Source organism: Rhipicephalus microplus, chromosome 5 (genome assembly GCF_043290135.1).
Source record: "Rhipicephalus microplus isolate Deutch F79 chromosome 5, USDA_Rmic, whole genome shotgun sequence".
Taxonomy (NCBI): domain Eukaryota; kingdom Metazoa; phylum Arthropoda; class Arachnida; order Ixodida; family Ixodidae; genus Rhipicephalus; species Rhipicephalus microplus.
The window spans coordinates 148,274,882-148,418,758 of record NC_134704.1 but is presented as its reverse complement, the minus strand read 5'-3'; the positions used below and the strand labels follow the sequence as shown (position 1 = coordinate 148,418,758).

General features: G+C 45.1%; 3 protein-coding genes across 4 annotated transcripts; 1 reads left to right on the top strand and 2 right to left on the bottom strand.

The window, feature by feature from the left end:
* Positions 1-52,734: 52,734 nt before the first annotated feature.
* Positions 52,735-122,239, top strand: dsf (nuclear receptor dissatisfaction). Of its 2 annotated transcripts, none has more exons than XM_075896027.1 (7): positions 52,735-52,801; positions 71,905-71,985; positions 75,085-75,246; positions 108,489-108,840; positions 111,647-111,971; positions 117,137-117,431; positions 120,880-122,239. In XM_075896027.1, exons 1-7 carry the CDS (start codon positions 52,792-52,794, stop codon positions 121,128-121,130), a joined length of 1,476 nt encoding a protein of 491 aa, XP_075752142.1. In that variant the 5' UTR covers positions 52,735-52,791; the 3' UTR covers positions 121,131-122,239. The 2 variants fall into 2 exon arrangements, with proteins under 2 accessions (XP_075752142.1, XP_075752141.1); XM_075896026.1 differs by having other exon boundaries at positions 108,486-108,840.
* Positions 60,885-62,254, bottom strand: LOC142817409 (uncharacterized). The gene is made up of 2 exons (XM_075894433.1): positions 62,027-62,254; positions 60,885-60,989 (listed from the first exon to the last, which is right to left on the bottom strand). The coding sequence occupies exons 1-2, from the start codon at positions 62,247-62,249 to the stop codon at positions 60,907-60,909; spliced, it is 306 nt and encodes a 101-aa protein (XP_075750548.1). The 5' UTR covers positions 62,250-62,254; the 3' UTR covers positions 60,885-60,906.
* LOC119179944 (uncharacterized) lies at positions 80,243-81,089 on the bottom strand. The gene is made up of 3 exons (XM_075896028.1): positions 81,058-81,089; positions 80,718-80,947; positions 80,243-80,425 (listed from the first exon to the last, which is right to left on the bottom strand). Exons 2-3 carry the CDS (start codon positions 80,939-80,941, stop codon positions 80,311-80,313), a joined length of 339 nt encoding a protein of 112 aa, XP_075752143.1. The 5' UTR covers positions 80,942-80,947; positions 81,058-81,089; the 3' UTR covers positions 80,243-80,310.
* Positions 122,240-143,877: the final 21,638 nt, after the last annotated feature.

Below are 143,877 nucleotides of genomic sequence, written 5' to 3'. Positions count from 1 at the left end.
ACCAGCCCGTCTGCTCGACATAGCATTTTTCACAAGATATATACAGTGGTGTATCATAAACTACTTTTTTGGCATACTCGACTAATTTATCACGTAGCTTAATGTCGCACCCGTGGACCCACTCGCTCTGTCTAGATAACTTCATACCCACAGCCGCACAAATCTGGCGAAGCTTGTCTGCTGCAGAGAAAACCTAAAACCATGCTACATCCGAACCTGTCCCCTACTTTCTTCAGCTTATGGGAAACCCCGTGAACATGCGGAATGCTTACAAAAGGAGCCCCTTTCTTCCGTCTTATTCGGCTTATGCCAAGTGCTTCCAACTTCAACCTTTGCAGGACCCTTTCGCTTGTGTTTCTTTGCCCCATAGGCTCGTTAAAACAACTAGTTGTTTCTCTTTAGCGTCCATTTAATATACATTATTCAGTTTCAAGCAAACTATAATAAGTCAGTGGAGTAGCGTACACTTAATACTCCCTCAAATGTTCTTTCAATAATGTTTAACATGAAGTACAACCATATGTGTTGCACAGCCAAACCTCTTTATTTGTGAGAAAGAAGTTGCCTGTTAATATGTCTGTGCTGAAAAGCTTGTCTCGGCCTTGGAAATTTTCAGTCAGATGTCTGTGGGCTGTTGTTTGCTATATGTAGTTACTATGAAGAGTGATAAGAGGCACTCTTTTCTGTACTTATTTTTTCAGTCTGACGTTCTGACTTGGTGTTGCTTGCTACACAATGATACTATCGGCAGTGATAGGACTCAATTCTCTTCTTTTCAGTGCGATGTCACTTGGCTGTTGTTTGTTACATAAAACTTTTTCACAAAAGTTTCTGATACTTTTTACCGTACTTTCTATTAAAGCTTATGTCTTTTGACTGTCTCATTCTTTGCGGTGCCAGTGGCAAAACCTAGAAAATAAGGTCTGCCCCACCAAGTCAATTGTTTCGGTAATACACATTACTCTTCGTGACACTTAGGAGAATGGCTGAAAAGATGCCTCCGAGTGAACAATATGCAATAATTTTCATACGTTTCCATTCTTGCATGATTAAATACGGTAGCTGCTCAAAGAGATTTTTCAACGACAGTCTGAGTGCAGAACTTAAGAAGTACTCAAATAAAATCCACCTGATTGAGCCTCAATTTTCATCATCAAATTTGATCAGATACAAACAGTTGTATGCTCTGTTCCTTTATTTTACTGACATTTCCAACAATGCACAACATGTATTCATACATCGCACGTTATTGACATTCTGGCTTTAACAGCTGAATTACCAGACATGCAAACTACACGCACTGAAAAATTTATTCCTGCCAAGTCTCCCGGATTTCGAACGTTTCTCCCGGTTGCACGGGTATAAGAAAATCTTCCGGAAATCTAGTTTTGCCCACGCGTCCAGTGCTTTGTCTGGCCACTTGAGCAAAGTTGTCTGGCCGCGTTGTAAGAAGGATTCTTTTTTTTTAACGATGATAGGCAGGTTTAACTCGGTTCAATGTACGTTTTCAAGATGCGAAAATAGCGCAAGAACATGTGGCCTGCCGAGTAGGAGCAGCGAAATCGCGCATGGCTGTGCAGCTTTTGAAGGTCACGCACATTGAAGGGCCACTCACCAGGCAGGCCACTTACTAAATTTTAGTTAGACCGTGGAAGTTATTGGGTGTCTGATGAGAAACATTTTGCCACAAAAATTTTTGAATCGGTTCATTATGAGCCACGAATTTTTTTATTTATTTTTTTTGAGCGGCGCGAAACGAAGATGAGAGGAAGTGAGCTCAAAACCCTTGCCGCTTCTCCGCGTAGCATTCGCAAGCCAAATCTCTTCCCTACGCTCTCCTGCATCCGACCAAGAGGTCACGTGTGCATGACATTCCCAAACACGGAGGAAGGAAAAAGGTTTCCTCCGTGTTTCCTTCCACCTTCCACCTTTTCCTTCCTCCCTGTTCCCAAACAAGCCCAACCCCCGTGCACGCGAGCGGCGTTTTTGTGTGTGTGTGTGTGTGTGTTGTTGACCAGCGTTCTCTTGTGGTCTACAGTCTGTTTCTGTGGGACGGCTGTCATCTGCTCGATGCACTGACCGCGGAACCGCGGGTACATGAACACATGCGAAATGCCATCACGTTAGCCCCACCACTCGTTGCAATTCACGGGGATAAAAAAAAACGCTCACTTTCCTTTATTACGTTTCATTATTTATGAAGTGATTAACCCCCGAATGCAGATATGTTACTTGGCTCGCGACTTCGACTTGACTTGAGCAAGTCGGCGCGAAGCAAGCAGCGGACTTCAAAACGCCCAAGTCAGCCTTCGCGTTTCATAGATGCTCAGGCTGTCTGGCTTGGTCAAGTCAAGAACGAGCTTCAAAGCAGAAACACGCTGCTCACCTGCTAACGAGGGTAATAATGAAGTTGTTCGCGTAAGGCATGTATTACATAAAAAAACACCGTGCGTTTTAAAATAACTATAAAAACGAAGGGCCACAAGCATATTCCTGACATTTTACGGCTAACGAGCGGCACGTGGTGCCTGCCGTCACAGCGATGCGCAGTGTTGCTTTTGTGAAGCGTTCGTTACCCGCTGGTTTCAGTGGCCGCCCAAATGCGGCGCGTTTCTCCACGGTTGCTTGTTTGGAGGCGAAGCAAGCATCGCGTTGGGTTCTTTCGTCGTTTTTTTTTTTTTCCAATCGAACGCCGAGGCATGTATTTGTGCTGACCTGGCTCACGAGGTGACGCGATTTTCACGGTATTTGCCTTTCTGTTCGCCTGTGTGCATGCCTGTAGTGGGCTAGGTCGCAGTAAAAAAAAAATATATATATATATATATATGTATATATATATATATATATATATATATATATATATATATATATATATATATATATATATATATATATATATATATATATATATAGCGGGGGTCAGGACATTGCCCTCAGCAGAATTCTGTCTCGCGGGGTGCAGCAATGTATCGCTGCATGATGGTGACGCGGATTAAAAAAACCCGTGATAGGGGCACCTCTTTTTTTGTGTGTGTGTAATTTTACGTAGCGTTGTGCTACAAGCGATGCCTTTCTGAGCGAGAAACAGCGCCCTAGACGGGACGAAAGGATAGACGAGGCACACGGACACAGCACCGAGTCATTTTTTTTTTTTTTTACCGAAAGAGACGGAAAATGTTGTCGTGTTATATAAAAACAGAAATAGCCTTTGCGATTACGGAACACTTCGGCGTTGTCGACACCGGGGCTATTAATACGCTCGTGTGTGTAGTCGACACAATCTGTAACGCAAGGGAACTCAGCCACTTCATAACAGTCCGCCGGCTGCGGAAAGCGCACCAGCATCGCGTACAGGTGCTTTGCGATGAGTAGCGTAATACCCGTGCCACACGGGCATAGAAAATGACATTTGGTGGCGAAGGCCTTCAGTTCCCGAATGACATTCGTTTCGCCGGCGCTGCTACACGTCCAGAGCGAATGACATTTGACTTGATGATGTCGATCACAGCACCTTCCAAGTGAGCATTGAGTGAATAGCAATAAAAAAAATTAAGAAGCATTTACAAGCTTCATACACATCAGATAATCATCAAATGAAGAAATAAGCGTATTACGCTGTCCTAAGTTTTAGTTTCTTGCTTTGTTTTACAACGTTGCAGCCAACCGTAGCAACCTAAGCCAACACTAGTCAGATCCAGAGCGTAAATAGACTTTAAAATTGACAAGCGTTTCATTATCAATACTTTATTTTCTTCGTATAACGTTCAAAGCATCTTTTTAAGACTTTAGTGCAAATAAAAGACGGGAAATTTCATTTTTAGCTCAATATGATTTGTTTTATATACTTTCATGTAAATCGCACTTCGCGAGTTGTGTCGTCGAGAGTAGGCATTTCTCAGTCAACTGAGTTCTGGCGAAGGCAGTTGGCGGCGAATGGCATTCGGATGAATGCCATTTTGTTCGCCCGTGTGGCACCGCGCGAATGGCAATAAATCTGAAGGCGTTCGGGGGTAAATGCCATTTTTTCTGCCCGTGTGGCACGGGTATGACTTTTCCGACTGCACGGCACACTGTCGACTACGGAATGCGGACGAAATTTCCGGTGACTGGTTGGAATGTGCCAGCGCTGTAAAACCTGAGAGCCATCAGTAGCTGTAACACTGGATGCACGGGCTGTCTTCGGTTGTCCCCACTTTCACGGAGCGGCAACATAACGAGCAGCTGCCCCACGGCGTTCTTCATGAATCTCTACCTAGCGTGTAATTGTTGCTCGTCGTACAACTCCATCGGATTTCCTTGGTCACGTAAAGCGGTTCCAAGAATCTTCGGCAGGCAGTGCGCCTCAAAAAATGCTACGCTTATGGCGAGGCAAGCAAACTCAAAAGCGGCCACCTTTCACGCGACGTCCATTCGAGAGGTGGCCATGTTAGAATAACGCGTGAAGTCGCTTTCAAGCTAGCCCCGCAGCTGACTTGAAACTTGTCCTGACTTCGACCGAGCCAAGTCACCTTCAAGTCATCCGCAAGTTCGAGAACGATTTATGGCGACCGGCAAGACTGTCTTGAGTCAAGAACGAGTCAAGTAACGTCCCTGCATTCGGGGGTTAGTAATCTTTTCAAGCAATAGCTATATGAAGTACGCATGTCGTGTTAAATAATCTTCGCCATGTCATGCGTCACTGTTGGCAACGTCAGAGCATAGCCATCTACGTAGAGGACCAGCGTCACTCCATTGCCGTGTACGTAGGGCCAATTATACGCGCACTTCATTCCCTCATTCTCAGGGCGCGCGCCCGCAAAAGGAAACGGGAGTAGCATTCATCTTGAAATTCGACCTATTTCCGCGGCGTGTAGCGTTGCAAATTTTCGCAGACGTGATCATGAACGCCTCATCTACGCATTGCGCTTGTCAGCTCAAAATCGTCAAACCTGGTCAGTGCCTATTTAACAAAAAATGAAAAAGAGAGAAAACTCCATTGTAGTAGAGGGAGGCCAGTGATCCCGTGGTATAGTTGATGCTTTTGATGACTGTTGAATGTGCCAGCATTCTAGGAAACGCTGGTGGTGCCGTCGTGCACGCATGAAAGAGGAAAAAAAAAAAAACGAGAGCAAGGAAAGAGCGAGCGCCAATGACAGGCGTGGCTGGGCGAGCGCGCGTTTCCAAACGGATGCACGAACGAAGAAATGCGCGGCCCTCGTTGTGGCTGGTCCACGACCTTAGGCATGCGAACGGTGAGGGGGAGCGCATAGTCAGCCCTTCACATTGACGTAATAGGGAGTGGCGCGGCGACTCGGGCGGACAGAGGAGGGGGGGGGGGGCTACGCTGCGACGGACCTGCACTCTCCCCCATCTGTACCCGAAAGGGAACTGCCCATATGCTCATGCCCCCACATCACCACACACTTTGTTGTTGTTAGTGGTTCATGTGGAAAAGGAAGAAGGCACCTAATTTCTGTCTGCCTACGGCGACACGGCGCAGTGCCTTTGGGGTGGGGTGGAGGGGGATGAAAGAGGATAGGAGAAACCACACACTTTCTGTACCTTGCCTTTATGCGTTCTCGCGTTCTCTTTCCCCTCTCCCTCAAGAAGCTTAGCTAATGGCAGGGCTTTTTCAAGCCGCTCGCTACGATTAGCCAGCGCTTCTCTTTTTCGCAAGTCAGACTTTTTTTGACTTTTTTATCTTTTTATAATCCTACCGATTTCTCCTCTCACTGTCTCTTATATCCCCATTCCCTTTATTGAGCGCTCCTCCCCCATACCCTTACCTTTTTCGTACAACATGCTTGTTTTTTTTTCAGTTTTTTTTTTTACTCAACTGCAAGAGTTGCCGAAAAGCGTGCCTGTTCTATTTTCTTATGCGTCTGGGCTACGAGCGGAGAAGGCCGAGCGGCGGGAAGGCGAGTGTTTGGCAGGACTGTACTATGGTTCCTTGCCCAACGAAATAACTCGGAAGCAAGCAGTGCCAGGCTTCGCACGTGGAGCGATGTTATCGCATGTGCCCTTCACGCGACGGTGACCACCTGCAGTCATTTCATCTCTGATTCAGCCGCGTCCATCTATAACGCTAGGACGCGTTTGCGCGCACGTAAAATAGAAGACGCGTAAGCAATATTATCGGTTTGGACTCTGTACAGATCAGCACCGAACTGCATTATTACGCTGACAGTGTTCATATATTTGCGATCACAATACTCCCCCACCCCCGCGGTCGACATTATGTATATCCCCCTCCCACGGGCGAGACACATTTTATGCCCATCCCCGTTGAGTATATCTCCCGGATTGAGTTTCTCCAAACTTGGCAAGTACAGTTCAAAATTCAGTCCTCTGCTCAATAGAACATTGGCAAATATCCAGCAATAGCAAGCATAACTTTTATAACTACAAAAAAGCTATGTGATGGACGTATTAACTATATATGTAGTGCTATATGGTTCTGATGCTTGTACAGTTTCATTAATTTAAACTTAATACATTTGATTTATCTTTCATACCCGCAGCCGAATATACTCAATCTAATTCAGGTGAGGACATGCATATAAAAACAAATAAAACGCGAGTGACGTTTCTGAGGACAATACGAGATTGAAAAATATTGCATGTAAAAATTTTGCCACAACGTTCTATGCGATATAGCAAAAATTTTATGCAGTAGTGTAATAAGACTTGAAAATAACGAGGCATTCTTTTATTTGTGCTGTTCATTAATGACATTCTTCAGAACATATGCGTCCGAATCTGGCTGTTCGCGAACGTCTGCGCATATGCCATTATACCAAAAAATATCTAGCCCCTGGAATCAGGTCATAATCAACCAAGCAATAAAGGGGCACTAAAGAGCAAAAACATTTCTCGCGTATTAGTAAGGTACAATTTTGAAATCCTGAAAACGCCACTCTTGCCACAAAAGTATACGCTTGGAAAGCGCGCAGACGCACGGAAAGAAGATGCGGGAGGAGACGCCGCCATGATTCCCGCGTCAAACATCACGACGTAAATGTTGGAAGCATATACAGGGTCCGATAGCTTCTTATCGATGAAAATGCTATTGTCATCAATGGGTGCCTAAACAGAGTATATGAAATTCCAAACAAATGTCATCGAGCCAATGCCAGGAAAGTACGAAAAATACATTTAGAATTTCCTACATCATGCGCAGATTTCGGCGCGCAATTCAAAAATTGAACTTCAACCTTGACTTCTCTGCTAATAATCAACTTATCACACTCAAACTTATGTCCTTAAGAGTTCGATATATCAATCTACAAGTCATTGTTTCTCGCTAATATTCCTCCAAGTATACTTGCCTACTGATGTTGCACATTGCAGATGACAATCCATAGTTAAAAAATTGCAGTGCATCCATGACTAAAAAAAACAGCCGAAGTTGGAGACTTATAGGGCCCATATTTATATATGATCAGAGAATATTAGAGAGCTGTTGAACTTCCCAACGTGAGTGTTTCTCCAGGAGACCAGCAATGCAGCTCCGTAGGCGCCCCTATACAATTGAAGGTCGTATTAGGCCATGTACTTGCTTGTTATCATTTACCACGTTGCTGTGTTAAAATAAATGTTGATAATTTTTATTTCCCACTTGACAGCGCTTGGTAAGGCAGTACTACTGTCATCTCATTTCCATATTTTACCTAAGTCACTGCTTTGCGAAATGTTGCCTAATGTTCTTTGTATGTGCGTGTGTGCAATGTTGTTTATTCCTTCATGCTTTTGTTGTGTTGTGTATTTACCGACCCCGGAATAAGACCTTCATCGTATACGCTGGCAGTATACGTAGCAAAATAAAGAAAGGAATTGTTGCACACATTTTATTAAAAAAGTATGTGATGTCCAAGCGTCACAGCTGGGACACTGCGTGCAATTACCCATGGGTGTATGCATGATCAAAAAGGATCAAAATAATGTATTTTGATCCTTTGGCAATCCTTTCTTATTTGTGGGTGTACAATGGGCGTATGTCCAGATGCAACACCCATGGCTGTCTGTGGGTGAAATAATGTCTTTTCACCCTTCGACACCCATTTTTTATTTTTGGGTGTACAATGAGTGTATGAACATATACAACACCCATAGGTGTAATATTAAAAAAACAACAATGGGTGTTGTATTTGGACATACGCCCATTGCACACCCAAAAATGAGAAATGGGTGTGCAAAGGGTGGAAAGAGGCATTATTTCACCCTTTCGGATAATATTGAGAGAAAATATAGGTGTATTATAGGTGTTTTGTTGAAAAAAACGCCCTTAAGGGTGTGAAATGATTTGCAGTGTATCACTGTTCTACAGCGTATGTAAAAAAAAATCACGGCATATTCGACCCAAGAACCGCTGTTGATTCACTTCACTGACCACAAAGAGGTTAGAACAAAGGCTTAACGAAAGTCGCGTTCCACTAACATATATGGATGGATGGGTAAAAACTTTATTGGGTCCTGAAGGATTCCACTCCCGTTTTACAGCGGTAAGATTCCTCGTAAAGGGACGGAGATGCCTAGCCTCACCGCCTCATCAGAGGCCTTCTGGGCAGCCTTGAGCTGTTTTATGAGGACCGGAGTCATGAGGAATAAATGAAAGGCATATTCGCAAAATTCTTGATTTTTTTCTTGTAAAGAAGCACACCTCCAGAGCATGTGGTTTCTAATAAAACATTATATTTTCTGTAAACCGTATCAGCCCCGTATTTGTCACGTCTTTACATGACGCTCGAGAGGGCAAAATGTACGGAGGATTCAAGGTTTACCATGAATCCTGCGAATACATTTTTTCTGGCTATTTACCTTGTATAAAGTATATTACTGCACAGGCCCCGGCCAACCCGAAAGCCCGGGCCGGGCCGAATGGGATGGTTGAATCAGTCTCAGGCTGGGCACGGGCCCGTGAGCGTCGGGCGCAGACCTGAGGCAGGCTTGCAATAGGCCCATGTCTCTTACATATTGGTGTAAAGGCGTGTGTAAGCTGTTTGGCCTTGTTGTGCCGACTTATTATTCAACTGAACTTGTCGACTGAAAAGATGAAGTCATCTGATGATGATTGATGGATTTGTGGGGTTTAACGTCCCAAAACTACCATATGATTATGAGAGACGCCGTAGTGGAGGGCTCAGGAAATTTCGACCACCTGGGGTTCTTTAACGTGCACCCAAATCTGAGTACACGGGCCTACAACATTTCTGCCTCCATCGGAAATGCAGCCGCCACAGCCGGGATTTGATCCCGCGACCTGCGGGTCAGCAGCCGAGTACCTTAGCCACTAGACCACCGTTGCGGGGCGTGAAGTAATCTGAAATGAAGCCTGCCAAAGCAATAGAACATGCTTGAACCACGTGACTTGATCTGCCACACGGGCGCTAGAACCTGATGAAAGTTGGCCACGTCTAAACCTTCCACCTGTTCTTCCCCAACATAGTGGGCCACTTTTTTCTTTCTGCCACACATCTCATTCTCCTCCATTGTCGCTGTCGTGAGCTCAAGCCTGCAACCCCGACCACGAGCCACAGACAGCCAGACTTCATTCACACCTTTACACCGAGGCCTTCGAGCATCAGTCCATGCTCGCGCTTTGGGTCCCTGCGGGGGATCGCGCTTCGCACATCAGACACCGCGTTATGGGGGAAGCGCTTAAGATGCCACATGTTGGTTCACTTCGGCGCTCTAACAGCCAGTTGTTTTGAAAACTCTTAGCCCGGTCTTGCATTGCGGCATAGTACTTTCAAAGATCGAAGGCGGTCACTCGAAGACGACGAGATAGGCACCGTCAAGCAACAACGAGGGCGGTGGCTCACTCACTGATTGGTATGTCTCACTTTCACAGATCCATGTCGGAATGGTGGTGGTGAGTCACCGCCACCAGACACCCAACACGCCCCGTTCAACGAAAGAAGCCACCAGCTGGTTCACTTGAGCGCTCCAATATAGACTTCTTTGGAAGCCCTTAGTCCACTCTTGCTTTAAGACATAACACTGTCAAACATTGAAGGCTGTTACATGAAGAATGCGTGATATATAGGCACCTTCAGGGAACAGCAAGGACGATGGTTCGCTTGCTATGGGTTTGGCTCTTTTTGACAAATTTATGGTACAGTGGTGGCGGGGACTCGGGAAGAAGTTTGGGCGAGATTACCTTCTTATATTGAGCGTGAAAACATATATAGTGTACGATGGGGCCCCCCGATGACTTGACACGACTACTTTTATTTATTTAAGCTGCCCAGTCTGGTGTATGTAACGTTGCCCAGCCTGGTGTGGCCAGCCCAGAACCAGCTAGAGCATGTTTTCTTATTGGATTGTATTGGGCAATAAATCGCGTTTTTAAAAGACTTGATACATTTAATCAACAGCCCCACCTCGTATGCATTTTATGTAGACTCGAACTATGAATTTTTACACTTTTTTCACACTTTACGGCAGTATAATTTCGATTTTAGGAATGCAAAAATAATATTCCAGCACGGAGTACAACCGAAAACCAGATATTGTTCCAGCCAGTTTATATTGCCTTGCACTTATTTCGCAAAAATCTTCTGGGCTTAATTAACCGACAGCATACACAGTACCAGTGAAGGTAGTGACACTGAAGGAAGTTCTTAAAACATTAGAAAATATCTTGTTTGCAGCAGATATCTTCACAGTTACCGAAGATCTGACAGTGTCTCGTTTTTTGCTCAATGCATAAGTGGCTAAAACGTGACCCGCGCCAAGTACAAGCCATATTACAAAACACCGGGCTGGGCTCGTGCAGGCCAGGATCGAGCCCGGGTCGGAAAGATCGGCCCATGCAGTGTGCTAGTATAGACGTCTTCAAAGTGAAAACCTATAGAATTGGCACATCAGCAGCCAAGCTCATCTCCGAGAAACTAGAACAGCAGTGGCGCCTTGTGATGTGTGGTGCGCGTTCAAAGTGCGCGCCTTCGAAAAGTGCGCGTCACGGAAAAAAAAAAAAACAAAAGGAGAAATACCAGAGTGCACGTGCGGTGCTGCTTAAACAAGAATGACGACGTTAAAGAGCGTCAAGCACGAGGATGCGTGGCAGGACGTGAAGTAAACAAAAGGTAAAACATCCAATGGGCAGCGAACACGGAGATTTCAAGGCCCAATGGCTTGACACCACGAAACAGGAGTATCTCCAATGAGAACGAGACAAGTGGGCCAGAGCTGAAGCAGGAGCCTGGGGAGACCAGAGCAAGGGGAATTCGAGGCAGGCAGTGCAAGCGGAAGGTCGTCACCGGACCGGGCGCTGAAGATGGGCCGTTGGGTTCCGGACCCGAGCCTACAGGACTTCCACCGGCCGGGGCCTCCTGCTGTCGGGTTCCCGCTCCAAAGGACCGTGGCCATCCGGTCCTGAACTCCTTTCCAGGGCCTGCGGACTTTGGTTCCGGCAGGCGAGCTACAGCCGTCGGGCTCCGGGCCCGAGCTGTGCGCCCAGCTGCTTGACTAGGTCGACCCTAGTTCCCGGACGCGTCGCCACCAGCCTGCGTTCTCCCGTCTCCGACGTGTCCACGCTCCTCAAGCCGAAACCATCACGATTTGGTAGGGCTTTTCGACGTGTCGCCAGCAGCCAGCGTTCCCTCGTCCTCGTCCAGCCCACGCACTGACGCAGGAGTCACGGCGTTCCGGTTTCTCATCACCGCCGAAAACCAACTTGTGGGTGAGACTGCACCGATACTCTTGCGCTACTCCCATCACTCAGCCTCTTTCGAACGTTAGGTTTAGTTACTGACTTTGAACGTTCTTGTTGGGTGTTTACAGATGTGTTTCGTCATGTCCAGTCAACTGTTTATTAAGTGTTTTGTTTTGTGAGGAATCTTTGCCTTTTTACTTTTCAATTAAACTTTTTGTGTGTTTCTTGGAAACCGAACGGCTTTGTCCTTATTAACAAAACTCTCTGAGGCTCAACCAGGAGAAAAACAAATCAGCAACAAGAACCCTGCATCACAAATTGGCGTCCGCGACAGGACGAAGCCGTTGGTTTGACACCTTCATTTATTGACGCGGTTGACATCATGTCGAATATGCGAGAGCTAATGGCCTTGGCGGATCGCATGGGAATTGATGGGGCGGATTTTAAAGCATGGTACGAGGAGAAGGAGGCACGAGCACGAGAGGAACGGGCTGCGGAACGAGAAGCTCGAAAGGAACAGTTGGAACGGGAGACGCAGGCCAAGAAGGAGCAGCTTGAGCTCGAGACGCGCGAAAAAGAAAAACAGCTCGAACTGGAGACACGCGCAAAGAAGGAGCAGCTGGAATTAGAGAACCAAAACCTGCAACTGCGTCTTAGACTTGCCGAAGCTGAGAATAGCCGTGTAGAGACAAGAACTGTTGACTCAGCACCAGGCTCAGCACAAGAAAGGAGTGTTTCATGCAGCGTGAATCCTCATAAGTTGATACCGGGATTTAATGAAAGCCGGGACGACTTGGACGCCTATTTAAAAAGGTTCGAGAGAGTCGCCATCGGTCAAGAATGGCCTAGGGACAAATGGGCCACAGCTTTAAGTTTATGTTTGAGCGGAGAAGCCTTAAAGGTGTTTGGAAGACTTTCGCCGGAGGATTCACTCGATTATGATAAAGCCAAGTTGGCGTTGCTCCAGCGTTTCCGTTTTACGGCCGAAGGGTATCGGGAAAAGTTCCGACAAAGCAAGCCACAGGACGGCGAAACAGGCAAGCAGTACGCAACTAGGCTACTGAGTTTTTTCGATCGTTGGGTCGAAATGTCGAGGACCGGAAAAGAATATTCGGCTCTTCGTAACTTGATAGTTACAGAACAGTTCTTAAGAAACTGTCATCACCGTTTGGCACTTTTCCTGCGAGAAAAGAACTTCAACAAGCTAGAGGACATGGCCGAGGCCTCAGATAACTTTTTAGAAGCTCAGAGGCAAGTCAACCTGTTAGTTTTCCGAGAAAAAGTGGAATCTAAAAGCAATACGAAAAAAAGTGGTAGTTACTCGGAGAGAGGAGCAGTACGTTGTTTTGTATGTGGCAAAATGGGTCACAGGGCATCGGAGTGCCGATCAAGGCCAAAACAACCTTTCTGTGGATATTGTCAGAAGACGGGGCATGATTCCAAAACTTGCTCAAAGAAGAACGGTTCAGCCAACAAGACGTCATGTCTTTTGTCGCCAGAGGAGCACTCAACGGAAGTAATATGTTCCCGGCCAGAGAAGCTTTCAATTTGTGATGCAGGGTTCTTGTTGCTGATTTGTTTTTCTCCTGGTTGAGCCTCAGAGAGTTTTGTTAATAAGGACAAAGCCGTTCGGTTTCCAAGAAACACACAAAAAGTTTAATTGAAAAGTAAAAAGGCAAAGATTCCTCACAAAACAAAACACTTAATAAACAGTTGACTGGACATGACGAAACACATCTGTAAACACCCAACAAGAACGTTCAAAGTCAGTAACTAAACCTAACGTTCGAAAGAGGCTGAGTGATGGGAGTAGCGCAAGAGTATCGGTGCAGTCTCACCCACAAGTTGGTTTTCGGCGGTGATGAGAAACCGGAACGCCGTGACTCCTGCGTCAGTGCGTGGGCTGGACGAGGACGAGGGAACGCTGGCTGCTGGCGACACGTCGAAAAGCCCTACCAAATCGTGATGGTTTCGGCTTGAGGAGCGTGGACACGTCGGAGACGGGAGAACGCAGGCTGGTGGCGACGCGTCCGGGAACTAGGGTCGACCTAGTCAAGCAGCTGGGCGCACAGCTCGGGCCCGGAGCCCGACGGCTGTAGCTCGCCTGCCGGAACCAAAGTCCGCAGGCCCTGGAAAGGAGTTCAGGACCGGATGGCCACGGTCCTTTGGAGCGGGAACCCGACAGCAGGAGGCCCCGGCCGGTGGAAGTCCTGTAGGCTCGGGTCCGGAACCCAACGGCCCATCTTCAGCGCCCGGTCCGGTGACGACCTTCCGCTTGCACTGCCTGCCTCGAATTCCCCTTGCTCTGGTCTCCCCAGGCTCCTGCTTCAGCTCTGGCCCACTTGTCTCGTTCTCATTGGAGATACTCCTGTTTCGTGGTGTCAAGCCATTGGGCCTTGAAATCTCCGTGTTCGCTGCCCATTGGATGTTTTACCTTTTGTTTACTTCACGTCCTGCCACGCATCCTCGTGCTTGACGCTCTTTAACGTCGTCATTCTTGTTTAAGCAGCACCGCACGTGCACTCTGGTATTTCTCCTTTTGTTTTTTTTTTTTCCGTGACGCGCACTTTTCGAAGGCGCGCACTTTGAACGCGCACCACACATCACATACGCCCCCCTTTTATTCAAGTTTTTTTTTTTTTAGAAAAAAAAAAACTGCCGATGAGTGCGCGTTCTGCACTACGTCACAATTAAACCACATATTTGCACCACGCAGTTCAACACATCACCGGGCTACAGTTCGCTACATCGTCCAAATGTCCACACTTAAACTTTAGATTCACCCAATTGCATTTAAAAGTTCTGAAACCCGGAATAAACCTTTTTACTACAAAATCGACTATGGACAAAGCTACTTGTGTCCGCATCTAAAAGTCGAAGTCCAGAAAGAGCTACCGGTTTTCTAACCCTACACTCAGGTTATCGCGTCCCAAACCAGACGCACTGCCCTTCTCGCACGTTTCGAAAGTAACTGTGGCAAGCATGCTTTTATGCACTTTCGCTGAAACGCGTGTCTGCGCCCCCGCCGGCCACATGAACGCTTACCGGTCACAGAGGAACAGGGCGCGGTCTCGAGCCGTCGGCGTCGACACGAAACGCACTGAGACACGAATGTCCAAATGCCACAATCTCTCACACAAATGCTTTCTTTTAGTTCACCATCTAATGAACACAAGCTCGGGGTGCCCTCAGCAAGCCCAAACGCTCCGACAAGCGTGTGAGGTTCCTGGATTCTTGAGAAGGGATGCCGTTGTGCTCGGTCATTATACAGCTCATCTTGAGTGGACTTAATTATAGGTTCAAAACCAATCACGTTCTCAGGTTCAAGACCCTGTCTGGCATTCTCCATACCTACCATCGAGCCCACCTCCGATTCGATACTGTTTATTTTGAAGAGTGCTTCAGCACTCCCATCGTGTTTTCTCGGACAAATAGCAGTAACGCTATCCTGTGAACTAGAATCCCCTCTCTCTCTGAGTGAGATATACGTATGGTCTAGGACCATTGACGTGGTGCCGGCTGCTACCTCTGTCGGTACAAAACAATCAGTGGCCACTATATCAGAGCCTTCATGGCATTCGCTGCCATCTTCCCAATGACGTTCTAGCGCTCCTTCCATGGAGCTATTGAGAGGTAGCCCTACCCCTTCCCGAAATGTGCTCGGCCTTTGAGACGTTCTGATACACACCTCATTCTGAATGGAACTTCTTTGTTCCCTGCTATCGAAGCTTTGCTCCACAACATTTTCCACAGCTTCTAGGTCGCCCATATCCAGGCGCTCTTCTTCATAGGTGCTTGGCCTCTCAGAGGTCCCCAAGCAGCTAACGGAAGTAATATGTTCCCAGCCAGAGAAGTTTTCCGTCGCTTCAACAAACTCCTCATGACTCCTGCCTTCTTGGCTGTCCACCTCTCTGCCTTCCTCTATCTGAGCTTCTCGCTCCGAAGTAAGGCTGTCGCGAGGCTCGAGGCCAACCTTGCAGGAATCGACTTCCCTCCAGCAAACGCTGCTATCGGCGCAAACATTCACCGCTTGCTCGACCTTCTGCATCGCCAGCTGCCCCTTTTTCGCCATCGCAAGCTCGAGTCGCCGCTCGAAGTCCACCCTCTCTAATTGGAGCTGCTGCTTCAGTATGCGTGTCTGACGCTCTAGCAACACTTTATTTTCACGCGTTACGCGCTCTAGCTCCTCCTTCTTAGCTCTAAGCACCAATTCAAGCTTTTCCTTCGCCGCCTTTCGTTCTGCAGCCCGTTGCTCACGCTCCCTCTCCATCCGCTCCTCGTACCATACTCTAAACTCCGCTCCCGTCAGTCCCATTTTATCCGCCAACTCAATTAACTCCCACGTGTTCGTCATCGTGTTAACCGCGTCAAAAAATCTACTGGAAAAACAAACGACTTTGTCCTGTCGCTGCGGACGCCAATCTGTGATGCAAGGTTCTTGTTGCTGATTTGTTTTTCTCCCGGGCTGAGCCTCAGAGAGTTTTGTTAATAAGGACAAAGCCGTTCGGTTTCCAAGAAACACACAAAAAGTTTAATTGAAAAGTAAAAAGGCAAAGATTCCTCACAAAACAAAACACTTAATAAACAGTTGACTGGACATGACGAAACACATCTGTAAACACCCAACAAGAACGTTCAAAGTCAGTAACTAAACCTAACGTTCGAAAGAGGCTGAGTGATGGGAGTAGCGCAAGAGTATCGGTGCAGTCTCACCCACAAGTTGGTTTTCGGCGGTGATGAGAAACCGGAACGCAGTGACGCAGGAGTCACGGCGTTCCGGTTTCTCATCACCGCCGAAAACCAACTTGTGGGTGAGACTGCACCGATACTCTTGCGCTACTCCCATCACTCAGCCTCTTTCGAACGTTAGGTTTAGTTACTGACTTTGAACGTTCTTGTTGGGTGTTTACAGATGTGTTTCGTCATGTCCAGTCAACTGTTTATTAAGTGTTTTGTTTTGTGAGGAATCTTTGCCTTTTTACTTTTCAATTAAACTTTTTGTGTGTTTCTTGGAAACCGAACGGCTTTGTCCTTATTAACAAAACTCTCTGAGGCTCAGCCCGGGAGAAAAACAAATCAGCAACAAGAACCTTGCATCACACGCCTAAGGTCACCAGAGCCAAGAACACAGCGATTGCAAGAGCGTTCTTGAAAGGACTAAATTTTCTGGATGGGAACCATGGCGTATACGGTGGAGCAGCACAGTTGCCTAGAATATCTACTAGAATGAACTATGGCCCCGCAATTGTTCAGCCACCACTGGAATGATGGGTAGTAGACTGATTTGCCTGGTCTTCGTACTTACAAGCGTCGAATGCTCTCGTGGTTTTGTATATTGTTGTGTTTTATTTCTTTCGGATGAAAGAATGGGTCATTGTGTACTTCGTAAGCCGATTTGATTTGGTGAGCCTGAAAGGTTCATGTGGTGAAACGAACAATCTGAACATCTGCTCAACTTTGACTTGTGAAAAAGCGGCTTCAAGCCTCGTGGAGCCAAACGAATCCGGAAGGACGAAATTTTTACAAATCCGTGTACTAGCCATCATTCCCATGCTGGTTGAAGCGCCATACGATGGGGCGTCTATAGACGCTAGCACCAGAGTTCTCTCTAGTTTATTATTAGAAAACTTCATCCCCTGAATGGTGCACAATTCCGAAAGAAACCGTTCGTTCACCCATATTTTCTTTGGCAGATTGATTTCAAGAAGGCTTTTTACGCTATCACAGATTTTAAAGTCTCATGGATGCTTATCCGACGGTCTATGAAGCATGGCGCCATTAAACCAACCTTTAACGTCTACATTTCGCTGTGTGCTTGATGTTTGCTTGTGGAGATCTAGTCTTTGAGTATTTACATACCCGCCACACCCATTCGTTTAGGGGCACTATGGCAATTCACAGATGGATGGATGGTCAAAGCGTTGTAAATACCTCAATATCACCCAGAACTTGAAAGATGACCGTATAAAGGAGTATATATGCCTATGTGACTGTATATAGTGACTAATTTGTCTTGCCGAGGCTGAAAGATAGGACTACGCGAGAGATCGTTGAGGGCTTTTTCATACACAATTCTGGTGACGTATGTGAGGAGAGGCCATCGGTCAACCTTCATAAGCTCGAGATAGATTGTCTATAACCACCAACCTGTAATAATAACCACGTTTTTTTGTTTTTTCTTTTTGTGTGTGTTATCTGAAAATAAACTTCAGTGTTTAGTCTGTGCCTGTCTGTGCCATCTTCCTACTTTTCTTTTTTTGCTTATATGCCATACACAATGAACTACCCGACGCTCGATTTTTCTATGATATGTAGAAGAAGAAAGGGAAACTCGGAAGGAAAGAAGCATGTATTGAAAGTTTATTCTGCTGCACTAGCATTAAACCCCAGTGGGGGCAATCATGCAGTCTTATTCTTCTTCCCTATATGTGCGGTTTGAGTTCCCTACGACAGGTAGGGAACCGTGTTTAAGCTCAACGATCGTCGTCGGCTATTCGCTGGGCTAACAGTTGTCTTTTTTATTTTCAGTCAATCCGTATGACGTAGTGGTGTTTCTTCAATTTTCGTGTGGCGCAAGCATTTTCATGATGGACCGAGACTACATGACCACCGTGATGCCATGCAATGGGCGCCAAAGAGCCCAGTTTACTTTAAGGGGATTCACCACGTCGTGATAACGTCATAATTGCGCCACAAGTTCTGTCGGCCTTGTGAGGGCAAAATGCCATCTTAGAATGAGTTCATAAGGTGAAATCAACATTACCATGGGAATTCACCACTTGACGCGATGTTGTGGCAGGAGACACCGACAAGCCAAAACCATAGTGTGCTTCACACCTAAGAAATTTCCTAGTGAAAGTAGCACTTCACCCTAATCATAATAGATTAAATTTACAAACGCTTTTACCCACGACGTCCTCTAAAAGTGCGTGGTTTCCTGTCTGTTTCTTTCTCCATCTTTAATACTATATACTCTACGCTTTTCCCTGTGTAAGTTGCATACTAGTCCTCTTAGGCTACTTAAAATCCCCGCCTTTTCTTTCCATTCGAGTGGCTTGTTGGGCGAGCTGGTTGATTCTTAACGTAGCTTTCGGCACAAAATAAACACGAGAGACGAACAAGTGCAAGCTTTTCTATCTTGTCCTTTGCTTCCTTTCATTGTGAAAGGGGTTAATGCAACTTCTCAGTGCGATAGCTCGGTTTTAGCATGGTCGACAGCTATAGGCTAGTTGATATGATTCTATATTATTTCAAGCAGCGCGAACTACAGAACGATGAAATGTGCACGACGATTTGTGTTCACATCTTCGTGCGGTCGTTTGCGCTGCTTTAAGTAACATAGAGTTTGGTTTTACTTGGCTCCGGGAAATCGATTCCCATTTTTTGCTGGCGTTTATCTTCAATGCTTGTCACCCCGCCGTGGTGGTCTAGTGGCTAAGGTACTCGGCTGCTGCCAGCAGGTCGCGGGATTGAACTCCAGCTCCGTCGGCTGCATTTCCGATGGAGGCAAAAATGCTGTATGCCTGTGTACTCTGATTTGGGTGCACGTTAAAGAACCCCAGGTGGTCGAAATTTCCAGAGCCCTCCACTACGGCGTCTCTCATAATCATATGGTGGTTTTGGGACGTTGAACCCCACATATCGATCAATCAATCAATCAATCACTCCAATGCTTGCCCCGGTCTAGGCAAGGATGACCAGAAGTCACCTCGCTTCGGCTGCACGCCACGACAAGACTGCCGATGTGTTGCACTTAAAGACAACACACAGGCGCTGTTCGGCCCGAAGGCGCAGTGAACTTGGATGCAGCCAGCGCATTCAAGTAACGTTACGTCTGGTGGTGGTGCACAGAAAACACGCGATGAGATTCCGTACATTTTCGCGCAATAGTGTTTCGCCGAGCGTCTTCAGGCGGCATTGACTTTGAAGGTTAGAAGTACGCAACGAAGCGTATTATAGGCTAGAACCAGTTAGAATATAAAACGCATATATGTTACAAATACTATTCTTTTTCTGTGTGTGACAAAACTGTTCTAAATAGAAGGATTACAGACGTTACGCAACATGAGTTCCAAATTTTCGACTCAACAACATGGTCTCAGTAAATGGCGAAGCATCAACATCGAGATCTATAGAGCTTCCTTTTTTTAAATATTATCAGAGTGTGCGAGCTTATCGTGCTGTCATAAAAGTTGAGAAATAACGCATCGACGAACTGCTAAGACGAGTCCAATGGCTCACGAGATTTTTTCTGTCAAGCGCCTGAAAAAATACGCACAAGAGATACCATCCATCCGCTGTACTACCTGTTGACATTTTTCTGCTTGCGTCGAACTGCTGCTATTCGCCTTTATGGTTTATGTGGGGCAGGGCATCAGCGCTATTTGTTCCCTACGGACGCATCCACTACAACTTTGATCGTTTAGGAAACGTACGGGGTCTCCCAAAACGACTAGGACCATGGCAGTAAAACGTTCACTGCAGAAGGGTGTTGCCGTTTGTCAAAGAGTCCTTCACGAATGGCTTGCTTGCGTTTTGATTAAAAAGACACGCAGTACGCACCGTTCTAGATTGTCCACGACGTTCAAGTTCGGGTCATTAAGGCGCGGGGGTCAATACGGGTATGGTGCAGGAAGGGCCCATTATTCTAAACGATGTGTCTGGATGCGAGCCATGTAGCAAGGCATGTTCTCTGGACGTCGGCTCGCATTTGCGTAAGGACGCTTGTGGGAAAACAGAATCTGGTGAAGTCGAATCTGTTCCCCAACTCCCCAAACTGTACTCTCCCCTTAATCTGTTCTCCCGTGGTGAGGGAGCTCCCCTGTCATAGCGTTAACGCTGGCTTCTTTGTTCCCCGCCTCATGCTGCGTGGATATATTGAAAATATGGGTGGTGAGTGAAGACAAGAAAATGCTTGGCTGTTCCTGCAACTGGAGAGTTTCAAGGTGTTTTACAGTACACTTCAGTGCCGGTGCACGCCACTTTGACCATCGGAACTTGTGGTAAATCTTCCGTGGGGAAGAAATCAAATCTAGAGCGAAGTCTTCCCCGATTCCTATTTAAACTGAAAAAAAAAGAAACGCAGAACCTATAGTTTCTGCAAATTAAATTTCACCGGATGCTTAGGTGCTACTCCGGCAGAAGTTTTAAACACCACAAAGGTACGACGTATGAAGCAGTGAGAGAGCTGGCATTGTACAAATGGGCTGAGAGGAGCTGATAGGAACTGTCCATGGTTGCTACTTTATTCTTTCACCACTTTCATAGGACTCACATTCAATAACAGATTTATAGAGTGTTATTCCTTGCTGAAACCATGAGCCATACATGAATTAAGATCTCAGGTATCATTCAGATGGTCTGGAGTTCCTAATTGGCTACAGAAGATTCAAGTAGACTTGGTTGATGCATTAGGCTGCCACCAAAATAAGGCCGCATTCAACATGAGAACTAATAGATAGAAAAAGTTTATAAAAAGAAAAAAAGAAACTCTGCAGGGCTACCGGCCCAGGCTCAGGCCACCCCGACGTTTTGTGCGGTGAGGCCTAGCCTTTCCACCGGTGTCCGGGCCCGCTGGATTGCCCAACATATGCTCTCGTGCCTGCATGGCTGCGATACGCCCTAGGCGCTGGGCCATTATGTCGGGCCATCTATATTTCTTAGCGAACTTCGGTGATTTTGAGCGTATCTATCTATCTATCTATCTATCTATCTATCTATCTATCTATCTATCTATCTATCTATCTATCTATCTATCTATCTATCTATCTATCTATCTATCTATCTATCTATCTAGCTGCCTGCGACATTTAGCTCTCCTGGCCGTTTCGATAATGGTATCAATACCAATCTTAGTATGGTATAAGATGACTGTATGAAGAACAAATCGGACTTGTCATAACAGGAAAATGATGATATGTATGTCATGAATGTCACGATTTACAATTCATGGTCCTGCAGCTCTTGCAGTGGTTTCCTTCACATGATATGTTGCAAAACTGGTGTGGTATGACAAGATTGCATGGCGAACACAAGCGACAGACCCTAACATGAAAATCATCACATGCGTGTCATGTGACAACATGACTACATGACATGCTCATGATGCGCGCACGGCCGTTTCGCTAGCGTTCCATACACCAAATTTGCTATTACGTTACGCTAATGGATGACGAAGGTATGTGACTGGTGTAAACATAATGGTCGTAAGATGCGTGTCATGTAACAACATGACATGTAACGCTCATGATGCGCTCGTGGCCGTTTCGCTAGCTTCACATATACTAAACTCGGTATTACGGGACGCCAATGGATGACAAAGGTATGTGACTGGTGCAAACATGATACTCATAAGATGCGTGTCGTGTTAGAACATGACTACATTCCACAGTCAAGATGCCAATACATTTCGACGTGACGTGGTGCGCGTGCTCACCGGCGTTCATTTTGTCGCGTCACGCTGTCGTTTCCACGCCAGGCGCGGGTCCTGCCATATACGCGCAGGTGCGCGCCACACTGCGTTGCTTTGACGCATGTGCGTTTCAGCGCATCCGACGTCCCTTCGCCACGAAAAGAGGGAGACGCATTGTTGTCTGGTTAACGCATCGGCGCGAAATGCAGCATGTCGCATTTCGCACCGGTTGCCGTCGGGCCGCGCCGATGGACGCTGGCCACGCCTGGCGTCATACTGAGTGCTCGCGTTTGGCTAACGTAGCGTCACTGTGGCCAGCGCGCCCGCGCGTCAACGCAACATGGGAGTATATTGGGCCCTTTATGATGCGCTCACGGCAATTTCGCTTGCGTCACATATACACCAAATTTATTATTACGGTACGTGAATGTATGACAAATATTTGACTGGTGCAAACATGATAATCCTGACACGCGTGTCATGTAGGAACATGACAACATACCACGCTCTTAGCATGCCCACGGTCGTTTCGCTAGCTCCACATATACTAAATTTGGCATCTCGTGGCGTGAATAGATGACGAAGGTAAACGACACATTCAAACATGATAATCACGACACGGAAGTCATCTACGGCATCATTTACCTCCACCTCGTAACGTTATGCTGATTTTAAAGTGAATATCAATATTTCTCACTCGTGCTTCGCATATCATCAATTCCCTCTGTACTTGGGATCTGCCAATTTTTTCGCACTTGACTTCTGTCTCTAGATCCCACCGTCGGCAAATATCACTGAAAAACAGCAACGAAGAACGTGTTTTAACAAGTAGGGGAAAGCTGTTCTTTTCCGTTCATGACACTGTTCGTTTTCCTTTCTCCCACAAAGAACAAAGTTAGAAACGCACATTAGAAACTATTGGAACACGAGTTTTTATTAACCCACTTTCGAAAATATTCTTAACTTTACCTGGAGAAATTGTATTAGGCTTCGGTGGCTCAGGTCTTGGATGTTACCATAAGAATGTCTTCGGCACCATATATATGATCTCGTTCTAGCTACTAAACGAGTACCATATTAGTGATGTCCTCAAAAATTTTCGTTATTAAAATGTGGTAAAATCTCACAATATCTTCGAAATAGTTCGATAAAGTTAATAAGGCGCTCAGTAATGCCAGCGCAAGAGCATGTTGCATTTAGTCTTAAGTTAGTGTATTACGTATTATTGTCATTTCAACTCTTACTGTTTGAAATCTCCTAACGTTTTTCGAATAGCCTTTCTAATTTTCAACTAATTATTCTTTGTCAATCCCGCAGACCAGGTACGTACCGTTGTTTCGAAGAAAAAACAAACACACCAACATTTCAAGAGCACAGTTTTTTTACAGCCAACGACTAACCCAGACATAGTCTCGCATCGACTCAACGAACGAAGCATGGCTGGAGCAGGAAATATCGTCAGTTCTTGTGGCTTCTGCGATGCGAGAGCGACGTCGCCTCTTTACGTCTATAAACACACGTAAAGAGGGCGAATATCGACGAAGCGTAAACAGCCATGGCTGGCTTCGAGGCTGGCTTCACAGCGGAGCCCGAACATGGCGTCTGATTCGCTCGGGTAAGGAAAAAAAGCGGCTTCCCGTTAGAGATATGCATTACCGAATCCGATGGACCCTGAGCACGGCAGACGCTCGTCAAGCGAATAGATATCGAATAGCCGCGACTCCTCGTCCTCGAGCGAGTCCGATATTCGCGTGCTTTCTTCTGTGGTTATGCGGCTTATGTCGGGAAGTTCAAGGCTGATGTATACGAAGATCTGAGAACACAGCTACGATAAAAAAAAAGCAGTCACGAAAATGTTTTGTGGGTGAAGTAAACGAGAACTATTTGATCTTTGAAGTAGCGTCATCATTACGCGCATGCTTACGGCTAATGATATAGCTCCTCTGGAAATCACTCACGATCATTGCGCGCTCTTGAATCAAACGAATATATATTCACAGAAAAAGTGCTTTATAAAGAGCTGATATTTCACATGCAGATGCATTGCCAACCTTAAAAAAACTGATGGCACCACATAGCATTGTAGCCAAGAAGACAACAAAGAACCAAAAAAGAAAAGTGCTTCATCTTAAGAATGAAGGAACTGATGTCATGTAATACATTTAATACCCTCAAAAAAAGGACCTTTCGTGAGCTCGACAAGCATTTATTAAATTGGAAATAACTACTAAGTTGGTTTACGAGATGCTGCATGCATCACGATTATGTCATTTATTAAGCCACTATACATTGTTTATAAAAAATAATGAGTTCATTATTCACCATACGCTACTTCAGAGATCGCAGCAATGATGAATTTCAAATTGAAAATTGAGGAAACATGGTCGGGAACGATCACTGTCATTGTTAATCACAGATTAAGCCAAAGATAAAAACTCACGGGGTCGCCTAAAACGCAGCTCGATGGTGATATCCATCTGCTGCAGCTCTTTTACCACGCACTTTACATGGGTGATCAACGTTTACCAATTAACTTTCATTAATTAAATATTGGTAATGAAACGTTCACTAATTGACTCGTAGTTGTTTAGTTTGATATTATTATTGTCATATAATGGACGGCCGTTCTTTCACTCGCTTGTTCATGGCAAACGGGCACTCACTTCGACGCCCGCACCGGCTCACGGCAACGCAGCTTTTTCAAAGCTATCTGAGCGGCGCGCGCCGCTTCGCAGAAGCTTACCATTTCGTGAGGGTGACGGCATCTTTCAAAACAACGGTGATACAGCTTTCATAGGGGGAGGATCTGCTTGACAAAAATTTGGAAAACAGCAATAGACGAGCTATATTTCCACATGTCTTTTTTGTTAGAGCAGTCACCTTACTTTTCATTTTAAGAATTTTGGCATCGATGTATAAATGCTCTTGTTTAGATGCGGTAATTTTTCTCAGCAGTGCGAAAGTATGCCAATTCTCAAGGTATACACATTCGGTGCATCAAGTTATATTCGACTTGGAGCAAGGTATTTCATTATGTTTGAGCTTTCAAAAGCACAATCGCGTCCCTCTCCCATTTGTTTGCCAAGCATATTGGAAAACTTCTTCAACAGTTTATTCTTTTTTATCGCAGCTAAAATGCAAGTTACATCATCCGTAAAGGTTTCTTTCCATTTCTTAACATAACACATACAACAGGTGCAAGCGCCACCGGCTACCTTGTGTCGTCTTGAAAAATAAAATTAAAAACGAAAGGACGAATCGATAAGGAAGCTTTTTTTTTTCTGTAATGGAGTGTGGTGTAAAACATTTTGACGTGGCGCTATTTGTGAGGTCACAGGCTCCGAGTGCAATCCTTGGAGCGTGTACATGACAAAGATGCAAGCATATTTAAAGCGTAAGCGGCCAAAACGCGTGAAGCGCGTTGCACATCATGTTCGCACCCGGGAACGGCAATCTCTCACGCCCTTCCTTGGTCACGGTTTGCGAGCCCGTGGTGCACCCACGATTCGGCCTAACTAAACGTATATAGGTGGGCCCGATAAACTGGCCGACGCCAGCGATGCGCTTCAGTGGACCATCACAACCTAGATGGAATATTTCGGGAGGGACCCTCCTGCACGTGCAGCATTGCAAAAGCGCGTCAGTGCGTGGCCATTGACGATGTATGCATTTACACCGGTGCAACAAAAAGAGGGCCAAATTGCTGCTAATTACGGGTGTTCTATTTTTTTTGTTCTCATGATTTATTACATTAATCCTGCAAGATAATTTGCACACGTCTTGTGCGGAGAGCATCTGCTACCGTATTTACTCGAATGTAAAGCGAGTTCTTTTTCCCATGTTTTTGTTACCTATAACTTTTAACCCCGTGTTAAAATTGAACGCCGGGTTTTTTTTCCTTGATGCAATGAAGTGCCCTCTTTTGCGTTAAAATAGTGATCGCAATAATATCAAGTAAATGCGGCAGTCAGGATGTCAATACAATGGCAGGTAGACGCTCAAACTCGATTATGGTCACACGGCTGTCTGGGAGAACAATACCGGAGCGTTTTATTCAATTGACAAGTCTCGCAAATAGTTAGAGCCAGAGAAAAACATATATTCACTCATAAGTCCCATTCGCAACGCAAGTACGTGGTGCTGTGTTGCTGTGGGACACACGATGGTGTTTGGAGGGAAAAGTCTAGCAACACAGTTTTGAAGAGGGTAGATACACTTCATTGTAGGCTATAGAAGGTTGTCGGAGCAAGGAAGCCCATGCAATGATTTTTATACGAGGTCTATTGTGTATTTTACTATTTATTTATCGTTCACGGCTTATGATGATTGCCGTTTGCGAGAAATTATGTACACAAGATATAGGCTTTAAAAAAAGACAACCTTTTACCACTATGGTCTGTAATGGTATCTAGCCTACTACTTGCTAAATTCGTTTTGTGTGCACCACTGATGTCAGATCTTGTGTTGTATTGCACGTTTTTGTAACCTACCTCCAATCCTACCATAGGCGTTCAAAGCTACTGTATTTTGAAATAAGTAAATAAGTAAATAAATAAACAAATGTAACATCCTTGACATTGTTTAAACCCGAAAGTCACAACTTGAAATGCTCCTCCCATATCCTATGTGCAACGCCATGTCTAGGCTATTTCGATCTTAACGTTTAGCATGAATCGTATCTCACGGAGCATACTGTACAAGCATTGTAAAGCCTAATGTATTTCCGTCTCTCGCTAACAAGATTCGCATTCAAGTTTCTGCAAAACACGCAACAGAAAATTTTCATGAAGTTTTGTTATTTCCAATGTTCAATGTAATTTAACAGTTTCTAGTTAAAATCGATGCATTATCCCCTTCTTTGCCTTTTTATTTGTCTTTAAAGAATGTTATGTCTCTGTAAAAGTCCGGTAACATGTACAGTTCACTCCAACTAGCTAATTCAAACTAAGAATTAGAGCCTAGTAATATGTCTGTTTTGTTTATTGCGTTTTCTATACGGCAGTGGCTAACTTTATGCTATGCGACATGGATAGCAATTGCGTGATAATAGAATAGTTGTATGTGCATTATGCTGCATTTAAAAATATGGCAAGTTGGCATTGATCTCAGTTATTACGCTGAAAGTTTCCTTGCTAATCTAAAAATTCTGGATGTAAAATTTTTATAATATTATTAAAAATTGCAAACACTAGATTTTTTCAGTAAGTCTGAGCTCCTGTAATGCAAGCCTTTAAAAGTGAGCTTTGCGATGTATACCTGAAACGACACCAATGTTCAGCAAGCATTTGCATTGCGAAGTTCTAGATTCCTTTTGCTACGCATTGTACTCGAAATAAAGGCACAAATGATGAGGGACAAAAGTAAATTTACAGATTTGGTAAAACGCCAATAAAATGCCTTGACCTGAAATCCATGGCATACTCTATCTGCGATACATGCATATGTAGAGAACAGATGCGTCAAAAGACAAGCTGGGTCGATTATACTGCTGCGAAAGTTTCGCACGCGATCTGGCGATAGCCCTTTCTCGAAAATGCGTGCAAGGAACACAAGTAGAAAATCCACAAGACATTTCGTGCAAGGCGTCTACACCTTCGATCAGGCGGAAACGGGAGGGGGGGGGGGTGTCAAACATCGTGTCTGCCAACGTCGACCTCATCTTCGATCTCGATATCCACGTTTCCTCCTGTCAAAGACTACGCTGTCATTCGGGCGCTTGTACTGTCAGCGGGACTTTATCGACAGGTCTGATGAAGAAGCAACGTTGGGATAAATAGCTATAGCTAAAATGAATACCACCTAAGAACAAAAAAGCGATCATGTAGCAACCAGCACGGTATCGATACGTGCGATAAGTGAAGGTTCGTACTAGCATGCCAGCCGAAGCAAACCCCCTGACAAGCTTCGCCACAGCTTTCACTCTTTCAATGATTCGTTTCTTGGTCACGTCTGCACAAAAGGAGGCGGAGCGCTATTTTTGCGCGGCACATTTTATACTACAACGCAGGCTGAAGGGTGAGATATTACGATCTTGTACGAATGTGCCATTTCTCGGTGCATGCCACGACACCAGAGAACTAGACGGGTGCTACTGGTGGGTGGCATTTCCTCCTTACCCCGCCCACCCTTGTAGAGCAAGTGGTCGAAAATATACGGCGCTGCGAGGCGATGAAGACAAACTCGGATATAGCTCGGGAGGAGGGCCTGCAAGTGCGGATGCCGTCCGGCTTCGGTGAAGTGGGGGAATTCATATTCAGCCCCCCTTTGCCATATTTTCCGAACAGAGTCGAACTGAACAGATTTACTTGAAAGTTGCCGTAACCGGTGACCTTTTTCCTACGCTGTTTGCCCCTCCTGCTTGAAACGTCAGTTCTCTTACTCGCCCGGAGTGTGTATACGGCATTTTCCTCCTCTGATGATCGACGGTCCACGCCAAATACAAGAACTTGAAACCGGCATACCAGATTGCACAAGGAGGCAGGCGTGGGTGGGATCGCTTTTGCACCCGGTCGGGAAACCCACTCCTAAGGAGTGGCACCCGACGCGGCGACGCTATCTCTCCCTCACTTCATATCCTCCTCCTTGCTCAATATAGATTTTTTCCGTTGCCTGCGACTCTTCAAAGGCCAGGAAAGGCAGGCGCCTCGAAAGGGCAAAGCAGTGTGATCCCTCCTTCACTCGCTCGACGTGGCACCAATCAGGAGGCTCATGTGCGTTAGCGCATGCGCTGTTCGGCGGCTCATCCCTGTATGCCCTCTTCCAGGTCAGGCGGGAGGGTGGGAAAGGGAGGCGGTCTTCGCTTCTTTTCTGTATTACGGAGCGTTTTCGGGAATCAGAGAGGGATAACGGCACAATCAAGAGGAGAGAAAGGCGATTCCGGGGCGACTGCGCCGCTTCAGCGAAGGGTCGGTCTCGGCGGCGGCGGCTGCAGCAGTCAGGAAACCGAAACCAGCGCAAACCTAAAAGCCTCGTCGTCACCGCCTTTCCCTTTCCTTCGCACGGCGAACGCCACACTTTATAACCGCTGCACCACAGCAAGCCTTTCCCCCGATTCCCTTCGCTTTCCCGTGACGAAATGGCAGTGCCCTCTTCATCACTTCCACTACATGGGGAGAGGTGGCGACCGCGTAGGGACGAGGAGGGGCTCTGCTGGCCAGCGGGTGAGAGTTTCGAAGCCAGTTTTTCGGGAAGGCAGGTTCTCCCCCAAGGCTGGTGTGGCGGTTTAGCTTGGCTCTGTCGCGAGTCACTCGGGGCCATCCGAACCGCTGGTCACCAATCGTGACAGTGGCTAGACTGTGGAACGCATGCCTCCGCCTTGCGAACGTCTCGGAGCTGCCGTCGTGGGCCGCTCAGCCGTTTCGTGTGCACTGCCTCCTTGACCGACCGGTGCTGGCCACCCGCTCGACTTGATGATCTTTACGTGACCATGGAACCGGCAAAGTGAAGCTGGTTTTACCAGCCAGCGTGACGTAGCCAACGCCACCTCTGCAAGTCACAGCGTTCCAAAGTCAAGCGCCGCCGACCGGCCCAGAACGCCGCCAACACGGAGGATTTACGGGTCACATCACCGCTGGAGAATGTGAGTGACATTGTCACTGCATGCCTTGGTAGGCCTTGACTGGGGGCTTAAATTTCCCACAAGAATATCGCAGCAACACTCGCTGTGTCAATGGCACTTTCAACGCTAAAAGAGATTCTTGAAAAAAGTACCTATTCTCGCAATGGGCTTTGACTTTTTAGTGATAGAAAGGATGCTGCTGGTTCTTGAAAGTTCTTCGATACATATTTGAGGCATTCTAGCTTCAGTACATAGATTTATCAGGCTTTCACCCCTTGTTTTTCCCCATCATATGAAGTTTATCCAACTTTCCTGCAATAAAGATTGTGGCTGTTTCGTTTCTTGAATTGAAAAGGAAAACACAGTGATTAATACCAGAATATTGAGTACATTGTTTCAATCCCTAGTTATAAATAGGATGCAGTTACTGCTATCACCACCAAACCTCTTAGCAGCGATACAGGCTCATGCCACAGCAGGTCCCGGACAGAAGCGAAACAGTATATAGAAACTCTGAAAGTAGTGATGTTAACTAGTTTAGAATAAGCGGTATCTTAGGCGTGAGGAAAGCGATGCATGAGTTTGAAAATTAGAAGATCTCTGTGCTATGCCCAATGCACGCCATCCATTATTTAGGCTTATGAATAAACTAGCTCATTGATAAATTCTGTTCAGATAATTGAATGCAATACATCAAGAACCTAAAAGTGGCAACGTGAGAAGTATTGACAGGAACACTGCTTGTAAGTAAAATAAATAGACAAAAAAGGGCGGGCAGATTAAGAAGAGGCTAACAAAAGGTTACAGAGAAGGTCATTGAAATTTATAATATATGTAAAAATTTACGTGGGACAATATAGCTATATGAATCAATATTCGTGATATACAAAATGTTCTGCAGAAAGGGACAAAGGGGCAACGATGGTGAAATACATATGAATAGTGGACTCTAATATCATAACGAGGCTGAGTCGTGCCTCCGTGTTATCTTCCTTATTTACAACCTCTCTTTTTCAACAAACCAATGAAGTAAATGCTCGTACCTAAATAATGACAGTGGGGTTTGTTCCGAAGGCAAAGTGATGGACGCCTTCATGGCAGTGAAGCTCAGGTTTTTTTTTTCTTTTCTTAACGCAGTTAGTGTGCATGTTTCAGGCACTAAAAACTGTTAGGGCAAGCTGCGAATATCTGTCTTATGATATAAAACATATTTGAAAAAGAATATTTACGCGATAGCGTTAGAAAGTTGGTTTCACAGGAATGCCGGCGTCGGTGTCCGCGTCGTTGGTTGCGAGCGAAAAATCATCTCCTTATGCGTGACCGAAAAATCGAGATCGATACAAATTAGGTAAATAATTTACGTGAAATCCCGGAGGAAAGTGGGGACCGAACCAGGGTTCTTGGGGTACAAGCGAGGATCGAACCCGCGTCGTTTGCGTGGCAAGTAAGTGTTCTACCACATGGCTACGCCTCTGCTTAAGAGTAGAGTGAAAAGAATTTCCTCTGGTTAAAAATGCAGCGAAAGTAGCTCTCGTGCTTCACAAACACACGCGTCCTGTATACATGCTTCACAATTCCACAAGAAATATTGCAGTAATAATGCGTGGTGCAAGCGTCCATTGCCAACGGGCGTCAGAACATGCAATTACAATAATGGTTCCGTGGTTGAAAACCGGTATCCCCCTGCAAAAGGCGCACAGGCAACGGCGCCTATTCCCTTAAGGTCACGTAGTGAGTGCATAGCAATTTCGGAAAGGTTTCATGCACTAAGTATTTGAGGTACGCCCTCAATCGCGTTCAACTTTTGAAGGCAAAGCTTTAGGGTCTCGTAGTTTTTTTCTTTCGTCAGGAGACTAGTGGAGCGAACTTATGTAGCCACACAATAAGTTCATTGAAATTTCGTAATTTAATAACATTTATGGAAGTGTTAGTGTAGCGTTTTTCTGCATGCATGTGTCCAAACTGCTCAAGAATATTTTATAATGCATTGGTAAAGAAAGTGTTAGTACTAATTTTAGTAAATCGTTCTGTGTGTCTCGGGTCATGCGCTTGCTATCTCTGAAATCTTGGTAAAATCCGACCAAACCACTCCTGTCGCAGTGTCGCCGTCCAATGTTCACCCACCTAAGATTCCAAAGAACAAAGGGGGCTCGGAAGCATCAAATCAATAGCTGGCTCTTCATTTCGAAAACAACCAACTCATGGCCCTCACCATGTTTGGCTTTCGTCTACATCTTTCCACTCAAAATATACTGCTGCGCTTAAAAGAACAAGTACTAATAAACAACATATCTAAGATTTGAGAATACGTGATAATGGCCATTGACGTATAGGGAGCCTTTGATAACATCAGCCACCAGGAAATAGTTGGAGGCCTAGAGGAAGACAACTGTGGAAAGCGAATATTTGAATATGTCAAAGATTGCCTTCGTCAGAGGACTGCAAGAATCAAGCTAGGTGATTATGAATCCGACATAATACGACCTCAAAACAAAGGGACATCCAAAGGAGCGGACCATTCACCCACACTTTACCATGTAACTGTGATAGGCCTTGCGAGGAAACTGAAAACTTATTTGGTCCGCAACATGCAATATATGCAGATGACGTCACACTATGGACCACTACAGGCAGCCTAGCAGAGAAAGAAGACAAATTAAAACAGGCAGCTAGCACCGTATAGTACACAATGACCAGGGGATTTCAATGCTCCGCCGAAAAATTGGACCTCATTCGCTTCACAAAAAGAAAAGTACAAATATTTGACCCGAGTGTAGGACTGAAAGTCAGATTAGAAGGAAATACCATTCCGGAAAAGATACCGTTAGAATACTAGGTGTGTGGCTGCAAGCTATTCAGAGATATCTGCACACCCTAAAAAACTCAAAACAGTGGTACAGCAGATCTGATGCAAGATCTCACGTGTAACATCTAACCGTAAGGACATGGGAGCAGGACACCCTCCGATTGGTCCAAAGCCTCATCATCAGTCTTATTACATACTAATTTCTGTATCATGCTGAGCACGGAAGAGAAAGAAAAGGCAAACCAATTAAGAATGGCAAAACAGCCCTAAGATTACCATGGAATACTTCAAATGATAAGCTACTGGTGCTTGGGCTTCCCAACACCTTCAAAGGATTATCCAAAGCCCAGCTAAAAGCACAAGAAAATTGACTTCTCCTTGTCTCTGACTGGCAGATCAGCTTTAACAAAAATAGGCTGTAAAAGGTTTATACGAAAACACCAAGAAAATAAAGATCTCGAGATGAACTTAGAGAATGGTACACCGTGTTGCCAATACCAAAGAATGTGAATCCTACTTTGCTTGCTGAAAGAAGAAAGCCAAGGGTTGACCACAATTACAAAATGACAACATATATGAACACAGCGCGTTTCACTGGCACCACGCTTTATCAGACCGATGTAAAGAAAGTTGCGTGTGTAGTCAAAGACCGTAAATGGAAAATTACAGCCTGTGCTTCAATAAATCGAGCCTCCACAACAAAAGCAGAAGAGGTTGCAACAGTGCATGTATTGAAAGAGAGATTGACTCAAAATGCTTCAATAACAATTGTTACAGACTCACAGGAAGCTTGCGGGAACTATATGAAGGGTATAGTTGGAGCACACGTACTCCGGATATTGGTTGGGCCTAATGGCCCCCCACAGTGAGATACGTCCACACTGTAACATGGGCATCGGAGCATGAGAGAGTGACTGGGAACACTCATGCAGATGAAGTGGTTCGAGGACTTACCAACCACTAAGCCAACCCAGAATCTGCAGTAGAGGGCCTTGTTTCTCGAGACCCCTGCTATGCAACAATTGTTAAATATTCCTTCACATGGACAACTCGGCTCTGTGGAGGCGACCATGCATGCTACGAAGACTACAGACGAACACTTACATCATTCTGCACACTCTCCGCCTGCTCTAACTCACGGCGTATATACATCTTTCCGTCGTGCGAAGCCACACCGACAGTTTTTTACATCACCTGGGAGTTTGCAGATCACGAAGGAGGACACAACACATATGACACATTGGACAAATGACACGTGCTGCTGTCTAACTCAACCCCACAAGATCAGCGATGATTGATCCGAAGAGCTGAACCAATGACTCGTGACACCGGGGCTTTAAAATAGGGGCACCACTCAGCCGGACACGCTTCGCTTTTCACCCTTTTGTAATCAACGGGGCACTGTGGTTCTAGCCTGTCTGGTCATTGCACATATAGCTTTTCAACTACTACTACTACTAGTACGCGTTGCCTTCACCCAAAAGCGTGCATTATGAACGGCGTTGCAAGAGCCTCCGAAGGTCTTCCTGTCAATTCTAGCGCACAACCTTCATGGCCTGACAAGAATGACACCCAAATGAGAACCAACTCTATCTTTTAGCAATGGAGACCGTGTTATTTTTTGGAAACAATCAAGTCGTTCGGAAACATGCGGACCAATTTGCGGTAATCACTTCGTACTATTGCCGAAAAGAGGCTGTTCTCGAAGCACATGGTATTACTCCTCGAACGCTCTATAGCTCTAGTTTTGTTTCCTTGTTTATGCATGTCATAGTACTAGTCTGCTAAGTAAATCGCGTTTTCTGATACTTTTGCACACCAAGAGAATATCTGATTCTTGAATTGTTTCGTAATACAAGTTAGGAGTGACCAGTCAATGAGACACCAGGAAAAACAAAGATTGTTGGAGTGGGCTTTGTGAAGCTGCTGACTTATGAGCAATGCCATACGTACATATGCTGCATGGACAGAGTCTCACGTTTTATATTTCGCTTCTTGTTTGAATACCGTGTCACTATTTAGCACGTTTTCCGACAAGAAAGCTCACCTATAACATTACTTCCATCTGAATTTATTACGCAGAGCAATCGGCATGCGTGTTTTTATATTCGTTAAGCATCTGGCCCCGAGCTTCCTTGCACACTGCAATAGAGGACTCAACGCCCCTATACCATTATTTTGCTATATTTTTCGAATATTACAGAGATAATACGAAACTGTAACTAGCACCACATAAGAACACCCCAGCAAAGAAATCTCTGATGTTACGCACACTCCAGACAAACACATACATGAACTTAGACAGGCTACATGTATTGTTATGCCTTGGAGTCCATACCGAACTTCATTGCTTCTGCAAAGGCAACAACCATCAAAACCAGTCAGCAAGCCCGGCTGACGCCATCATCGTCAACGGCGCCATACGCAACAAGTGGCAAGCTTCCTCCACCCACGGGTCTGATTCCATCCCGATGATGCAATCGACGCCATCCAGTCTGGCGCGTATTACGCAACGCGTGGCAATATCACTCACCCACGGGTGAAACCCAGCCCGCGAAGAGTGGTGGTTCCTTAGTGGAAGCTGCTGACGCAAGGACAATCTGTGGTGCCGAATTGGAGGCTGCTGACGCAAGGGAAGGTGGTACTGATTGGAGGTTGATAACATAAGGAATACCAGGGCCTATAAAAAACCAAGCAGCATGACGCTAAGCAGCCGACGATAGCGTAAAAGCAGGCGATTGAGTAGGAGAATCCGAAGACATCTCGGCTCTTCGACCTCCTCAAGCTATCGACCCCAGTGCCGAATATGTAACGCCTCTGTTTATGCTGTAGATAAGTGTTTCCCTAACTCACCGTCGCCTCGACCACTCTGTTTATCAGCTCTGTGCAGAAGCAGCTTTGAGCTGAGACACGCGTTACCCAACAGTGGTGACTGCGACGCACTACGAAACAGTATTCTACTCTTTGGCATACAGAGATATATCTCCGTCATGAACTTATTTACAGCGCCGTCTTTTCTTTCTCTCTTTCTCTTTGGCTTCCCTGTCGGTGTATTTTGGCGTTGCGCTGTAAATAGGTTCACGATGGATCTTAAGCAACTGGCCCAGCTTACCGTCTTACTGCAATATATGTTCGTGGTGTGAAGCCACACTAACTCTATTTCGCATTACGTGGTTGTGAATACTTCACAATGAAGAACACCGTAGTAGGATGATCAGCTTTGGCTGATCATCGTACTACGGTGAAAAGTGGGTGAAAAATAACTTGCTCATGGCAAGTTATTTTTTCACCCAGTTTTCTTTCTGCTTATTTACATTACATTGGTTTTAATAATTTCCCCTATACATTCCTTGGCATTATGGTCTGTTAGATCTCATTATTATTGTGTCAAAACACGGAAAAACGAGGCCTTATGTATACACTTCTTTCCCATATATATATATTTATATATATATAAGGGAAAAAATTGTATCTATGCCGCCAGACCATCTTTTTTCAATCTTGAAATGAATATTTAACAGACTAAATACTTGTATTCATTGTCTAACTTACTAACTCATTGATGGACGGGGCACTTACACACACTGTTCCTGCTTTGCGAATCAAAAACACTTCATATATTTCCCATGCTCTCTTGTCCTTATACATTTCCATTACTTGACATTCATGAATTTCGGGGTACGCCCACAATTCGCACAGTGACTTCCCTAGAGGCTGCCCACTGATTTCCGCATGAGGAAGAGGAGGTAGAGGAAAAAAAGGCAGGAAGGTCAACCAGTCGAGCATCCGGTTTGCTATCTTACACCGGGAAAAGGGGATTTAGGGATGACAAGAGAGTGTAGAAAGAAAAAAACATTAAAATAAACAGGTGAGCATAAACTAGACTGCTGCGTAGTTCGATAGTAGTGTACGCAAGACTTCAGTTGAATCACGTTCTACCATAGGTCCTCGGTTCATGGTGCCTACTGAAAGCTTGCAAGCACTGGACGTAGAACATCCAGTACCTGTTATACAGCCTTAGTGTGGGGTGATTTCAGAGGGTCGAGGAACACTTGAAGTGTGTCGAGCATTGATTGAAGAACTATTAGAATAGGTTTGTCTTCTGGCAAAGCCGAGGTGTGCTGTGAATCAGCATGTCACTGCGACTTCGGCATCGGAGGCCAAACTGTGTCAGTTCCGTCCGTGTTGGTGTCGTCCATTGCGGATTCATGTGGCTGTGGCTTTGGCAATGTAGGCCAAGTGGAATCCACATAAACCATGCTTTTCACTGTGTTCGGCTTCATACCACTCAAATACGATCCGGGTGGAGAAGGAGATGGTGAAGGAGAGCGTTGGATTGGCGCTGCGGATGCAGGTGCATTGGATTTTTCCGATGAAAGTCGACGCCGACGGCGCCGCTTTCTGACGGTTGCGGAGGCCTCGCGATGTGATATTTGGTATCTAGCCTTTTGTCTCAACACAGCTATCTCTTTTTTTAATTTTTGGACAATATTTTGAGGACGATTCGTGAGGTTCATTGGAACTTAAACACTTCAGAACAGTGGCTTTACAAGTGGCCGAGAAATGAATTTCCCCTCAGCGAGTGCATACTCCCTTGCCTTAGCATATTTTCACGTGACCTAGCTTCACGCAGCTGAGGCATTGCAGCGGTTTCGGCACAAACATTTTACAGAGTCTCGGAAGTGGCCCACTTTTCCAAGCGAAGGTGGAGAGTTGCCTCTAAAATCTATTTTACGCGGCGTGAGGCGCCCAATCGAACAACCTCTACAATGAGAGTTGCTTCATTCGCTAACTTGACCAGGCAACTTAAGTCCTAGTTGGGAATTCAGCGTCAACATCGTAGATCACACCTTTGACGACGTTTAAGCTCATTGGTATGTATGAACGGACATTGATACCACCCACCTCCGTAACGTTGATCAGAACGTTCAGTGCAGCAGCATGTGAAACATCAATCGCCATGAGATTCTTACGCGAGTTCACCCTGATGTCAACGATTTCATCTGGCACCAGTCACTCGAGCCGTGCCGGAACAGATTGCCTGTTGAGGCGCTTCATGTTGCCGTTGAGCTCAGTGGGAACGAAAATGATGGTGTTGGCGCTTGGCCCTCGTGTAACTCGTTTATTCGGTGTGTTCGGGGATAAACAGGCTCTGGCGTTACGTCTATTCATCTTTCGGCTCGTTACAACATCGAAGTCGCCGTCAGATGGCCGGTCACATCTCAGTGAGTAGACATCAGTGTCCTCGCTGTCCCAGTCGGGTCGTGTCAGCTTACTGGACGTGGCCATAGCAGACACCGGAGGACCTGGTAGATATCCGAACTGGTCCTTGTACATCACTGATGGCCCCTCAGCTGTCAGAGAGTGATATTCGCGTGCTCCCTAGAGGGTGATCATTCAGACAGCGCACCGTCTGACCGATGCATCATCATATGTGGGGTTGAACGTCCCAAAACCACTAATAATTAAGAGAGACGCCGTAGTGCAGGGCTCTGGAAATTTCGACCACCTGGGTTTCTTTGACGTGTGCCCACATTTGAGCACACGGGCCTACAGCATTTTCGCCTCCATCGAAAATGCAGCCGCCACAGCCGGCATTCGGTATCGGTATACCTTAGCGTCAGCAGCGAGTTCCTTAGCTACTAGACCACCGGAGCGAGTTGTCAGACTAATATAGTATCGACCACATGATAAATAAATCAGATACACAATGACTATAATACATATTCAAAACATTTTTTTTTTCTTATTGCACCCGACACTTGAAGATCCTTCGTAGTTACCTCTTTTACATCGAGAGCCCAGCTTGTTTTTGGCCGTGAAGGAAACCATTGCCCTGGTTTTTTCAAGGATTCTTTTTAAGACGTGCGAAACTTTCCGCGCATTACAAATGGCAGACACTTTCGGCTTTGGCTCGTCCTGAAATGCATGCTGTGCATTTCTGCCCGGCTTCAATTCATTCAGAAGAGAGACTGCTGTGCACGAGAGCAATTGACCAGGAAAGCCTACTTTCTTAGGTCTGTTAACTTGGCTGTCAAAGCTGCTCTGTACCTGGTGATGACACAATCTAATATGTTTTGATAATTCCTCGCTTATTAACCTTGAAGTGCGCTGAACTAAATGGTAACATTGCTTTCTTGGAGTGGGGAGCGTATTGCCCGCACACGTGGCAGAAACGTAAGTTCTAGGTCTAAACACCTAAGTTTGTTATTGTCGGGAAACTCCGTCGTTAGAAGCAGAGTGGTCATGTTTTCCGAAAAAAAGGCTTAAAATCTCATCGGCGTGCGGTCTTCTGTAACACTGCTCTGCACTACAAAAGACTAAAAATTCATCAAAGTAGCGGAATACATTAACAGTATTTTTATAACCGTATAGTTATACGGCATGCATGCTTATAGTATGGTATGTATGGTCATAAAAGCTTATAACCATATGTAAGAAAATACTGCGTTGTTTCGAAAAATACAGAGCTAACATACAGGACTTGCGAACTGTTCCACTACTTCTCAAACAGTCTATGCTAACAGTAGATCAATTATAATGCTTCGAATCGCTGCACCTAATTTACAAGGACAAGTTATACGAGGAAAGTTGCACCGAAGCATTACATTACCCTACAAAACAAGCGAGCACCTAGAACAAGAAGCAATCATGAAAAACAAGTATTGCGTACCAAACAACTCACGTGATGAATGGCCTATCATATAAATTGAACTTCAAGGCTAGCAAAGCAGCCTTTAAAGACAAACAAAGAACTTGTAACCACTGGTACACATTATAAAAACTAGTAAGCAGAGTGTCATGCCGGGCCAATCCTGAAATTATTCATTAACTTGTATTTTGATTGTATTATGGCGCAGATTTATATCGGTGCATCCATTTGTAACTTGTGTTTCATGGTGTGTAAATATTTTTTTTGTCAATTTCACTTGGTTATGTGTCTCTATGTGAGGAACGTCTGTTTTTGCAAATGTGCTGTGTGAACATTTTACCTTTTCTGTGTCTGGGCTTTTTATCTAAACTTGCAATCCATTGTATCCAATTTCTATGTAACCATTGTATTGATGTTTGTCTGTTTCTGTCTGGGCTCTTACCGAAGTTTAGCACGAACTGCGGAGGGACAGGGGCCTTTTTCAGGCTGATTGCCTTTAGCCCTTGCCCCTGAAGTGAGCTCTGTATTGTGTTTACTGTGAATAAAGTACTCCTACTCTTGCTACTTGTCTCAGGAAGGCTCGCTTGCATGCGTTTGTCATAACGAGCTAATAAAATGTGACTGAGTACTGGAGCTAAACATAATTAAATACACACGCCCTGTATTTGATTGTACCATTTGTCGTTTTTCTCGACGCACATCGACTGCAAATAAGAGTTCAGAAGTTCAACAAAGCTATCTACGTGAGTTGCACAAGGTTTACAGAACCAATCACATAAAAAGTCTAAGATGCCCTGGGGTTTTATTACGACGAACGGGTCTTCATTGGCCACGGCTGTAATATGCATTTGTAGATACCTTCCAACAAATTTTTGCCTCCAACAAGTGATACTTCCAACAAAAGGAGCTATGAGGCGTTTTTCAAAGGGGTTGAGAGAAGCCAGGTGAGAGGGCTTCAAAGAATATCGGTACCCGTAACTAACACTCATCATAGGAACTTGTCACAAGCTGCCATACCTACGAAGCAAGAAGAATGAAGACGCAGTCGCGAGAAGGCGAGCGCGTGGGCCATCGAAAACAGATGGATGGACGCTATGAGCGTTACCTTTAGAAAGAGGTGGTAATGTGTACCACCAGGCTTGAAAGAATAAAACTAAAAGCAAACTTTTTCATGTTGGCGCATTGCCTATTCTTATTAAAATAAATTTATCTTAACATAAACAATATATAAATTCATGGTCCATCTCTCTGCCTCTTCAGGCAGAATGACCGAAATCCTCCCCTCTTACTATGGCTCTCCTTTATCTCTACTTTTATGTCACCAATATACTGTCTCTCACTTGCTTGTATCACGGACGTGTTCGGCCTTTTATGGTTGTCCCTAAAATCTAAGACCTTATGTATATTCGTACCCTCACGTATACCTGGGTGGATATCACTATCCATTCAATCTAAACATGTTTCATTGTTTCGTTAGCTTCCACACCGCATGTACATTGTTCTTATTTTTTATTGAATCTCGTTTTATAAGAACGCGTTCCAATCCGACCTAGCTTCAAACACTAAAGAACTTCCCCTTGAGTTATTGCATGTGAAGCCTCTTCATCCCTATTTCGTGTTTGCCCTTTCGGTAATTGCAGAGAGCGTGCTTATTTTCAATCGCTGTCAATCAACAAATAATCTCCGCCTCTTGGACTTTTCGCTCCTTGTTGCCATATCGCCCACACTGCCTGCCGTATATTTACTGGTGAGCTTCCTAGTTCTTTTTCTCCACTTTTTGTTCGTGCTCTTTCTATACAAATACCTAACACCTTTCCAGACCATCTACTTTCTTTCAGTTTCCTAAGCCTCTCTTCAAATCTCAATTTGCTCTCAGCTTTCTTAACTTCAAATCCTGTTCATCCCATATCCCCCTTTACAGCCTGATTCGAAGTCTTCCCGTTAGCGCCCATCGCGACACGTCTAACACTGCTTTGATTTACATCCATTCCTGATTGCATATCTGATTTCTGCACACCACTGAATTCCCAAAGGTAAGCCCATGAACCAATACGCCTTTTCGCAGACCTCGAAGCACTTCATACCTATATCATTCCCCCATAATGCTCTGTGCTTAATTATTGCAGCATTGCCCTTTTTTGCTGTCTATATTTTTTCTGTTCCTCCATATATCTATCTCGCTCATTTATTCATGCTCCAAGGCTCTTGTACTCGCTTACTCTAGGTGTTTCTTGGCCCTGTATTGAGACCACCTGATGTGTATGTTTATTGAATACCACCAATACATCTTTTGTTGCAATAAATCCTAGTCCTAGAGCCTCGCCTTTCCTACCCCGCATATCTACTAGCCGCTTTATATCGTCTTGACTGTCCGCGAATAGGACCATACTGTCTGCACAAAATAGACCTGGGAGCTCTTGCTTAACCATCTCACCAGCCTGTATACGTATGTGTGACAGATTAAACCCAATGTTGCTACACTCCAGCGCTTTTTCCGTCCTCACCATGGACAGCATGAATAAATGCGGGGACAAAGAACATTTTTGTCTCAGCCGTTTGCTAATTTCAACGCTGTAATTTTGGTGGTGACATGTCATCTCGTGAGCATTGTTGGAATCCTCAGAGAGGCCACAGGAGGAGTGTACCCTGGCAACATTGGTGTACGCGCCGGTGCCGTCGGACAGAGCGTGAGCATAAGATTGCCGAGAAAGCTCTAACGTAGAAATGAAGAGAAAAACACTGCAAAATCGGAAAGGATCGCGAGAGGACAAAACAAGATAAAACTGAAGATAAACAAACAAGGTCACGCAGCTCCGCATTTTCCCCAGGCTTGGTGCAACTGGGGCGTAGCTCCCTTTAACTTTTCATATCACGTCTGTCCTATAGCGCCAGCCTAGCTTTCACGCTGCTCAATGTCTCTCCTGACCTCTTGTTACCTGAGTAATCGAATCAACGGTTGCGACCACCGCATAGCCATTTCGTCCATTCCCACTCAACCCTGGAGAGACGCATAGTTTGCGTACGATATCAGAAGCTCCGTAAAAAATGGCAGATTGAAATAGCGTCCGCAACGACGGAAAAGAAGACTTCCAGAGACATGTGGATGTGGCAGTGCCCTCGCCTCAGTCGCTCAAGCCGATGATGCTATATAGACTTACCACCAAAGTCTACTGTTTACCCGTATGTGGACAGCCTTACCTGTATGCGGTGCATATTTCAAGCCTGTCGCAAAAAACGAACGTCTGTGCGTGTAACAATGGCCCTTTTACACTATCCTATAATACTTACTACGACTACAGTTGTTTAGTGCCAACTAACTACACCATAATTCTGCCTTTTTCAAAGCGAAGTGTCCACCACGCGTCTGTACAATGCTCAAACGAACGCAGTTACTAATTTGTTAGTGTTTAGGCTTACGATAATACTTAAGTATGTCTGGATGCTCTCTGATTGATGGACCTATAAAGCACCCATGCGTTACGCAATTGACGCACTAGATAAGTCACCTGGGGCACGAGTGGAGGCGCTCTTCTCTTTCTTAACCTACTTGTAAAAAAATGCTGCAGTACATTTACTGGTGAGCAAAAAACAAAACAAAACAAAGAAATCTGCGAGTTCAGGAGCGCACACAACACACGGGCGCTCACGGAGAGAAGGAGAAAGTAAGGCGAAGGAGTGCATTGCTTTATGCCTGACAATAGCCTTATAGGCTTACAATGATCTTATAGGTTATCTAAATCAATCAAGGTTCATTGTGGACACCGTTGTGGCCTAAACTCCTCAGGACATTTCAATAAAATTCTTGACTAACTGACTCAGTGTAAAATACACAGCCTTGCAGCCAACCAATCTGCGGTGCTGTGGAAGCCGTGGAACTAAATAATTAAGGGTGGGTCTGCGCGATGAAATACGGCATCAATGTAAAAAACACCTCAGTGTCTTAATACGTGGCTTTGCGTACTCCTCGGTCGCCAGAAGCCTGTTGTTCTCCTTGTTTTTAATGCATACACTCTCTAAACTGTCACTGTTTTTTTATAGATGCGAGAGTCACACTAGTAGCACTCGATCCAGAAAGACACGTTGACTCTCATTACAAGAGCCGCGGAACACGCGACTTCACAGAAAAGAGACAATAAGAAACTCCACTGAAGAGAGTCAATTTGCTTGTCTAAAGAAAGTGCTATATGCGTGACTCTCGCATGTGTAAAAATAGTGTCAAAGGACACTTTTTGTAAAGAGTGCAGGCCTTCCCCTTCAGTATGGTACTTCGCGTACTTAGAATGCTCCAGCATTCAAGTGGCGGTAACTTCAAGCTCCTTTTTTCAGGTGCGAGTGTGGTGATTACGCCAAGATATCTTATTACCAATACGCGTTTGAAAGAATCTACGATAGTCCCCGAAAAATCTGGAATGAGGTGAATGATTTAACTGGACGCATCAAAAAGGCCATGTTGATATCACTGATTATGCAGACGATATAAGACCGATTACGAAGTGCTCTAAGCCGTGAATGAATATTTTGCCAAAGTCGCGAGTATGCATGTTTCTCTTTCTCGTACGAAATATTCACTTTTAGAAAATAGAAAGCGCTTATCCCACTGACTTCTTTTCCCCTCGGTCAGGCGCTGTGAAGGTGAAAGAACACTTTGAAAAAATACGTGACGATAGTGCTGCAGGAACGAATAGCAACGAGGCTACTAAAGAATATAGCGTCACTAATTTCACACCCTCTTTCATATATGATGAGCACGATATCAAAATACGGTATTTTTCAACTCAGAACTTAAAGTACCCCGACTTTTTTTTTGCAGCTTTAGGAAGAGCCACATGTTCTTTATTTGCAGCGCATTAGCAACTGGAGTGGGAGATCGTGAGGAAGCCAGCAGAGATCGCGCACAAGAAACCGACAGGTGCTACGACGTTGCATCATGGGAGAAAACACGCGATGATGAGCGGCAGGTTATTCGCAGCTTTCACAGATGGTGGCGACGCCATGCGGCCACCGTCGTAACTGTCGTTTGGGGGATGCCCGCGCAGCCAGCCGTTCAGTCGGCCTCACTTTGGCGGTTCGCTTGTGCTTTATATTTTGTCGCAGGCAATTGTTTCTACGGAGATTCCTAATTCGGTAGTCAACTACCGAAGTCTGATGGTACTGCGAGTTGCAGTAACAATGGTTTACTTTTTATTATTTGCTCACTGTGAGCTACAGGTACAAGAATCACGAAATGTGAAAGTTGCCGCTGTGCACGTGCCGGGCAGTCAAAGACGAGGTTTCCTGCTTTTCACGAGCAGTAACCCTGCAAGAGAGGCAGAGACAAAAGAAACGTTTGTATTCGCACCATTTCAGTCAAAGAATAAACACGCTCAGGGTTTTCCTTCAGGTGGGCGTGAAGGATCGCTGAAGTTCCCCACATCTTTATAATATCACTGTTTGTGGGTGACATTCTTAGGTTACCTGGGTCCCCCCTCGGTCTGTACCGTCCCCCCCCCCCCCGTACGCATGTTTGTGAGTAGAGACATAGAAGCACCTCTTACAAATATATACTTTTGTCAATCTTTTTTTGTAGACTGCTGGTTTTTAAATTTATTCTACGCGCATCACATATTTTCAATTGCTTATTACCTTGTTTTTCTTGCTGTGCACACACGCCCATCATAATGTGGGGTGGCTGACAGTGATTAGTGAAGCAGCCTATCCCCCAATTTTTTCGTTGTTGTCCTTCACCTGGAAGACTATATATATGATGAAAATAAATGTTTCGTTTGAAATTATTAAATCTATGGTTATGTAATCAGCTTCAAGGCATGCTTGAAATTTTGGCACGTGCTTTACTTCCTCATTGATCACGCTTCATCACGTAAATATAGCCAAGTTTCTTTTGTTTAAAAGCGCGTAAAAGCAGCGTTTCTTCCGTGCAGAGTGATAACAGGTTCGAACACCGATGTCACGAATTCCTGTTTGCTAGATCATGCGAGTGAATGGTTGCACTCCTAACAGCACCACTGATCATTTCCTAGTCATGCATCACAGCAAAAATACATAAGACAAGAAGGAACGCTGCCACTTTTGCTTCCGTGCGAGATTCCTCGGACGCACTAAGGCTCGGAAAAGCGCAGCCATCCACTCGTATGACCTATAAGCTAAGAGTGAACTACTGTATTAGTAATTAACAGGTGTTTCTCTACTACCTGCAGGTAAAGAGAAAATAACTACGATTTCATAGATGCCGGCCACACACGCAACCAGCGAAAATAACCCGTCGAAGAAAGATACACCCCTCCTCCCTTACAAAAGTAAATAAGTCAGTGCAGTGCGTGAACTCACCTTCATCGTTTCGTTAGTTCTCAATTCGAACCATGGCTCGTGCATGTTTTTCCAAGGTCGGTAAGTAAGCAGGCACAATACTTGGATAGTGTTCACAAAGCTGTGCGTTCATTCCTTCGCACCTGAGCTAACGATGTGACTGACGTTCAAAACTTCTTTTCATTCAGTAATAAACCGCACACGTGTTTCGCAAAACCCAGTGTTATACATGCCAGAGTCAATGACCTTCTAAAGCACAGCTTTGCAACACGGTGGCTGTAACCGAAAATACTAAGCAGTTTGAATTGACGGGCACTTTGTCGGCGGCCGCCATAGCGGCGGCTGCACGATTCCCCAAACGACAGCCATGTTGTACTTAAACTAGCGCCCTCTTCAGGCGGTGAAAGTTGTGAATAGCAGCTCCGAACGGCTCCCTCGTTCGCCCTTCCAAAGGCATCTGGGGACGTCCCGTGCATTGTTTAAATGTCCACTTCTTGGGGTGTTTCGCGGTGCCTAATGTTCGCTGTATGAATTATTGTGGATGTGTTTGTTCAACGTAGCCATAAGTTTTCCTACGCTATGTCGTTTAAAATTGTCGGGTAGCAATATTTCTACAAGGGCAACTCGATGTAAGAGGATTTAATGTAGTTGAGTTGAACTGCACTTTAATGCTCTGCCCAAATATTGGGACACTTTATTTGTGTAGTTTGTCATTATACTGTCATAATGTATGTTTTATATATGCAGTGATCACGAAGGATGCAAGGCGGGAGACACCATTTTATAACGTGTTTACAGGACGTTTTTAGGAACCTAGATCGGAAAGAGTGAGGGATAAGAGTTAATGCAGAGTATCTTAGTAACCTGCGATTCACAGATGACATTGCCTTGATGAATAACTCAGGGGACCAATTACAGCCCATGATTACTGAACTAGACACGGTGAGGAGAAAAGTAAGTCTGTAAACTAATATGCACAGAACTGAAGTAATCAGCAATAGTCTCAGCAGAAAACATCACTTCGCGATAGGTGGTGGAACGCTTCAATTTGTAAAGGATTGATGGATATGTGGGGTTTAACGTCCCAAAACGACCGTGTGATTAGGAGAGATGCCGTAGTGAAGGGCTCCGAAAATTTCGACCACCTGGGGTTCTGTAATGTGCACCCAAATCTGAGCACGCGGGCCTACAGCATTTTCTTGAAGTTGTAAAGGAATATGTCTACTTAGGACAGGGAGTAACCACGGAGCCAAACCATGAGAGCGAAATAACGAGAATTATAGGAATAGGATGGATCACATTCGGAGTATTCTCAAAGCATGAATGATAATCTGCCACTAAGCCTCAAGGGTAAGGTATATAACAGCTGCATCATGCGAGTCTGTATGCAGAGCAGAAGCCTGGAGGCTTCCAAAGAGGGTTCAGCTTAAATTGAGGACGACACAGCGAGCAATGAAAATGAAAATGATTTGTGTAATCTCAGACAAGAAGAGAGCAGAGTGGGTCAGGGAACGAACCGGAGTTTAATATATCATAGGTAAAATCAAGAAGAAGAAATCGACATGGTCAGGCAAGTAACGCGTTGGCAGGACTACGACTAGTAATTAAGGGTAACCGGCTGGATTCCCAGAGAAGGCAAAACCATGAAGCGGAGACAGAAAGTTAGTTGCGCCCATGAGATTAAAATGTTCGCAGGTGTAACGTGACAACGGAAAGCACAATACCGGGTTTATTAGTAGATCATGGAAGAGGGTTTTACCCTGCAGTGGGCGTAGTTTGGCTGATGATAATGACGATAATGACTTTTTTATTGTTTGTTTTTCACTAATACATGTGTCCGTTTCTGTGTAATGTATGTGCTTTTGTTACCGTCATTTAAATGCTTACAGTATAAGAAAATTTATAACTAAGTAAATATTTAAATAAGCAAATAAATAAATAAATAAAATGAGGTATAGTTGCATCCACTGATACGCAATTTTATTAGACGACGGCCTATATCCATTTCATTGATCCACAATGCTTAGAGGTTTGCGAAAACTCTGAGCTTCAGTGGTTCAATATATTTGATGGAGAAATAGATAGATATCATTATTGGACATCGTTAGAACAGCTTTGTTGGAGCGCTAAGATGGCCGGATATGAACAGGACTGCACATGCTTCTTTCTTCGTTATTCGAGCACAGTGACCCAATGAACTTTGGGTGACATCATGATAATGTACTGAATATAACAGCTGCAGGTTCATTAACACCTTATTACTGCCTTGGCATCAGCTTAAACACCATGTCGTATGCATGTTGTCCGTACGTGTTGTTAAGTACAAGCTATCTATATTAAGCCTGCTTTGCACCGTCGTACGTTTTTGCACGTGCTCTGTTCCACCTTATATAGGAGTGAGTTGTCAGCTTCGCCGAGATACTGTGTCCTGTAGCGGCTGAGCTCTATCGCTGAATTCTTAGGAGGCAGTTGAAAACAACCAACATTAACAAATAAATACATGAACATACAGTCATAATAGAGATGCGTGCTCATTCAAGCTATCTTCCGGAAAAACTGACTTAACAGGAACGGCAATTCAAGACTCGAAGAAAATGTACGGATGCTGTTTGTCATGTTCAAAAACCGAGATGAATGTTAAGATATAAATAAAAGGCAGTTCATTTTGCAGAGGAGCAGATTCGCGCAGACTGCATGATTAGCCTCGTGTGTTTCTCTCTACATAGAAGAGATCTGAACAGTGCGAGTACGTCTACCATAGAAAATTCAATAGCGCCCCATCGCATATTCTCAAATTCACTCTCACTATAAAGCTCACCACGAGGTAGTCGAAAAGCAATCAAAAGTAACGCACAATAACGTGGCTGATTCCTCTATATAGAGATTGTTATTCCGTGAAGGTAAAACGTGTCTTCACTTAAGCACATGAGCGTTTATGATGCACTGTTTCTCCACAAGGGTCAAAGAATGATTGATACAGCAACAATTTATAATGCCCCGTGAAGAAAGGTAAGAACTCGTAACTTGGAGCGCGCAGATCAAGCAGAAAGCCCGCACAAAATGAACACACAAGACGAGGGCGGTCTAACAACGGTCACAACTCGACACTTGAATCGTGCTCTTGAAAGAAAAAGACGTACAAACCTAACGAGTAAGTGTGTACACAGGACGAGGGCGAACAGCTGTAAGAATTCTTACTTATCGTGAGTGAGCAGCACGCTTCTGTAAACGCGGCCGTGGCAGCGAGGGAAGTGACCTTCGTGCTCTCCCGACTCACGAGATAACAGCAAGTGCATGAAAGATCATGCCCCGCGGAGGCCAGAGCACATGAAAACATTAGAAGCAACGACCTTTAAAGCTGGCCCAACACGCCATTTGGCCCTGATGACCAAAACGAAGTGAAGTTGCGGAGCTCTGAGGTTTCCCAACCATATGTGGTATCTGTGAATGGCTTGCGGTTAACACATTGGACAATGTACGCTACTGCCTAGTGGTTCAGTGAGAAGTGCTACGCAGCGAGAGCTCGTAGCTTCATTGCCCGGCAAAAAAGGAAAAAAAAATTTTTCTGCCCTATTTTCTATTTGCAGTTTATAATTTTATATTTTACAACGTCATATCGGTGACGTGAACACTTCCGTGGATCCGTGTACAGGTAACTTAATCATGAAAAACTTTTTGTGTTTATATGGCTGCTTTTTTTTTTGAAAGAAAAAGGCCTACGTGTGTTCATGAAGTCAAGCCACCTGCCTTTCCGTCGGTCGATTGCACGACCTGTGTATAGCGAAAACTTTTCACACGCATCTAGAGCCACGTGACCACGCTATAGGTACCTCTCGCTAGGAATTTTCACGAAACAATTACATAAAAAATGGCAAATACCAGGTACCTGGAATCAAGGTTATGCGAAGAATGTGGAGGGAAGGTGACCTGTTGCAGTTTTTTTATTGAGCGACACGTCCTGAAATGATGCTTAATATATATACAAATATTGAACACATAGACATATGTTGAAGAGTTGCAGATGCTTATATAGCCACTTGTTTGCACTTGTGCAACGATGTCCACTGAAACATGCGTATTAGCAACAACAGAAGCTGATATGAAGCGCTGATGCTCGTGAGGATGGTGACCCTGGACACTGCTACATAAATCAACTTCAGTGCAATTTCTCACGTTTTCTCGTTCGTCTACTGTTTAACATTCGGGCTCAATACCATTATGAGTGATTTTTTTAGCCAACGCGAGCACGCAGGTTATGTGTGAAGATCGGTACGAGGAATAAATTTAGCAATATTTGTTATATTATGATAAAGTGTATTAATAAGTTCAATCAGAATTATTAATTTTTATAATCTCTCTTCCCCATAGCATACCGAAATCTACACGTGATGGTAGACCGTGCTTTGGCTTCTGTATTTATAAAAAATTGACAAATACCTAAGTTTTCATTGCACGCTAAAGCAAACAACTTCGCCTACAGCAGATCCTTCTCTTTTTCGGAATCCATTTAGTTAAAAGTGTACTTCCACAATTTTAGACATCGCAAAACAGACTTTTCTTTTGTTTTCTTGGTATGTATGTCAACGCTCTGCACACACGAAAGCAAGACATGCTACACGTATAAAATATATTATATTTGTTGTAAGGTTGTCTTCACTGAGCATCTGCCAGGCGATCAGTTTGCGAGCTGTGCACGCACCCTGCTTTTTTTTTTTCCTAAATCGCAGAAATCACTGTCAGGGTCACTGCAAGGTTCACACATCGTTGTTTACGTGCACCACGAGCAGATGACAGCTTTGCCGTTAGAACGTTGCCAGTTGCTGGCTTCCCGTGACGTCACACTACTCTCACACTTCACTGAGAAGCCGCCTTCTCGATACCAAAACCGAAATTGCTGTTTCAAGGTCGCAATTTAAATATATATTCAATGCATTTAAAAGCACTATGACACTTTTTACGCGGGTTTCTGCATGAGTAGAAGTAGAGCAACAATCCGAAAACATTTAAATTTGTGTCAGTACTCAACTAACAAAAAGTGTGGCGAAGGAAACTCACTCCACACAACTAACCGGCGGTGCAACTTTCTGCTTACTAGACTTGATGCTATCCGAAACACAACACCATTTTACCTAAGTTTATACGGGAAATGATTTTTCCCATGAGGAAAATTTAGCATTTGAGAGGGAAAGTAAAGTTCGATATGTCAAGCGTTCCTGCTAGTTTTGTTTGATGTTGCAGTACTTTTTTTAGGTAAGATCGTCGAAGCAGTATCAGGGTCTAAAACTGCTTGATATAACGATATATTTGATGTACCACAGTTAGACGTATAGTCTGGTTAGACTATAGTTCGAAACGTAGGATCGTATTTTCGACTATTTTTGTTCGATGCAGCCGTAGATATTCTCATGCAGTGCCGTTAAAGCTTTGTCCCATAGGAAAGCAGTTCAACGTAAAGGATAACTTCATTTGTTCGACTTCCACTGTATCTCAAAAAGGAAATAAAATACATTCACAGATGATGTAGCTGCTTCTAGAATTGCCGATATAATCAACACTCGCGAGGTCACATTGCTTCGTTTGGCGCATAGCACCATCACATTATTACTGTTCGCACGGTAGTATTGTTACCGTCGATAGCAACTTTCGCAACGTTTATTGGTTACTAACCATGAGAAGGAGATGTAAGTAATAATAATCTTTAATTTCTCCCGAGACCGAACGCTTTACACAAGTCCCGGATAAGAACGATCAGGGTGGCTTGGCATAGCGCCATGTAAGTTTTGAGGTGTCAAGCTAGGCTATGCGTATACGTCTCTCTTTGAGTAAAGTGATATAGCTTCGGCGCAATGTGCCAGGTGTTTACAGTACCTCGTTAAACAAACTCCGAACTTTGGACACAGTGAATAATGTAACCATGCACGCAATCTATGCCGTCCTACTTCCGCACTGCTTCCACGGTTTAGCTTATACATCAAATGACTCATTACTCCCGAACATTGCAATGGGTCGTATTATATAAGAGGGTCATCAACGTTTAGCGGCAACAACTTGCTGAGCAAACTCCTTGCCAAGAGCGTATATATATATATATATATATATATATATATATATATATATATATATATATATATATATATATATATATATATATATATATATATATATATATATATATATATATATATATATATATATATATAGGGAAAACGTTTTTTGTTGTAGAAAGACAGAAGCTTGGGCGAGTTTGTACGACATTAAGGAACAAATTTGAAGCGCAGAAAACAAGGACCGAAGAGTATACACACAACGACCGCTATTGTCTGAAAAAAGGTAGGAAGGCCATTCCTTCATTTGAAGGAGAGACTGAGCAGGCAGATGTGGTTGAGTGCCACTTTAGGATGTCATGCTATTAATGGTAACTGACTGGATTCCAATAGATGGCAGACGCCTGCGAGGGAGACAGAAAATTAGGTGGACAGATGAGATTGAGATTCTCGCGCGTATAACGAGGCAGCATCAGGCTCAGGTTCGGGTTCATCGGCGGAACATGAGGGAGCGCTTTGTCCAAAGCGCTGCCGCTGATAAATTATATGACTTCGTGTAAAAAGAAAATTGGAGAGGGGGGCATGGGGCTGGTGTACCTCCCTGGCTACGCTACTCCTCATGGAAGTGCATATTTTAGTTTAGGCCCCATATATGACGCCTGCCAGCATATAGCGTACAAGTATTGAAGACGGCACACATTTCTAAATATATTTATCGGTAGAAACACCTCCGTTGGAACAATACTTTCAATCCGTGTTTTTATACAGCTGCGCATCAAAATGTCTATAAATTGACGTTGCATACGAGATGGCGCGTAAGTACAAATAGACTTCAAATAGACAAAAAAAACAACTTTATAGTGCAGGATCTTTAGACAGTTTTGCTTCAGAGTTTATTATATTATTATTATTATTATTATTATTATTATTATTATTATTATTATTATTATTATTATTATTATTATTATTATTATTATTATTATTATTATTATCGTGCTCACAAAGACCGTCATGATGTCCTTTGGGACGGCTGACCGATAAACAAAATATCAGAAAGAGTAGGCGATACAACGCAAGCTCATGGAAACCCAACCAATATAAGGGTGCGCACAGCTAATACTTTTTCTAGAGGCGAACAACCTGAGAGCAGGCTACGCGGATCATTGAAGCTCACTGATCTTTTCCCGCTCGACAGCAGTGCGGTTGACTTCCGCATGGTGTAATGCTTTGTCAGGAAGTTTGCAGAAAGTTACCGCTAAGGACAGTCGTTCATTCTCTCTCTCTCTCTACATGACCTCATGTTCCCCATCTTTTTCGTGCAGAGAGTTCACTGGCCCTGGGCTCGGCTGGGCCCACATCTGCCGACCAAATGTGACTCCACAATGGAAAAGCGTAAGTTTCGTTTCTGTCTTTCATTTTTTTTTCTTGCTCCTTCGCCGGCCGATGTGCGCAGTCTCACAAAATGGAGGAGCGAGTTTATTGCGTGGCGAATGTTCTGACTCCGACAGACTTCAGGAGTTTACGTGCATGGTTTTGGAGAATTTGTCGATTAGTTGCGTCAGGCAAAAAAAAAAGCCTTGAAAAAGGCTTGAGCTTCAATTTGAGTGGGCACGAGAGCAGTGGTCTCTGCACAGCTCTAAGCCGCTATTTCTTCACCATGCAGGCCTTCTTTGCGAACATCCTGCCGTGGTTATCAATTTGCTCTGCTGGCTTGGCGCATGTAGGTGCGCCGCTACCGACAACGAACCTCGTCAGCGTAGCCGATCAACACATGCCGAGCTCTGACGCCCCTTGGGTGCTCTTTGAGTATCCACCAGCCCCATCGACGACAGCAGCAATCGCCACCGACAGTTTTAAGAAGCAACACCTGGACACCGCCTTCAGTGGGCACGAGAGCAGTGGTCTCTGCACAGCTCTAAGCCGCTATTTCTTCACCATGCAGGCCTTCTTTGCGAACATCCTGCCGTGGTTATCAATTTGCTCTGCTGGCTTGGCGCATGTAGGTGCGCCGCTACCGACAACGAACCTCGTCAGCGTAGCCGATCAACACATGCCGAGCTCTGACGCCCCTTGGGTGCTCTTTGAGTATCCACCAGCCCCATCGACGACAGCAGCAATCGCCACCGACAGTTTTAAGAAGCAACACCTGGACACCGCCTTCAGTGGGCACGAGAGCAGTGGTCTCTGCACAGCTCTAAGCCGCTATTTCTTCACCATGCAGGTGTGTACTCCTTTACTACACGCTAAAAAATCTGACAACCGCTGTCTACTGCTGTTCCCGTGCCCACGGGTGTTGTGCGAGACTCTGTGTGAATGTTTTTCAATGGCTCACACCTTGCTTTGTTCCGGCGACATTGAGACTAACCCTGGACCCAATACCCGTGCCACAACACAACAAGAATTTCATGAGTTACCCGAAAACCCTGCCGAACAAATGAATGTCTTATTCCATATGTTGAAAGACGTGCACTCGCGTTCGTTACAGAGCTCACAGTGTCAGTCTGAGCTTGCTATTGATGTAAAAGCAATTAAAGCCGGACAAAAAAACATTCACGTTGAAATTACTGGTATCCGGAAGCGGCTTGACGAATTGGAAGAAAAATCGATCAAACTGGATACTATGACTGAAGAATTAGCAAGTGTGCAAAAAGCCGTAGAAGAACTAACCGACAAGAATAACCACGTGCAATCTAGACTAACCGAGCTAGAGGACAGGTCCAGAAGGGACAATTTAATCTTTCATGGTGTTCCAGACTCTAGAGAAACGTGGCAAGAAACCGAGGCGAAATTGACGAATTCTATTTCTGCTATTCTTGACAGTTTTTCCAGCGAGTCATTTCAAAGGGTGCACCGTTTGGGTAACCCTTCACCCACTAAGTGCCGCCCCATCGTCGCCAAGTTCACTGACTTCAAAACGAAAGAGAAAGTGCTGTCACTGCGCAATCAACTAAAAGATAAGAATATCTCAGTAAGCGAAGATTTCTCTGTGGCAACGAGGCAGGCACGTAAAAAACTTATTGACTTTGGGAAAGCTCAGGCCGGTTCTTCACCACTTAAGCTGCGTTACAACAAGTTACTACTAAATAACAAATGTTACATGTATTTTCCCGAGTGCGACAAAGTTCTAGAGGTGAAAAAACGTACCAATTATGTCAATAATGCGAGAGCTTCTTCTTCTGTGAACACGACTACATAGGGTTGCGCGAGGGGAGGTGACCACAAATCAAATCTTCAGGTATCTGTCATTTTTTCTAACGTTAGAAGTGTACTAAATAAATATAATTCTTTATCATCAGCTATTGATACATGTAGCGCAAAAATAGTTGCATTGACTGAAACTTGGCTCCATGCGCATGTCCGCGATCAAGAAATCTTTGATGACGCAACCAATTTTCACATGTACCGTTGTGATCGGACAGTGCGCAGGGGAGGCGGCGTTCTTCTGGCAGTCTCAAAAGACACTCCTTCTTCCTGTATTCATATTAACACTGAACTAGAGCTAGTCTGGGCTATAGTAACCATTGGACACCATAAGATAATATTAGGTGTATGCTATCGTTCTCCCTCTTCACCTTCAACATTTGTCGATGAACTTCACGACGCAATTAATATAGTTTGCACACGATTTCCATCACATCCCCTGTTTCTCCTCGGAGATTTTAACTTTCCTAGTATAATGTGGAACGCATACGCACCCTACTCTTTACCGTCTTCGCCGCAACCAAATGAATTCATTAACCTATGTTCAACGTTTTCCCTGACGCAAGTAGTGGCCTTACCGACTAGGGCAACTACTAACAGTGCTAGCATTCTTGATCTGATACTAACAAACCGACCAGACTTTGTTACCGCTATAACCTACGCACCAGGTATCAGTGACCATTCTTTACTTTCATTTTCATTTAATGCACCCTGTCCTAATAGAGATAAAAAAAAGAAAAAGATACGGGACTATAAAAAAGCCAACTTTGACAAGATAAACAGTGAACTAGCAACTTTTCTAGACATATTTCTAAGCAGTTTTGATACCCGTTCAGTGCAGTGTAACTGGGATATGTTTGCAGATGAAGTTGAACAACTAACCAATAAGTATATCCCTTGCCGTACTATCACAACTAACGCACGTGCGCCATGGTACAACGCGTACATCAAACGCTTATCTAACCGAAAGAAACGTTTTTATCGTGCAGCAAGATGTTTACCCACTAACCACCCACGCTGGGCTGCCTACAAATCTGCATCATCCATCTACATATCTGCACTAAAATCCGCTAAAGACAACTTCCTCACTCAAGTCCTGCCGTCTATGTTACAAACAAATGCAAAAAAATTCTGGCGAGTTATTAACCCCCTATCTGACAATCATATTTCCTTGATCGATTCATCCGGTAACGAAATTAGTGAAGCCCTTTGCGCTTCTGTTCTCAACGATTCTTTTATCCAAAACTTCTCCGTAGATAGCCATAATGATTTACCTAGCGCAACCTTGCACAATTATTCACCCATGTCATCCGTAATTATCGAAACTCTTGGAGTTGTACGTCTCATTGAATCACTTAAGAACGATTCATCTCCTGGTTATGATGGTATTAACACAAAATTTTTAAAAAATACTAGCGCTTATAGTTCCATTATAGTTACTAAAATTTTTCAACAGTCACTAGATACTTCTACTATTCCTAGTCAATGGAAAATCGGAAAAGTCGTTCCACTCCATAAATCTGGTAATAAACACTCTTCGAATAATTATCGTCCCATTTCTTTAACCAGTATTTGTTGTAAAATGCTCGAGCATATAATATTTACAAACATAGTCAATTTTTTAGAATCAAATTCATTTTTCACGTCAGCACAACATGGCTTCCGTAAAACATATTCATGTGAAACACAGCTAATATCATTCACTCATCACTTACATCAGATCCTTGATAAATCATCCCATGCTGACTGTATTTTTTTAGATTTTTCAAAAGCTTTTGACAAGGTTTGCCATAGACTTCTACTTTACAAACTACACCAACTAAACCTTGACGGTAACCTACTAATGTGGATTGAATGCTTTCTCACTAACAGATCACAATTCGTTACTGCCAACTGTCATAATTCTCCTTTTCGCGAAGTTCATTCTGGCGTTCCGCAAGGGTCCGTCTTAGGTCCCTTGTTGTTTCTCATTTATATTAATGACCTGTCATCAGTTGTATCATCAAAAATTCATCTATTTGCTGACGACTGTGTTATTTTTCGAGAAATTACTACCGATAATGACATTAATATATTGCAGTCTGACCTTAACGCTATATCTAACTGGTGTGATAAATGGCTAATGGACCTAAACATTAAAAAGTGTAAAATCATGCGTGTATCAAGAAGTTGCACTACTTCACCTATTTACTATCTTAATAACATTCCTTTGGATTCTGTTAACTCTTATAAGTATCTTGGAGTTCACATAACAACTAACCTCAACTGGACAACTCATATTGAATACATCATTATCAATGCTAACCGCATGCTTGGCTATTTACGACGTAACTTTTTTAACGCTCCACATGGTTTAAAACTGCTACTTTATAAAACACTAATACGCTCTAAACTAGAATATGCTACAACCGTGTGGGACCCTACCTATAATAACCTGGTAACTTCCCTTGAACTTGTTCAGAATAACTCCGTTCGTTTTATATTGTCCAATTATAACAGAACCGCTAGCATTTCAACCATGAAAACTTCACTTGCACTTCCTTCCTTAGCATCTCGCAGAAAAGTCTCCCGTCTAACTCTATTTCACAAGATCTACCATCATCCCATCTTGCATGCCCAACTACTACTTCGCCCACAGCACATTTCCCACCGCATTGACCACCATCACAAAGTAGGCATCCCTTCATGCAACACAAAAACTTTTTTCAATTCTTTTTTGCCTCGCACATCAAAGGAGTGGAACAGACTTCCCGGTGACATTGTTGCTATTACTGATAACAATTTGTTCCGTGATGCTTTAGCTAACATTGTGTAATAAGTTCTTTTTTTTGTGTTTTGTTGCAACAGCTAACATTGTATATTTAGGCTTGTTGTTGTATTACCTAACATGTATTATTATACAGCATATTAACAAACATTGTGCTCTTCCAAATTTATTTGTACGATTTAACCGTATTCACTGCTTTTTTTGTTAAATTCAATATTTTATTGTAAATAACCCACCCCCCTCTGTAATGCCATTTGGCCCTGAGGGTAAAATAAATAAATAAATAAATAAATAAATAAATTTAAAGAGTACAATGCGACAGCGTAATCAGACCCACTTTCTTAATGACTAGCCTGGATTCGGTTCGCGGTGCATACAACAACCGTCTGTTAAGGAAACGAGTGATTGTGCGCGTATTAACATTGGCCGTTCCGGTTTAATCCTAGAAATTTTACTGCACGTATACAGTTGTTACAAACCCACTACGCCATAATTCTTTTTCGAGTCAGCGAAGGGCCTACACAACGCGTCCAAAATGCGAAACGTGAACCTATAACACTGCTCCCACTTTATTGATGCTTTTGGAGCTGGTGAAGGTTAAATTTATCTGACGGCATTGTAATGGCTAGGCCTTTAACAAATCCACTCATCGTGCCATTTTCATGTTCTGACGCCTGGCGAATTCCTTCGGGTATGGCACGCAATGCTACACGCGTGCCATAGCCATAGGAGATGTCTTTTACTGCATGACATTCGTAGGCATGGTGTTTCGTTCCGACGCAGTTTCAAAAAAGATCGCGGCTCTGTGGTAGAACAACTCCTTAATTTTTCTGTCACTGACAAGATGTTTTTTTTTTCGCTGATAACCTATAAGACACCGACACCAGAACTTCCACGAAACCGAAGCTATTTAACGCAATTATGTTGAAAACAAAGTTCCTCCTATAGACAACGTGTGCGGCACGCAGAAAGAGGACGTTCTACGTGGCGATCGGAAACATTCAGCGCTGAGTCATTGCTGCTTGCCCATGCTCGCGATGGTTCGAGACAATATTCGAGAGATCGATCTCACGCTAACGGTAGTTCTGTCAGCCTAACTGCCAGCCGGCTCAGAAATAATGTACAGCGCTTCAGAAACTGCGAGGTGCACTCAACCATTTTGCAGCATATGCGATGAAAACTGCTCATGTTTAAGTATTATGGCGCGAAATCCACCCGTGCCTCATCAAAACAGGGAAGTGACCGTCGGCGTCGGCACCACCTCGAGTAATGCAAACGAAGATATACATCTCATCACGTGATGAGCAAACCTTGTAGTCATCACGACTTCATAGGGACGTAACATTAACTGGCGTGGTGTGATGACGCCATGACATACTTGCTTAGACTTTGGCTGATACCGGTGGGGGCCAGGGGGGTATATAGGAAGCACACAATGCATCCATTCTTAGACTATATGCTGTAATGTCACTATAGATGCAGAAAGCCCTCGGATAGGGGGGGGGGGGTATCATTATAATCAATGGCGAAGAACAAGAAAAAAAAACTCGATGGCTCTCAACTTCAGGTCGTCTTACGAATGCACAAGGCATCATTACGTTTTAAACTGATTTATTTCTGCAAATTGTATGGATATATTATAGTTGATTAACAAAATTGAGCAACACTTGGAGTGTTCTTACAGCAGAATTGGAATGGGTGAGGTTTGTGGTTTCGTAGACAGAAATTTGTTATTATCATGAAGAGAGACGCGTTCAATGACCAGCTAAAGCACTGAAGACACATCATCAACAAGAGGAGCTGAAACGTGTGACGCCGTGCGTTGTCCTCCTAATGTTGAGTTAACCAGCGTGGCGAGCAGTGGATTTCGACCAATTTCTGCGATAAATACTCTCTATATGAACGTTGCAGCAAAGGTGTTGTGGTCGAGGAGCGACAACTATATAGAACGGCTACAGCGAGAAACAGAAACAGAAAAACAACAAAAAATATTTAAGGAGAAATAATGTTAAAGTACATGGAGAAGAAACGGCTCGGAACGGAGTGAAACAAATAAACTTGAAAAAAAAAAGGTCGCGAAACAGACGCAGCAAAAAACAGGGGAAAAAAAAGCAAGCACAGTAATGTGTACGCGAGAGTATCGTAAGCGTTAGTATAGAGAAACAGATGAGAGGTCTAGCCAATTTATGGCAAGCTAGATTCTCACCAGGCAAAATGTGGCTACCCCTTTAGGGCGTACTATAGTGCAAGCTCTTCTAACTTTAAAGGGGCCCTGCAACGCTTTTTGAGAATGGTCACAAAACGCTGCCGATTGGTAGTAGAGGCTTCCGAAAAAACGCGAGCCAAATGTTACAGCGCAGCACGCGGCCTGGAGTTCGCAAGAAATGATCAAAGTCAGCTAAATATTACTTTTTTTTTCTCTTGACAAATCACGAAATATGCCCAAAAATCTCACTTCTATGATCCATCTTAAACCATTGGCTAATTTGAACATGGCGCACTCGCTCGTCACATAAATCGCCGCTAGAGGCAGTCACTTTTCCACGCGTGTACGCACGATCACACTGAAAAAGCCGCTTATTCGATGAAAAAAAAAGCAAAAAGTGCTCAAGGTCACAAGGCACGCGTGACGTTTTTTTTTTTTTTTGTTTGCCCCTCCCATCCCTCCCTGCTTAGCTTCCAGTGCTTTCGTCTGAATGAGAGAAGAGAGAATGCGATTGCAGCGTGTGACAAATTTTTGTAACTCCGCTCGTATTGCACGGATTCTTAAAATTTTTGCCGTGTTGAACTTGTGAGGCAATACGCTTTTCCAGTGTATTAATTCCATGCTTACTCAAAAAAAGTGTTTCAGGGCCCCTTTAAAAGCGATGTGGTTTAAGTTGCAGGTAGCTTGTTCTCAGTCTAAGAAGAAAACTATCTTCCCTTACAAAAATTTTTGTTGAGTGTCTGCTGAATGCCTGTATACAATTCTCAACAGAACAACCAGAAATCCTGATTAAATTGTGATGAGTTTTTTTGATGAGTGCTTGATGAGTTTCTGCATGTATTTGACCACCGCGTTTCTGATTACTTCTTGGTTACTGCATTTGTGGTGCGTTCTTGATTACTGCGCTTCTGTTGCGTTCTTGGTTACTGCGCTTCTGGTGCGTTCTTGGTTACTGCGCTTCTGGTGTGTTCTTGATTACTGAGCCTCCTGTGCATTCTTAATTACTCTATTTCTGCTGAATCTATGAGGTGTTTCATTAAGTCACAATTCTGACAATATCATGCTGAATATGTGACAACTTTGTGTCAACTTGCTTCTTTGCAAAATTTTTCCTCGGATCAGAAATTTCACCCGAGATCATAACAGCTAGGGCCGCAAGACGGTACAGTTAAAGTTGGCTGGTAGTTATGCCATCCACTGCCTCTGCTGTGTACCCACAAATGTATGTAGGACTAGCATTTGCATGGATGACAGCAAGCAGGATGCAGTGTATTCAGCAAATATTCCTTTAATAAATTGTACATACAAAGTGTGCGCAGCACATCACCTCAGCTCTCGCGCCAACATCGATGACAAGCTATTTTTCAGCTGCAGTGTAGAAGTTACAAACTTGCTGCATGTGTAGCCTGCAAAAAATGTGAAAAGGTTGACAGTTTAAAAAAAAATAACTCCACAGCAGTAAATATTTGACATTGATTATCTAAATGGCAAATATTGTGCAGAATGGACCACTTTATGACTGTTCAAGCTGAACCAGGAGGCACTGCCCTACATGAATGGTGGCACATACATGCACCGTAAAACCTACAATAGTGTAAATCACAGTTAAAAACAAAAATGCAATTTGTTTTTAACCGGGATTTACAATATTGTAGGTCGTCATAGTTTTCATGGTTTAACCATGAAAAAAATTAATGTGCACAGAAGCAATCTTTTCATAAAGAGACTTAAAATATTTTATACCTAATTACTGCCTGCATTGCAGGACACCGTTCATAAATGGAATACCTAGCTGCACATCTTAGCGATCATGAGAACACACTGAACAAGGTGGAAAAAAAAAGGGAATGTCACAAGAGCCAATGTTGCGACACATGGACTTGACTTGCCTTCCATCAGATCAACTTGTTGAAACACTACCTGTTCCAGATAGCAAAATTTCAACACTTGGGACAATTCGTTAAGTGCAACAAATGATAACGTAACTAGTCATTTTTACTAACTTATTTATTCACTACCATCTTGCAGCAGGTGACTTATCGAAGCTTGCCAGCCTGAACGAGGCTTTTCCCCCAAACTCGAGAATAGCACCCTTTTTATCCCTAACAAGGGTGAGTTGGGATTATTGATGATGCAACAGCTAGTCAAATCTTGCATTTAGTAAGCGCTTTCGTGACCCACAAAACTTTCAGCCTGACATTTGCAATTTTGCCATCCTTTACAGAAGGTGTTATTACAACATGCCATCAGCAAAAATAATTCATACAGTGAATGTTATGCTAACAGAAGTCATGGCAATAGTGATTTGAACTAAGAAACAGATAAAAAATGGTAGAGCCACATTTTGCTTTCAGCCCCGCATACACACAACATCAAGACACAAATATGAAATCTGAAACAAGAATATGAGAAAAAAATCTACATGGCATCATTAGTAACTCACCAATCACTGCGTTGACCCTGACTGGGTCCAGTGCCTCCTTTACTTCGGCATTCTTATTGGCGTTGCTGCCCTTGCCGAAGAGTGATTTGCCACGCATCTCCTCCAGAGTAAAAACACCCCGGAGAAGATGCCTGGCGAACTTTGTAGGCCCATTGCAGTGAGAATGGAGGCGCTCCAGGAGCGTTTTCTCAACCAAAACGCCTCCACCGATGTTAACCTGCATACCACAGAAAGCATGCGTTGAGCAAAAGAGCAGTTCCTTTCCACATAGCAAAGAACAACTATGACGTTTCAATTTTAACATCTGGGGTAAACAATTTTCGGCCGCTGTTTCTTTTTTTTTTTTTCAGCTGCTGTTTGAAACCACCACCTCAATATCGAAACAGAAACTGTCTTTTTTAAGGTGGTGGTATTAAAGATGTAATGATGTATTTCTAGGCACCATGATACTCTTTTCAGAGTTCTCGACACAAGCGCTTTTATCAATAACGCCTATGTGCTCTCTCCATTATTCTTACAGTGAAGGCGTTCATACTCTCAGTAACTTGTATTTTGTCGTGGAAAGCTCATGTTAATACGCGCCCAAGGAATCGGGCGAGCCGAGTACAGCGTGTGCGAGGAATAAATCAGAACTCTCCTCAGTGAAGTACAACACGGGAAACACAAGAAAAATAGAGAAAGAGAGAGAGAGAGAGAGATTTGAAAAAAGTAGTAAAAAGAAAGCGGTAGAAAGAGGGGAAAAGTAAGGAAATAAACGCAATAAAAACGTACAAGGACAGAAAGACAGAGAAAGACAGCTTAAATCAGAAAAATATAGAAAGAAACGGATACGAAAAAGAAAGGGAAAGCATGCATAGCAAGAGAGATACCGAAAAAAAGCGATAGAAAGAGGAAGTGTTATATAGACAGCGAAAGAGAAACTGAATAAATAGAGGAAAACTTGAAAAAGAGTTACAAAGAGAAGTAAATTGATAGAGACAGAAATAAACAAATACAGATACAAGGAAGGGATACCAAAATAGCTAGAAAGAAAGAGAAAGCAAAGAGTAACGGGGAAGCCCCCTCAGCTGCGCACTTCATAGTGACTGGCACCACTACTGCGAAGCCTGAATGACCTTTTTGTTGTCCCCTTTAAACAAAAAAAAAAAAAGAAAGTAAACGAGCCTATTGCTTTCCTGATAGTCTCCCTCAGTGAAAGCTGAATGTGCAGAAGTTATGCACAAGCACCGTGCCGTTGTTGTACATTAGTAAATCCATATACAGGAGCACGGTAGCAGCCGTCCCAACTGGCAGCTCCTCTATTTGTATTGACTGGGGTTTGTAGCTAAACGAGCAAGCGCACAGTGCCGATTCCCCACGGTGGGAGGGACGCGAAGGGAGTGTAGGGAAAGGAGGGCAGACACGCGGGGGTTGGCTGGCCTTGGACGCTGGCTTGAGCCCACCCTCGTTTACGGGAGTGTCCGGCGCTCGCTTGCTGACTTCCCGACGCGCCGCCCTTCGCTGCAACGACGTCCACCTGCCGAGGGCGGGAAGTCAACGGGGGCGTGGCTCCCGTTCTGCGCACGTCGACACTGCAGGGGCCACCCAATCGGTTAGCCTGTGGCACTCGTACGCGTTCATTTCTAAGAAAAGCGGACGCCGTGATGTCTGTGACATTTATTAGCTGACTTTCTTATCTTCCCGGTGAGTGAGCCACAACAGAACATGGCGAGCCGGATAATTACAGCAAAAATATAGCATGCGCTCCTTCGCTGCCTGGCCTCCTATGAGAATATAAATTTTTCGAAGCCATGTCTTCCGGCTTAACCCTCGTTCTCGCGAACGCTCCTTGACTTGAACTTGACTTTCCGTGACCTTCAATGCAACACAAACTCGTTTCGAGCGTGCTGTCTTTATTTACGCGTTACCAAGCCAGTACAAAATTCAACATATTGCCAGTAACGACAGAGGAAGTAAGAAAAGCCCTAGAAGGAATGCAAAGAGGCAACACCGCTGGTGTGGGTAAGGTAACAATGGACCTACTGAAAGAGAGCGAAGAAAACGTGTTTGAAATTTTAGCCACCTTATATACGAAGTGCCTCTTGACAAGAAGGGTACCGTAATCTTGCAGGAACGCCAACATCATCTTAATCCGTACGAAAAGAGACGTCTGAGACTCGAGAAATTACACGCCGATCAGCTTACTCACCGTTCTCTACAAACTATTTACAAAACTAATACCTAACAGAATTAACGCGATATTAAAGTTCAATCTACCAAAGCACCAAACAGGATTTCCTACAGTAAACAATAATGATACTATCAATAAGGTAATATAAAAATGAATGCGCTGAATATATATATATATATATATATATATATATATATATATATATATATATATATATATATATATATATATATATATATATATATATATATATATATATGTATGTATGTTGTGGGCATTTGTTACTTGCATCGTCCTCATCCCTGCATGATCACAATCGCCATCATCCGCTTGTCTCTTTGTCCTCATTGCCACTCTGGGTCATCATCATCGTCATCGTCTGTGTACTGGCTCTGACCGTTCGTTTTGCGAGGTCTTTCCTCAATTAAACGCTGTCGCAACCAAGACTACCAAGACATCATATGCGGTGGAGGTGCTGGGTACTGGCAGATATGCATGAAGACGATAAGCAGAAAACGGCGTTTGCAACCCCCGACGGGCTATGTGAATTCAACGTGATGCCTTTCGGGCTCTGCAACGCACCCGCGACTTTTGAGCGCATGATAGATACCGTGCTGCGCGGTCTGAAATGGAAAAGTTGCCTGTGCTACCTGGACGACATTATTATCTTTTCGTCAACGTTTCCTGAGCACCTAGAACGACTGGATCAAGTTCTGATGTGCCTTGCCGGCGCCGGGCTTCAAATAAACACTAAGAAATGCTCTTTCGCTAGCAAATCTATCAAGGTCTTAGGACATGTCGTTAGCAAAGATGGCATCCGGCCCGACCCTGACAAGATTTCTGCAGTCCTTCACTTTCCGCGTCCCGAAAAACCAAAGGAGCTTCGCAGTTTCCTTGGCCTCGCCTCCTATTTTCGCCGGTTTATCCAGCACTTCGCTTCTATTGCTGCTCCATTACACCAACTACTCGCTTCGAACGTCCCCTTTCTCTGGTCTCAAGAATGTCAAACGGCATTCGAGCTGTTGAAGCGGGCACTCACGTCTGAACCTCTGCTCTGCCACTTTGACGAAGCCGCACCAACTATCCTCCATACCGACGCTAGCGGCCTTGGTATAGGAGCCGTTCTTCTACAACGCGACAAGTCTTCCCCAGAGAAAGTTGTTGCATATGCCAGTCGCGTACTCACCCCTGCTGAAAAGAACTACACTATAACTGAGCAAGAGGGTTTAGCTGTGGTTTGGTCGGTCCAGAAGATCCGTCCCTATCTCCACGGCCGTCACTTCACAATCGTTACGGACCACCATGCCTTATGCTGGCTTTCTACACTGAAGAACTTGTCCGGACGCTTGGGTCGGTGGATAATACGCTTGCAGGAGTACGACTTTGACATAACTTACAAGTTATGCAGAAAACATCGAGACGCCGATGCTTTATCTCGTTGCCCGCTTCCAACTACCCATATCAGCGTTGGTGAGAACTCAACCGCCACATCTACCAAAGTTCATACGCTCGCATCAATAACGCAACCCTTTTCGGACAACCAGGCAACATTTATCTCCCACCAGCGGTCCGATTCATACTGCAGACGCATGATGGACCACCTTTCGGGAGTTTCTCATCCACCAAACGCGCGACTCCGTCGTCAACTCCTGCACTTTAAGCTGGACAATGGGGTTGTCTACCGCCACGTCTACCACCCTGACGGTCAGCGCTGGGTTCCTGTACTGCCACGCTCTCTTCGACTTCAGGTGCTCGAAGCCTTCCACGACGACTTGACTGCTGGTCATCTTGGTTTTAAAAAAACTCTTGACCGCATTCGATGTCGTTATTACTGGCCTGGCCTTTCTTCTAGTGTAGCGTGGTACGTCGGTTCCTGCTACCCATGACAGCGTCGTAAACTCCCCACGTCTGCACCTGCTGGACCTCTACAGCCACTTCCGTGCCCGTCAATGCCTTTCGAGGTTGTAGGTGTTCACCTTTACGGACCTCTCCCCGTCACATCTGCTGGCAAACGATGAGGGACCGCCATGGACCACCTGACACGATACGCTGAGACTTCCTCTGTTATTACAGGCTCAGCTGTGGAAGTTGCAGACTTTATTCTTCACGCCATCATCCCGCGTCATGGGGCTCCTCGTGTACTGATTAGTGATCGCGGCAAAGTGTTCCTGTCACAAATGGTAAATGAAGTACTGCGCGCTTCTGGAACTACTCACAAGACAGCTTCAAGCTACCACTCTCAGACAAATGGTCTCACAGAAAGATTTCACCGAACACTTGCAGACATGATAGCCGTTTACGTCCAACCCGACCACAAAAACTGGGACACTCTTTTACCATTCCTGACATTCGCTTACAACACCGCCGTTCAGCGAACAACTTGCTACTCACTGTTTTATCTCGTGTACGGACGCACCCTGACTACCTTTTTCGACGTCTCCTTCTTTAGCAGCCATGGGAATTGATGTCAGTCTTCTAGCGAAGAATACATTTCCCGCCTGGCCCAGTCTCGCCATCAGGCTCGCATCAATACTGAAGCGAGACAGCACGAGCGGAAGATCACCTATGACGAATCCCACCACGTTGTGTCTTTCCAACCTGGTGACGAGGTGCTGCTTTGGACACCAATTCGCACTCCTGGTCTTTGTGACAAATTCCAACCACGCTTCATCGGGTCATACATTGTTTTAGAACAGACTTCGCCGGTTAATTATCGTGTGACACCACTCGTCGCCCCAACAGACCGCCGCTATACCGCAGCACAGAGATTGTCCACGTTTGTCGCATGAAACCTTTCACGCGACGTTCCCCGTCACTTTGACTTACGGCGGCCAGGGTGTCCGCTTCCAAGTGGGGGGAATTAGTGTGGGCATTTGTTACTTGCAACGTCCTCATCCCTGCATGATCACAATCACCATCATCCGCTTGTCTCTTTGTCCTCATTGCCACTCTGGGTCATCATCATCGCCATCGTCTGTGTACTGGCTCTGCCCGTTCGTTTTGCGAGGTGTTTCCTCAATTAAACGCTGTCGCAACCAAGACTACCAAGACTTCATAATATATATATATATATATATATATATATATATATATATATATATATAGGACGTGAGAGCACGCCGCCTGTATGCCACCCGTCATCCGGCACCTGACTGAGCGTGTACATTACTTTATATACAGATGTCTCGAATGAGTCAGACGCCTTCTCGTAATCTATGAAAGCCTAATATATATATATATATATATATATATATATATATATATATATATATATATATATATATATATATATATATATATATATATATATATATATATATATATATATATACTTGACTCATTCGAGACATCTGTATATAAAGTAATGTACACTCTCAGTCAGCCGGTGGCATAGAGGCGGCGTGCTCTCACGTCCTGTCTATTATCACGGCTGTGGATAGGCCGGCGAAGAGAGATATAAGTGACTCTTTTTAGGCAGCCTCGCACATGAGATATGCCGCCTATAGCAGTCGCTGATAAGCGGTCGAAGTGCGCATGCGGCCCCGTACGCGGATGCGCCTGAAAGGGAAGCGAAAGGGTGCGCCGAATCGTCGGCAACGACTGCGCCATGAACGGCGAAAAGAGAGGGTGGTGGGAGAAAGAAAAATCGAGACGCACGCCCGCTCATGTTCGCGGGCGCGCGGGCGTGAAGGAGGAGAAAAAAAAAAAGAAAACAGACGCGAGAACAGCGGAAGCTGAGAAGTTACGGGTTCGCGGTGCGGCCGCACTTTAGTGCACGCGCGACAGCTTGCTAAAGAGATGCGGCTATGAGAGAGAAAAGAAGAGAAAAGTGAGCCCCGTAACTGTCTGCATCAGGGTGCGACACCTCAACAGTAGTAAGTCACAAGGGATGGGGGTAAGGATCGATTAAAAGTATAGGATTAAAGGTAGAGAGAGAGAGAGAGGGAGGGAGAGAGATGCGCTGGGACAGCGAGCGAGGACATATCGAGGGGATAGGACAGATAGGAATGGAAACACGGTCACAGGAGTCCGAGGATGAGGCACCACTTGCGAGAGCTCTTGTCGGCGTCGGTAGATGGCGTAGGGCAAGTCCAGTAGGCCAGAGCTACGCTGTCGTCAGAGGTCGGCGTCAGGAGATAACGTAGGGCCATCCCGGTCGGCCATAGCTACGCTGATGTCGGAGATCGCAAGGGCACAACCGGTCAGCTCGGAATCCAGCGAGCGAAACACAGCTTCCTGAAACACTGGCCCATGTATATTAATGCTCGTGTTCTGCACAACAAATTGAACTGATAATTTTAGGACAGCATTGGCACAAAAGAAACAAACGGAAGGCAGCGAGACAGAGAAAGATCGAAATGGAAAATCGGTTGGTTGATGTTTGATTACTGGTTGTGTAATTTCATGATGAACTTGAACATCAAGTACAGAAGTCAGAAGTCAGGTGCAGAAGTCATCGTGAAAGCGTATGCCACTGACATTTCTCACTCTTTTGAATATTAAGTACAGTTTGCATATTCCAGCATAGATTTGTAACAGTGAACCACGACCAAGACAACCAGTGTACTGATGTGGAGATTATGTACCAGGTATAACAGTCCCCATTTTCTAAATAGCAACTGGATGCAGTAACAAAACGTTTTTGAGGTTCGCTCTGCAGCATTTCTTGACGCCAACTGCACGCGGATGTTCGTGAAAGACATGCGCAGAGGCACAATTTATTCGATGGAAGACCGACCTGTCCACCGCTAATTTGTATACGTCATACTTGCCCTTGGCGCGCGTTTCGGCATTCACTTGAACAGTGGTCTGATGCTGAGTAAAGGTAAGAGTAGCCACTCCCTATAAATAAGATCAGTTAAACACTGAACATGAGTAAAACCACTCTGTATCTCGAAATAATGCGCATAAATTCTAATTGCAGAAAAAAGTAATCGTGGAAATGCTAAAAAGGCGCTGCTGCCCCAGCGTGCAGCTCGCGGTAGTTCGCGCGTATGAATGCAAATCTTAGAGTAGGCACGCTAAAATACCCATGCAACATTTACGTGCAAAAGCGCATTGCCTTCAAACAGCTGAGAATAATCAGGCTGACGATGGTGAAAGCAGTGTACAAACGCGTTTCAAACGCATTGCCTTCAGGGAGTAGCAACATGGAACCTGAGTTCGGAAGCGTTTGTGAATACGGTAGTAAGTCTCATTTTAAGATTGGATAGAAAAGTGAATCTGGCAATTGAGGAAAATACACGAGCATGGGGCCCGACGACGCTTGCGCGTTCTACTCTTAAAGTTGAAGTTAAGCGCCCTTTGTGTTTTTGTTTGCTTATTTGGTCAGTGGAAGTTAGCAAATCGTGAATCTAATATCTGCAAATAACAATCGCTAAACCAATGTGCGTATTGGTGGGTGTGTTTGTAAGCTTGTATGGTGACTCATATATTAGAGGTATACTCTTTATTCTCTGAACTGTATCGAAGTCAGCGCCTGTCGTGTACGCTTCTTTTTTTTTTTTTTTGGTCTCTGTGATTCTTTCACTTTCGCGCTCTCCGATTTGCCACTATCGTATTTTGTGGATACTTATTTGCTTCACAGGTAATTCGAGGAGGCATGCAGGCTCGATTCCCAGCCGTGGTGACCGTGTTTGAATAGGTGTGAAATATAAGCACATCGAAGTAAAATTAATTGGCAAATGTAAACACCCGGCTAGTGTTGTCCTTTTTCTAGACCACACTCAATACTGGATCAGCCTGTTTGAGAGAAAAGTGGAAGTGTTTCTTCTGAGATACAAATTTCGGATCGACAATGTAGATGGCGTCAGTTACCTGTTTGGTCTAAATTCTCCAGAAATAACTCAAGTGGCGCCATTCGTGTCAGTGGTCAGGCTCCTCCTCTACCCCGTGCCTGCAGAAGTTAGCAAATCGTGAACCTCATATCTGCAATTGACAATCGGTAAAACACTGTGCGTGATTATGGGTGCGTTTGTAAAATTGTATTGTGACTCATGTATTAGCCTTGATATTACAACCACCAGCATCTTTCCTGTCTTAAGTCACATGTGTTTTTTTATTTCACGACGACATCAGCTCACCCTTCCCTCTGCGCCAGCAGAGGGTAAGCCATTGCACGGTCGGCTCGACTCTCTCTTCCACTCTGAACAGGGAGTAGAGTAAGGCCGTGGCCTGTGTATAGTTTCCCACTGGACGCTGTAGGGGCGTTGGTGCAGCTGCTGAGAGAGGAGGCAAAGGCGAAGGGGCATGGCTGGCGCTACTTTAGTTTTTATGGACTTCAGTCTATATTGAATTATTTTAATCTAAGGGTGACGCATAGATGGCAGCACCATATAGGAAGCGATGTAATATTGTGTCGATAAGAAATAAAACGTGTTTAACATTATTCTCGAGTTCCCAATACGACGTGCATGCTCAAAGACGTGCTCAGGGTTCGCCATCAGGAAACAGCAGTGTGTCTTTGTCAAATCATTGTGCGTAAAGACCCGCTCTGAGTTTACATCCGGTGCATTTCCGTGACCACTTTCCCCTTTCATCTCGAAACAAATCGATATTTTCCTTTTAGCATGACAACCATCACGTCCTTCACCACTTAGGCTTGTTTATTTTTGTTTTGTTGCTCTTTTTTTCCAAATCGCACATGTAGCCCCGTCTTGTTCACACTTTCCATTTGTTACTTACTAATTGTTTGTTTGCTTGCAACAAACATCGCCTCTTTACGCATGTGTCGCCCTCTCCCCTTGAACAGTTTTGCTGTTGTGCTCCTGGTTCCTCCTCTCGTTTCGTTCTAACAAATCACCTTTATTATCTCGAAGTGCACACCGAAGCATTGTGTAGAATGTGGAAGTGCTTGACAAAGTACGATGCCGTGACCATATATCTATAGAATGGTAAAAGCTCGAATTCACCAACACTTGAAAAAGAAACGGCTGAAAATGATGCAGCAAGCCAATCATTGAGATAGCACTGAGAGAAAGAGTATAGGAGTTTAGTCTCGCTTCAGAACAGGTACATGTCTCTTATCAAGAAAACCAGCCTTAGCGATGACACTATATATATATATATATATATATATATATATATATATATATATATATATATATATATATATATATATATATATATATATATATGGGGGTTGACGTAAAGCTACGTAGAAGAGCAAGGGCATATAACAACCAGAGCGTGGCATAGGAGCCTTTGTTCCTCATTTCAAAAGAGTGCAATGCAAATTGTACTGCTTGGATAAAAAATGAGTGAGAAATTATTATGCAAATACCTAAAACTCATAAACAGTACATTAAAATAGGAGCTGATAGAGTTATGCACAGCAACAGATGGAGTATAAATGTAGCGCAGGCACTAAGTAAACATATTCAAGATATTCATGGCGATATTTAAAAAAAAAATGCTGCTTTTTGGTATACCATAAAATCTCAGAAAACAATATAGGTGTAGGCGTGAGTATGGGGGGGGGGGGGAGGTAGAAAGGGGCGGCCAACCCAATCGCCATGTCAAAAAACGGGTTGTTTACAAAGTATGCCTTATATATGATACCATACAGAGGGGGAAGGGGGTGGTGTGACAAACCTTCAGATACCCATGAGTACAGTAAATTTAAGGGATTATTTTGATGCGCAAAGAACTTCTCCGTGACTGTATTGACAGTTCTTTCTCTTTTCTTTTACCTCGGCTGACACCGCAGGGGATCGCCTCCTGGACATTCCTTGTAGAGTCTGCGGCGACAGGAGTTCAGGGAAACACTACGGAATATACAGCTGCGACGGTAAGCAACCACGTAAAAACACTTCATGTATTATGTATATGCTAACCGGATATACACATGCAAGGGCCATGCGTCATTTAGTTATTTTGCAAATTTTGTGTAGAGCCTGCACGTGTCCGTAAACGCATGAACGAAAAAGTATAATTAGAATCCACAGATAGCGATTACTTCGAAGGCACCTAGATAACCAAAAACACTCTTTATGAACGCCATGTTTTACTAGCTTTGTGCCTTTCAATCTCTAAACTGAATCGTACATAGTCCCCGTTTCGTATATCGTTACTTGCAACCATTTTTTTTATTCATATGTCTATAGCGCACCAAAACAAGGACACAAAAGAAAGACACTCACACGCACAGCGTGTATCTCTCTTTTGTGTCCTTGTCGTGTTGCACCATAGCTTAATGAATGATGAACCCGGACCAACTAGCCCAGCAACGTGTTTTAGTCAATTTTGGTGTTGTTTCAAAACGCCCCTCTTAAATCACGAGTAACCGTGCCCCACGACTCTGGAGCGCCTATGAGAACACGTAAGACCAGGTTCTGGGAAAGTTGAGAGCACCCGTGCTGAACCGAAGGGCTGCTGTGTGGGAAACAATGGAATGGCTTGCGCATTGCGTTATCTGTCATGGTGTGACGCACCAGGCTGACCTATCTACTGAAATTAGTCTACAGTGAGACGATGCGCAAGGCATCCATATTCCAAGGGCCCACGTTTTTGAGATACGTACCCCCTATCAGATAAAAAAATATTATTACTTTAACAAGATTAGTATAGCATTACTATTAATAATAATATTATTAGTAGTAGTAGTAATAGCAGTCGTAGTAATAATAGTAGCAGTAGTGGTAGTAGTATGAGCAGCAGTAGAAGCACTATTTAGTTTAAAAGCGGTGGCGGGGGGGGGGGGGGGGCAGCAGGGTGACAACTGCCACATAGCGGTGCACAACACCTGCATGCTTTCTCAGGAAGGGGGAAACATTGAGGAAGACAAAAAAACAGAACTAATGAAAGAAAACGAAAAGAGAAAAAATAAACAAATTGCACAGACGGGAACAAAGATAAGTAGTGAGGTGGAAAAATGTCTTTAGACATGAGCCCGATTCGGTTATGTGTTTATGAAAGTTACTGATAAGCATTGTCAAGCTGAGCAACGCAGCCTCCCTGAAAAGGCAACCACGAAGGGTGGCATATTTAGGTCCAATAAGTCCACATTGCTACGTATATATATATTTTTTGCGGTGATGGATTCACAGAAATTTTTTTGGTGTCGCTTTTTTGTGGTGTCACGCAAAAGTACACTATTCTAGGGCGAATTAATGCGGTACACCGGGAGCCACTGTTGAGAATCTTTTTGTCGACGAGGTGCTGATGTGCGCATGGTTTCGTGCACTCACGTAGTTATAGCCATGTTTTCAAGATCGCCCTGCCGGGCGCTCTCGCAAACCAGATAGTGCATAGGCGCCGTAACAATGTCTTTCGAGTAAACAACCATCGCGCTCTCAAGCGAAGATAGTTTCCGACCATGGAAAGTGGGTAGTTAGTGATTTATAGCAACAGTGACGAGATGTAAAATTCTATGTGACCGTGCCTTTGACATCAATTGACACCTAACAGTATTTGCTGGAGAAGGAGACAGCCAGATAACCCTCATCATTAAGGAAAAGTGAACGTTGGTGAAGTCGTCGTCGTCTATAACACAATTAACACCTTAAATATTCTTCATCAAGATGACAAAGCTTATTTGACAGATAAAGGTGATGATTATGAGGACAATGTAACATCATCATCATCAAGTGCAGCATTAACATAAAATCTTGCTTTAAAATTATCTGCAGCAAAAGGGATAGCTTGGCCAGTAGGTTTTGGTTCATAATAAGTTAGCGTTAGCACACAGAACAGCGCTCGTGATGTTAAGTCTTTCTGTGTGCTTCGTCTTTTGCACTGTTTCATGTGAATATCTTGAAATAATCCCATCCTAGCCTAAGTGATGACGCAGCAAGATAGCAAGTTGGGCCAGTTGGATTGTATACGCTCATAATTGGCCTCTTCTGTAAGTGTGTTTTCGGTGCGCTTCGACAAAACTTCTATTAGGATAAGTGATGATGATCACATATCCAAACAGGAAGACTGAATTCTAGTCGTCTTAAGCGATTGTAGATGAACCCTGCGGTTTTTTTCTGTGGTATATGAAATGAAATCACAATTGGCTTGTTATTCTTCTCTAAAAATTGGGCTCATCTGGATTGGCCACCAGAGATAGAGTTAGCTGTTTTGGGGGGCGTTTATGTTTGTCATTGATAAAATTGAGTTCATTACTATTCTTGAATAAATTCTTACTACTCGACAATCTGTCTCCAGGTGTATCAGTTCTCTTGAGATTCGCATAATTCCTGCTAATATATATGAAGATCTGCGTGCGTCAGAAGAGGAATAGAAGCAGTGGCGTGTATATACCCATACTACCTGTACACATCCAAGATGCATTATTCCACCTGTACTGAAAAAAAAATGTACTTTTATGCAGGCGCCTGTCACAGTAGCGCTGTCTCCAGAGAGTCACATTGACTCTCTAAATACTGGAACGTCTACCGCCGCACAACTCTCTAGAGACCCGTCTCTCGAGTTCGACAGAGCGCTACACATGTTATAACTTGTAACATGCATAAAAGGAGAGTTAAGGCTCTGAAATTGTGTGGGACAGATGGTTCGTTGTATCAGTGGTGCACCCTGCAAAACTGTAGTGGAGACAAGCACGAAATTTGCTAGATGGTAAGCATACTCAACAGACACAACTTTCTTTTGTCCCCCTTTTGGCACTGAGGTTCCAGCTCGTTTGGTCTCTGTAAAAATTAAAGTTTTTTTCTGCTACTATTCTACTACTAGAGGCTACCATATTGACTTATCGTATTGCGTAAACTTCTACTATTGAAGTCTTCTTAATTTCTACCCATATAATTCCACAAGTACTAAACTTTCTGCTAGGACTGTATGGACACCTGACATTCCTGCAGCCGTTTATGCACATTTGTTTATTTTTCTCGCTATAGCGAAGCAAGGCCTAGACGACGAGCGGTTCGTGTGGCATCTTGTGCAGGTTGCTCGGGCTTCTTCAAGCGCAGCATCCACCGCAATCGGGTGTACACGTGCAAGGCCCAGGGCGAGCTGAAGGGAAAGTGCCCCATCGACAAGACCCACCGGAACCAGTGTCGGGCCTGCCGGCTACGACGTTGCTTTGAGGCCAGCATGAACAAGGACGGTGAGTGCTTCTCATCACGTGTCATTCTAACACGGTTGTCTACAGACTGTCCTATAACAGATTTCTCCACACACATTTTTGCGCGTAACTTCAGCCAAATGTGGAAGAAAGGTAGGGCGCAGAAGAAAGAAAGTAAACCGAACGTATATACTCTACACTTTTATTCTTGGCCTGGGTAAATGCTGGTGATGTCCAGAAAACTGGAGCAGAATTATCCGGTTTTCTGGCTATATCCACCACTTCAAGCAAGACAGATGACATAAGCATAGTCACGCTAACATCGCAAAAAACAGGCTACTTTTGTTTCAGCCTCAACTAAGTCATTAACTCTGCTTTATTACCGAACTTTTTAACTACTGCCTGAAGACGCACATTACTTTCAAAGATGTGTATGATGCCTCCAGAAACCATTGACTCAAGTAATTCCTGTACACTGGTGACATATAACCTCTTTTGCGCGTTGAATAATTCATTTATTGCTCAATAGCCTGAAGTTCGATTCTGTTGTTCTGATTACCGCTTGCTTTGCATTCTGATAATGTTCCTATCGTTTTGACGCAATAGCATTAAAGAGCACGTTTCGCCAAAATTCTGGCGTTGCCGTTTGGTGTCGGTGTCGGCACTTTTGATTGTGAGCGAAAAATAATCATTTTATGCGTGACCGAAAAATCAAGAAAGATGCAAATCAAATAAATAAATGAGAAACAATCCTGGAGCAAAGCGGTGCAACAAGGCAATACTGCTTCTCCCTCGTTTCATGACGGAGTGACTCCGGACACGCTGAAGCGCGCATGCGTCAAGCAACGCAGCGCGGCGCGTGCATGTCGGTATAGGGCAGGACTGGCGCCTGGCGTGGCAACATCAAAATGTATTGGTGCCTTGACTGTGGCATGTAGTCATGTTCTCACATGACACGCATCTCATGATTATCATGTTTGCACCTTCATTCTTCATTGGCGTCACGAAATACCATGTTTGGTATATGTGATGCTATCGAAACGACCACGAGCGCATCATGAGCGTGGCATGTAGTCGCGTCGTTACATGATACGCATGTCATGATTTTCATGTTAGGGTCTGTCCCTTGTGTTTCACATGCAATCATGCCATACCGTACCGGTTTTGCAACATGCCATGTGAACGAAACCACCACAAGAGCTGCAAGACTATGAAATGTAAATTGACATTCAAGACATAGATAGCATGCTTTCGATGTTATGACTAGTGGAATATGTTCTTCACACAGTCATGTTATGTTATACCAAGTCCGGTATCGATACCATTATCGAAACGGCCAGGAAAGCTAAAAGTCTTAAGCGGCAAGATAGATAGATAGATAGATAGATAGATAGATAGATAGATAGATAGATAGATAGATAGATAGATAGATAGATAGATAGATAGATAGATAGATAGATAGATAGATAGATAGATAGATAGATAGATAGATAGATAAAGCTCAATGTCGCCGAAGTTCGCGAAGAAATGCTTCGCATCAAAACAATTGGCTCCAGGAGCTTCTAACTGCTCTATGTTAATGTATATATTCTGTTTAACTATTCATCAGCAAGAGGCACTTTATTTAGGTAACTATCTTATTGTAGTTGGAGAGGGTGAAATTAAGAAAATAACCTCAGGATCTTCAGGTTATCGTGTGCTGAAATATGCTTGGATGTTTTCGTACCGTAAGCTGCATTGGCTGAGGTTGTGCAGTTTCGCGTGGCAAGAAAAAAAAAACAACGGACGCACTCATGCGACGCTACATCAAGAAGGTGGCAAGGTAGCTACATAAAAAAATTGGCCCCATATCTGCATGTAACACTGCAAATGTCGTCGAAGGACGATAGTCTTGTGTGCGGAGAGAGTGAACTAAACGTTTATTTGATGTTCTGCGCAAGAAAATCTGTGAATGGTATTCTGAAGGCGCTGCGTTAGAGTGCCTCGTGCGTGCAGTGGAGGCGAACGAGCACATCAAGTCACGTCACACGTGAGACATGAGGGCTATCTGGTGGTTATCTTGGAAAACGAAGCCCGCGCGCTCTGCGCACCTGTCTCGGAGGTGATAAAGTGTAGACAAGGCGAGGAGTAGGTGCCACCACCATGTCGTCTTAGCAAAGCGTTGAAAACACTTGCCTTTTCGTGCAAGCGTTGCCTGGGAAGCGCAACGTGATAAACGTACGGTCCTTATAACTACTTATTTATGCATTTTCTAGTAAGAGACACACATAAAGAATATTGACGTGTTGTTATGGTGCCTCAGATATGCGCAATAATTGCTTTTTATTTGACAATCACACAAATATGAACGCCGAATTTTGAGCAGTACTGGTGGGCGCTGCGGATGGGGTCGGCCGTTTGGAGTATACTGTTCGGCCTTATAGGTGCCGTTTAGGGTACTGTTAAGGGCGGACAAACAGGCGAATGTACAGACAGACAGACCGACCAAAATATTTGCGTCGAAGGTCCCCAAGAAAGACTATCGTCTGTAAAACGTTAGCAGCCATGCCAGTGCATTCAAACGCTTCAAAGCGTTTGGTAGATGTCATGTTTAGTCGTTATTTCATGGACGTGAGTGAGTCAGAGAGACACAGAGAGTGCGTGTTTGTGTATGTGCGGGCGTACGCGCGTGGGTTTACACTTTATTGAAACGACACCGGTTTCAGTCTGCCAGCTGTCACTGGGGCACCCTTCGTCGTGTTAAAGTGTTCTAGAAAGGGGTAGTGGGCTGACTGGAGGCGGTGCACTGACGCACTTTATGTCTCACCTGGTAGATGGCGCCACCACCACCTGCAATGGAAGCGACGCGTTGCTGCTCTCGGCCAACGCAGCGCGAAGGTTAGTTTGCCAGCGCTTCAAGCACAAACTACTCTTGTGCAACCCCTGTTCATAGCCATTTTCGTTGCTTTTCTTCTTTTGCCTGAGCATATTCTTGCTCTGGCCGTCGTTCTGGCGCATGAAGTATCGCTAAACATGAGCGCGTCATCAGCGGGATGCAATATACGCTGTAAACAGCCAGTTTTGTATTGCGCTCTCGCAGTTTTATTGCCTTTAGATAATTGATTTACGAAACCACTTTCTGCTTATGAAGCACGCCGTAGTGGAGGACTCCGGAAATTTTAACGTGCACTGACATCGATTGCCTTTAGATAAAAGAGACTAATGTTTTCATGATTACTAATTTAATAAGTCGCAGAGTGGCATATAAGCGGCTCACATTTCTCCACCAATATTCTAGCGTTTGTACTCAATAGTAACTTTAGTGAAGTCCAACTCTCACTAAATAAAACAATATTCTACAAACTTAAGCACCTTACGCGCTCTCAGCTGATATATTCTCCTGAAAAGTGCAAGAAAATGTGTGGTAGTGCACAGAAGGAAAGACCTATCCTAATCATGCCCAAGAAATCAGAGTGAATTTGTAATGAAGGTGTGGAAAAAAATACAGACAACAATCGTTCACGGGAATAAGTTAAAAGTTTATTTGGTGGGGCAGCACAATGACCGTACTCCACAAAATCCATGCATATCAATCACTTTCATTTTTTTTTCTCAAAGTGAAAGCAGATGGAAAAAGCTGAAATAGCTTGAAGAGGGCCTTGCCCCATTATGTACTTATCAGCGTGTGCGACAAAGAACATGTCTCCTAAAACAGCCCAATAGATGCTAGAAAAATATTCACAACTACAAATAATCACAAAGAGATGCTAAATATTTTCAATAGCACACTTGGCATAAAAAATTTCACAAAAACACATGAACACTCAACACAATTTGTTCACACAATAAGTAAAGACACTGAATCAGAAGAAATACTGAAAATGACAAATAATAGACACATTTCCATTCAAATAACATGCATTTTTATAGAGATCTACAGTTGTTCTCGTAGATCAAATTAATCGCACTGTTGATGGTACGCCAAAGACCAAAGTCACCATTCACAATTGAATTAAGCAGAGTTGCCACTTACTCAAGGGTTTATTGCTATAGTATGCGTGGCGAGTGGCAACATACTATTTTGCTTGTTTTTCAAATCTGGCATTCTCTTGTATTTGGGTCAGTAAACAGAAAAAGAATATTCAGAAAGGATTCATACATCAAGTTTAACCTACACTTGTAAAATCCACACAGGAACAATATTAAATTTTTAAAAATCTTCTAAAGCAAGGAAAAAAATATTTAACAGCAGCGGCTTATCTTTAAGTGCTTTGCTTTCTGGCGTTTGCCTGCTCTGTCTGTATTTAGCCCCTTAATGTAAAAATGAAGTGGTGTAACAACATAGAATTGTATTATTTTTTGAGAGAGCATTGAGACATGGCTTGGGCACCCAACCTCTTGCCAAAGCCTTGCTTTCACAATGGTCAGCACATCTAAAATGCTGTCTGCATAGAGTTGTTCACAAGAAAAGCAGCCCGTGAACAAGTCTTCAAGCTTCTTTATGAACCGAAATAGGCAAGCACTTGGGTAGAGGAGTCCACCGTTGTCACGAAATAGTGTCAACCTTGCAAGCTGAAAGCTTTCGTCTGGGGCAGGCGCGGTAAGTAGTATCAAACAATCTTTACAATTGCTTTTCAATATGCACTTTCGTGCCACGTAGCCAGCAATGTAAAATATAATTCTGGAGTCACTCCTCGCAACATGCTGGCTGTGGTCCTGGGAAGGTATAACCAACGCCTGCGCATTCGGAGAAGAGCTCGGTGCCAAATCCATGCCTGCTGCATTTTGCGATGTGTCTCGTGGGCTACTAACTTCCAAAAGGGAACCTAGCATGCCCTCTTCGCAGTTTCCTTGACTGACACCTTTAACTAAACCATAGAACGACATGCATTTTACTGTAATCAAAAACTGAGTTGGTGTTGGATGATCATTACTGCCAGAAGATTGCCTGATAATACCGAAAAGGTTTTCCAAATGATCCTGGCTAGTTTTTGCAGTCATTAGGTATTTAAAGCCAACATTTTCAGTGAGATAGTCAAGCAACTTTAGTGTACTCGAAATGGTCACACGTAGGCCAGCAGCAGTGGAATTGCTCAGAAAGCCTCCTCCACCTTTCGTATGCTGCTCTCATGCTTTGAGGTAGGACAGAAAATCCTGCAGCACTGCTGTTCCTGATGAACACGGTCTGAGGGCTTCAGCAGGGAACTGCGATGTCACCACTTTTGTGAGCTGGTGGATTTTGCTGAAATATGCAAAACAGCTGTTTTCATAATTGTGTAGTTTACAATGCATGATGCATTCTTCATAGTTATGAACGGCGCAAAACACACGAGGCACAAAATGACGAAAAACACAAGGACGTCATTTTGTGTCTCGTGTGTTTTGCGCCGTTCATAACTATGAACCAAAACCAACTCGCCCAAATGTCGGTGCTAATGATGCATTTTATTAAGATATAATTTTCATTTACAAGCTGGTTATATTAGGCATTTCACTACCTAATTTTAACCAGCATATGACAAGAGACGACTCACCTGAAGAACTCTTGTGTTACATCCATCCTTTCAAGTGTTGCTTCCAACTTGTCTTTGTATAGGTGGAAAGCTTGGAGGACTTTTGTCCCAAAAAGCTGGAAGGCATAGCTGACCCTCATCTTCTCAAATCCATTAGGATCCAGGTGACACCGTGTTATGCCCGGCATCACTTTAAGGGTCACGTTGGAGGAGTCTATTTTGTGAGCTTCCCTTACATGTTGCATATCAACCTGCAATGAAATTAAGTGGACCATATTGAAGTGCACCTGGTTAAGCTTAGAGATAATGTAAGCATACATGAAATCCAATGTGTGATATGCGTAAAAAACATCAGACTTACATGACCTGCAGGGGTGTTGAATCCAGACTTCAGCAGCGATTTCTATAGGCATTTGATGAGATGTGGGAAGTCAGATAAAAAAATATAGGTGCCGTGATGCATCACTGGGGTGTTCAATTTTCGAAGTAGTAGAGTCAGCTGTCGCTTGGATCCCAAGTACTTTCCACATATTTCTATTCCAACTTGCACCATCGCAAGTAATAAAATCCACAAAGAGCCCACTCTTTTCAGCTAGTATGGTTGCTTCAATGACAACTTTGGCGAGTGTGTCACCTTTCATGTTTCCATGTGTAGCAAAGTAACCAGTAACTTGACTCCATTTGCCTTGAAATGGGACGAAAAGGATAACCATACCGTGGTCACATGGTACACCTTTGTCCTTGGAAGTTGTAAATGGACCTAAATCCACAAAACCCTCAATTGCACCCGACTTCTTCACTGAAAAATGTTCTGACAGTTTCAGTTCGTCGATGACCAATCCACCGTGTTTCTTCCAAACATCAAGCTCCACTGTCTTTCCCTTTAGCTGCTTTAGAACTCTCTCACTAAAGCCAAACACAGTGCGGTATGCATGTACATAGCGCTTCAGGGTTCATTTACATGGAAGGGCTAGGATGTTATTGTGACGAAGGTGTTCATACAGGCAAGGGCTCTTCATCTTCATGATTAAACAATCTGAAACCCAGCTTTTCGTATAGCGCAACCCATTGGGTTTTACTCTTGAAGCTGCAAAGCACTGTCGTACAGCTTCCTGCTGTCTTGGTGGAAGCCTTGCAATCTGTGCTTCTAAAGTTTCTGTTTTTATAACAGCATTCCTAATTTGCATTTGTTCCAGCTTCTTTTTCACTTTTCAAGCGAGAAAACAATCTAGTGTGTCTTCTGGCCACAACACGCAACTTCAGCGCTGCATATGCAATTCCTTGTTGCTGTTCGCTTCACCCGGGCTCGTCGGATTTGCAGTGCTCGTTTCAAATAGCGGCAAGACACACATTGTGCACCTGGAAGAAAGGTGCAGCGAATTAGGTTGCAATAACTGGCAAGAAATCTTTCGTAGCGACAAGAGTTATAGCTGTCATACTAGTAAAAATGCACATTATAAATACCTTTTTTATCAACCTGGCCAAGACACTTAATGCTGAAGTACATTTCGTTGCATGTAACCACATGGTTCTTTAGCTTCGTAAAAAATCGTTCTTCATAGTCTTCGTGAGATATTGCTCCAACGCAAATGCACATACGATCACTTGTTTTCAGCACTTCTTCTGCTGCTGCCTCTGTTTCCACGGTGCCTTCTTTCAACAGGGTACCTCTGATGAACACTTTGCAGTAGCTCGCAATGCGTGACTCAAAAAAACATGACCACTTTTTCCGATCGTACTTCATTCTTCGGTGTCAACACGGACGTGCAGTACACAATGCCTTTGTGATCTGGAAAGATGTGCTTAGTCCAGTGCGGCAATGGTACCTCAAGACAGCTAAGTACCGACATAGACTTGCGGTCTTCCTGCGGATTTTCTGAAGAAGAAACTTCTACATCGATGGCCAGCTGTTTGTCTTCTGGCCTCGATGCTGCAGCGTCTGGATCTGGAGTATTTACGGCGCTTGTGTGCAACACCGTCGAGTTGACACTCGCGCACAGCCGGCGCTTCACTGGCGAAGCATGACTCTCAGACTTCCTTTTTCGAGGCGGCCTTTCTTTCATTCCCTTTTTGGTGAGATACGATGGCAAATTTGGCAAAATAGTGGGAACAGCGTCACTGCTCAACATAGGCCTCCCGCGTGGGATCCGCACTTCTTTACCGCCGATGGTGTGTACATAATCGCGAATTACCTACCGAGGCTCGAAGTGGAGTTCACAAACCGCACTTGTGTCTTCGAGTGGCTTGTCCGCACGGTGTAAATTATTCTCCCACAGTCTTCTGAGTCTCTCATCCCTGTTGACGACGAACAGCGACGGTTTTGGAGCACTTTTCACGTGAACGTAGCCCGTCTGGCGCATAACAATGGTTCTGGCGACGTGGTGCCATTCCGCACTAAGTGTCGATGACCGCGAGGTGTTCACTACCAATCTGCATTATTCACAGCTATAAGAACTGAAAAATGGAACGTATTGACAAAGCACTGCTCGGCCGTAAACCTGCAGCGGTGAAGACACACAGCCAACACAGAAGCGGAGTGAAAAGGTGAAAACTCCCATTGCTGACGGTGGTAGCGCCGCCACGCGGGCACTCAAGAAAACGAAAACTCGTTGACATTTTTTGCGCCACGGCAACGTACCCTCTCCCCGTAGAGTGGGCTCACTACCCAGTAATCTAGAACACTATAGTCGTGTCGTTGAAATTACGGCCACAGTTGGCGAATTGTAGGTGAAAGACGCTGTCTGCGCTTGTGCTCCTTGGTTTTCATCGGCCGACTTCCACCGCCTCACACGACATACAAGACACGCGCTAGGCGACGCTGACAGTACTTGCGCGAGCAATTTCCTCGCTTTTTCGGAAGCGTGAATGAGTGGCGCCATCTGGTGTCTTTTTCAAAACCATTTGCAACACGGAGGTAGTGGTACCACTACCTTGAACGAAAGTTTAACTTAGATTGCTATTTCTCTTTCGCTACAACTCGTTTTACCGGAGTAGGCATTATTATAATTGTTCGGGCATTATTGAGACGTCACCATGTTTTTTATGACGGCGTCAGTGGAATTCTAGCTCTGGATTGTACCTACTTTTCAAATGAGCATACTTTGTGTGCAAGCTTGACACTTCAATATTTGTTTTCGGGAACTGGATGTTTTTTTTTTCTATACGGTCGTCACATAGTTCTAATTGGAGACTTTATCTGTGTGCTAAATACGCGAAGCGATGTACAATGTCCGGGCTGGGATCAGTCTGCTTGGAATTCACGTGAGCCTTGTCCAGCATTCATTCAATTCACGGCCTTGTCCAGCATTTTTCATTGTTGGATGCGCAAAATGTCATGCGCGGGAATACTTTTGTTTGGGCATGGCGTCGCGGACCATCCTCCAGCAGACTCGACTGGGCTTATATTCCACATGCTTTAGAGACGTTTGTCTCTGTCTTACGTGTTCCGCCCATCCGATCTCTGCCTGTGTACATCTCTGACCATCGTCCGATTCTCTTAGAAATCTAAATTCCATTTTCGTTTTCGGTGAAACCATGGCGTCTTGAAGTTCACGTTCTCCAGGCCACTTGCTCCAGGCCACTGCGTCTGGTCCATATGATTAGGATGCGCGTAAAACATAGTGGTGCTTGCACTGCTTAGTTTAAGGGCATTCACTTCGTTGTCGAGCTTCAGAGGAGCTGGCCGATACCGCAGCAAAGTTACGCATTGCCTTGCGCGCTGAAACCATGGAGTAACATGTCAAAACGCCGTCTCACCTAATGCGAGCTCGGCAGCATGAACTACGTGAATGCTTCCAGCGTTTGATTGCCGCCTCGTCTCTGGCGACCGCTGCATTGCGTTGTAGGCACAACCTTTGTGTACATATGAGGTGCTACGCTATTGGAGGCAATCATTGTTTGGGCATTCACAATCACCTGTTTTTATGACCAAACAGACACCACCTGCACAGATGCCTCCTACGATTAATCAATCTATTTTTTGGTGGATTTCGAAGAGATGTCATGTTCGGCCATGCGGACAAACGGGGATATAACACCGCCTATGCTTAGAGGTTTGCCTCGCATTCCTCAACAAGCTGCTAATTCTCTGTACGTCCATACATTATCCGAAGGTGTAAAGACCGCACTACAATACGGGGGAAGGCCCCTCGGCCAGACAGTTTTAGGGGCGAAGCTTTTTATAGCGGCACTCGTTCGTCCCTCACAGCTGTTGTAGTGTGTAACAAGTATAATATTTTGACCCCCAAGGTGGTGCCGGTGAGAGATTTCTTCTGTGCATTGTTGAACAATAAAATAGTGCTCAGTGTACATGCCAATGGCTGCTAATGGGGAATGAGAGACAGGAACATTTGGCTTTTAGTTTACGCGCACGCTGCGATTACCATTAGCAGCCATTGGCATGTTAATTGAGCACTATCTGACAAGAAAGGGTTGCTACGTTATACTCGCTGGGTGTAACCTTCTTAGTCTCAGAAAGGTTTACCGAGCGTTGAGCGGCAGTGCCATGAATACAATGAACTAAAATATACCATGAATGAACTCGAGGTGGTTAAAGTTGGGAAGTACATACGAAGCACAAGCCGTAAGAAAGTAAAAGCCGAATTCTCCTGTCTGTCATTTCCCATTAGCAGCCATTGCCATGTACATTGAGCACTATCTGACAGGAAAAGCTTGCTACGTTATACTCTCGGGGCGTAACCTCCTTGGTTTTAGAAAGGTTTAACGAGCGTTGGGCCGCAGTGCCATGAATACAGTGAACTAGTATATACTATGAACTCGAGGTGGTTAAAGGTGGGAAGTAGACACAAAGCGCAAGCCGAAAGAAAGTGTGCATGTGCCACCTCTCGTTTAGTCCTTGGAAAGTCCGCTGGATGGCGGTGCTTCTATATGGGGAATATTATGAAGTGATGCGAGATGGTGGTACTTGGAGTGTTGAATAGATGGACGAACGGACACACAGACAGATGCATGGATGGACGCATGAACGGACGCAGGGGCGGATGCATGGACAAACGCCGGGACGGACGCACAGATGCACGCACGGACGGGCGGATGGACGCATGGACGGTCACACAGACAGACGCATGGACGGACGGAAGCAAGAACGAATAAACGGACGAATGCTTCGCCCCACCCTCCATCATTCACTCCGTGCATATGCTCCCAATTATTTTTTTCTTCGTCGCGGGTGTTTAACTAAACAGAGTTACAAACGTCGTAGTGGCTGTATAGAATTTCTAAAATGCGAAGAGACGCAGTCGGCTGAACAAGAGATGCGGAGCTAAGTCTGGAGTTTGAACAATGAAAAAATACCTGGATTTAGAGAAGTCTAGCGCTGCGCCTGAAATGTCACCATACTGAAAGAATGAACGCAGGCTATGACTATCTTCATATCATAGGTACAAGGTGATGTCCTCACCAAAAGCTATGACTTTCACGGCGCTGCTACCCCGAAGTGCAAGACTCCAGACACGCGAATCCGCTTGTAGAGCATGGAAAATGGCTCAAGGCTGAGGACAAATAATACCGAAGACAATGGGCATCCCTGTCAGACCCCACGTGTAATAGAAAAGGCAGCACTCTCCCAACCGTGTAGAACTAGTGTTCTTTTTATTCCTGAGTAGGTATTTCTAAGTATATACACAAAAGAACCAAGAAAAACAAAGGCTGTGAGCACTTCAAATATATACGCATGCTCCAGTCGGTCAAATGCTTTCTCTTGGTCCGAAAACACAAAGAGACGACGCGCAGATCGCGATAGATTTATAGGCTGTGTCATGCCTGGTGGTAAAGGACAATCTGTGTATTTCTCGTCCAGGCACTGATGAAGCCTGGTGACGACCAACTATGGTGTTCAACAGAGCCCTCAAACCCTGAACGATCACTGTCGGGAAAATCTTATAGTCAACGTTAAGAAGCGTGATAGGTCTCCAATCTTCAGGACTAACAGAGGAAGCGTCAGCTTTTGGGCTTTGTACAAAACGGCCATCTCGAAAACTTGATGGAAAGACACCGTCTTTAAAAACACGCCGGATAACCAGGTTAAGGCAGTACGAAGGTCATTCTAAAATGACAAGTAAAATTCAACTGTAAAAAATTGGCAGCATATCCACAGAGTGAATGATGGAGAGTGCATGCGGCGAAGCATTCGTCCGTCCATTCGTTCTTCCTTCCGTCCGTCCATGCGTCCTTCTGTGTGAGCGTCTACGCGTCCATCCACCCGTCCGTGCGTGCATCTGTTCATGCGTTCGTCCCTGCATTCGTCCATGCATCCACCCCTGCGTCCGTTCATGCGTCCATCCATGCATCCATCTGTCTGTGTGTCCGTTCAGCCATCTAATCAACACTCCAAGTACCACCATCTCGCATCTTTTCATCCCATATTCCCCATATAGAAACACCGCCATCCAGGGGACAAGGACTAAACGAGAGGTGGCACACGCACACTTTCTTACGGCTTGCGCTTTGGGCCTACTTCCCACCTTTAACCACTCGAGTTCATTATATAAACTAGTTCACTGTATTCATGGCACTGTGGCCCAACGCTCGCTAAACCTTTCTAAAACCAGGGAGGTTACGCCCAGCGAGTATAACGTAGCATCCTTTTCCTGTCAGATAGTGCTCAATGTACATGCCAATGGCTGCTAATGGAAATGAGAGACAGGAGAATTAGGCTTTTACTTTCTTACGGCTTGCGCTTCGTATCTACTTCCCACCTTTACTAAGCACCTCGAGTTCATGGTATATACTAGTTCATTGTATTCATGACACTGCGGCTCAACGCTCGCTAAACCTTTTTAAAACTAAGGAAGTTACACCCAGCGAGTATAACGTAGCAATTAACCCTTTCTTGTAGTGCTTAATGTATGTATGCATGGCAACAACTGCTAATGGGGAATGAGAGACAGGAGCATTCGGCTTTTTGTAAACGCGCACGCCGCGAATTTTTTATTGTTCAACAAAGCACAGGAGAAATCTCCCACCGGCACCACCTTGCAGGTCAAAATGTAACACTTGTTACACACTACGAGTACGACTACGAGGGACGAACGGGTGCCACTTTAAAGACCTTCGCCCCTAAAATTGAGAACGCACGGGATTTCGACTTCTCTCTTCTTGAGTGGTGGTATACCTTACGCAGATTGTTTTCTAAAGTCCCATTTGGTACCTTTCTCACTTGGAGCGGCCGCCTTTACGCATCGTGAGGTCATTGCAGTCTGCTTTGTGTTCCTTTTTTTTTTTTTGGGGGGGGGGGGGTCTGGTGGCACTGAGTTGATTTTAAATGCGAAGCATTTCTTAGCGAACTTCAGCGACTTTGAACGTGTCTATCTATCTATCTATCTATCTATCTATCTATCTATCTATCTATCTATCTATCTATCTATCTATCTATCTATCTATCTATCTATCTATCTATCTATCTATCTATCTATCTATCTATCTATCTATCTATCTATCTATCTATCTATCTATCTATCTATCTATCTATCTATCTATCTATCTATCTATCTATCTATCTATCTATCTAGCCGCCTAGGACTAATATCTCTCTTGGCCATTTGCATAATGGAATCGATACCAAACTGGGTACGGCATAACATGACTGTATGGTGAACATATTTCACTAGTCATAACATTAAAATCATGACATGTATCTCATGAATGTTATGACTTACATTTCATAGTCTTGCTTCTCTTGCGCTGGTCTCGTTCACATGGTATGTTGCAAAACTGGTATGGTATGGCATGATTGCATGGCGAACACAAGGGACAGGCCCTAACATGAAAATTATGACATGCGTGTCATGTAACAACATGACTACATGCCACGCTCATGATGCGCTCTCGGCATTTCGCTAGCGTCACATATAAAATTTGGTATTACTATACGTGAATGATGACAAAGGTATATGACTGGTTTAAACATGATAATCATGAGACGCGTGTCTTGTAACATGACTACATGCCACGCTCATGACGCGCTGGCGGCCGTTTCGCTAGCTTCACTTATACCAAATTCGGTATTACGTGACGTCAATAGATGACGAATGTATGTGACTGGTGCAAACATGACAATCATGAGGTGCATGTCATGTGACAACTTGACTACATGCCACAGTCAAGGTGCCAATACACTTTGACGCGACATGGCATGCGTGTGCGCCAGCGTTCGTTTCGTCGTGTCACGCAGGCGTTGCCACGCCAGGCGCCGGTCCTGCCGTATACTAGCAGGCTCGCGCCGCGCAGCGTTGCTTTGAGGCATGCGTGTTTCAGCGCGTCCAGCCTCCCTCCGTCACCAAAAGAGACACACGCAGTACTTGAACTGATATAGCGCATTACGGGGAAGAAGAAACGGCCGAACAGAGCGACACAAGAGGACAGAGCGCTTGTGTCGGTCGGCTCGGCCGTTTCTTCTTCCCCGTAATGCGCTATATCAGTTCAAGTACGACGAACCAACTCGCCCAATCTTCAACACTCGTGGACACACGCAGTGCTGTCTGGGTAACGCATCAACGCGAAATGCAGCATGTCGAATTTCGCGCCGGTTGCCATCGGGCCGCGCCGATGGACGCTGGTCGCGCCGGTCACGCCTTGCGTGAGACTATAAATTTGCCGTGTTTTGCTGAAGTATAGCGTCGCTGTGCCCAGCGTGCGCACGGTACAACATCACGTTGGAGTATATCGGACCCTTCATGATGCACTCGCGGCTGTTCAGCTAAGCGTACCCTTCTTCTTTTTCCCCATATATATATATATATATATATATATATATATATATATATATATATATATATATATATATATATATATATATATATCTTGCTTGGTAGTCTAAAAAGAAATAACACGTAAGTATGTACACAAGCGGGGCTTAAAGAGTGTATCAATTTTTCGAGCACTTCGTACTGAACTATTGGAGAGCTGTGTAGTGTTTAGAATGAATGAATGATTTTTCGACGAATTAGAGGGCTAAGTACCCTACTATGGGAGTGCGATAAACGTTCCATGCGAGACACCTTCGCATTTTGAGAGTAGACCTGTGTTGTTCAGGCAAAGTACTGAATATTTTAGAAAACATCTTACTCAACTATGGGAGATCAGTGAGGAGTGGAGGGAGAAGTATAAAAAGTGGTTAATAACTTAGAGTACTTAATACTCTTCTATGAGAGAACATAAAGCCATCCCGTGTGCCTCACACTTTTTAAGACCCTGTTCACAAAATATACACCATGAATCAGTTCATGACGAGTGGTTTCACCTCACACAAGGCAAAGTATGGCTTTACAAACTGCTAATTAGTTGCACCGCACCATCGCACACCATTCGCAGTTCGGTGTGTTTAGAATAAATGTTCAACAATTCTGAGCACTAGGTACTCTATTGTGGGAGGGCAATGAGTTGTCTCAGTTTTCGCTGATGTAATTGAAACAAGGTGGTGACGATTTGGAGCACCAGATACTCTGCTGTGACAGAACTGAAAACCCTCTTATTACGCAATGCCATAGATTAATATAAAAGGTTAAGATAGGACACTTCCACAGGCCCCAGCGGCTAATTTCGGTGCGCAGCGCATCAGACGGGTGTGGTTAAACTTTTCTGCCTCAGAGATGGCAGACCGAAGAAAAAAATATCTCGGAGGCCATTTCGTAGTGACTGGGATTATTATACAGCTTTGGAGACCACTTTTACGTGCGTGCTCGTCTCTGAGGCCGTAACTTAATTTCTTTATAGCGTTGTTTGCGTGCGTCGATGAGATTCATGTAAGCTGCACCTCTCAACCGGCAAGCACACGATGCCAGTCTGTGTTATGAACACATTTTGAATAAAACATGAGAATCATTGGGGAAGCGAAAGGTTTCATTTTCAAGTGATAATCTTGGTAAGCCCATGCCCACTTTGTTAATATTTTATAAACGCAGGCACAAAGGGATGTTCATTGTACTGCGGGACACAAAAATTACTTCAGCTTCATCGTGTCGCACGTGTAGTTCGCGATTGGAGCCGATGCGGGCAAGGTTGTGTTTGGCATCTCATACCCCAGTTGCCAGAACTTGGGGTGGTTGTAAGTAAATAAACAGTAAGTGATGGGGTGCCATCTTACGGCTGGGGTGAAGCTGCGTAACTCAGCCGCTTTTTGGCCCGAGTGACGCTCGGTTACTCTGTAGTAATACTACGTACAGAATTCTCCGAGTAATGGTACTTCACTCCACGACCCTTTACTAAAAGGTACATATCTGGTACCGGTGAAAGCCTGTGCTTCAGAATAAACTATGACAAGTGTGGACCGATAAACCAATATGCTACTGTGTCGGTATAGGTTGTCGTGGACGTAGCACAAGAATTTTTATCAATCATAAATATAAAAGTACAATATGACACACCTATTTATTATTATACTTTGACAATAAAGTATCATACATAGTGGCCAAAAAAATGTACCGAAATTACCAACATCACCTCAAGGCTATTTATTAGATCCATGCACCGTATGAATCTACTGAGAGATACATGAGCACTAAAATGACCACCCGCATCTTCCCACGGGGAGAACTCGAGAAAAGACGTCTCTGAGCGGTGGGGGTATCAAGTGAATGTTGCGTATGGGGGTATGGGTTCGGTATGCTTAAATAATGTTTCGTCTTTATTATTCATATTTACTGAATGAACGGGAAGAGTTGCCTTCAACGAGTGGTGGGACGCTGATGTTGGGCTGTGCCGCACTACTGGCTCAAGGTTCTGTTGCTACCATTGCTTCTACAACAATCAAGCAAAGCGTCAAGTCCAGCAAGACCAAGTGAAGACGCCTTTGACTGAATTTTAAACACGCGAACCAGTTGCCAGTAAACGGTTTTCGAGCGCGCGCAATCAGTTTTTTACTAGCAGATGGTGCCTGCGTCAGTATTGCGAGGCGAGAGAGGGGGAGGAGAGCGACAGTAGGCACGAGACGTGAGCATGTGGCATGAGATGCGAGACGCGATCATGCGCAGTGGGGGTGTGGATGACGCCGACGCCGAAGCGCGACGTCGTGCGACTAAGAAATGATCCGCGTTTAAGAGATAATGTTAAGTTCTCGGCCTTTACATGCCAAAACCACAGTAAGTATGATTATGAGAAATGCCATGATGGGTCACTCCACATTACCAGCCGTCGCCTTTGTGTAGTCGTCATGGCGTTTGACAGCTGACCCGCTGGCCGCGAGAGCGTATTCCGGCTACGCCGGGTGCATATAGCAATAAAGGCAAAATGTTATGGGCTTTTGTGCTTATATTTAGGTACTCGTTCAAGAACCCGAGTGATCCAAGTTTAATGGAGCCGTCCTTACCGCGCCTTTCCTCATAGCATTGTTTTTCGAAGTTAACTCCCTACAAATACTCACATTCCAATGTATTAGGTGTAGCCACATTGGATTCGTTCGTATCGGCCTGTCATGTTAGTTTGTTGTAATTCAAGCCCTGTAAAAAGTTATAGGTATAGGTATATAGTGTAAGGTATAGCAGTTGCTTACAGCTAATTTATTTTTGCTCCTTTGTTTTGAGAACAGTGGAAGGATACCTAGAGACTCGTTGCGTAGTTTCCAAAGCGAATTTTTTTTTCTTTATGCGTGAACATTTCCTACGCCAGTTCCCTGCTTAAAAGAATTTGTCGAGACGATTATAGATATGAATGAATCAAATGGGTATCAACAACAACTTTACATTAGTTGGGGGAGGGTTCCTAAGATGTATAGTAATGGTCGCAAAAAAAGGCAATATGAATAAACAACTAGCCCGTGAATGCATTATCTTGGTAACGTGAATGCCTGCGTGCAGACTCAAAAGCCACGATGTGAACTGTGTAAGTCGCGCCTCTTTTTCTGTCGGGAGATCTGATACAATCTATGTTGCAAATAGGCTGAGGGGTTCAAAGAATGGTTCCGCCCCATATTGTGTTTATTCTAAAACAAGTGTGTTAATGAGGGAAGCGTGAGCCGCCAATCGGCCGCCGCTGAGCACTCATGCATGTTTATCCAATCTGACTTTGCCTTTTTGCCTTCGATAAACAATCCTTATTTTGCAAGTATGTATTCATAGTTGCAAGGTGCCTCAAGAGAATAAGGAAGTGGCATCCGAAATAGCAGAAAACGCCCAGCCTCCTACCAGCCAGGAACTTATCTTAACCGGTTGGCCCAGCCAACATATAGTATATTCTCCGTAGTGTTGTTATATACCAACCAAAGTATGTAATGGTTGGTGCACTTATAGAGTATAACAACTGATTTAAGATACACCATGAGTTCATGCCTGGCTTAATAAACACGTTGTTGGTACTAAAGCTCTCAGTTAGCTCCGTTTTCGCAGTTGAAGTACGCCCTTCATTTTATTCAAAGCTGAAGTAGGTTATCGCATATTGCTGCTATAATTAGAATTGTACTCGTCCTTACCTTCGGTTAACGCTGGGTCGGCGGTGTACGATAGATGTCCCAACAGTTTGAATTCGATGTGCTGTAGTATTAGTGCGGCCCAGCTTAGACGAGCAAATATCGAAATAATTAGCATGTTTCTGTAACAATGCGAGCAGCTGGCCTCTGTGAATATGTCAATTCGCTGCTGATAGCGGTGGTAAAGGCGGAGGAAGAAACATGTTTACCGAGGCAAGGTTCTTTGGATGCGATGACCTGAAGTGGTGTGACAAATACAGGCTCGAAGTCAGCAACACGGGCCACAGTAGTGCCCTGTGGCAGTAAGATCTTCTCCGGTGTTGAGTTGACAGCGGTGACAAGTGCCGAGCCATTGCAAAAACAAACGACACCGGACGGAAGAACTATCCCTTTGCGAACGCAAAGTGGTGACGGTGAGACCAATACATCCCCGTGATAGATGTCGTTGGAGGTAATGCTGACAATTTGCTCTTGTAAAAGAACTATACCTTTGCGAACGCAAAGTGGTGGTGAGACCAATACATCCCCGTGATAGATGTCGTTGGACGTAATGCTGACAATTTGCTCTTGTAATGGCGGCAGTTCGATGTCTTTCGCAGCGACCAAACGAAGTGGCTTCGTATTGTAGTCGTCAAGCATGTAGTCGGTGTCAGCGAGGTGAACGACGCGTTGTCCACAACAAATCGCCGCGGAAGCAGATGATAGAAAATCCCACACTAAAATTAGCTGGTGAGAGCAGCGGGACAGGGCAGCAAACTGGACATGATGGCGGATGCCGTCGATGAAAACACGCACAGTACAAAACGCGGAAGGGCGAATGACGTTCCCCTGGGCAGCAACTAACGTGGGGCCATCGTAAGGCGTCATTACTTTCCTTAAATGTTCATACAAATCAGCACGTATCACATACAATGTCGCACCTGTGTCCACCAAAGCATCGACTCGCACTCCTTCCACTTCCACAGAAACCACGTTACACGGGCCCGATGGAGGAATTTCAGTTCTAATTCCGAATGCAGTTTTTCCTCCACAAACTGCATCACTTAGTTTTCCGAATGAATATCAGAGGTGAATGAGGCAGGCCGAAGTGGAGAAGTGGAACGGCGGAAGGGCGAAGGCGAGCGGCGTCTCGTGTTTCGGCTGGTTCGTGGTGCAGTCGATGCAGGAGGAGATGGAGACCGGTGCGGGGGAGACGAATAACGCCGACCTTGATAAGACGCCCCGGTGTACAAATCCCGTTCACGCACATCGTTCCGACGCTCATCTTGCTGGCGCTTTCGGCAGAAACGAGATATGTGGCCGCGATAGCCACAGTAGTAGCATACAGGGCGAGACGAGCACCACGGTGGGGAATAGAAGGCATTCAGGGCCCCTGGAGATAGCGCGGTCAGGTGGGCCGATGGGTCAGGGGGCACGAAATGGTAGTTCACCGGGGGAGCGGCAGCAACTGACGCGTAGGATGCACGCGGCAATGTCGCGTGGGCGTCGCTGGGAGGCACGGCAGCAACTTGAGGGTACGTGGATATAGGGCGAGAAGCAGGTGGCTGTACGGGCGCAGAGCCAGTCAGGGATGTAAGTTCCTCCCTGATGATGTCACGTAAGGGCATTCCCGAAGGCTGTGTAGGTCGCGGTGTAGGAGATGTGAAGCCCATGGACCGCAATAAGCATGTTGTCGGTACTAAAACTCTCAGTTAGCTCAGTTTTCGCAGTTGAAGTAAGCCCTTCATTTCATTCAAAGCTGAAGTAGGTTATCGCATATTGCTGCTATAATTAGAATTGTACTCGCCCTTACCTTCTGTTAATGCCAAAGTACGGCGGGAGCGGACCGTATACGTCTGGACGGGTCTACGTTCTGCAGATAGCATGTTGCAATGTAGACATAGCTTCAAAGCTTTTCCACACTTTGCATGCGCATATGCGTTTCCAGCGCCATGCTTTTGTAAAAAAAAAAGAAAAAAAAACGCGTAGTGCATCATACGCTACCTGGGCTTCTCTGGTTTTAATGTGTTTGCGCCGGATGGTTTTAGGATGAAGTATAGAATTTTTTTTTACTTCTTTCACGTCAGCAGCGTCCATTGTGGTGTAAGAATTTTAGATGGCGCGTTTACCTTGTGTTGTGTGTCCTTTTGGCAAGCACTTGTCACGTGGTGTTCATCACTTCTATTGCATCATGTTTTCTTTCTGTTGTTTTGATTTGTGCCCAAAAAGGGCCCTGCATTCGAATTTATAAATCAGTTGTCAGTTCAGCGCTGTGGGTGTGATTCCTTCCTGAGTGATCTGTCTTTTAAGTTCGAAGCATTTCTTAGGAAACTTCGGTAACTTTGAGCGTGTCTATCTATCTATCTATCTATCTATCTATCTATCTATCTATCTATCTATCTATCTATCTATCTATCTATCTATCTATCTATCTATCTATCTATCTATCTATCTATCTATCTATCTATCTATCTAGCTGCCTACGACTTTTAGCTCTCCTGGCTGTTTCGAGAACGGTATCGATACCAAACTTGGTATGGCATAACATGAATGTATGAAGAACCTATTCGACTAGTCATAGCATGAAAATAATGATATGTATGTCATGTATGTCATGATTTACATTTCATGGTCCTGCAGCTCTTGCGGTGGGTCTGTTAACATGGCATGTTACAAAACTGGTATGGTATGACATTGCGACATGGCAAACACAAGCGACAGACCCTGACATTAAAATCATGATATGCGCGTCATGTAAGAACGTGACTACATACCACGCTCATGATGCGCTCGCGGCCGTTTCGCTAGCGTCACATATACCAAATTTGGTATTACGGTACGTGAATGGATGACGAAGGTATGTGACTGGTGCAAACATGATAATCATGAGATGCGTGTCATATAAGAAGATGGCTACGTACCACAGTGGAGGTGTCCATACATTTCGACGTGACGCGGTGCACGCGCTCGCTGGCGTTCATTTCGTCGTGTCACGCCGGCGTTGTCAAGCCAGGCGCAGGTCCTGCCTTATACTCGCAGGCGCGCACTGCACTGCGTCATTTTGACGCATGCAGCTTTCAGCGCGTCCAGCGTCCTTCCTTTAAAAAAAGGGGGAGATGCAGTGTTGTCTGGGTAACGCATCGGCGCGAAATTCAGCATGTTGCATTTCGCAACGGTTGCCGTCAGGCCGTGCTGATGGATGCTGGTCGCGCCGGTCACGCCTGGTGTCTGACTATAGAGTGCTCGCGTTTCGCTAACGTAGCATCGCTGTGCCCAGCGTGCGCGCGCGTCAACGCTACATTGGAGTATATTGGGCCCTTCATAATGCGCTCGCGGCTGTTTTGCTATAGCTCCACATACACCAAATTTAGTGTTGCGTGACGTCGTTGGATGGCGAAATATATGACTGGTGCAAACATAATAATTCTGACACGCGAATCATGTAACAACATTACAACTTACCGTGCTCATTGTGTGCTCGCCACCGTTTGCTGGCTTCACATATACTAAATTTGGTATCACGTGACCTGAATAGAATGCAAAGTCAAACGACACGTCTAAACATGATAATCATGACACGGATGTCATGTACGGAATCATTTATTTCCACGTCGTAACGTTGTGCTGATTTTAAAGCGAGATATCAATGTTTCTCATTCGTGCTTCGCATATCATCGATTCCCACTGTACGAGGGATTTGCCAGTTTTTTGTGCTGGTAAATTTATATCTGAATTGTGAGGTCACCGCCACCGAATAAAATACGACGAGTGAAAAGACGCCTCGTAGCTTAGGCGAAAAAAAATAAACCAATTATTTCTATTCTGGTTTAACGAGGCACATAACTTACAAAACAACTAACTGGATGGATGGATGTATATGGCTGTACCCTTTAGATCGGGCGGTGGCTAGTGCTACCGTGTCGTAATACTTAATAAACGAAATATTAGATTTATTTTTATTTCTTTAAATATTGAGGTTGACTATTCGTACTTTGCAGTGAAGGGTTTATTTTTCACTCTTGTTTTTACTTAAGCCACCAATCAGATAACCACCTTCTAGGTAATTCTACCCGCTTAACGTTTTCTAAAATTCAGCGCCACCTTGTGAAAGAAACCGAAACCATATTTTTCCGCTATGCCTTGTTCACCCACAGTGATGCACACTGCTGATAACAGTACGCAATTATCGCTGTGTATGTGGGTTGTGGTTGGCAGTTGGCAGTCGATAAGACGCCCAAAAAGACGCAATGCGGCCACTTCAGGGAGCGGTGCCACTGAGGCCCTTGGGAGACCTCTTCGGGCGGCGGACGGGCTGTTATGACCGGCAGAGCAAGGACATGGCCTCCAAGGGAAGATCATTGGCGTACCGTGCAAACGTGGTACACGTCCCGTATAACCGTAAGTGGTGCCCATGTGCACTGCTGGGAATGCTCATCGGCGTCGCTGGGACGCACAGCTTGCCAGCTCACACGAGTGAACAAGATATGGCGGAACAGCCGTGTTACCAGACTGGATTTTCTAAAAGCTCTATTGCACCTTCGTCACAGCATTCATATATTGAGAATGTCAAGCTCATGACAGCATCAACCACAATAGCATTGGAGTCGTCTTGCAAAACTTCCAGAAGGTATTACAACATTTGAGAATGGGTTACAAAAAGTTTAGCCACTATACAAAGTAGGTGTCAGCCTCACCCATAGAGCATATCGGAGCACGGATTCCTCTCGCGTCGTACCATATTGATAGGCGGATGAGATGGACTATACAGGATACTACACAAGTCGTCTGAATTCAACTACGCATACAAAGTTGCTGAACATCAATGACTTTTCTATGCGTGACTTTCTATGCGTTAGCCAGACCATTTGTTTACCGATCGTAAAGGAAATTGAAGAGCTGTGTTCGTGGGGTGAACTGGTGATCATTGCTGATTGCCATTGTTAGCGTTACTCAATTGCGGGGAAGTACGATTTTGAGCAGAAAAAAAGAAAACGCAGCGGGAATGACAAGCGGCAGGTACACTAGCTCCGAATAACAAGACAGTAAGGCTGTGCGAACGGTGGTTCATGCAATTGTCATGCAACGAACTATAGCAAGGCAAACGTCTTACTTGCATGAAGCCTGTTTTGTACCGTGACTATCTGAAAAGGCTCGACTATTCGTAATATTCTCGTATAAACTGTCAACAGACACCAATGCCAAAGTTTCGCGGCCAAAAGCTGGTTTGGCTGAACTTTCATGGACATGAGGGTCAAGAAGGTTCGTGAGCTGCTTATTGGCAGCTGATGCTAGAGAAACAAACGTGGTCGAAATTATCCGCAGCCGTTTCCTGTATACAACGTCTCCCATATATGCAAATTCGCTTGGCGGTCTTCGTTTTTATAAACCGAAATAACACTGAGCCATTTTAAAAGATGAAATTCATTAACAAGGGGTGTGGCACTGAGAGGGGCCCACTTAAAACTTCCTTTGTAGCACGGAGGCATGAAAAATAAGGGTAATGCGGCTTCATGGGTGGGGCCTATATTTATTCTGAGGTTGTCACCGACTACAGTTACGTACATCCAAAAACTTTCTCGGACCTCTTCATTTCTTTCATAAAAACCAACATGGCTTTCAGTAAGGTGTTTCGTGTGACACTCAACTAGCTCTGTTTACTAATGACATTAGCTCTAGCATTGATGTAAATATACCAGTAGACGCGCTCTTTTTAGACTTCGAAAAAGCTTTTGACAAAGTTCCTCATAAACGCTTGTTCTTAAAACTTTCTTGTCTCAACCTTGACCCCTTAGTTTTCGATTGAATTTGCGACTTTTTAACTAACCGCCAGCAGTTCGTTTACGCAAATAATCTTTCTTCGTCTTTACGCCCCGTCATTTCAGGCGTGCCTCAAGGCATGGTTCTAGGACCTTTGCTTTTTCTCATATATATTAACGACTTGCCGAATAATATTTCTTCTAACATGAGACTTTTCGCCGATGATTGTGTCATTTATCGCCCAATTAACAACACATCAGATGTTCATGAACTTCAATCTGACCTTCATAAAATTGAAATCTGGTGTACAACGTGGTTAATGTCCCTTAACGCAAACAAAACGTCACTAGTCTCTTTCCATCGCCGACAGTGCTACCCATCTCCAGCATACTTCATTAACAACACTCAAATTTCATGCGTAACTACATACAAGTATCTAGGTGTTCATTTCTCTTCTGATTTAACATGGTCCCTTCACATAACGCACATTACTAACGAAGCAAACCGTGCTCTTGGCTGTCTATGCCGAAACCTTCATCTAGCTCCTACCCCTGTCAAACTACTCGCTTATCAGACACTAATCAAACCAAAACTTGAATACGCATGCGCTGTTTGGGACCCTCATCAGAGTAACAAAACTAAAACACTTGAAACAGTGCAAAACCGGGCAGCAAGATTCATCTTTTCAGATTATTCATATCAGTCAAGCGTAACCGAACTTAAATCTCGTGCTAACCTCGCTACCCTTTCGTCACGCCGCTGTATAGCTCGTCTGTGCCTGTTTTTCAAGTTTTATCATGGATCGCCTCGTACTCCCACCATCAAGCCAGCCCATCGTCATTCAGACCGCATCAATCACAGGAAAGCTGTTTACCCGCCAAGAGCTCACACCACTGCGCACCTTTCATTCTTCTTTGTCAAGACCGCACAAGATTGGAATGGCCTTCCTCCTCACGTTGCGCACCACTCCAGTATCATCAACTTCAAAGCAGCGATCGAGCATCTACACCTTTAACCGATTGTAATAGCCCACCCCTCATGTAAAACCCCTTCATTGGGGCCTTTGAGGTACTGTAAATGAATAAATAAATAAATAAAATCTTAACAAGTGTTTTTCGCCCTTTTGTTGCCTTCTTCATGTTCAGTTGACCAGTTGCGAGTATAAAATGTGCCTAAATTCTGTCGCGCGCAGCTGTTTGTGACAATATTAGTATTTTGTACGCAGTGAAGTTTTTTAACTTTGCCCTAAAATGCTTTGTTGCTGCCGTTGCTACAATGCTATCCATGGTGCATGTCCACTCTAACTCACTTCCTCGGTCGACTTCTCAATGTCCTTAAAACAAAGGGGCCGGACGCTTAAAGAACGTGAAGTTTGCGTTTACTAGCAAAAAAAAGTGACATTGTTCTTTGTGATTTTTTCTAAAAAGACTCAAAGATTGAATTATTATTTTTCTCATCCATAGATAGCATTTCTACACCCTTCCCCCCCACTTTCCGAAAAGATTGGTAGCTCTCTTCATATTGAATCGAAGTGATTAAAAGCTTTCTGAACTTTACGTTGTTTTTCATTGCATGCGGTTTCGTAGGGACAACAATGCACCAGATTTAAGTTGACATGACAATATATACGATGTCAGCGTTGGCGCATTATCCTGGCACAATGTGTTTCAATGTGGGTTAACTATAACATTTGTGACTTGGCTGGCAGTGGGCCGAATCGTATCATTGTCACAGGAGATCCTATATACTATTGTACTTTCTTCCATTTTACCTATGTTTCGACAGCTTTACATACGACTAAAGAATATGACCCACCCGTTAAGCAGGTGCAGCGTCACTCCAGCCAGAGGTATAATGTACGTTAAACAACCGGTAGCTGTCCGTGAAAGCACTTGTACTTTCGTATAATAACATTGGGTCAAATTTGTCGCAGATCACGTATTTCTAGATGTAGAACAGCTTATGGCGAAGTGAAATCTGGTGGTGTGTGGCGTGACCTCTCTTACTGCGCATGCACCAACTGTCTCAAGAGGAGAGAGGGCAGAGTTGGCACACTCGCAGAGGCGAGTGGATCGTCATCAAGGACGCTGTTTTTGCATGAGCGCCACGAGGTAGGAAGAGGCGAGGCCGAGAAATTGGCATAGCGCTGCCCCCCCCCCCCCTTAGTCTCTGACCTCCCGTTTATCCCTCCGCCTAATCTGTGCGCTCGTGTATAATGCAGCGCTCGCTCGACACCATTGCACTCTCCTAGCAGCACTGGGTCTTCACTTTGTGGCACATACACGGTAATTAAACACAAATGGGAGGGGAACGGTAGCATAAGTAGGACAAAACATATACACAAGTCCACACACAAATGAAAACATACATGAATACATAATATTTGAAAGGACAAATAGTAACACAACTAATTACCAACGCTGATTCTCATCCCCACATGGTTTTTAGTGACAGATGGTGTAGTTATCAGAAAGTTTGAAAGTGCAAAAAAGCATTACATAGACAAACGGCAACTGTATAGAGCGCCAATCGGACGTCAAAATAAACATTATTGTGTTCCGCAATCGCAGAACCGTAATATTAATCCCGTTCTCCTAACATGCTCATAAATATCCATCCTTTTTTATTCTTTGTGCCATGACTATTGAAGTGTTTTCAGCGTTCAGCATCCCGCTTTAAGCGCGATCACGCGTCTCGCTTCGACACACGCAGCTTTCTTTCGCCGTGTCCAAGAGCACACTTAGACTGAGGGCTTCTTCTTTTGAGGGAGAATCCATCCCCACTCCCGTCTCTTCTGAATCTCCTCCCTTCGTCACCTCTTGGCGCCGGCAACGCGAGCGACCAAAGCCCGCTCCCCCAAACGAGCTCGCACTTGTTGACACAAGTGTCGGCGACGACGCCGAAGGAACGGCCGCGTCTCTGTCGAGGCTTTCTCGCGCGAGCGTCAGGCACGTCGGGTCACGGGCGGCGGCTTTGGGGTGCTAAGTGCCGTTGCCATGGTTTCCTGGCTGAGGCGAGAAGCCTCGCCTGCCTCTGTCGTCGTCGCTCTCGAGAGCCGGCGCTTAAGTCCAAGTCAAACAAAGACGCCCGGCTGCAGAAAGCTCGCTTTTTCACTCCGACGTCTTCGTCGCCTTCGAGCACGCGTGATGCCGAGGCTTTCTTCCTTCCATGTGCTCGTTGATCTCTGTGCTCCTGTTTTTTTTTTTTATCGTTAAGCGCCCCGCCTTGTTTTCATGAGCTGACGCGAAAGTCTGAGCAGACGAGAAAGCCTGATTCATGCGGCTTCTTTTATGATTGATTTTTCGTATTTACATGATGGCTGTTGAAAAGCAAAGGAGCCACAATATTTTCTCCCTTCGCCGTTCTGAGAGTTCTACTTGCACAGAACGGTTACATCCGATTTCAGCAACGAAACGGCTGTCAAGCTTTCCTGCACTTCAACTTGATAGCTCTTCGATCGAACGTGTCTATAATAAAAAGAGACGAAGAACAAGTAAGCAAATAGACCAGAATAATAAAATAAATGAAACACTAACATATTCTTATATTGCGAACACGGTCTTGAAGCTTCGTGTGTGTGCACGCCAGAAATACAGTACTAACACGTACAGTGACATACATACTCATGAACGGTTGTGCATCAAAAACAGTGTCTATTTTCATTTAACGCAAGTGATCGGCATGTCCTAAGAAAATGCACTTTATGTTTCTTCATAAATAGCAGCAGGTGCAATAAGTCAATTATGTTGTATTATGAATGTTCAGGTATGTTTGCACACCATGTCTCACTCTGAATGCGGTATTTATTTTTATCGTCCCACTTTATGATTCATCGATCCCCGGAAAACTTGTGGGACAAATAGCCAGTGTTTCAATCTCTGACAGAATGTTCTAGATTGGCAGAGTCACTCGCTCGTATTCTTCGGCTGCGATGCTGAAACTCACCGCTTGTAAGCCCACCAGGATCGTTTAGTCTGTGTATTTATTTCAGTCATTTCCGCAGTTAAATATAAATGACCCACATTTAAAATGAACAGAAAACCACCAAATTTGTGTCACACTCTCTTTTTCTGAACGCAATGTGCAGTGAATTTTGATTCTAATGGTTTCCTACTTGTTTTTAAAACAATAGGCACCAATTGCAGCGAGAAAACTCTAGATGGTGTAAATAGTTGCTTTTCCTCACGACTACTCATACTGATAAAGTGCAGCCAGGCAATCCGGCTGAGTTCAAGCGCTTATATAATGGGTGAGTCAGTGCGGGTTTTCCGGCGACGAGGCATTTCACCATGTCGACTGCGTGCTGCTGGCTGCCTAAAACGCATATCGCGAGATTCGCGAAGACATTTCCATTTCGGCAAGCCGCGTTGCCATGACTCCCGTGTGCCTTTAAAATTGCCCAAGCCAGCCATCACTCGCTGTCGAGGGAGCCGAGATCTCACGCTAAGTCTAGGTCAAACAGAGCTCGGCATTTCGCCGCCGCTCGCTTCTCGAGTGCTCGAGTTGTCGAATGAACTAGCGGGGCCGTGTCATCACATCGCGTCCGCGGGCTTAACTCTATGTCGGCCGAAATAACGACACGAGCACTTGTTCTAAGCGCCCCGCAGCCGGAACGTGCTTTAGTCAATTTATTGTGAGCGTGCTGCAGCGCCTATAGGCAATGTTCCATGACGGCACTTGGTGTGTACCGTGTCTATATATGTTTGCATGTGAGCGGCTCAAACGGGCTCCTGCTATGTTCGTTTTATTTTTTCTTGGATTTCAAAGTCGGAATAATGCACACTTTCGGGGCTAATTCATAGCCTTTGTGTGGCCGATACTGGACAACGGCACAGGGAGTGAAATTTATAGGATTTGTAGCATTTGTCGTCCTCGAACGGGAGTGGCTCCACTGCATTCTGCAAGAGGTCTATTCAGTCAAGCATGTTTTCAGTTTAGTCTGTTACTGCTGTGCACGGTGACATATTAGCCAAAAGTTTTACCTGAGCTTATCTTGCAGGCTACTTACACAACATGTACGCAGTCATTCTCCCATTTTATCGGACGATACAAGAAAACATGAACATTTCAACAAGTGTAGAGAAGCACAGGTTCAGTTTACAATTGCCTTTGAATACTTGCAGAAAGAAATATGTACTGTCATCATTCACTTTAACAAGCGATTATAAAGGCAAGCTCAAATATCGGTGTTTCTCTTCCACACGACACATATCATCGTGTTTACGGGACCCTAGAGTGGGTTAAATTAAAGTAATGTAGATGCCAACAAACTGCGTTGCTTAATGGTTATAAAAAAACTGTGATGCAGGTATACTTGTTAAGCCACCCAGACAATAACTGCAGTGAACGGCATATTAGGCATGCATGTCAGTGCTAGTTTTGGCCATTTTCGGTCTCAGGGTCATTGTTTTATATGAACCATTTCAGGATATACACCAATTGCTGGTTATATGTTTCGTTATGGTAGGAAACGATTCGCGAAAGCATTAAGGCTAAGAAAGACAATCCGGACGAGCTCTAGGCGCAATAAATACTGAAAATCTATACGTTAAGAAAACAGAGTAAGCCCTATCTCACAATGTATATTAGGCGAAGTTTATGTACCTTTTTTCCCATAACCATAAAAGCTACAGTAATTATTTTACTATCATCGTGATTAACAGTCATTCGTCTTCTTACCGAAGCAGATTTCCCCCAAACAATTGTAAGGCTCGAATTTCGTGAATGCTTTACTCCAGGTACCTAGTTATCATTTGATAATAGCTATTAGATGTGTTTCAGGGGATCACTTTCCCACACAACAATACTTTTGCTTCAACATATTTTCAATTACGTTATCTAAGTAATGGCCGAAATATATATCTGTAGGTACTGTGCTGCCTGAGAAAAAGGAACAGAACTACAAAAAAGTATATTTTGACATGATCAAATTGCAAGACGAGAATCTGAATTAGTACAAAAGTACAACATGATAACAACCAATAAGCACACCCGTTCAGTAGGTGCAAGCCACATACTCATCACTAATATCAATTTTTTTTATGTTTAAACGACTTGATTGGCGAGCCTCTGTTGTCGCCTGCTATGCAGCTGTGTCAGCACTGTATATACATACTGTCGACGTAGTTCAAGGATGCGTAGGCTCTAAGCTGTGCAGTGCGCTAAAGCGATATCAAGTTAGTTCAACATATTCGCGCGAGCTATATTGACATCATTAAAAGTGAACAGAGCATGAATGCATATTTACAGTGCTTGGTGCCCGAGGCAAATGTTTTTTTTTTTTAGAACGTGCTCCCACACGACAAGCGGTGGTCTCATTATGGTTTAGTTTTTTTTCCTACAAATGCATTTAGCAAGTAATTCAGCATGAGCCAGTTCAAAATACTTTTACTTAACAGCCTTAATAACAGATGCTGGAAGGTATTCTTTTTGAACGAATCGTTCACCATTCAACTGGGTTTTGTTGAATTTAAGCCCAGTTTTTGGCATCCTTTGAGCGAAGGCCATGAGATTGATTGGTATGCTTTTATGCCATGCGAGAATATGTGCACCGGACATCTTTTCGCACATCCTCCAAACTGCATCTTTTTTTTTTTGTTGACCCAATAATAATACTTTTAGTGCTTGCAAAGGACGACGCCACTAAGATGTCCCCGACCAGATATAGATTTCCGACACAAAGCTTGATGCCTCTTTTTTTTTTCGTTTTCGCATGTGTGTGTCCATTCTTTTCTGAATGTGTAAAATGCACTCCAGCTTGCAAACTGTACCTTCTTCATACGGCTATGATGCTTGAACTGCAAGAAATTCGTTGCTACAAAATAATGGGGGATTGGCAGGCCACCGCACACGTTTTGAACTATGTCGTTTTTGGAGAAAAAAAATCGTACTACAAGAAAGAAACGACTCGTTCTGGTTCAGAAAAGGCTGTAGACTTCAAATAACGCATCAAAAAATTGTTATTTGAAATATTTTTGCTTACGCTGTCCCTTTATATGGAATAATATTGCCTTGATAGGCGTTCGGCGCAAAAATGACAATAAAAACGTACTATAGCTGTTTGCTGCATAGACCTTTTCCCCGGATTCAGTCGCTTTGAACACGCCACGGTCAGTGAAAATTAGCTTGAGACTAACATGTATCTGCTTACGGTAAAATAAAACACTGAGTAGGAACAAGCACTTGAGAGGTTTAACGAGCACGCATTTTAGTGCACATGGCCAGAATTTCGCTGGTCCGTGGTGCCACCACTTTCGCTTCGCCTTGAGACGTTAATTTGAATGAGATATGTCTCGGAAAGTGCACAGGCACAGCCAAGCGACGACAAGTGCATATGCTCACACTCATAGGACATACTAAATAGCGAAATAGGACAAACGAGTCCCGACAGTCTGTGAGGTGGGTTCGCGATACACAAAATCACGTAGTCGTGGTCTTAGAATGTCTAATTCCTGAAACCGTCATATTACAGTCAGTCATTGTACCACTGGCTTTTAATTGTCCTATGCCACCGTATTTCTTCGCTCTGTGTTGCCACACGTGAACGAACGAAAAAAAAAGCTCAAATATGCCGTCCTCCTGGGCTGTAAGTAAGAAATAGTAAATTAACCTTCCATATTGCATCATAGTCTATAGTGAATGATTATCGGGCTCATTTGGTGCTATGATTGAAACATCAAGCATGCAAAAATGCCGTAAAAAATTGTTTCTTGCATTAAAATATCTTACATGCATGTTATATAATCGAGCAGTGATGCATAATGTTGACCTATGAGCATTTTTATGCGTTAAGCCAGACACTGAACGTGCATCCGGCCGTCAGTGGTGTGACCATTTCGGGTGAATTTACTTCTTCGTATCAATATAGGCGAAAGTTCAGCTAGTTTGACACTGCAGTATATTTGGCACTAACTACGAAAGCATGGAGCCAGAGCCACAGCCACAACTAGAACTACAACCACAGTCAAAGCCACAGCACAATCCAAAGCCAATCGAACGGTCGCAGCAGACCAAGCCAACATTTACCGCGTGAACGACAGTGCTGGCTAACCATGCCATGCCTGAAAAAGACCAGGGCATCCCTGCGACGCTACAATGTCTCCTGGACACCACATTTATGCTTTTGAATAAGCTAATGACTGCGTCAGCACAAACGACTTGGAAAGATGCTGCAGGTTCTCGATCCAGTGTTTTCAGCGCGTCACTAGTACCCATGGATCGCCCACGACCCTCTCCAAGGCCTCAATTTCCCAGTCACATGTCTGAACGTTGAAGTTATGTTAGTCAGAGGAATTCCGGCCTCAGTGACTCACTGGCTGTACGTCTTTGTAGGTGCAGTGCTCCCCTTCTCTCCTCTCTTTCTTTCTGTAATCGCCATTCTCTTATCCTCAGTGCAGGGTAGCAAACCGGATGCTCATATGGTTAACCTCTGTGCTTTTCCAGTTCTTGTTTTCTCTCTCTTCTTTCAGCTAATTGGTGGTTCATGCTTGGAGGTAAAAACAGCTAGAAAATCAAGACAAGGACTGAACAAGAGATGACAAGGCGTTGAACTCGCCACGGAAATTTATTGTAAAGAACACGCGCATACACCAAGCAGATGACGTAGTCATGTGGCACACCATAGCTTCCGTCCTTGTCTGAATTTTCGCGCTGGTCTTACATCCCAAACTTTTTCGTATCAAGTCCGCTATTTATTTATTATAAAATAAATTGAATAATTGGTCCGAGCACCCACTGAGAATCTTGCTTCTCTTCCAAGTATTTGAGGTCGAGGTGTTACTTCCGGTCTACCGAGTACACATGTAATGTGTTTTAAAAACTACACCATCTCTTATTGAAGAGAAGCATGTGGGGATGCAAAGCAGCGATGGCGTTCACTTGTGTTTCGATTTGTCATTTCCATTTGCCTAGTTCTGTGTATGTTTCATATTTGTGTGGAGCACAGGTGTGGCGGAGAGAAAAACGGGTGCTCTGCCACTTCTTCCGTCCCCCCGTCCTTCTACCTACTCGCAGTCCTGGGAGGAGAGGGGGAGAGTTGGCGCATGCGCCGAGGGGGAGCGGATGGTCACCGAGAGACGACACAGCCCCGAGCAAATGCTGCTTCGCATCTAAAACAAAACCGCTCCGAAATTTCCGGTTCTGACACAAGTTTAGAATAACATAGCATACATATAAAATCGTAGCAACGGCTTGTACTTAAGGTAAGGACGTATTTAGAGTGAAGATAGTTGATAAAACCTAACAAAAGGAAGTCCCTAGAGATGCACGCATTTTGTAATAGATTTTATTGATACCCAATAGCTTACTTGTGAGCAGCTGCGATTGTTGCTGCATCTGGAGGAGCCGATTTCAACCGCATATTTTTTCCGTGGCCTCGGAGATCGCCTTCGACAGCGGGAAAGACACAAACTTAAGCCAAGAAATAAACTACGCCACACGAGTGTCGAAGTTTGAGTGCCAGCATACAAGACACCTAAGCGATAGAATAGTGTGACCTCCTGGCTTTCAATTATTTCATGTAGTTATACATATAATTTTGCCAATAATTAGAATGAAACACCTACATTTAGTGCAACTTTCGAAGTGCTTTGGCTGCCGCCGTCAGCTCAACGCGTGCGCGCCACCCTTCTCTTCAGCAGTACAACACGAGCGTGGGCCCAGGAAACCCAAGATTAAGGAAGCCGGCGGTGACTCTACGGGACACGGGCCCAAGGTGCCGCATTCGGCAGCTGGCGGCGGTGGCCTTTTGCTGTCGGGCTTGTCATTTCCGCCGGGTAAGCCGCCGCCGCCACCGGCACAGCCACCCATGTCGGGCCACTTCGACCCTTCGACAGCCGCCATGGCGGCAGCTCTATCCTCATCCCCGGTTGGCGACGGCGCACCCCCTTCGTCTCCATTGTTCCCCAAGGACGGTTTCATCGGTTCCGCAGGTCTGCTTCAGATGCTTCTTAACGCTGAACGCAACCAGGAGCTCATCTGGAACAGCGTCAGGTGAGCGATGATTGCAGCTATGCCTTTGCAATGCTGAAGAGAGACAGATAAAAATTGGCCCCGTATCTGCATGTAATCTGCAAATGTCGTCGAAAGACGATAGTCTTGCGTGTGGAGAGAGTGAACAAAACATTTATTTGATGTTCTGCGTAAGAAAATCGGTGAATGGTATTCCGGAGGCGCTGCATTAGAGTGCCTCGAGCGTGCAGCGGAGGCGAACGAGTGCATCAAGTCATGTCACACGTCAGACATGAGCGCCATATGGCAGTTTATTTTGGAAAACAAAGCGCGTAGCCATGCGCACCCGTCTCAGAGGTGATAAGGTGTAGAACGCGAGACGACGGGTAGGTGCCATCACCATCTCGTCTTAGCAAAGCGTTGGAAACTCTTCCCGTTCCGTGCAAGCGTTGCATGGTAAGCGCAGCGTGATAAGCGCTACGGTCCTTAAAATCTTATGTATGCATTTTCTAGTAAGAGATGCATATTCAAAATATATGCGTGTTGTTATGGTACCCAAGACATGCGCAATATTTGCTTTTCAATTGACAATTGCACAAGCATGAACGCTCAACCTTGAGCAACATTGGTGGTCGCTGCGGATGGGGTCGACCGTTTCAAGTACCCGACGCCGGTAAGAGTGGACAAACAGACAAATGAACAGACAGACAGACAGACAGACAGACAGACAGACCAAAATTTTTTGCGTCGAAAATTCCCCAAAAAAGACTATCGTCTTTAATAAAAGAGGAAGGCAGGGAGGTTAAGCAGGTGGTATAGCTTCTGCTATGATACCCTCTACGGGGTTTGGGGAGTATGGGGTTGAAAGCAGAGAAAAAAAGTGCATGAAAAACAGTCGCAGCCAACACAAGCACACAACCACACTCACTCACTCACTCACTCACTCACTCACTCACTCACTCGAGAGCGTTCTACTCACTGTCGTTTTGATAGGCCAGTAGATCGCAGGAAGCTTAATAGCTCTTTTCAGGCTTCCTGCGCTGGTAGGTCCGGACGATGGCGTAGAAGTGATGAACAATGTATCACGAAATATCATTCGTACTTTACCGGATCGTTATCGTATCCTGAACCTATAAAGCGTGATGGGGGTGTTTTTACGTTTCATATTTGAGTTTGCTTCGCTGCAGTCGGTACGCTTGAGAATTAACAGGTAGTAGCGGGACTCGTTACAGGTAGTAGCGGGACTCGACTAACAGGTAGTAGCGGGACTCGTGCACTCGGTATGCTTGAAATTAGTAAAAAAAAGTAGTAGCGGAACTCGTTACTACCTCTATGACCTCGTTACTAAATGTTGCCGTCCTTTTGATACCTCAGAAATATACCAGAGTTAGTAAATGTTTGTGGTCTACTACCTGCAGTTACTACTTTGGTAGTGAATTTTGTGGCAGAACATAACTACCTCACAGTCAGTAAGTAGCACTACCTCTTTTTATAGGAGTGTATGCCTGTGCTATGGATATGGCAGCGACGATATTAACTGGATGGCAAAAGGCTTCAATCTGGCTGTAACTATATTGCGAGAATGAGCCCATGCGGCTTCCTTCCCTGGTAAGGCTCTCTTCAATGTGCACCAGTACAGCAAGTCACGGACAGGTCAGATTTACTTGATGAGGTGTCGGTGAAGGTTCGTCAAGGCCCTTACGATATTCTTCAGTTCTAGGTAAATGGTATCACTATGCACATAGAACTCGAACACGCCGAATACAGCAGCCATCAGAACTCTAGTGGCAGGCTACAAAAAAGCGCCAGGCCTGCGTTGAACACGCGGCACTGTCACAGCGAAAGCTGGAAAAGCGACCATTCATAGCCTTTCTTGAAGGCTCTTTAGGTAACTGTCACGCACACTTGCAGGGTATCCACTTCGCCATTAAAGATTATGTAGTAGGCAGGCATTCACTGCGTCATCCTTCTTCGCGCATCGGAGAAGCGTGGTACCTGCCGCACACTTGCAAGGAACTGTGTGCAATTTTGTTGCGATAACGATTTTATGAACACTTTCGGTTGAGTTTTGGTACCGGCGTCATGTAACGCTTAGGCTGCCTGCCCTCCTGATGAACTCTTGTCATTTGCGTTTAATAAATAAGCAATTGTCGCTTTATAACTCAACTTCATGTTGTGGGGCTCCTCAGAAAAAAAATTCAAATCCCTTCAACAATTCTGAAGATGGAAGCCAACAAATTTGTGACTATGGTTGGTGTGGTTGAGTGAACACCAGTATAGTCAGTTTATGTGTTATTATTATTCACTATGCTGAGCGAATAAAGATACATGCATTAAAGCTGCCAGTTTTTTGTTTTGTTTTGCCCGTGACACTTATAATCGCCCAAACAGTGGCCAACAGTAGTCTCATGTTAAAAAACCTTTAGTGCATAAAAATCTCCATTGTTTCAAAAGTACAAAAATGACACAACAAAGGCAGCGATGTCGGCAAAATCACAAATCTCCATGTTTAACCCGTGTCCATTTTCTCCATGAACAAATGCCAGAATAATTGGTTGCTAATTATAGCGCGAAAACAAAACGACAACACAGAGACAAGAAGGACACGAAAGAGTGTCCTTCTTGTCTCTGTGTCGTCGTTTTGTTCTCGCGCTATAACTATCGTCATGCCATACCAACTAGCCCAAGCTGCCACACTTCTCAATTGGTTGCTGTTTGCGTGTCTTGTCGCCAGATTCGATCGGGCAGAACGTATACACTTATGCAGTTTTGTTCTAAAAAGGGCGATGCTTATTTATGAGTAACTTCACAAACTTCTCTAACCACCACATTGTCTAAACGTGTACAGGATGGGCGGAGGTGGAGGTGGTGGAGGAACTGCAATAAACAACAGTTTTGGCGGTGGACCACCATCTGGGCTCTCGGCCAAACTCGGCGCCGAAGGTGGCCTATCCGCCTTTTCGTTGCTATCGTCCAGCACGCATCCTTTCGGGTCGCTGGAAGAGGCGGCACTCCGCCAGCGATTGCAGGGCTCCGGGGCAACGCAGCCGTGTCCCTGGGGCAACACTGCGGGAGGAGGGTCAGTACAAGAAGTCACAGCAAGGCTGCTGTTCATGGTCATCCGCTGGGTCAAATGTCTGCCAACATTTCAGACGCTGTCCAAGAGCGACCAGGTGCGTAACTACTAAATAAATTGACACTCCTAACGACCTTTTCTGTTGATATAAATGACCCACTCACAGCCTTAACTTATTCGTGATTGATTCATCATTGCAAACGTACACCACTCCTATAGTGGTTGAGCGGGAAGAGGTTGTGAAAAGGCAATTGATTGCCTGACAGCGCACTGACGCCGCCCTGGCCACAATAATGTACAACACTCAATACTAATGTACCTTTATGTAAACCATAATTACGTAACATTTAAGTACATAAAATCAGTGCACCGATTCATTGATATGAATGACTTCGCTATCGGAGTTGTTGCCTAGAGAACACTTTGATCGTATGTGGGCAAATTATTTTAGATATCTGCCAGTGCATTGATGTTTTATTGATGAAATCACAAATCTCCAGCAAGGAGTTTATGGGAACTGAAAGTTTTGGACTATTACATGCATTATATCGCCTTATTATATGCATACGAAATTAAAGAGGCTGAAGAATGAATGAGTCAGAGACGATAGTTATAGCGCGAAAACAAAACGACGACACAGAGACAAGAAGGACACGAAAGACACGAGCGCTAACTTCCAACTGCGTTTATTGCGCAGAGCACGAAAATACATAGAGGAGACAGTAACCATGTGACAAAAACCATATGGCACAAAGAGCAGAACAAGAGTAAGAGAAAAACAAAGACAAAAAACAAAATCACAGAAAAATGGCAAAGAAAAATTTATAAGAAAACTAGCCCAAGGTGCCACACTTTTGAGTCAGAGAGGTTTATTAGGGTAACGAAAAATCGCAGTAGTTTCTTAGCTGGAAACACCCTGCATATTGACAAAGCTGATATGTTTTAAGAACGGATGGTTGTTTCCTGGGATCTCTTTGGTAAAGCGTATAACTAACTTCAAGTGAATCAGGGGTTGTAGAGCTGTCTCAATAAGCGTTACAGTTCGCTGAACCCCGATGACTCGAAAGGGTTGCTCTCCTATTTGCTGTTATTGGGTTCTTGTGTTCTCAAAGCTGGGAAAATGGTTTCTTCTAGAATAAAGCAGCCATTCACAGGTTAGACCGAAGCAGATTTGTGCAATATCATACCCGAGCACTAAACATTCAGATCTCTACTAACCAGTCAAATTAAACGTCGATTCATATAAGGCAAGCTCGCAAGGAGCGTCCAGGTAAAGCAAGTTGAAAACGTACGAAACCTCCCTATTCTAAAGCTAGTAGAAGCTTGTTCTAGGTTATACAGTCGATGCTAGGGATGTGACGAAGTCAGAATAACAACTGAATGTTTGTCCTGGGATAACAAATTGGCAATCACTCTCACTCTGCAGTTGTGACAGCACACACCACGACAAAATTTAGTGCGAGAAAATTTTGAAATATTAAGCCTAAAGGTAATTCTTACAGAAATAAAAAGCAACATTTATTCACGGAAGCCCAATGCGTGTATCGCTTACGCACGCATTTCTCTACTTACTGCTGTCGAATGTAACTTAGAAGTGTGGTGGTTTCGGCTACTTGGTATGATAGGACGGTAGATATAGCGCGAGAACAGAATGACGACAAAAGACAAGGGTCTGAGGAGAGGATGCAAATGGGCACGAAAAATGCAGCGTTTGTATTCTCCTAATCGCTTGTATTCTCTTTTCACGTCTGTTAATCGATAGGGTTGAAGAGCTCGTTTGACAAAAATTCTGGTGTCGGTGTCAGCGGCGGCGGCGTCGTTGGTTGTGAGCGAAAAATCAACATGGTATGTGTGACCAAAAATAAAAATGATGCAAGTAAAATAAAAAAAAATAAAACAATCCTGGGCAAGAGTGGGGATTAAACACGAGGTGTTTGTGTGGCAAGCGGGCGTTATACCAGGAAGCCATGTGTCTTTTTTTTTCATGCAAATAATAAAGTATTTGCGTAATAAAGACCAAATCAAGCAAACAAAAGTACAATCAAATGGCGACAATAAGTGCCCAAGCTTTACTCATAAACACTCAATGGCTAATGCAGCGTGAGTTCATCACATCGAGAGTTATTCACATCGTGTTACGCAAACAAAAAGGGTGAAGTCAAACAGCTCTCTCAGATGAAGTACCAGTCCAGTCTAAAGTCTAGCATGCCGTAATTGTTTTTGAGGTGGATAGCCATTTAAATGAAGTGTGTTCTTGAAGAGGTGGTGGGCTCTGCATTGCGGTCTTGCATTCGTTTCTTCCACAAGCTGTGCATACCCATGAGGAAAAACATATCATATGGCACTTCATCAAGCTGCTGGTGGAAGCTAACGTATTGTGTGACAATTAATGACAAAACGTTTTTTTAGTGCTCGCTGAAGGACATCTCAAAACAGTATGGCATCTTTGCAGCTAACAAAGCAATGTTCAATCATTTCCGGCACATCACACAGACGGCAGTTAACAGACGGAATTAAGATACCTTTTCTTTTTAACCATGTGTTTACCGCCAATGTTTCAGAGAACGTTTTAAAGAAGAATGTTGTTGAATTCGGTGGTATGTACATTTTGCGCACCCGCTTCAAGGAAATCGTGGCCTGGAAGATTGGAGTACAGTGAGCGGTACTACGAAGATGGGAAGAGTGTACTGAGTAGATCCTTATGAAGCACTTTGCGCGTACTGTGTAGAGGTATTCTACAAAAAAGTGAGCTCTAATGAACTGAACTGCGAGGTAAAATTCCTGCATAAATCCCCACAAGCATGGGCGTTCGGAGAAGTTTGATAAAACAGTTAAATCTGGTAAGCAATCAACAAGTGTAACCTGCAAGAAAGAACAGATTACAGGGTGGGAATCGCCTCGAAAAGAAAAAAGAAGAATCGTGAAGCCACTCGCCATAAATAAAGGTGTTTTAATCCTAACCCACCCTCACTAACTGGCTTGAATATATTATCACGACACATGGGCTCAGAAGTCGAAGACCATATGAAAGTAGCGGAAATCCGATGAAAGCGTTGTATATAAAGTCTTGTGCAAAGAATAAGTCGCAATACATAGTAAAGCTTTGTTGCTAAGAAAGTATTGCAAGCTTCAGCTCTCCCAAAGATTGAAAGTCGATAGGGAACAAATGTCTGGGCCTGTCGTTCTAGCTTAAAGACGCATTCCTTCCACTAATGCACATTGAATCTGTATGCATGCAATGGTACACCGAGGTATGTTGGAGGACTTCTTGTCCAATTAATCCCTGCAAAGTTGTTCGGTGTGCTACCCCACAAGCCAAACCACAGACCTAAACTTTTAGAGGCATTTAAACGAGCTCCTGATACTACGCTAAACTTTTCAATAGTAAATACCACATTTTCGACATTTGGCTTATTTATGCGAAAGAATGCGACATCGTCTGCATAAGCTAATACTTTAACTTCCCTGCCTAATATACTGAAGCCACGAATGCAACTCGACTGTATTATGCCATAAGCACAGTGGTTCTAGATAAAGTGCAAATAGAAGAGGTGACATCAGGCATGCCTAGTTTACAGAAGAGCAAATAGAAACAGGCTTCAGAATTCACAATTAACTATCAGACGAGCTGAGCATTCATTATAACATAGTTAAACGCCTTTAAGAACAACTTTGCAAACATGGGCTTGTTCCAGAAGAGAAAAAAGGAAGGAATGACAAACACGATCAAAAGCTTTTGCAAGTTCTACCTGTAGCATCGCGAGATGTTTTTGAAAACCCTGACAGTATTAAAGCGCTGTACGAGCGACATGTATATTGGTTTGTGTAGATCGACCCTTCATTCCACATGTCTGATGAGGCTTAATGAGGATCGACGTAGCAAATTGTAACCTATTTTATAATACTTTTTCAAAAATTTTGTAGCCCACGTTTGACAACAATATTCGTCTGTAGCCCTCGACGAAGCAAAGTTTTTCCTTGTCAGTTGTTTTCGGTGTTACCCAAGTGTGATTTTTGCATTTTGCAAAAGGATTGTGGGAGTGTGTCCATGTCATAACTTATTTGAAAAATATTGAGCAATATAGCAGCAAGCGTATTCTTGCAAGCTTTGTAAAATTCGCCTGAGATGCCATCAGGGCCAGGTGTTTTCAATAAAGGCAAGTTTTCAATTGCTTGCTCAATTTCCTGTATAGTAATGGGTCCATTACTGACTGTACAATAATTGTTCTTCAAGGGGTTTACAAGAGAAACAAAACTAGTCGTGAGGTGAACGCCAGTATCATCAGAGGGAGAGCTAAATAAACTGTTATAGTACTTTTTGAACGCCAAAGTAATGTCTCTATTATCTTTTATGAGCACACTGTTATAGTACAGGTCTGGAATAAATGTAGAAATCGCTTGGCGTTGCTCATCAAGTAAAGCTTGGGGCGTCGGTTGTCCATAATTCAAGGGGCGCTGGTTCCGAGATCTATTACGTTCCCCTTGGTGGCGAGCAGCATCATATTTCTGTAGTTGGCACTTAATAATTTCAATCTCTTTGATGTACTTTCCCGGCATTTCGCGTTCCATCTCATAAAGAGAACCTAACCTAACCTAACGTTTCTGCTTGGAAATACAGTGAAAATAACTTCTGCCTGTAAATGCAGTGAAAGTAACCTATATACTTCACAACCACACCTATTCTGTACTCATGCTTCACAATATAACTTGTAATGTCGCAGTAATAATGTGTGGTACATGCATACATTGCAATCGAGCGTCACAGGATATCATTGTGAGGACGTCATGTTTCAAACAAGGTCACTCACTACAAAAGTCACAAACGCTACTGTGTCTTTTACATTAACCCCACGTAGTGGATTCATAGCAAGCTCGAAAAGCTGTCATGCACACAATTTCCAGTGATTTAAAGCGCGCTAACCATAACACAGAATGTAGCCTTATGCGAAAGCTTCACTGACACAAGCCATTTAAACTTAGTACGCACTAGGAACAGTATATCGCTATCTCGTTCAACTTTTCAAGGCCAGGCTTAAGGGCCTCAGAGTTTTTGTGTATGTGCCTAATTCTTGCGAAAATATATCTCTACTAACTATTCCAGCTTTCTAAATACTTTTTCTTTTTACCGTGCTTTTCTTGCGACCTCTCAATGTATGAATCACCGACACACTAACAGAATAATGATGTCCCGACATCTGTAGTTTCGGTATAACAAGCGTGTTGCCTACATCATGGCCCACTCACTCAATGTATCTTGGGCAGGTCACCCTGCTGGAGGAGTCGTGGAAGGACCTCTTCCTCCTCTACATGGCTCAGTGGTCGGTGGCAGCGGATATAGTATCCTCGTTGCCGGGCCTCAAAGGAGGCAACGGCCCTTCACCAACGGCTGCCACCTCCTTGCGTCTGCACCAGTCCGACCACTTGGATGGCACACCATCGTCTCCACAGCACGCAGCTGAACTGCACTACATCCAGGACGTGATGCGCCGATTGAGGCAGCTCTCGCCGGATGACACCGAGTGTAGCTGCCTCAAAGCGGTCGTGCTGTTCAAGCCTGGTAAGAGAGCACTCGCTATAGATACCGCATGCCCGCTCTCTTACGTGACAAGTCAAACCTCAAGTTGCTCGCACCCTGTCGATTATAACTCAAGTTCTCCAGAAAGCGTGGAATGGCTGCTTCTTCCTATATACGATGGTACAATAGTCGTATAGAGAGAGAGAGAGAGAGAGAGAGAGAAAGGAAAGGCCAGGAGGTTAACCAGATATTAGCATCTGGTTTGCTACCCAGCACTGGGGGCGGGGAAGTAGGGGCAAGAAAGAAGGGTTAGATAGAGAGAAAAAAAACAAAAAAAGCACGCACACTCATAAAAAAAAACGAAAACACACACAGGAAGGGCATCCTAGCTACAACCGTTCAGTAAGGCCGGTCGATCGCAAAAAGTTTAGTAGCGCTTTCAGGGCCCTCTTCTGTGAAGTCGCATCCGGACGATACTGCAGAATTCCCTGCTCCGACAGAGGTTGATCATCTAATTTGTTGAGTTCCTTGCGAAGGCATAGTCGTTGTTTACTATACGCTAGGCAGTCACAAAGAATATGTTGGATCGTTTCCTCTTTGCCAAAGTGGCCACAGGCTGCGTTGTCGGCCATCCCAATGCGGAAAGCGTAGGCGTTGGTAAACGCAACGCCCAACCACAGCCTACATATTAGGGTCTGGTCTGCTCGGCAAAGCCTCGACGGGACTTGAAGACATAGCGTAGGGTCAAGCGAGTACAATCGGGCATGCTTAAAGTGTGGCTGATTCCATTGTGATGTGGTTTGCTGGCGAGCAAGCCTGCGGAGCTTTCGTGCAGCATCTGTCCTAGAAAGTGGTAGTCGCAGTTTATGATCCTCTGTGTGTGCTGAGCGGGCAGCTTGATCAGCCCGTTCATTGCCGATGATTCCGCAGTGACTGGGAAACCACTGAAATGTAATTTGGTGCCCTTTCTCAGTCAGGTGGTGTATAACCTCTGCTATCTCTAGTACCAGCTGCTCGTGTGGTCCACGGCGTAAGGCTGATAGTAGAGACTGCAGTGCCACCTTCGAGTCGCAGAAAATAGTCCACTTGCGTGTAGGTTGATCAACTACAAATTGCAACGCGGCACGAAGTGCTGCCAATTCTGCTGCCGTTGATGTTGTTGCGTGAGATGTCTTGAATTTAATTGTCGTGGCCAACCTTGGTATCACTACTGCTCCTGTAGAGCTGTCCGGCTGAACCGGTCCGTCAGTGTATATATGTGTGGAGTCTTGATATTTCTGATACAAGAGAAGTAGTGTGAGCTGTTTAAGAGCCGGTGACAACAAATTGGCTTTTTTCTGGACGCCAGGTATGTTAATATTATTCATTGGTTGAGCGAGGCACCATGGCGGAGTCACAGGTCTAGCGGCAGGAGAGAAAGAAGTTGGGATCGACTCACCATGTGCGGTCACTGTTTTGCAGTAAGATGTGCATGGTCGGACCACTAGTAGAGAGGCTAGGTGATGTCGAGAGGTTCGAGCAAGGTGTCATATATGTGTCCTAAGCACTTCCACATTAATGTGGGTCTTGATAAGGCTGTCCCTTGTGATGGCGATAGTTGCCGCTGTTGACGTACTTTGGGGCAAGCCTAAACATATCCGAAGTGCTTGAGCCTGGATACTTTGAAGCATTCGTATGCTTGTTTTACTTGCGTTGGTTAACACAGGTAGGCTGTACCGAAGGGATCCAAAGAAAAGAATCCTGTATAGTCGCAACCTAGCAGTTGTGGACATTCCACAGTTCTTTCCAGCGAAGAAATTGAACAAATTACAGATGCCTGTCAATCGCCTTTTCATGTATGATACATGTGAGCTCCATGAAAGGTCTCTGTCAATTATAACACCTAGGAACCTGTATTATCGGAGGTGACGTATCCTTTCGCTGTTTATCAGAACGCTGTAGTTCTGCTTTGGTTTGAGCGTAAATGCCACAAGTGCACATTTCTCAGAGGAAATTTCCAGACCTCGTTGACGGAGGTAAATAGCAACTTGAGTAGCAGCTCTCTGAATTCGCGCTCGCAGCTGTAGACGTGTTACTGCAGACGTTCAAACGCAGACGTCGTCCGCGTACATTGACAATCTGACAGTACTTGGCAGATGCTCATTGAGAGCTATTAGCGTCAGGTTGAATAGTACAGGGCTAAGTATGCCACCCTGGGGAACACCACGGTGGCTGTAATGTAGCGAAGTGCCACCATCCTCGGTTTTCACGAAAAAGGATCGCTCAGAGAGATAGATAGCTGCGCTTCTTTATTTCTTGATGTTAAATGGGCGTACGATAACGTCACACATGAAGCTGTCCTCACTGCTCTCAAGGAGGTAGGAGTGGGTGGTCGGATGTTTCAGTGGCTATGATAGTCCTATAAGCTTCCAAAATAGCAATATGGAAGTAGGGGCCATCTAGATCGACAAGCTGGCTGGTTTTCTTACATAGGAACCAGCATTGGAGTCGCAGTTGGGAAACTCGGTGGGAAATTGTTTCTTTTTCACAAGTGCTTACTTCACGAATTCTTCAGATCCACTGTGTTGCTCTTAAACGGCGCTAAATGAGGCTCAAGTTCAGTGCTTCATGATTATTACCAATTATGAACTAGCCAGCAATTCAGCCTAATAAATTCATTAATTGCTTCAAACACCAGCCGTCTTAGTAATTAGAGGTCCGATGGTGGCGTTCATAAGTGCTGTTTCAGTTAGATGTACTGCTCAAGCCTTTCGTTAAAGCTCCTGCTGCAACGTGGCTCTTGGTATCAAAGCTTTCTGTAAAGCAATCGCGTAAAGGTATACTTTTAGAAAGCCTTGTTTTATCGGCAAAAGTTAGGTGCTCGCGGTGCTTTTCAAACTTTAGACGAAGGCCGATGTCCTGAATAAATTGTTTACTCTCAATTTGCAATTCTTATTTCAGTGATGGCTCTAAGCTCTGCGTATCAGTGCTCCATCCTTTTAAAACGTAATGAATTAAAGTTTTAAATTTAATTAAGTGCTGAATCTGGCCTGTTTGTCACAATTATTAACTACACGAGTATCGCGAAGGAGAGTGAGGACTGAAGGGCGGGCACACAAGTGCTGATTGTGCCAGACGTGTCATAATAAAATTGTATAAAATGTACTCCACCTCTTGCGCCCGTGCGGTCCCCGTGATCCACCGTCTGGATTACGTAATGCTTACGGCCTAATTGTGTATCGTTAGAGGAATGTTTCTTTTACCGAAAAGTGATTCGTCCAAGTATAAGAGATCCCTTTGTTTCATCTAGGCTGTATCTTATCATTTTATCCTATTGTAAAAAATTAACAGCTCCTCAAGTGATAAATAAGCGGGTTTTGTTCACGTATACGAAAGCTGGCTCTTACAGACTGACTAGATCAATCCATCAGGGCACTCGTATTAAATTCAACTATATGCAAATAAAATCCGTTATTTTTTTATCCCATCATGGACATTTTAAAACACGCAGAGACCATCGGCTTGTGTGACGTACATCCTGTGGAGATGCTCCAGGACCAGGCGCAGTGCGTGCTGGGTGACTACATCCGCCACAAGCACCCGCGACAGCCCACCCGCTTCGGTCGCCTGCTACTGCTCCTGCCCAGCTTGCGGGCCGTGTCAGCGGCCACTGTTGAGCGGCTCTTCTTCCGGGACACCATCGGCAACATTCCTATCGAACGCATCCTCGGGGACATGTACAACATGGAGAAAGTCGACTGAAGGAGACATTTCAATGTGTTCCGAAAGTAATCCATCAGCCGGAGAGAAGGGTTTGCCTCGGTGGCAAAGTGGTTAGCGCTGTTCGAACAAAATGGATGCATCTTGCGTCAGCGTTGCGGACGCGCAAGGTCAATAGGATTGCTACAGCGACGTACAACCTTTCTTGTCTCGTGCGAATCGAGCGGCTGCTTACTGGGCTAGGGTCTTGTCGTATTGAGTACGTGTCGAAGGTTATGTGTATATACTAGATGTGACATCAGTCTGGTGGCAGCAGGAATTTGGCATAAAAACGACACGATCCTTAAAAATCTCTAGAGTACCAGGCAACGAAAGCCTGGGACCATTCTAATCCCGCCTGGTCATTCTAATCCAGCCTAAGGGGCGCTTCTGGTATTATGAGTGTCTGCAGTTGTTGTTCGTAACCTCCATGCTAACTGGTATCTTTGGCCTGGATTTTCTTCATTTTAAATGAAGAGACGCAGCTGTCAGATGCGAGATATCACAAACTCGTGAATGAAGGGGCATTTCACAAGGCTGAGAAAACTACAAATATGGAGAATTAGCCACAGAAGAAGCAGTTTGTGAGACTGCAGCAACTGTGACTGCCGGTTTTTCTGTATGTTTAGGTAAATGAATTAGCTAGGAAGAGTGCAAGTCGCAGTTGTGGAAGTCAGTGCCATATGCTTAGTAATCGTGTCGATTATTGAGATCCTTGGTTTAAAGTTGCTGTTGGTTGAACATGTAATATGTGAAACGACAACGTAAAAGGGGAAGGGGAACTAAGAATATTGATGTGAAAATGTATAACGAGCCGCGTAAAAGAGGGAAAGAAGTGTAGGACAGTGATTGAAACTAACCTTTATTGTTGCGGTTCTCAATTATTGCCCTAAGTCATCCTTGAATTCAATATGACTTGTCGCTGAACTTGTCAAGCACCTTCGTCAAAAGAAATATTTCATTTTCGTTTTTGTATTATAGAGCATTCATGAATGGGACATACACAACACGGCTATGCTCCCTGGGCATTTGCATCTGAGATGAGAATATGCAGAGCAGCGGCAATGACGCATTACTATAGAAGGATAATAAAATGTACTTACAAGCATGAATCTTGTTTTCTAACTATGCTTGTTTTCAGATCCGGCGTTTGAAGAGGTCTTGGCAGTTTCTACTTCTACCTCACTTTTCAAAGTGAACAACTCAGCAACTAACTTTCGTACGCGAATAATAACAGCGCCTATGGTTCCCTTCACATTGCAAGTTTGCAGCAAAAGTTAGGACACTTATTTACAGTCTTGAAGAAGTAATCATCAACGCTTGTTTGCTTTTTATTATTACAGTAAGGTTTAAAGCAATTGACGTTTTTCTAGAACTAGTGCAAAAAAAAAACTCCGAATATGAGGCTATAGTTCTTGCCACGCAACAGTACCTAATATACGTTTTCATCGGCTTTGCTTTCTGTAGTAACTTCATTGTTTTTTAAAAATTCACAAAAAACAAATTATCAGGCTTGCGCCTAATGCTCAGCATCGTCATAGCAAAAGCTAAAAAACTAGTAATTCATAGCCTTTTCTAAACATTCTTTGGGTAAATGCTAGAAGCCAACTTGCTGGGTACCCCGCTACGTCAGAAATAATCATATTTTTTGTGTAGTAGGCCACCATTCACTATACTATCAATTGTCATTCTCCAGAGAAGCGTGGCATCCACTAAAAACTTGCAACAAATTTTGCGCGAAAATTTAGCGTTTCATGCAGTGGAAGACTACGATGAAGAATTACGCCTTAATTGGGTATGTACCACATTTAGGAGGTGACGAAGAACAAGCTTCTGTAATGAGTTGCAGCTCGTTACGCAATTCGCTGTGTGTGACGCCTGGTTGTTTCTTTGCGGTTCTCGCCCCGGCGCGGTGCTCTAGTGACTGAGGCACTCAGCTACTGACCCGCAGCTCACGAGATCGAATCTCGGCTGCGGCGGCTGCATTTTTGATGGATGCGAAAATGCTACAGGCCCGTGTGCTCATATTTGGGTGCACGTTCAAGAACCCCAGATGGTCGAAACTTCTAAAGCCCTCCACGACGGCGTCTCTCAAAAGCATATGGTGATTTTGGGACGTTAAACCCCACATGTTAAACCAATTCTTTTCTGTTCTAAAGCGCTTTAAGACTCATATTAACGCAATTGCTTTCGTGATATCAGGCCTGCCGAAGGTAACTTTGTGGATGTGCCCCATGCCCCGGCGTGGCTCAGTGGTAGAATGCTGGGTTGGCAAACAGTGAATCTGTGTTCAAAACCCACTATGTCCTTTGTGTTCTTCATTCAAGGTTGTTTTTTCTTATTTCCTGCGACAGTGGTCACGTACACCGGCTGCGGTTCACCGGCTGCAGCAAAATCATAGCCTACCCTCGGAGTGAGTCATGATGAGTGAGGCGAAGTTCCGAATGGTTGTATCGTCAAACTGGGAACCATTCGCCGGCCGCGTACGTCTGACCATCTGTCCGTCTGTATGTGTGTTTCTATATATATATATATATATATATACATATATATATATATATATATATATATATATATATATATATATATATATATATATATATATATATATATATATATATATATATATATATATATATATATATATATATATATATATATATATATATAAATTGTCACAGGTAATGGGTATGAGCCATCAACTGTAGGGGAATCCCTTGGAAGTAAAGAAAGAAGAGGGCTTTTGCATCCTGGTCTGAGGGCAAGCAAGACGTCGTTTCGTCGCTGTCTGTTATTACGTTCGCGGCACTGGTGGAGGTGCTGGGTTAATGCGCCTCGGATGCAGATTTTCAGCCGACACACCGAGCTACTTGGAGACAGCTACAGCTGCCACGGCAAGAAGTAGTCGCCGCCTGCGAGGAGTATCTCCCGAGTACGGTCCCCTCTCTCAAGACGAGATGGCAACTTCAACTAACAACCAGGCGAGTCAAACCAACGACTGCTATTCTTTTCTCCCGCATGTTTTTCATGCGCCGCAAACACCACGCTCATTTCATGGAGACATTTATGAAGATGTTGACGACTGGCTTGACCACTTCAATCGAGTTGCCAACATCAACGAATGGAAATGAAGCTCGTAAGCTGCGGAGAGTTTACTTTGCGTTAGAAGACTCTGCCAAAACGTGGTACGAGAGTCACGAGGGTTCTTTTTTGGCGTGGCATGAGTTCAGCCGACAGTTTGGTGATGCGTACCGCAGCACTGAAAGGAAAGAGAGAGCGGAGCAGGCTATCTCGTATCGGAACCAACGACCCAACGAGAGAGTTTCGATGTTTGTCGAGGAAATGCTTCGACTTTTCAAGCGTGCTGACCCTGCAATGTCCGAGGAAAAGAAGGTGCGGCATTTAATGCGTGGGGTAAAAGAGCAGCTCTTCGCCGGACCCGTGCGCAATCCACCGATGACTGTGGCAGAGTTCATAAATGAGGCAACCACAATGGAGCGTACTCTCTAGTATAGGTCGTCACAGTATGAACGCCACGACGTGACCCCTGCTGCATGCTTTATCGGGGCTGACAGCGAGAGGCATGCCCTCGCTGAGTTCATAAGAAGCGTCGTGTGGGACGAGCTGCGCCAACTCCAAGCAGCGGGACCCCAACCACCCGTAAGTGCTCTCGCAGACTTAATCCGAAATGAGATCCGACAGGTGGTCACCCCACTCGCGCCAACAAGGCCTGAGGCCCCTGTGCTGACTTATGCGGCGGCTCTGTGATCTCCTGCACCACACGGCCCTGATCCCACCATGGGGAGAAGGGATTAGGCTAGCCATCGATTTCAGGGCACCTCTTCGACTCCGCCACCCGCCTCAAGGTTTCCGAGTGCACCAACTTATCGTCCGTCTGGATCGCGGCAGAACGCCACAAAGGCCAGCGTGTGGCGTACGTCCGATAACTGTCCACTCTGCTACCACTGTGGCGAAGTAGGTCACGTCTACCGTAACTGCCAGTACCACCAACTTGGTCTTCGTGGCTTTCACTCTGATGCTCGGTGCCCGCGTTACGGTGAGCGTCCCCGCGACATCGAAGCGTACCTTACAGGCCAGCAAGCTTCTCGCCTTGGTCAACGCCCCCAATCACGATCACCATCACCTCGCCGCCCTACGTCACCTAGCATTCCCTCGTCATCTTATGCTCCTTTCAGAGGCCGGTCACCGAGTCCCCACAGGGGAAACTAGAAACCGCGGCTCCTGGGGGTGAAGCCGCGTCCCAACGAACTGTCAAAGAGCCTTCTTTGACGCAAAGAGCCGACGAAGACCGTCCTGACTTTCCAGTCGTTTCCGAAAGTCATAAGACTGTTTCCGCCGACATCACCGTACACGTCGATAATCACGTCGTCACCGCCCTCGTCGACACCTACGCCGATTATTCGGTGATGAGCAGCGCCCTAGCATCCCAACTGAGGAAGGTAACTACTCCTTGGCAAGGACCGCCGTTGCACACAGCAGGGGGTCACCTCGTCACGCCAACTGAAATGTGCACAGCCCGTGTTCGAGTCTGTGCTTCGACGTTCACAGGGTCTTTCCTCGTATTACCTGTGTGCTCCCGTCCACTCATTCTGGGGCTGGACTTTCTTCGCGAACACGGCGCAATTATTGACCTACGAGACTTGCAGGTGTCGTTCGAGGACCCGTTTCATCCTGAACCGGAAAACGCTCGCTCATCGAAGGCTGTCCTACGTGTATCCTCCGAATCTGTTACTCTGCCTCCCGCAGCAGCCTTTTTATCAACGTTGTATGTGACCAAGACGTCCCCGATGCTAAAATTGCAGAAGGAAATTTGTCCCTACTTTTTGCACAACAAATCTGCGTTGCCCGAGGTATTGTTCAACCCAGTGGAAAGCAGGCTTGCCTATTAGTCACGAATTTAAAACCCCTTCATTGGGGCCTTTGAGGTACTGTAAATAAATAATAAATTTCAGCGAGGAGTATCGCCATCTTACCAAACACACTGCGATCGCATACCTTGAGGATATTGCCAACATCCCTGGTCCCTCAACATTATCTGCTCTTTCGTCATGCGACGATTCCGCCATGACATTTGCAAGCACTCTCGACGTAAACCAGGGTCTACCGTCTGCACAACGGGAACGTCTTTTGAAGCTACTCGGCTCATTTCAGGACTGCTTCGCTACGACTTCGAAAGTTAACCAGACACCGCTTGCCAAGCATCGTATCATCACCGAGCCTACCGAGAGACCCATTCGACAGCATGCCTACAGAGTCTCGCAAATAGAACAAGACGTAATACGCCAACATGTCCAGCAGATGCTCAAGGACGATGTCATCCAGCCATCGACCAGTCCCTGGGCGTCCCCTGTTGTGTTAGTAAAGAAAAAAGATGGTACTCTGCGATTTTGTGTCGACTACCGAAAGTTGAATAAGATCACGAAGAAAGACGTGTATCCTTTACCACGAATAGACGACTCGCTGGACCGCATTCGCAAGGCTCAATACTTTTCTTCCATGGATCTACGTAGCGGCCATTGGCAAATATCTGTTGATGAGCGCGACCGCGAATAGACCGCCTTCATTACTCCTGACGGACTCTACGAGTTCAAGGTCCTTCCCTTCGGCTTATGCTCGGCACCAGCTACTTTTCACAGAATGATGGACATGGTTCTTTCTGGGCTAAAATGGCTATCGTGTCTTGTCTACCTTGACGATATGGTCATCTTCTCGGACACGTTTGAGCAGCACGTCCAGTGCTTACAGACAGTTCTTCAGGCGATTTGAACAGCTGGACTTTCTCTCAAACCTGAGAAATGCCACTTTGCATTCGAGAAACTGATATTTCTTGGTCACGTCGTCAGCCACGCCGGTATACACCCCGACCCTGAGAAAACGAAAGCTGTTGCCACATTTCCTGTCCCAACGAACAAGCGCGACCTCCGCAGATTTTTGGGACTCTGTGCATATTACAGACGCTTCGTCAAAGGCTTTTCTAAAATTGCTGAACCGCTAAATGAACTTACGAAAGACGGCGTACCGTTTGTTTGGGGTCATGATCAGCATCACGCCTTTGACACGCTACGAAACCATCTCCAAGCCCCACCTGTACTCGGTCACTTTGACGATAACGCTGCCACAGAGCTACACACGGATGCCAGCAACGTCAGACTTGGAGCTGTACCGGTTCAATGGCAAAATGGCTTAGAGCGCGTGATTGCCTAAGCAAGTTGAACACTATCATCTGCAGAGAAAAACTACTCTGCAACAGAAAAAGAATGCTTAGCCGTTGTTTGGGCTATAACAAAGTTTCGCCCTTATTTATACGGTCGACCATTCAGGGTAGTTAGCGACCACCATTCTTTATGCTGGCTCGCCAACCTCAAAGACCCTTCCGGCCGTCTAGCACGCTGGAGTCTTCGGCTGCAAGAATTTGACGTTACAGTCATTCACAAGTCAGGACGCAAACACACTGATGCTGACTGTCTCTCACGTGCACCAATTGGAAATACGAACGCGGACGTTGAAGAGGACGATACATTCCTTTCCTCTGTGTCAGCAACCCTCCTGGCTCAACAACAACGCGACGACATGGAGCTAAGCCCGCTGATTGACTACCTCGAAGGCCGAAAACGCAGCCTTCCTCGAAACTTCGCACGTTCGCTGGCCTCGTTCTGCATAAGGGATGGAGTCCTCTACAAGAACAATTTCGACCGTACCCAGGCTACTTACCTACTGGTTGCGCCGACCTCGCTTTGGGACGATACTTTACATGCTTGTCACGACGAACCATCATCCGGACACCTTGGCTACACGCGCACATTAGAAAGAATTCGCCACTCATACTACTGGCCCCGCCTCGCGAAGACATTCAAGCAGTACGTCCGCACATGCCGCGACTGCCAACGCCGTAAGACTTCACCTGTCCGACCAGCAGGACTACTACAGCCGATCGCCACGCCGAAGACACCATTCCATCAAATCGGCATTGACTTGCTCGGCTCATTTCCCACCTCTTCATCTAGAAACCGGTGGATTGTGGTTGCCACCGATTATTTAACGCGTTACAGCGAAACAAATGCCCTGCTCAAAGCTACCGCAGCCAAAATCGCACAGTTTTTTGTCACCAGCATCGTACTTCGTCACGGAGCGCCAGCTGTGATAATTACTGATCGTGGTACAGCTTTCACCGCAGAGATGCTTCAAGAAGTGCTGGGACTAAGTGGTACAGATTATCGGAAAACCACGGGTTATCAGCCCCAAACAAATGGACTCACTGAACGGTTGAACAAGACCATTGCAGATATGCTGTCAATATATGTGGCCGTTGATCACAAGAACTGGGATGATATACTTCCTTACGTAACTTTTGCTTTCAATACAGCAGACCAAGAGAGTACAGGTTTCACCCCATTTCGCTTGGTTCATGGTCGAGAGGTCACTACAATGCTCGACGCAATGCTCCTTCACAACAACTTGAGCATTTGCAACACGGACGCTGCATTGTTCGCTCAACGCGCCGAGGAGGCCCGTCAACTCGCCCGATGCCGTATTCAGGCTCGCCAAACTGCCGATGCACAGCGCTACAACCTTACACACTGAGAGGTTACCTTCCAACCAGGTGATGAAGTTTGGGCGTGGACTCCCATCCGACAGCGTGGTCACTCTGAGAAGTTGCTTCGGCGCTACTTCGGCCCTTACAAAGTTCTGTGCCGACTCAGTGACGTTACGTATGAAGTTCTCCCTGAGGGCGCCTCAAGACGTTCCCGTCGGTTTCCAGAAAGTGATGTGGTGCACGTGTCAAGATTCAAGCCATATTTCTCGCGTCATCCATCGAACGTGGACTAACTTACCATGCAATGACTATTTTTTGTCACTTTGCTTTTTTATTGTTTTGTGTACTTACTCCTTTCTTTATTGAGTATACTTCTATGACACCAGCCCATTTTTTTCCCTTACGACGGAGTTGTTGAGTTCTATGGTAGCATCTTTTCTTTCTCATTTTTTTCTCAACGCTCATTACCAGCATTACCAGGAGAGGGAGTAATGTCACAGGTAATGAGTATGAGCCATCAACTGTAGGGGAAACCCTTGGAAGTGAAGAAAGAAGAGGGCTTTTGCGTCCTGGTCTGAGGGCAAGCAAGATGTCGTTTCGTCGCTGTCTGTTAGTACGTTCGCGGCAATATATATATATATATATATATATATATATATATATATATATATATATATATATATATATATATATATATATGACGTATGAAGTGATGGTTGGTAGAAGTAGAGGAGGAAGAAGTGACAGTAGAATAAACATGGCGTATGAGCCAGGCCACGTCACCCAGTCATCGTAGCGCCACACGAGTCGACAGGATGAAGACCTGGCAGCCCCTTCATGAGTCGCACATCATCGACCAGGTGATGATGTGCGGTCGATGTGTGACCATCGACCGCAAGACACCCTGACCATAAGTGAACTACCAAACCAGCATCTAACAGTACACATCGACGAGCATCATGACGGAATCATCGACCGACCTTCCCATCCCCAAGTACACCGGAGCAGCGGACGATGGACCTGTACAGGACTGGTTCGACCTGTTCGAGCTCCACGCTACCGCTGCATCATGGTCGGAACGGGAGATGGTCGCTAACTTTACCGACTACGTCACTGGTGAGGCTTTCAAATTTTACCTCACCCACATATTCGACAACGACGAGTCTTGGCAAAAGATAAAAGAAGAAATGATCATTTGGTTTCAAGACTATAAGGAAGATTCAATTAGAACACACACTCTCAGTGCATTCGAACTCAGTCATCGCAGTCATAACCAGCGTTCAAGCATTCGAGCACACAGCATGAATTTACCATTCCCGTCAGGTGAAGTTAGCCACATGCTCACGGAAAGACCACGCGGTCGTTTTCCCAACCTTCCACCTGGCTCCTCACCCGAGCAAATATCGCCAGTGCTGAACTCTCCGCTGCATAAAAGAATGCAATCCACTGTTGATGACCCAGATGAATTCAATACTTCGTGGCACATGCGTACTTTGCAAACTGACTTGGTATTTAGCTCAGCAGTTCCACAAAGACAGAAGCATTCACAATCAGCATCTTGTGAAGAAAAGTATTTTGCAGAAGCGTCTAGTGTTCATCAATCACAAGATCGACGCGACGACAATCCAGCATACAACCTCACTGCCAACACTGAAAACAAAAGCGCAGGTGCGACTTCTGAGGACACAAGTGCTATTCAGGCAACCAACAACAATGAGCGGTTTATAAATACAGAAGATTCAAGTGCACGAAACCTCCAACATTGTCTTGCGCCAGAGACAGCAGCATTGGTTGGCGTTGTAGAAGCCTGCGGAGGACTTGCTAAGAATGCTGGCACACCACGATCAATATCACACCACACGCAACTCGACGAAACCAAGAAACTACAACGTCAACGTATACTTCAACATTGTCAGCGACGAAAGAAAACTTCATCGAAACCACTCTTAAGGCTCAAAGAACATTGCGAGAAGGCCCATCGTTGTGGATACATTCTCCACCAGACATTGAAAATGTGTCTTCGAATAAAACATCTGCGACATCGCTATAGAAAAATCTCCAAAAGCCACAAAAGCACCCCTTGTACCCGGCAGGAACACAGGCAGCGGCCAATCAAACTCAATCAACGCTCACGCAAGCTGCTTGCACGGCCTGTGTATCACCCACGACGAGGAATTCGATGCCTAAAATATTGGAACTGTCGATTCTGCAAGATGTTCGAACCTCGTTCGTTCTTCACAAGAATTCCAGCTGTGATTACCTTTATCTCCACGTCCAAACCATTTTTGTGTTATCCAGGACGCAACCACCAGCCTCGCCCACCAGAACTCCTGCGTTAACCGGACTGCTGCACTCTTGCCTGAAGTCTTAAAGTTTACGGAACTTCCATGGAGCACAGAACCAATTGTGAACTATGACATTTGTGACTTTTTAACCTCTCTTGTTTACTTTTTATTGTTCGTAATCCACGCTTTATTTCGGGGGGAGGGGGAATCGTGTGACGTATGAAGTGATGGTTGGTAGAAGTAGAGGAGGAAGAAGTGACAGTAGAATAAACATGGCGTATGAGTGAGCCAGGCCACGTCGCCCACTCATGATAAGCGTCATATATATATATATATATATATATATATATATATATATATATATATTTATATATAGTAATGAGCGAGACGGAGAACAAGAGACAACACCCGATCGTGGGCCAGCTGTTCTTCTGATTTCGTTCTTCTCTTCTTTGCTCTAGCTACCCACGCGCCGAAGCGCCAGCGTCTTTTTTGGTCATGACACTCAGCCATGACTGCGTGCGCGCGGATCTGGCGGCAAAGTTTCTGGTGGGCGGGCTTGGCTGCATCGTGGTGGTCAGCCCGGACCACAATGCAACATGGAGCGACGGTCTGGGAGAAGCGTCTCTGGTGGACGGCACTGGCTGCCTTGAGCTGGTCGCTTTTTTGCACGCCACGATGTTTCTTGAAAAAGTGCTGTGCACTCAGGCGGTTGGCACTGGCTGCCCCGTTGCGGCCGACGCTCTCGGCCGTGCCGCGATTTGGTCCCGGTATCCCAAAGGTAGATCTGGCGGTTGATATACTGGCTGCATCTCGGAGGTCGGCCTTGGCCACGCTGAAACTGGGTGCCAGAGTCTTCCACGAGGCTATCAGAAGGTCGAGACTGGCTGCATCGTTGTGGTCGGTCTCGGCCATGCAGTTACTCTCTGTAGGAAGCAGCTAAACCTACGCCTAACAGCGCGCTTCGGACGGGCCGCAAAATCAGCGGCAGACGTTGAACTCCGGACGAGGACAGCTGAAAGAGTATCCCAAAAGACGCGCTGGGTACCTTGGCTTGTGTCGAGAATGGGTCCGCAACTTCTGAGATGTGTGGCAGAGAACATCATTTACGCCCGGTTTTGGCATCTGCGGCAGGACATTTTGGGAAGCTGTCATCGTATTGGCTGCTGTCTGCATCTTGAGCGCTACTTTCTCCTCATGATAATGGTCAGTGAGACCAGCAGTGGTTACCTTGGGCTCTACCGGCGCCATGACCGTAGGCGGCTCAAGCATAGGTGATGCTGGTGTCTCCACATGCCTCAGTAAAGGTGGTGTTGGGGCTGGCTTCTCTAACTGAGCTGTATGAGGACTGGTATTAGCCTCTTCCACTGACATGGTGGCGTCGCGTACCGGCGCGGGTACTGAGAGCAGCAGTGGCGTGTCGCACCTGCGTCTGACGTCATTCGTAGGACAGGCGGAGAAGCTTTCTGTCGCACGGCTGAAGGGCTCCGAGGTCTCGAGGTGTTGCTCCACTTCAGCTTGGTGTGTGAATGGGGGTGCGTCGGTGAAGGGCAATGCAGCACAGTCGGGATGATTCTCTGCGGCTGTTTCGTTGAAGCAACGCCTTTCAAAAGGTCCGACTTCGGTACCAGCCTCTGGCCACAGTGAGCTTGCTTCGGGTATTAAAAAAGTGTTTAACTTCTCGTGTGGTAAGCTGCAGCACACAGCTGCAGCCTTGAGGTGGAAAGCCTCTGGAGCTCGCTCCTCGATACCGGTCAGGTTGGACGGGGTGGTGGTGAATAGGTGGTAAGGATTACGACCAAAAGCGGCTATGAGCTTGCAGCTCCACTCCGCCCATGACTGCTGCTTCCAGCCTTCATACCGGTGCCACGCCGCTGCACCTTCCCGAAGACGGTCTACAGCCACGGTCCATTTCTGATATTCCGTCCAGGCCTCGCGCAATGCTATCGCGTTGACGGTTTCCACCCAGCTGTCGGCGTTCCAGACCCCGTGGAATTCCGGCAGTTCGAAGACGGCTGGTGATTGTGAGGTGGCAGGTGGCAACGCAGAGATCACCGACGCGAAGCAGTCGAGCTGGTGTGAGAGCTCGATGAGAGACGACCGAAGATCCCTGCGTTCCTCGGGTGTGCTTGCCTCAAGGTCGTATGATGCAGCTACATCCAACACTGCGTTAATGTCTCGCAATGCTGGCAACATTGTAGGAGCTCACTCGGCGATCAACGCTGTCAGTTTGTTAGTCTCGGCGCGGAGCAATGCGATGGTACGCCGCAGCTCCACGGCACTGTCGCACAAGGCTTCTGAACCGCTTTGGTTCGCGTCCGTGAAGTAGTTGGTTCTAGTAGTACTCACGGTGGTGACACGCACGTCCAAGGAAGCATGGACAGCGTTTCTTGGCGGCTCATGTGTTGGAAGAGTACCCGACAGGGAACGCAGGCCGTGGGAAGCTTGAACAGAATTCCCAAAGGACAGGAGCCCATGCGTATTACGGCCGCGAAGTGGTAGCATAGTGTCCATTGGGTGATTCCCTGGTACCACATAGGAGGCATGGACACCGTCCACTGATGGTCCGATGGGCAGCTGAAGCGGCGGCCGGGTTGTTGACTCCATCGCCAAAGAAGCGTGAACGGCGTTCCTGGATAGAAAAGCCCGCACTGCCGACGAACCACGAAGACACGTACCGATGGTTTCCCGCAGAGGGTTCACTTGTCGGCTAGCACTGACGGCAGAATCCACAGCGAAGGACGCATGTACGGCGTCCCTTGTGAAATTGTACCGGTAACGTGTACTGCAGCCGCCGAGGAGGCCTTGACGCCGTCCCCGAACGGTGTTAGCAGTGGCGGCAGGTGAACAGCTGTCGAGGAGGCCTTGACGCCGTCCTCAACCGGTGCTTATCGCGGCTGTCCTGGATGACAAAGCCGGGACGTAAGACTTCTTCTTCGTCGACTGCGCCATTGTAATGAGCGAGACAGAGAACAAGAGACAACACCCGATCCTGGGCGAGCTGTTCTGATTCTGACTTCGTTCTTCTCTTCTTTGCTCTAGCTACCCGCGCGCCGAAGCGCCATCGTCTTTCTTGGTCATGACAATATATATATATATATATATATATATATATATATATATATATATATATATATGTGTGTGTGTGTGTGTGTGTGTGTGTGTGTGTGTGTTTGTGTGTGTGTGTCCATCTGTCTATCGTCTGTCTGCATGTCTGTCGGTCCGTCCGTACGTCCACCTCGTGAACAATCCAAGTACTGCCATCTCACATTTTTTCCTCATATATTCATCGTGTACAAATACCGCCATGCAGTGGATATTCGAAAGACTAACACGAGAGGTCGCTTCTACATACAGGGGACGCACGACCCAAACACTTCGCCTCTATAAAGCATTGTAGCCACTGACCACATGACTGAATATTGTGAACGAATCTAGATAATATGAGAATTCCTTTTTGTAGCGTGAGCTACACTGGTAGAGGTTCAGCAGGATTATGTGGCTCCTGGAGAGCCATGTTGCGCATGCGTAAGGAGCGGTGACGTCAACCAGCTCACAGCTGGCGCGCCTGAGCCACCGCCTCAAGCGCCTTGCCGGTTCGCGCAATTCAGAAGAGTGACGTCATGGGCTGTGTTCCAATACCCACCGTAGACGGCTAAATAGACAGCTAAATGGACGGCGGCCATTTTAAGTTCCATTCCAAATCTCACGTAGCCGGTATGTAGACTGCTGAGAGAAGACCGCATCGTAGAAAAATATGATGCAGGCTACTTTGGTGTCTAAACAAGATGGCGGCTCCGCGAATCGCTCAGATAAATGAAATCTCGCCAGAATGGCAGTTTGCACACAAGCAGACGCTTTCCCAGACGCTCAAAGTGAGTAAAGTTTATTTGTTTATGATTTTATCCCGGAATAAACCAGAAATTACAACTGTTGCGTTTGTTTCTTTTAGCTTTTTCTTCTCGACGCGAGGGGATGCATCGCCGCGTAAAAGCTGGCTAAACGTGTTCCAATTTTCGGACAGCATGGGCTCGGTGCGGTCTTCTAAGCAGTCTTCGTAGATTGCCTACGGGCTGTCTATGAATTGGAACACAGCCATGGGTGCAGCGGACGCAATGACGGTGGCGCATGCCCAGCTGTTAGCCACCATTGCTCCATAGCCGAGTCCGACGCTGTGTTGGGGCCGGTCGACTGCGCCTCTCATTTATGTGTGCATGCGCAGAGGTATCAAGGGGGGGGGGGGGCATACACTTAACAGTGCGTTTGCCAGTGTGGTATAGCCATGGAGAAAAAAAGCGAAGTTTGTTCTCAGCAGCGCAGAAGAGCGGAGCATCGGATCCCGATATAGATGCCTGGCGATTGGTGGTTGAGCGTAGAAAGAACAAACAGAAGAAAGCTAAACGTGCTGCGGAGACGCCAGAGTAAAGGGATAACTGTCTAGCTAAGCAGCGTCGTCAGAATATGCTGACATAGCTGAGCTAAGCCACTGCGAATTTTCGAAGCTGATAGTCTTTGTTAGGAAACTTTAATGCATAAATTTTGGTCTGTCTGTCTGTCTGTCTGTCTGTCCGTCCGTCCGTCCGTCCGTCTGTCTGTCTGTCTGTCTGTCTGTCTGTCTCTGTGTCTGTCTGTCTGTCTGTCTGTCTGTCTGTCTGTCTGTCTGTCTGTCTGTCTGTCTGTCTGTCTGTCTGTCTGTCACACGATTCAGCCACACGGCCAAAGTTTGAACACTTGCTGAACGCTTAGCCATCATAAACAGGTCATTGCTTTCATAATTTGTCAAACATTGTCGATAAAAAAGCAACTATTACGCATATAGCAGACGCCATTTAAACGCGTAAATGTTATCGGTGGTGTGTTCCTTCACTAGACGATACAAAGTAACGTAAACGAAAGGACAATAGTGTTTGTTCGGCCGCGCTGAAAACTCGAAGCTATGCACGGAAGAAGGCAGGCCGAAGACATTTCTATTTGAATGATATTTGCAGCGAAGCACGTCGTTAGGCGACGAAGTTTTTATTACTTAGAGTGTCCCTTTGCACAAGGATGTAGAGTACTATCGTAATCATTGCGTTGGAAAAGTGAACGTCAACTCAGCAAAGCAGTCCTCAGAATCTTCCAGAGGCTGATGATTCACGCGCAGCCAGACACATGGCTTGCAGGTAAGGACAGTTGCGTTGACGTGGAGATTTCAGGCGAAGGAATGCAGGCAAATTAATATAAGTGTCTCCATAAAAGGACCCAAAGTCTAGGCCTCTAGTTCTTGAGCCAGTGTTTTCAACTACTATTCCACGATTGAGTTCACTGTAAGGAATATCCAAAACATCTTTTAGAGTGTCATCTGTAAAAGTAAGCACTTTGAGCTGCCTGACGGCTTCTTTCGCGCAAGAGCACGCGTTCCTACGCTTGGCGGGTTTGGACAACCCGGATGACTCACCGCTGGTCTCGCGCCGCTGCGGTCCCCACAGTGTAATGATTTTAACAGTATACAAAACAGCTGGTGAGGCAAAGCTCACACGTTCTAGATTTAGTGTGGACAATTAAGGCATTCTGTCATGCGAGTTTATCAAACAGGTATTGCGTACGGTAGAAAATTGCTAAATTCGCCCTGTGCGAGAAACCAGAAAATGAGTCGTCGACCAGCCATCGTTAGCAAATATGCAATTATTCACACAAAAGATCAGCAGGCATGCAAGAACACAAGTGTAGATCATGCTATGATATTTTCTAAGCCAAGTTATCAAGTCCGGTAGCCAGAGTTGATTTCTGCCTGCGGCGACATGATGCCATTGTTACCACTGTGACTGCTATAAACTTCCATTAATGAGACAGGGGTAACTACGGTTACTGCTGTGTTTCGCATACATTGCTCGCATTCACGTCACTCAGGTCATAATCATATGATCTAAGACGGTGTTGTAGGTTTGCAAGTTGTGTTCGGGAGTCAAGTCAGGACGTCATAATGGGAATCTGTAGTTATTCTCACGCAGTAGCCAACAGCGTTCACGCCGTGTCTTTAGATAGATATGTGAGATTTAGCGTCCCGAAAGCACCATATAATTATGAGAGACCCCATAGAGGAGGGTTCCGAAAATTTTGACCACCTGGGGTTCTTTAACCTACACCCAAATGTGAGCATACGGGCCTACAGCATTTCCGCCTCCATCGGAAATGCAGCTGCCGCTGCCGGGATTCGATCACGCGACCTGCGGGTCAGCAGCCAAGTACCTTAGCCAGTAGAAAGCCGCGGCGGGGTCAGGCCTTGTATTTAGGTTACTGAAGCTTGCTACCTCCGGTAGTATACTATACGCCCACTTAGATGCCGTGGCAAACACCATAGTTTAGTACAAGCACATTATTGAGCTTCATGCGTGCAGTCACACCACTAATAATAATAATGGTGAGTTTTAACATCCCAAAACCGTCATATCATTATGAGAGATGCCGTATAGTGGAGGGCTCCGGAAATTTCTACCGCCTGGGGTTCTTTAAGGTATACCTAGAGATAAACACACGGGCCTGAAGTACTTCCACCTTCATCGAAAATGCGGCCGCTGCGACCGGAATTCGATCTCACAACCTCAGGTCAGAAGTCGAGTGCCTTAGCCACTAGACCACCGTGGAGGTTGCAGTCACACAACTTCAAATTCAATAAACTTGCAGCCTTCAAAATACATGAATCCTGTCTGAAGAGCCAGACAGATTTCCCAAAATTGCCCAACGTGTGTATACACACGTGCAAACGAGAACTCACACTACCGCTACAGCACTTGCATAAACATTTGATTGCGATTGTAATACTTTAATTTATGCCGCACGTTGCCCCTGAAAAGCGCCAAATCACATGAGCGACGCTATTATTTCACGGAAGTGTTACCGAACATCCCGGAGTTTTTGGAGCACCCCGAGTCTTGCGATGTCTCTAACTGGAGACCAAAAAGCGGCGGATTCGTCCCACACCATCCTCCTAAATATTCTTATGTGACCCAACTTATGCCAAACAACACGTGTCACGCAGCGGTACATGAAGTTCGCACGAATCGCAAGTACGATGCAATGCTAAGGTTGCTACGATGGGCTTTAGCTGAACTTCCATGTGACGGCCAGCCACTTATGTGAGTACATTCTCCAGCAATACAAGGTGTGGCGAACAGCACGTAACCAGTTCAGGTATCAACTAAAGAGGCTGCAGCAATGAAAAAGAATGTGTTCATATAGCGCATCAAATAAAAATCTGATCTTCCTGCGACAGAGTACACCCTCCCCTCGTGTCTACTTTCTTCATTGAAGAGTCGGCAAACCTATTCCACAGGGATGCTTGCAGTACAAAGCGCCATCGGTAATCGTGCAGTGAGGCATCGACAAAATAGTGGAACATAAGCACGCATGTATTCCGTACGCTACCAATAGAGCTGTTCCTTCAGGTTCTTCACAGTCATTATTTTCGTAAATGCTTTGCAAGTATGTGCGCAATCCGTTGTTAAAGCCACGAGTTGAAACTACAAGCGATAGGATGCCAAGCCGAAAAGTTCAAGACACCTTCAGGACCAGTAAGATGTAGCAACTGGATCGAGCTGTCGGTTAAAGCCCAAGACGCCGTCGCCAAGGGACACCACACCAGCTCGACTAACACGTCTTTTGCTCTATCTTTATTAAGAGTTTATTCTCCCTCCATAAAATGAAAATTCACTGTTTGGAAAGGTAACGTTATGAGCTGCTGTACTGGGGCCAAAAATTGCAATCTTCAATAAATTGTCCCTGCTACGAAGGATGTACCACGCGTTTCTTAAGAGTCACATTAACTTTGTGGCGTCTGCTCTAGTATGCAAAACAGAAAAGAAGAAATTAAATACGCTCATGCGTAAGAGCATCTAGAAGGTGCTTGGCTTGCCGATCTGTACGAGCACTGACAAGCTCGATGAACTTGGTATACACAATAACATCTACGAGATCATAGAGGCGTAAGTGACTGCCCAGGCGGTTAGGCTATCGTCGACTTCGGCAGGCAGGAGAAACCTTGACGAGTTCGGCATGTCTCTTAGGCTTATAGAGGAACGGCGAACAACACTGAGTCGGGAAACAAGGGCGACCTACATGAGGGGCCCTTACCGCGAAACGTACAACCACCACATAACGAGGGTAGGCGCAAAGCACATGCACAAGTCACCTTGAAGAGAGTTAGGGATGATATTCACTCCGCCGTGTTTGTCGACGCAGCGTAGTATGGTAACAGTAGAATGTTCGTGTTGTCGGTTATACGGGAGGGGTGTGCTTCGCTCCTTCGCCTCGGTAAAGGCGGCCACACCGGGTATAGTAGAGCAAATCGCGGTTGCCCTGGCCTTGTCCGACCCAGAAGCGTTCCCACATTTACACCGACTCAAGAGACGCAATTAGAGCTTACTAATCGGGCAACCTCGCTCGAGAGGCGGCCTCCCGTTTAAAAAAGAGGGCTTGTTCAGGTTATCCTGTTATCACTTGGTACCCCGCACAAATGGAGAAGAACGTTTCTGAACGCTTCCCAAACCTCAACGAGCTGACCCATGATTATGCGCGAGAACTTACGCGCCGCGAAGGTCTCGAGGCTACGGAGGGGGAGGAAGGGACTCAGCTGAACGGTGCACTACTCACATTCGATGAAATAACCACGGATTACCAACTTGGCAGAAGAATCTATCCTCTTCCTCACGCGAAGCTCAGCAGAGCACAGTCAGCTACCCTGAGCATGTTGCAGACGGGTCTTTCCCGTCGCGGGGATGCCTAAGACACAAATTGGCAGATCCGACGTACAGTGGTAATCGATCATATGCGAAGCACGAATGAGACGGGTTGATATGTCACTTTAAAATAAGCGCCACGTTACGAGGTGGAGGTAAATGATGCCACACATGACTTTCGGGTCATGATTATCATGTTTAGATTGGTCGCTTACCTTCGTCATATATTCACGTCAGGTGATGCCAAATTTTGTATATGTGCAGCAAGTGAAACGGCCGCGAGCACGTTATGAGCGTGGTATGTTGTATTGTTTTTGCATGACGCGTGTATCAGGAGTATCATGTTTGCACCAGTCATATATTTTGTCGTCCATTGACGTCACTTATAACGAATTTGGTATATGTGGAGCTAGCGAAACAGCTTCGAGTTCATCATGAAGGGCCCAATATACTCCAATATAGCGTTGACGCACGCGCATGCTGGTTACAGCGACGCTACGTTAGAAAAACAGGAGCACTCTACAGTCTGACGCCAGGCGCGACCGGCACGACCAGTGTCCGTCGGCACGGCCCAACGGCAACCGGCGCGAAATGCAGCATTTCGCGCTGATGTGTTTCTCAAACAACACTGCGTTTTCCTCTTTTCGTCACGGTGGGACGCCGGACGTGCTGAAACTCACATGCGTCAAAGCAACGCAGCGCGGCGAGCGCCAGCGTGTATATCTAGCAGGACCGGCTCCTGGCGTGGCAACGCCGGCGTGACACGACGAAATGAACGCCGGCGAGCACGCGCACCACGTCACGTCGAAACGCATTGTTGCCTTGACTGTGGCATGTAGTCATGTGCTCACATGACACGCATCTTATGATTATCATGCTTGCACCAGTCACGTACCTTCGTCATCCATTGACGTCACGTAATACCAAATTTTGTACATGTGACGCTAGCGAAACGGTCGCGAGCGCATCATGAGCGTGGCATGTAGTCATGTTGTTACATGACACGCATGTCATCATTTATATGTTAGGGTCTGTCGCTTGTGTTCGCCATGCAATCTTGCCGTACCATAGCAGTTTTGCAACATGGCATATGAACGGAACCACCGCAAGAGCTGCATGACCATGAGATGTAAATCATGACATTCATGGCATACATGTCATGATTTTCTTGTTTTGACTAGTGAAATATGTTCTTAATACAGCCATATCATGCCACACCAAATTCGGTATTGATACCGTTTTCGAAACGGCCTGGGGAGCTAAAAGTCGTAGGTGGCTAGATAGATAGATAGATACGCTCAAAGTCGCCGAAGTTCGCTAAGAAATGCTTCGCATTTAATGTACGCAGACATTGACCCTAACTGCCATGACTGCAATGAAGCCTTCTGCTCTATGGCTCACATGATCTGGCATGGTTCCGCGCTGCCTAACAACCTTCTCTCAAGCGAAGCCAAATCGGAGGAGGTCATAAGAAGTTCGGAACTCAGCAGGCAAATCCAGGCAGTCCAGAGGGCCTAGGGACGGGCGGAGCGTCACGGCGTTCTGTTCTCTACGTGGGCGCGACCAGCGGTTACGACGGCCCCTCCTTAGAGGGTCCTGCAGTAACTTTAACGGTTCTGTCTGTCTGTCTGTCTGTCTGTCTGTCTGTCTGTCTGTCTGTCTGTCTGTCTGTCTGTCTGCTACGAAAGCCAAAAAGAGGAGCAGCATCTTTTTGAAGCCAGCTTCTTAGGCTTTCGTACAAACTAATCGCTATTATGCATGCACACGCCATCGAAATTGAACGTACAGTGATATTGATAGCGCGAGTGTCATAACGTCTTAATTATGTTGACAAAAATTTAGGACTGTACGCTCATTATCTTCATCTGCCTTTGCAGCAACATAAGTTCTCGCAATTCCGGAAAGATAACGGAATTGTGGTAGAGTGGCGTCACATGCTGGATGCGGGCACAAATAACACGTTGCAGCGATAGCTGGCCAGTGGTTCGAAGACCATAGACACAGTTGCGTGATGGTTCGGGCTAGCTGGTTGGTTCTCAATGATGTTCAACAGCGATATTCCGTAGGCTACGTACACCTCATACCATTCAAACGCTTCGCAATTTTAAGCGTAATCGAATGACCGAAGTTTCTCGAGTGGCTTAAAGGCTGGTCGAACAAGGACACTGACACATCAGTTTATTCATCAGCACTCACTGGGCGGCGCATAAAAATATGTTGAAAGGTGCCCAAAGCGGGCTGTCAGTCAATTTTAGCAGTAATTTTTTTTGTCAGAGAGGCTAGCTGTTAAGACTGGCGGAAACTTGTGCTCCGTCGTATAGTACTACTTTATGATTTTGAATCCGCAAGCACTCTACTTCTGAACCTGTTCCCGCTCTCTTCATCCTTTTGTAGTAAAGCTTCTGAAGCCATCGGTAACGCGCTCCACCGTGTAAAACTTCTCAGCTTTGAATAATCTATAGGCATCGGGCAGAGCCCGTGCACAGTAGGCGCGAGTGCCAAGCAAAAACGAACGCATGATAAGGAGAGAAAGAAAGAAATAATAGAAAAAAAGAGATGTGTGAATAGATAGATAGATAGATAGATAGATAGATAGATAGATAGATAGATAGATAGATAGATAGATAGATAGATAGATAGATAGATAGATAGATAGATAGATAGCGATTAAAAGGAAGGCGAGAAAATGGAGAACAAATAAAGAGAATAAATACAACAAATACAATAAAACAAATGAACAGAAATATAACAAAAAAGCAAGAAATAAAGATAGAGAGAGGGTATATTGAAAAGATAAAAAATAGAAAATACAACGAAATACTTTATGTAGAAATAGAGAAAGACTGCTTAAAATATGCAAGGCGAAAAAAGAGAAAAATACAAAACAGAAAGAAAGACAAAAATGAATAAACAAGCGGAGCGCTAAAGAGAAGGGGAATAGCGAGAATGGTTGCCGCGCTATCGCAGCAATGATCAGCGCGTGGCTCTTGCCCCGACAGCAGGTGGGAGCTTCTATGGGCTGAGCTCTCAACACGAAAAAGCGGTGCCAAAAATGTATCTGGAGCAGCTGTCTAATAGGCGTGGTCTACACATAACCGCCACCAGCGGTGACACACGACGTAGAGCTCTTAGTATCAGGATGCGCTGCCCCCGGGAGGCGCTTCTCATCAATGCCGTCAGTACGCACGATCCTTGTTGTGGCCATCTAGTGCGGCTGCGCCGCAGGAAACTTGGTTGCTTAGCAAGCGCATGCTTACTACAATTATTATTACTCCTAAAGATGCTGGCCTTGCTTCGTAAAACATTCGAATATGTAGCTATCGCCTTCATTCCTTCATCCTTTTGGCGAAACTGGAACTTTTCTAACCACCTGTGGCGAGTGTTTGGGAGCTGGATCAATGTACTACGCATGACAAACGTCGGCAATAAAAGCTGTATTGTAAAAAAAAGCCCTCAGCGACTACCTGATCACCCGCTGTGGTTCACGGTACGCTGGCGGCTCTTGACTGAGATAGCCCTCGCAGCCAGCGCGGCAAGTCTGGGTGCTGCGGAAGCAGTGAAACAAGGAAGGGGCGCATGATGTCGAGAAGGGCATTTCCCCTCTATTAACGTCAAGCCTGTGGCAAAGCAAGCAGATAGTTTGCTTTCAGCTTACACGTACGCTGTGAATCTTTAGTGTTCAACTAGTCGCATGAGAAATCTTCCACCGGTACTACAACGCAGGTCTAGATCCCGTGGCTATGTTCCCCGATCGACGTCCCCTTTGCTATCCCTGTGGTGAACCTGGGCATATCTACCAACAGTGCACTTATCGAGAGCTGGGACTTCGTGGTTTTGCGGCCAACTTCCCACCTCCTAGGTATGGCCAGCGGCCTCCGGAAATCGCTGACTACGTCGCTCAGCAGCGCGGATCGACATCTCGGCACCACTCACGCTCTCCATCACCGCGGTGGTTCTCGCCGAATCATCGCACCTATGCGGGCGTGGCGCAGGGCCGGTCACCTAGCCCGCGTCGGGAAAACTAGCCTCAGCGACCTTCAGGGGCAAGGCCGCTCAGACTGGTCATGCTCAAGGCCCCCTATCGACGCGGACTGAAGATACCGACGATACATCGACGACAACACCACCGGTTGATTGCGGAAGAATTTCCTTAGATATTCCTGTTCTGCTAGATGGTCGCAAAGTCAGCGCTTTAG

Bases quoted from the DNA above. Each gene is read 5' to 3' on its own strand.
- LOC119179944 (XM_075896028.1), bottom strand. From the start codon at position 80,941: ATGCAACATGTAAGGGAAGCTCACAAAATAGACTCCTCCAACGTGACC. The intron at 80,426-80,717 runs GTGAGTCGTCTC...TGCATATTTCAG, and splicing joins GTAACACAAGAGTTCTTCAG to CAAAATCCACCAGCTCACAA.
- dsf (XM_075896026.1), top strand. The intron at 108,841-111,646 runs GTGAGCGATGAT...AAACGTGTACAG, and splicing joins CTCATCTGGAACAGCGTCAG to GATGGGCGGAGGTGGAGGTG. The intron at 111,972-117,136 runs GTGCGTAACTAC...TATCTTGGGCAG, and splicing joins CGCTGTCCAAGAGCGACCAG to GTCACCCTGCTGGAGGAGTC.
- LOC142817409 (XM_075894433.1), bottom strand. From the start codon at position 62,249: ATGCAGGTTAACATCGGTGGAGGCGTTTTGGTTGAGAAAACGCTCCTG. The intron at 60,990-62,026 runs GTGAGTTACTAA...CATTTTTTGCAG, and splicing joins CAGGGTCAACGCAGTGATTG to GCTACACATGCAGCAAGTTT.